The 141677-nt window shown below is 55.0% G+C and overlaps 1 protein-coding gene across 3 annotated transcripts; it reads right to left on the reverse strand.

Moving 5' to 3' along the window:
- Positions 1–14299: 14299 nt before the first annotated feature.
- PCDH1 (protocadherin 1) lies at positions 14300–71071 on the reverse strand. 3 transcript variants are annotated; one of them, XM_050312315.1, is made up of 6 exons: positions 70790–71071; positions 64206–65020; positions 60469–62661; positions 42881–43100; positions 19194–19236; positions 17171–17319 (listed from the first exon to the last, which is right to left on the reverse strand). In XM_050312315.1, the coding sequence occupies exons 1-5, from the start codon at positions 70851–70853 to the stop codon at positions 19211–19213; spliced, it is 3318 nt and encodes a 1105-aa protein (XP_050168272.1). In that variant the 5' UTR covers positions 70854–71071; the 3' UTR covers positions 17171–17319; positions 19194–19210. The 3 variants fall into 3 exon arrangements, with proteins under 3 accessions (XP_050168271.1, XP_050168273.1, XP_050168272.1); XM_050312314.1 differs by lacking the exon at positions 19194–19236 and having other exon boundaries at positions 14300–17319; positions 70790–71070; XM_050312316.1 differs by lacking the exons at positions 19194–19236; positions 70790–71071 and adding an exon at positions 66920–67173 and having other exon boundaries at positions 14300–17319; positions 64206–65025.
- Between the last annotated feature and the right edge of the window lie 70606 nt (positions 71072–141677).

Here is a 141677-nt window from a genome sequence, read left to right on the forward strand (position 1 = left end):
GCAGGGAGGCACTTTGTGATTAATAAACCAGCAACAGAACCTTATCACACCCCTGCCTCCCTGGGCTGCTGGTGGAGATGGGGGGAGGAAAGGGGGGTATTTTTGGGGTGGTATGAGGAGAGTCTGACATATCGTCAACAACAGGGCAGCTTCCAGCAAGTCACCTAACAAAAAGCAGGCAAAGAGTAGACAGCAAAGCTACTGGGAAATGTGATGGGATGGGACGTGACATCCTGGAGACAAGGGGGACAGAGACTGACTTCAACCTGATGGAGACGGGGAGGAAAGGCAGATGAACTAATGCTGCCAAAGAGGTTAAGGGGAATGAGATGGGTTTTACAAATATACCAGGGGAGTCTCAAATACTGGGGAGAAAGTAGGAGCCATTAATAAATTAGGAAGAAGATTAAATTAATGATGACTCTCAAATTGCCGAACTGCTGCAGAGCCTTCTAAAATCTGCCTTTAACCAAGAAAAAAAAAAAAAAAAAAAGAAGAGGAAAGCTAAAGAGGGTCTACAGACAACAAGAAAACAAAGAAAAGCTTGTCAAATTGTCAAATACAATTCTGGAGCAAAGGCAGGGTGAACCTGTGTGGCTGAGCAGGGCTGGTGGCATGGAACAGGGACCAGGGTGGGACTGGGCTTATGAAATAAAGCAGAGCCCGACAATAGAGTTGTTTAAGTTACAGAGAAGCAGGAAATTACCAGAGGAGTTGGAAAAAGGAAGTACACCTGCCTTCATGAAAAGACAGTGATCCCAGCAGTGATAACTTTATGGCTCCATCTTCAACCCAACAATAGAGGCGACAACGAGGGAGACTTCTGGAAAATAACGGAATTGTGGCAGTGTCCCACGGGACTATGTGGGCAGAGGGGGTCAGGCACGGCACAACAGCCTGTGTAGGCTATGCAGAAGGTTTTACCCTGTGACTTACCCCTGGAACTCCTGCCCTCTCCCCATACAGGGTTTTGTGCCAGTAGTCAGAGCAAAACACAGCCCGGGGAACTGGGGAGAAAGGTCTTCCTTCCTTCTTCCCTTGTGGAGCTGCCAGCTGTGGGAGGCTGTGCTATGGTCCTGCTGCTTCTGATGGAGCCACACTGGGCTTCTGGGGCTGGAAATACCTTGGGGAATCCAGATGATCAGAGTGACCAGAGGGGAAGGTCCTAACTAGATACAGAGACAGGAACAGCAATTGTAGGTACATCTGCTGGATGGTTCTCGGTTGGAAATGCTGAATTTTATTTCCTCTGGACAAAACACTTCATTGAACAGGAATAGGAGAATCATAGAATCACAGCATATCCTGAGCTGGAAGGGAACCACAAGGATTATAAAGTCCAACTCCTGCACAGGACACCCCAACAATCCCCCCCTGTCCCTCACAGTGTTGTCCAAACCCTCCTGGAGCTCTGGCAGCCTTGGGGCTGTGCCCACTGCCCTGGGGAGCCTGTTCAGTGCCAACCACCCTCTGGGGGAAGAACTTTTGCCTGATACCCAGCCTAACCCTGCCCTGACACAGCTCCAGTGTTCCCTCAGTCCTGTCACTGCTCACAGAGCAGAGATTGGTGCTGCCCCTCGTGAGGAGCTGCAGAACCCAGTGAGGTCTGACCTCAGTCTCCCCTTCTCCAACGGAACAAAGCAAGTGACCTCAGCCAAGAGCTCCCAAAATCCTGACCCAGAGGGACAGGACAGATCCCACTCTCCAACCTGCTTTGTCTCTACAGGATCAGGCGAGCCTTGCTGGATCAGTCATGATCCCTCATCTCCATGAGGATTCATGTCATTTTTCATGATTTTTCTACTCGAGTACAAGAAACACTGCTGGATTTAGCCCAGAGCAGGGATTTGGCCCAAATTTTGCAGGGAGAAAGCCCTGCAGCAGTGAATCGTGGGCAGAGCCCTGGGTTTGTCCAGAAGCAGGTCTCCAGTGCCCAGAGCTTTGGCTGGGGATGCTGGGACACAGGGTGGGCTGTGTCAAGGAGGGTATGCTGCAGCACAAGGGGCACCAGCACGGAGAGAATAATGTCCCACACCTCCTTTTCCTGCCCTGATGCTTTGCCAGCACTTTTCTGCAACACTCATCATGGAGCAGGCAATAACAGGGTTTTGATGAGGGCACTGAGGACCACCCGTCACACCGGAGCGTCTTGGCTTTGGAGCAGCCTTGGCAAAGAGGCTCCTACAGGCAGAGGGGACAAAGGGTGCCTGGTGTGCCAGGTGTCCCCAGACATCCTTAGGGACTCTCGGGCAGCACCTCAGGGACAGCCCACAGAGGTGGGTGCCCAGTATAGCAGTGTCACCCTCACCAGGACTGCCTGGAGTCATGCTGGCACCAGCTTTCCCTGCATGGATCTGTGTGCCTGGGCACAGCTGGAGGCACTGCTGTCCCGAGGAGATACACACACAGTGGAGAGACACCAGGGAGATGATGAAGGGGCTGAAGGATGGGATTTAGGAGGCAGATTAAATGAACTAAATCTGTCTAGCTTTGCTGATCAATCACGCAGGCAGAACCCGGATCACTGTCTGTGAGCGCCTGGAGGGTGCAAACACTGAGGGAGATGGGAATAACCTATGGGACTCGGGATGCCAGAGGGGGGAGGAGAATGTCAGAGCTGCTGACTCAGCTCTTCCTGCTGTTCCTGACAGGTCTTCAGGGGCAAGGGATGGGACTGAGGCCCAACCAAACCATGCCTGGACAATAAAGGAAGCTTCTGGCCCGTGACAGTCAAGGAGCTCTGCAGAAACTGTGTGTGGGATGAGGGGAGGGTGATGGAGAGAGGAGAACATGGTGGGATAATGGGGTTGTACAAGGAGAGCAGTGTGGAGTGGAAAGTGGGATGGGATGGATAAGGAACTGACAAGACTGTTTACTGTTGTGTCTGTGTTGTTACTGATCTGACTTTGGCCCCATGGGATGCTGCCATCAGGCCTGCATGGAGCTGGTCTGAGTCACAGAGTCACAGAATCACAGCATATCCTGAGTTGGAAAGGACCAACAGGGGTCATCCAGTCCAACACCTGACCCTGCACAGACACCCCAACAATCCCACCCTGTCCCTCAGAGCATTGTCCAAACCCTCCTGGAGCTCTGGCAGCCTTGGGGCTGTGCCCACTGCCCTGGGGAGCCTGTTCAGTGCCAACCACCCTCTGGGGGAAGAACCTCATTTTAACAGCCAGCCTAACCCTACTCTGACACAACTTCAGGCCATTCCCACCTGTTCTGGAGATGTCTGGGCAGCAGCTGTGATGGGAGAGCCCAGCACAGAGGAAGGTATACACAGGGCAGGGCATACACAGTCCCAGCCACAGGGAGGGAGGTCTTCCAACACCCAAGGATGGAGGTCACCCAAGTCCTTGTCCTCACCAAGAGATCAGCCCAGTGTGTGCTGGGAGGGCTGGTTTTGGGTGCCGTCCTGGCACAGAAAAGCTGTTACTCCTGCCAGTGCCTGTCACCAGGCACCTCTCCCAGTGCCGTAGACCAGTCCTGGTGCTCTCCATGCCCCCTTCCCTGGCTGAAGAGTGGGCAGGAGCTCTGGCTTACAGGATGGAACACTTTAACGTGCCCCCCCCACACCAACCTCCCCCCATCAGCCCGGCCTGCTGGTTTATTGGGGCCTCTGGCAGAACTCTGCCTCATTCAAGCTCTTTATCTGTTTTCATTTTCTATGCACACCTCTGGGGCACTGCACAGATATAAAATAATCAGAATGACAGTCCCCAGATAAAGGCCACTTCTGTTAGGAATACACCAAGTTCTTATGTAAAAGCATACAAATGGCAGTTTATTTTCTATCTCAGCACCTTTTTGGGCCTTGCCAGCATTGAATACCTTGAGAATCCAAGGGAAAATATCCTGGTCAGCTCTTTCCCACCTGTGAAACATGGTGCAGTGCATAAAGTTCAGAGCCAGGAGTGAATAACAGCGACTTTCATTAACTGTCAAGTGAAAGCAGAGGCAGGTTGGAGCCTAATTCCAGTTGGGACCCGTTCAATAGCAAATTAACCTGCCAGTGATCTCCCAGTAGGCTATTGAGCACAGCAGAAGGAATAATTTGAAACCAGGTTTGTAGAGGTAGGTAATATCTTTTTTATTAGATCAGCAGATAATTTGTAGCCAGATATTTATTCAATGAGCCTCTGTGAGCGTGAGGGGCCATCTGCCTCTGCCCCTGCCCTCCCACATCCACGAAAACATCTTATCCTGTTTGCACGTAGGCAAAACCCGAGTGGGGGGTCCGTGATGGACCTCACATCTTGGAAGGCAGGATTGGTGATGCCAGGGAGGGCACAGGAGCACTTCTGGGTGCCGACACTGAGGCTGGGTTATGCAAACCCTGCCGTAGGAGGGGCAGGAACGGGACACCTCGGCCGAGGAAATGTCTGTACAGGGATTTTCGTTTTCCCCTGGTTGCTGGTAGGGAGAGGCAGGGCAGGCCGGCAGTGAGGCTGCTGGAGGAGCATTACCTCACCAGCGCCGAGCCGCGTTGGCTGCAGAGCCCGAGGAGGAGGAGGAGGAGGAGGATGCTATCTCCTGGCAACCCCATGCCTGTCACATCCATCAGCAGCAGCAGCGGATGTGGCGCAGGACCCATCCCCTCTTGCTGCACCCCTCTGCCAAGGGGGTCCTGGGGCCACGCTGGGTGTTAATGAGGTCTCCCATTCCATGTGGCTTCACCCAGCGCTCCACCAGCCCTTGGAATGGGCTTTTCTGATGCTGGGAAAGGCAGCCCTGGGGCTGGGCAGTGACAGGGCTTTCCAGCCAGCAACAGGAGCAAACACAGCACCGGGAAATCAGAGTAGAGAGAATGGCTCCCTCCCAAAACTGAGCTCTTTGGGGGCCCAGTGGCAGAAGTCCCTGTGGTTGTCTCATTTGGTGGGTCAGGACACCCACCCTCACCATCCCCATGCAGCACAGAGGGGCTGCTGTGGCACTGAGGGTCTTTCCTGCAGGGCCAGCTCCAATTTTCTCCATGCTGGGGGCAGGGATGAGGATGCAGAGAGCTGACAGCACAACCAGCACTGTGTCCTGTGGGCACCCCCTTCCTCCAGGGTCAGGGGTGGCAGCAGCCCAGCAGATCCCATCTCCATGAGGAGCTGCCATCAGTCTGGGCCAATGGACCATTCTGGGAGCCTCGGGCACAGCAGCCACTGCCAGCCCATTTCACCTACCTGAGTCCTCTAGAACTGCAGATTTTCACCTTTGGCCCCCCAAGGGAGGGAGATAAGGTAAAATATTTGTGCCCTGCTGAGGGATCCGGGCACGTCTTCATCCATTCCTTGTCTTTAGCCAAAGCTGCCTTGCAGAGAATCCCTCCATGCTGTGCCTTCTCCCCATGCCTCAGAGGCTGAAGTCCACCAGCAGCTCTGTTCTGTTTGCTCTCTGTGGTCTCTGGCTATGTGATTCCATCCCACCCCCTGCTCTGATCTCCCTTATGTATGGTGGGTGACTGCAGGTCAATGCAGGCAGAGACATCCCTGCAGGAGCAGCACAGACCTCGGAATAAGAGGAATTAAAGGCTGTGAATTGGCCTGGGACTGGCAGCCAGGGCCTCTTCTGGCAACTGGCAAGTTGCCTTCAGTCTCACAGACAGTCCTACAGCACCAGCCTATTCAGGGAATTCCACTACCAGCCTGGAAGGGGAACTGGGATGAGGCACAGGAGAGAGCTTTTCCTGCTGGTGCATGTGTGCTGGGATGGACTGGAGGAGGAGCAGAGGGCTGGGGAAGCAGGGGCAAAGCATGAACATCCAAGTGGGTCTGCTCCCTGTCAGTGGCTCTTGAGCTGCTTTGAGCCATGGGCTTAATTTGCAGCTGATTCAGCAGCATCCACACCAGTGGGGGGGCTGGAGGTACTCGGCATCTCCAGGACACTCCTGGCAGCTCCCAGGGCAGGGATGGAGATAGAGCAGCAGCTGCAGGGGCTGAGCAGCCACCAGCCACAGTGGCCCCACAATTCCTGCCCACACCACGCTCGTGGGCTCCCACAGCAGTGGGGGAGAGGAGCCTGGAGGGAGGAAAGCTGTGTGGAGGGGAGATGGAAGGGGGAGGGCGGGAGAGGGAGCGGCTGATGAAGAATACAGGAATGTGAGGCAGACAGAGAAACTAATCGAGGGTGATTGAGGGAGAGAAGGAGGATGAGTGAAAGATTGAGACAGAGTGATAAAGGATATGTCAGACAGACAGGAAAACTAATAAAGAATAATAACAGCCCCTGGCCGTGTGCAGAACAGGCACCTGCCTGTGGCTGCCTCTGTGAGCACGGGCAGCCCGTGCCCCCCCTGCCCCCTGCCCGGGGGCACACACAGGGAGATGCTCAGTGCCTGGCCACGTGCACAGCCACCCCTCAGACATGTGGCCCCACACAGAGCAGCTCTGGCAGCACAACCCTGTCGGTGTCCCCACGGAGGGCTCTCGGCTGTGCGAGGAGGAGGATGGGGAGTCGGTGTGCAAAACTCACTGGTGCTGGTCACTGCCCCCCCAGTGAGTGCCACAGACAGAGTGCCCTGAGCCCCTCACAGCACCCAGCTCAGCCCAGGGGAAGGATGAGGGTGCTGGGAGGAAGGTTTGCCCTCGAGGTGTTCATCCTGCTGGGTTGCTCGGACAGGGAATCGAGCCACACAGGACCTGTCCTACTCCCTTCAACACTTTCCTTCAGGGGACCTGCACATGTCACCTGGGCTCTACCCAGCTTTGGAGCAGGTACATGCACTGGCTGGTCCTGGCATCACTTCTCTGTTTCTGTTCCAGTTTGGGATGCTGAGGGATGTGGACCTGCCCTTGCTGCTCCTCCCTTTTCAGAACCAACCTCCCTGTGCTTCCCTCGGACACCCTTCCTGCCTCATGGAGGGTGTGGACCAGGGGAGAGGAGAGCTCTGGCTGCCCCTCCCTGTGCTCAGTGCTGTGCTACAGAGCTGTCCCAAAAGGGGCTGTGTGCCATGCTGGCTGGCAGGGCAGGCTCAGCCTCCCACTCCTGTGCTGTGTCGGCTGAGAAGGATTGCTCCTGGAGCAATGTCTGTCCTGCATCACACATCTCCTGCCACCTACCTCTGGCTCTGGAAAATTCCCAGAGAGTGTCCATCTCCAGACAAGGCAGGAGCTGGTTAAGTGAGTCCAGCTCTGGAGTTCTGGGTTTCTGGTTTTGGCCTGGGGAAGTGGGATGGCTGGGATAAGTCTGGTGCCACAGGACAGGGATGAGAAAGGACAGAACTCAGGCTGGCCAGGATCTGGTGACTGATTCTTGGACGCCATGGCTGGGGACATGCTGCCAAGGTGCCCAGGACCTCCAGACACCAGGCAGGCTCTGGGGGTCCTCAGGGACCTGGGCTGCCCTGGAGGAAGAGGGATTGGAGGGACTGAAGAAAGGAGGGAGAAAGCTGGATGGGACAGCCCACGGTTTCAGCGTGAGAACTGTGGGATTTGGTGTTTCCTGGTAGCTCCCAGGCAGGGCGAGGATCTCACCCAGCAAGTGCTCACCTTTGCCAGGAATGGGGAAAACCAGTGCCCAGAATGCTCAGCTGGGACTGCTTTTATTTCCCATTTGTGACCCCTCTGGGGTCTCACCGGGTCCCAAAGGCTGTTTGATGGTCTGGGAAAGGTCCGAGCTCTGCCTCCCGTGTGCTGCCAGCCCTGGCTGTGGCTGAGCTGCCAGAGCAGACTCCAGCATTCCAGCATCCACCGGGCTGGAGGCGGAGCCCTGGAACAGCGGGTGGGATTTTATCATCTCTTCATCTCCTGCAAATTTGAGTCATGAGCACAATTCAGAAGGTTTGAGGCCATGGGGAGCTACACAGGGCAGGGCAAAACAGCCTTTCCTTGGTGTTTTGCTCCTTGGAAATGGCCAGTCCTTCCCCACCTACCTCACACCCCCAGCAAAGCATTTTGGGGGGCAGATGATGTCAGCAGCATTTGGGGTGAGCTTGTCCACACGGTGAGAATCCATTTAAATCTTTCACTTCTGGTTCCCTTTCTAGATCTGGGAAACAGCCCGTGCAGCCTTTTCCTCAGCTCTGGAATTATTTCATAGGGCAAGAAGAAAAGCTGAGGACAAGCCTGGGAGATCAGAAGCAAGACATCTGTGATTTTCCCCTGCTGACTGCGAAGAGGCTCAAAGCACATGTCTGATGGGTGCAGCTTCTGTTCATGATCCTGCCAAGCAGCTGCCCACAGACACCTTCTCCTGCATGGTGGAGGCCCAGGAGCAGCTTCTGCAGCAGCATCCCTGTGTCCTTCCCAAGCTGCAGCAGCCAGGAGAGGGTGACTGGCACCACACCATCAGGTCACCCCCTGTCCATATTGGCCTTGTGTGACAGCCACTGCCAGCTTTGTCTGATTACACAGGAACATGGAATCATGGATTGGTTTGGCTTGGAAGGGACATTAAAGCTCATCCAGCTCCAAAACCAACTTCTACTATCCCAGGTTGCTCCAAGCCCCATCTTGGACACTTCCAGGGATCCAGGAGCAGCCACAGCTTCTCTGGGCAACCTGTGCCAGGGCCTCATCACCCTCTCAGCCAAGAATTTCTTCCCAGTATCCTATCTAACCCTGCCCTCTGGAAGTGGGAAGCCATTCCCCCTTGTCCTGTCATTACAGGCCCTTGTCCATAATCTCTCTCCAACTCTCCTGGAGCCCCTGGAATGTGCTTTAAGGTCTCCCTGGAGCCATCTCCTATCCAGGCTTACATCCCCCCTCCAGCTGACAGCCAGCTTTGTGCCATCTCCAAGGGCTCATGTCAGCTGTTGAGTTATAAGCCCTGCTGCCCAGGTTCTGTCTCCTCATGTGGCAATGACGTGAAAACCATCTCTGGGCCATGTCTACATGGAAACACCACAGTGGTTTATGGTGGGATCCTCGGTGTTATTGCAAAGCTAATTAATCAGTGGACCTGATGGTCCTCCAGACCCTTCCCACACTCCCCAGAAAGACAAACAGGTCTCTAGAGCATCCCTGAAGCACTGGAGCTGTGACAAAGCTGCTGCAAAGAGAAAACTGAGGAGGGGTTTGGTTTCCATCCTCATATTTCAAACCTTTTTAAAGCCTTTTGAATAAACCTTCTCTCTCCAGAGTCAAAGTTTGTAACTTTGCAATTTGTGGCTATTTCCCAAGTGAAAGTGGGACTCAGCCATGTCCTGCAGCAGCAGCTGGTTGTCCATAATGAGATCAGAGTGCGGAGATGGGCTGGAGGAGCTGAGCTATCAGATGCACCACATTGGTTAATTTGGAGGAGCACAGGACAGCGAGGTTTATAGAGCTGCCTTCCCTGAGGAGTGTGGGTGCTGAGATATCTGGTGATTGGCACCCACCCTGGGTTGATGGACAGGTGGGGAGGGAGAGCTGGGCTCGGGGAGGGAGGGCAGGCTCAGTCCCCTGTTTGCTGGAGCAGAGCAGAGCATGGCTCCCATTCCTGCTAATCCCATTAGGTCTGTTTGCACTAAGCCTCTCTTGTCGAGAGTGTCTGGCTTTGTGTAGGCCAGGCTCAGCTCAGGCCATGGGCAGGGGGGGGACAGGAGCAGGGTCCAACCAGCTGTGCCTCCTCCTGTGATTAAAACATGATGCCAGGCCATTCTGGAGGGTCGTACCAGACCCAGGGGGGCTTGTGGCACTGCAGAGGGGATGGGCACAGGGCAAGGAGGGGATGGGAGGAGCAGTGTGGGGTGAAAGCTGCTTGGGGGAAACTGGGAGACTCTGTCTGTCTGGGGTGATGGCAGTTCCCTGCTGGCAGAGGGAGGGAGAGCTCCTGCTCTCAGATTAGCTGCTGTGAGCAGCACCCCAGCCTTCTCTCTATCAATCTGCCTATGGGAATAAACCCAGCTGTGTATTCAGCTGGGGCTTCAGCTCGAGAGCCCCCAAGAGAGGGGGCTGGGCTTGCTCTAAATCTCCTAATCCCCTTCATCATACTGCCAGACAAGCAGAGACACCAAGCAAACTGCCTGGGGCCGGGCCCCCCTGCCTCCCCTGAGCTGCTTGCAAATCTCAATCATCCTGCGGGTGATTAGAGGGGCTTCTCCTGTAGCACAATATCCAATCTCCCCCAGAGGCCACCACAACATATGCAGGGCCAGGCTCCGTGGCCACCGTGGGCTTGTCTCCAGCTCATCCTATTAACGGCAGTGCACGGGAGGGACGTGCGGGGCCACCTCCCACAGCCCGGGGCCAGCCGAGGAAGGAGGGAGCAGCTTCCTCGTGCACTGGTCCTGCCCCTCCTGCACGGTGGGCTCTGTTCCTCACTTTGATTTGGTTATTGAAGCCCCTTGCTGCCCTCTCCATGGCCAGCCCTGCTCTTGGGACTCCACAGCTGCTTGCAAGGCATGGAGTCATAAAACACATCTGCCTGAAGAGTTCCAAAAGACGTTCTTTTGGAACTTCTACTCTGAGCACCAGGCTAGCACAGCAGTGGCTGAGTGCCCTACTTCCATGCCAGGAGGGCATCTGTGGCCACCATCCCTGTGCCATCCCACTGCTCAGCCACCACTTCAGCCAGCTCTGGGCAGAGCTCTGCTGGCTCACTCTGTCCTCCCACCAGACCTCCTTGGCCCAGGAGCCATCTCAGGATCCTTTTATTTCTTTAAATGTTCAGTGAGAACAAATCAGGCAGTTCTGAGATTCCCACCTGGTTGCCTCGTTCCAGCTTGTAGAAATGCCTGTTGCTCTGGAAGTGAAGAACTTGGAGAAGGAAACACATGAGCACAGATGGGGAAGGTGGGCAGGCCCTGGCACAGGTTGCCCAAAGAATCTGTGGCTGCCCCTGGATGCCTGGAAGTGTCCAAGGCCAGGTTGGATGGGGCTTGGAGCAACCTGGTCTGGTGGAAGGTGTCCCTGCCCATGGCAGGGGGTGGAACTGGATGAGCTTCAAGATGCCTTCCAACCCAAACCATTCTGGGGTTCTATTGTTTTTGCCAACACTATTTTAAACTTCATGGTGCTTATTATGGAGCAAAGTCATGCTGGGAAAACCCTCAGGAAAGTCAGCCTCTGTGAGGAAGATGGTGCTGCTGCACCTGGTCACTTCTGGTCTGAGCCAGGGAGAAATCCCAAACCTCATCCCTTTTGCCATGCGTGAACTGAAAATGAATCTGCCAGACCCGTGCAGGCAGCTGGACAGCTGAGGCTGCAAGGTCAGGCCCTCAGGAGACACAAGAATTAAATTTTCCATCAAAATGGATGTCGCTGGCCTGGCACATTCCCAGTTCCTGGTGTAAGCTGGGGACCCGATTAAACCAGGTGTACTTGTTAAACCCAGGTCAGAACAAAGCTTATGCATGAGTGGTTCCTTGCCCAGCCCACCATCACACACCGTCCCCACTGGGCAGCCATTCAGCCCCTGACCCCTCTTTGCAGATGTCCCCACCCCAGGGGAGGCCACCAAAGGATGGGCAGGAGGAGCAGCTTCCATCTCCTCCACCTTCAGCTAGGAATGATTTCCAAATCTCCAAGGATCATTAGGCTCAGCGGGAACACCGAGGCCTCATCACTCCACTGCATTTCAGCTGCTCACAGAGCCCAGGCAGGTGGGACAATCCTGGGGTGGAGGACACCCCTTCCACATCCACCCACCTGCAGGGCTCAGTGGGCACCAGAATTCATCCCGAGGCAATGCTGCCTGGGAAGCCCCTGTGTCCAAGCCCCAAGCCGCAGCATCCTCCTCCTTCTCTGCATCCTTGAGGCCCTTTCCCACCCTGGAATTGATGTGTGCTGCCATGGAAACCAGAGGGTTTCCAGCCCAGCACAGAGCTGGCTGCATGGGAGGCTCAGGGCTGTGCTGGAGGAGCAGGAAGGCTTGATGTGCTGGGGTGGGGTGAGGGGAGAGCAGTGGAACAGGGGAGGAGAGGGAAGGAGGGAATGGGTGGGATGGGCAGAGAAAGGTACAGCAGAGAGGGGAAGGAGGTACAGATTGGGGACATGGAGAGGGGGCACATCCTGGGATAAATGGGGAGGAGGAGGGAGTGTGAGGAGCAACTGTAGGGCATGGCACAAGGCCAGGAATGTTCAGGAAGGATGGGGAGATCCTGGGACTGTGTCTTTGCTTAGGAAGACACTGTTTGGTGATCTCTCCTGAAGGCAGGTGGGTGCTGACAGCTCTGACCTGCCCCTCTGTGGGACCCTGGCACCATCCTCAACATGTGGATCCTCTTTTCCTGGGATGGGGCACCAGCAGGCAGCAAAGGCCACTCGGTTCCCCAGGATCCCTGGAGACACATCCCTGTCCAGCTGGAGTGTGCCTGCCCTGAGGGGCAGCTGAGAACCCCCCACCCCTCACCCATGAGTGGTGATCCCTCCGGAGAGGGGACATCAGTCCCACTCTTCATGGCCCAGAGGAGAGTCTGGAAGAAGGCAATGATAGAAAGGGAGTCTCTACACAGAGGAGGGGAGGATGTGCTACATCTTCATGTGGGAACTCTTCCTTCCTTCCCACGGACACTTGCTGGGATCTTCCAAGCTGGGGGTGAGTCTTGCCTTTGCATGGTGGCACAACCAGAGCGAGTCCGGTGCCCACAGCTCAGCAGAGAGAGGTGCAGTGCTGTGTGTTAGCCCAGCACCCACATGTAACCCCACTAACAAGGGCAGCGACTCTGAGCTAAGAACCCACCCTGTACAGCTCCCGATCCTGCCTAGTCCTGTGTGAAGGCAAGCAGGGAAACACGACAGCCGTGGCTGAGAGAACTCCCTGCAGCTGTGGTGGGAAGCAGCCATAAGTGTGCCCTAGTTTGAAGTGGTCCAGCTGTTTCCAAAGAGTTTAAAGTACCTAAAAACCACCAGCCATGCTTGGTAAAGAAGATGGTGAAGCGGTGGGAAATGGATCAGGGCTCCAAGGAGCAGTGATGGAGGTTAGAGGGAATCTGGAGAACTTGATGTAACTTCCCATGGTTCCCACCTTAGCTGGTGACAGGTACAGGCAGCCTTGGGACTGAAGATGTATTTTCATTGAAACATTTTGGGTTTAAATCATAGAATAGCTTGGAGTGGAAGGGACCTGAAAGCTCATCTTGTTCCACCCCCTGCCATGGGCAGGGACACCTTCCACTAGACCAGGTCATCCAAGTCACATCCAACCTGGCCTTAAAGGAGACTGGTTTGTGGCAAACTGCTCTGGGGGGTCATCTTACTCATATCTGTGCAGAAATATCCTTAAACTGGAAAACAGGAGTGGGGAGACAAGAGCAGCCACACCAGAGCTCTGTGCACCTGGGGGAAGGCAGATAAATTCGAGGCTCTCCAGAGCCTCCATGTAAGGATGTAACACGGGAAGAACCAGGCAGGCACAGGCAGCCGGGTTTTCACACTTTTATTGTAAAGCTTTAGGAAGGGCTAATTACAATGGAGTTGGTCATCTGACAGCTCAGCAAACAAACAGAACAGGAGAGAGAACAGAAAGGGAATCACGACGGTGTCATGCTCACTGCTCCGAACAGAAAGAGTTACAAGGGAATCAATTGTGCTCACAGCGCCCGGGGAAAACCAAGCCCAAGGCCCAAAGCCTTCCCCGCACAGGGAAATGCATCACACATTGAGAGCAATACAACCTTAGCAAGAGGCGTCGCCTTAGACATAGGTCACCATCTGAAAAATAGTTGGGTACTTTTACTCTGCCATAGGATTTCTCCTTTAGAAAAGCTACACCTGCATGTACATAAAACTGTACAAAAAACAAGGCATCACAAGCAAGGAAATGAAATCTCGTATAAATAGAACCAACACTGAAGAGCTACAAAGGGGTCGCTTAGATCCTTCCCACGCAGCCCGCCTGCTCCCTGGCTCCCACCTTTGGTTTTACCCCTGGCTTGTCCTAGTGCAGTGTGAGATACAGTGAACCCTCCTCAGAGGTGTCCAACCCCCTCCTCTTCCCTGTGCTTGTCTAGACCGGAGCCCGTGGAGAGCTTCCCCCTCCCCACGTGCACAGAGGCTTTATCCTTCTGGCTTATAATTGTGCAAATGAGCTTCTTTCCGACAGCACCTCTTCTCCACCCTCCCCCAGGACTGATCCCCAGTGACACTAGCAGCTTCACCTCGGGACAAATCCCCAGCATCCCCTCTCCCAGGGCCTTCTCCTCCCCAGGGACCCATCCCCGCTGCACCCCACAGAACCTCCTACCCCTCTGGCACCCCACTGAGGACCCAGTCCCACTGCCCCCTCTGTTCTTCCCCACACACCCACCCTTCCCTCTGTGCTCCCCCCAGACACCCATCCCCTCTACAACCCCCAGCCCCCTGTGCCCTCTCCTCACTGTGCTGCCCTCCAAACCCCCAACCCCACGAGACTCATTCCCCCCAACCCTCCCTCCCCATGGCACCCATGCCCACACCCACCCCTCGGGGACCTCCTCTGCACTCCCCCCCTCGCACCGTGCTCGCACTGAGAACATCGTCATGTGCTCGGAGACAAGGACAGCACCTCCAGTCACGGGGCTTCCAGCCTCGGGGGCCCTCTGGAGACCCCGAGCACAAGGCAGGGAGCCCACCCGCAGCTGAGGGGCCAGGATAAGGTTGGTCTTGGACAAGCACCCCTCAGATGGGGCCACACCGCTTTCCCAGAGGGTCCCCAAGAGGGGCACTGGACACTGCCACTGCCTGAGCCCAGGGGAGGCGTGAGCAGCCGGGTTGGCAGTGGGGTCAGAGATCCTGGCCAGCACGGCCAAATTGCACATTCTGCCCAGTTTGGCCCTGAAACTACAGAGCTACAATAAAAAGAAGTTCAGGAGCGGGACCTGCTCAAGGAGCCAGACCAGGGGAACGTGGGCCCCGCCGGGCGGCCACCGCGGGCAAGGGGAGAGCAGGGGGATGCCCGGACGGGCGGGCTGGTCCACCGGGAGCATCGCGCCCGACAGGAGGGACGCTCGGCCGGTGGGCGGGAGCAGCAGGAGGCCGGGAGGAGGATCCTGCCTCCTCCGGGGGGCACCCCGGGTGCCGGGGCCCCGGGCGGTGTGTGGCACGATGCCACCCGGGGAAGGCAGGGCTGGGGGACGAGGGAACGGGGGCGAACAGGCGCCTTCTGCCGCCCTTCCTTTGTCACCCGGGCTCGGCTTTCACCGTGTCCCCTCAGGCCACCGGGAGCCGCACCCGCGAGCTGGCCGCGCCCTGCCACCGCGGAGGGAGAGGAGCTGCTCAGAGAAGGATGCTGGAGGGAGGGAGGAGGCTGGGCAGGGGGGCCCCGGCGCGCTGCACCCCGACAGGCACTACAGCTATGGCAGGGCAGTCCCTGAACCGCAGCCCCCGGGGTGTCCCTGTGCCAGCGGACCCCGCGGTGATGGACTGCGTGGTCCGAGGATGAGCCACCACGGGGAGGGGGGACCATCCTGCAGTTACTGCTGGCCCCGCTCCCTAAGGAAGATGCCAGAGATGAAGACGCGCGAGTACGGGAAGAACTACGGTGCAGCATAGCCCCTCCCCGCGCCTCGGCGGGGGAGGGCCGGGAACGGCTACCCAGGAATGAGGTGCGAGTAGCCCGGACCCCTCCTGCCAGGGGTGCACGTGGAGCCCCCCAAAAACAGGACCGTGCCCCAGATCCCAAGGGAGCAGAGAGAGTGCCCAGGCGCCCCCTCTGGGATGTCCCTTGAGGGACAGGGGGTCCTCTCCCCGCTGCCCACGCAGCGTTGCCCTGGCTGGATACCCTGCAAGGGAGCTGAGGATTCCAGGGCAGCGGGGACCTGCCGGGGAGACCGGTGGACCTTTGACAATGGAAGAGAAAGCTGGACCCCGTGAGAGTGGCCCTGTGGCCTAAGGGCAGCGGGAGTCCAGTGGGCAGGGGCTCGGTGGCCCCCGGTGTGACCCTGAGACAAAGCTCCTCCTCACAAAGGCAATGGTGGCTTTACAGGCGGATGGGACGGAGGTCCAGGGCATGGCATTCCCTGCCCCGAGGAGGCACGAGGCGATGGGTTGAGACACCACAGCCGGCGATGACCTCCCTGCCAGCAGAGTGGGACTGAGGGCTTCTCCGGACCCAGCCGGTCCCTGCACTGGGATATCCCCTCCCCGGACCCAGCCGGTCCCTTCACTGGGGGAGGTCCCTTCCTCATCCCTCCTCCACCTGCCAGGCACCAGGCCACCACCAGGGAACCCCCCACTCCTCAAAAGCAGACCCCACCTATGGCACCGGGCAGTCCCTAGGGACCCTGCAGCTTGTGGGCACAGTGACGACGTTCAGAAAGAGATCCAGGCTGAAAAATAGCAAAGCCCCTACAGTCCGGCAGGGATGCTGCCCCTCTCCTCCAGCTCCCCAGCTGTTGTTTCAGGGACTGGTCACATTTCTATTTACAATATAGAACATGAGTGCGGGTCGGACGCTGCGCTCCGAGGGGCTCTTCCACGCAGCAAACCATTCCAAGCTGGAACGTGCTCCCTGTGGTTTGTTTCTCTTTTCCCTTTTTTTTTTCTTTTTTTTTCTTTTGTTGTTTTTCCTCTTTTTTTGTGTGTGTGTTTTGTTTGTTTGTTTAAATGTCTTTTTTGTTTCAAGGACAATAAAAAGTTTTGATCAGGCAGGACTTGAATGTCATTCCTAAGATTCGTATTTACAGGAGTCTACAGCAAAGAGACAGGCAGCTCGCTCCCCGTGTGCGGGGACACCCCTCGTCCTATGCCCCAGGAACTCCACCAGCTCTGCGTGGACCTTTGGTACGTAAGCCCTTCTCCCCAGCCGTGCCCTCCGCACCAGGAGCCTGCCCAGCCCTCCCCGGCGACGCAGCAGTTCGGAGACATGCACCCGCAAGTGCTCGGGAATCGGGTTTCGGATGCTTTTCAGCCTTCCCACCCACCCCCAGCCCCAGGAAACAGCGGGTTAAAAAGGCGCTCCTCTCATCCCTGCCTCGCCCCGCCCTGCTCTCCGCAGAGCCCACTGCCTGGAGGAGCGGCCGGAGCCATAAAGCATTGAAGGTTTAAAGGTTCCTCTGGACACCGGCCTCAGAAGCGCGGCTGCTCCCTGCCCCTCATGCCCAGCCTCACAGGTAGATCTCCCTCTTGGTGGTCTGGGCCGAGGGGGTGGTGGCTGGCTGGAAGTCCGAGGTCTGGGTGAGAGGAATTTCCTCCATGGGAGAGTCCTTGCAGGGCTCATGGCTACTATTGGAGAAGGCACTGTACGTGGGCAGCAGGCGGAGGTTGGCCATTTTGGTGCTGCGCTCTTCTGAGAGTCTGGGGCTGCCATTCCCGACTTGCTCTTGACTCCCTCTGTCTTGGTAAGGCACAAAAGTGGAGAGTTTGAGGGCGTTCTTGGGCCTGCGGCTGGGGGAGGACTGGCCAGGCATCCAGCAGGTGTCAGAGTGGCCGAACTCTGTGCACTCCCGGGTGCAGGTCCCAGTCATGGCTACATCGGGCAGAGGCCGGAGATCTGCAGGGAAGGAAGGGACAGCATCGTTACACACCCGGGTGCCACCAGCTTGGGATGCCAGGATGGAACTCAGGGATGAGCAGCAGAGACTGGGTGTCTCCGTCCTACCCTCACCCTCCAGCGGTGGGAGGGAACAGCTGGACCCGCTGCCACCCACAGAGCTGGACCCATGGACACCTGGGCAGCAAAGCAGAGCTGGGAGGGGAACCCAAGGCTCCCATCCAAGGTTCCAGCTCCCCCTGGACAAAGGATCACCCTGCACAGGTCCATGCAGAGAAATGAGGGGCAGAGCACAGGGCAGAGCTCACTAAGCCCACCCCTTTGGAGACAAGGATGGCACAGGAGGTGTTCCACAGCCTGGATTTGCACAGCAGGGGACACGCTGCCACCAGACCTGTGATCCCACAGCTGTGGGCACCACCTGGACCCTGCAAGGCTCCAGAAACTCCCTTGGTCCAGCACCTTTGGGCACCACCAATGGCTTCACTGTGCAGAGACGGAACTGCCCTAAACACAGCCCAGCTCTTCACCACTCTGAGGCACAACCATGTTTCCTGAGCAGGATCCTTGGGCAGCCCTGTCCTGCTCACATCAATCATGCCAGACCACCTGCCAGCCTCCCCAGGCACCCATCAGCAGGAGCCGCAAGCTCAGCCAGAAGTCCTCAGGCATCTTCTGGTCTCCTGCGGAGTCTGAAATCCCTGAGCGCAGCAAAGCACACGTGGGCAAACCCATGTCCACCCCCCAGAGAGGCTGGACATGCTGTGACAACCTGTTCCCAAGCCTCTCTGTGCACCAAGCACCTGCCCCTGGAGGAGCCTGGTATGTGAGGGCACCAATAGCTCCCTGCTCCTGGCACACACGGGACACTGACCACCAGTTACACCAGTTCATGATCTGGTGTCCTCACATACCAGCCACCCCCTACCCTAGGCACTACAAGGTCTTCTCGAGCCTTGGCCATGTGTCCTTGACACAAGGAGTACCTGTCACAAGTTTTCAGAAGCCAAAACTTGGCATTTCCATCCAGAAGTGTGTCCCTCCAAGAGCCATCCCAGGCCAAAGCCATTCCTTGGCTTCTCCCCCAGTTTGGGACACAACACAGTGCCCTGCTGCTGCCTGGGACACATCACTGCCTGCTACCACAAGCACCTGTGGGCAGATCAAGCCTGGTGCTGATGCTGGAGTGAAAGGGGGGGCTGTTCATGACCTTGAGACTTGCAGATGTCCCTTGAGGTTCCCAGAAGTCCTCTCCTTCTCTGCACTCAGGAGTTCACTACCTCACTGATAAAGACTGATAGAGGGAGCTGCTGAGGAGCTCTGGGACCTGAGGCATACAGGGCATCCCCCTTCCCACCAGACACACACTGGTACACACAGTTCTCTTCTCCAAAAAAAAGACAGACCCACTGGCACTGCCTCAGCCCTGGGAAGAAGGAAACCAGAGCACCATGCTGGGCATTCTGCCCTCGTCAACACTCCCTCCCACCTCCAATTTGGGACTCTCAGACACAGATGTCCCCATGTCACCCTGGCACAGCTTTCACACACAGGCAGCCCCGGAATTCAGGGAAGGACTCTGCAGGAGAAGGCTCCACACAATGCTGGGAATGCTTGACAAGGGTTAAAAGTGACACAGGAATGGAAGAAGGGGCAAAGTTATCAGCAAATCAGTGTGTGAGCATATCTTGCCCTAAAACAGCCCCCAGTGACTGCATCCCAAATTCTCAGCTCCTCTGGGGGCTGAGGTACCCCAGATTTTTCCCCTGGTTCCTGCAGAGGCTCTGGCCCCCGTGCTGGGAGCCGCCTCCTGTAGCCCATCCCCTGGCGCCCACGGAAGCTGTGATATCCTGGCAGAAGCCATACGGACATACCTCAGCGCAGACCCCCTTCACAGCCTGCTCCGCTCAGGGGACTCTAATGAGGAGCAGAAAAAGGACGAGAGGGTCACATCAGTGCACAGCCCCCACCTCCACACCCCCCACAGGATCCTCCTGGACCCTGACCCTCTGCCAGCCCGAGTCCCGGAGCATCCCCCTAGTCCCCGCTGCCTTCAGGAGTCCCTTGGCCTCTCCTGGCCCTGCTCCAGCCTCCTTGAGGCTGCTTGGTCATTGCTGCTCCTCACTCACTAGTTTCTCCAGCCTTATCCTAAGCCTTCCTGGAGTCCACTGCCCTCACATGTGATCCTGAGGCAGAGCTTGAAGCCACCTGGCTTGTGGCACCCCAAGTACAGGTGTGCAGAGGGGCTGTGCATTCCACCACGACACACACACGGACACAGCCCAGCGGGACGTGTCAACATGCTCACACACCACCAGCAGGACAGTGACCTTGAGCGCAGGGGACAGCCATGCTCACACTGCGGGGACAAAAGCAGGAGCTCAAAGCATCACAGGGGATTAGGCACCAGCACGGGGCAGCACGAGAGCAGAGCTTGGCAGTGCATGTCTTTGGGGTCATCCTCAGGGCTGGCCACAGACCAAGTGTCCTATTTCCCGTGGAGCTGCCTCGTTTCTCTCTCCCAGCTGCAACTGGAAAGCAAGAGATGAAACCAGAGGCACGACAGCTTGGTTTTTGTCTCTACTCCGTGCAAGTCAAAGCAGAGAACAGAGCCTGAGTCTGAGATGATCCATCAGGTCTTCCTCTCAGGACAACACAACATCTCGGTCAGTTTGAGGTCACCTTACGTTGTCTTCCACTTCTGCCCAAGAGGAAATATCACCATCTCTCTCACCAACTTTCCTACTAGACATCATTTCTCTCCCAGAAATGCCTTGGGCTCCAAGGGCAGGGAAGGGATGGGTGCCATCCCTTCTTCCTCTGGCAGTAGGTGCTTTGCTGAGCCCGCAGAAGGGACTGGCAGGACCAAAATAAAACCCACCTCTGCAGTGAACAAAGCCCTGCCAGCAGCAGCTTAGGAATGGCAGGATCAAGCAGGAACGCTGTGTTCAGGGGCTTTTATTCTGGTTTTGCCATTGTCTGTTTCTGGCACTAAAGCTTTTTTCCAGTGTTGTCCCCTTGTTTTCAGTGGGATGTTGGCACTGGAGCTGCTGGAGGGAGTATTATGCACCATGAGCTCTGCTTTGAGAGCCCGGGAACGGGGCAGGGTGTAATTCCTGAATAGCTGTGATTTAGGGCAAACACGACCCTATGGCCTAATTCTCAGCACATGCTGGTGGTTCAGACTGATATGCCACCACACACAAGCAGGAATCTTTCTTTGGTGGAAATTTTGCCCACAGAGTGCTGACCTTGGATGCCCTGTGGGGTGGTGAGGTGCCCACATCACTGTACACAGGGTACTCGAGATTTCAGATCCCTTCTCCATCCCAGAAATGCAGTTTTGTGCCTCTGAACCCCTGAAATCTGTCAAAGTTCCCAGGTGATGAAGAGGATGGCCATGCCCTCTCCAGCATCACGGCATCCTGGCTTCTCAAAGTAAAGCTGTGCCCGTGCAGCTGCCATGTTTTCCTGAGCTTTGCTGGCTCCCAGGGCTGGCCCATCCTGTGTTATCCTCATTCCAAGTCAGAAGGTTGCACTCCCCAGCCAGGAGGCCCGTGTGATTGGCTGGGCATCCTCACAACCTTCTGGCTCCCCCCTTCCTACAGCGTTTGCATTGCTCTGGCACCCATCCGCTTGTCAGGTGCCTCCCAGTGCTCTCCTCAGCACATTCGTAGGGATGAATCCAGGGTAGGAAAAGTGGGATAGCTTTGATTTCTGCAGATGGAAAGGGAGCACGGTTGGGGTTTTACACCAGGATGCACTCTGGGCCCTCTCTCTCTGGCTGGAGGAGGGGAGGCCCTCTGGAGCTGTGGCACTGCTCTCATGGCTGTTCCCCATCTCCTGCCATCCAGGGCACCTCTGCTCTTTGTGAAGGAGACTGTGCCAGGCTGGTTCCTCCGGGAAGAGGCACATATTGATGCTGCTGCTAATTATTCCTCTCTCTCTATCCTCACCCAGGGCAGGAACACATCCTATTGCAGCTGTTTGCAAGGGCTTCTCTAGTGACATTATTGCTCTTTGGGGGGGATTTCAGCACTGCACTGGAGCACTGTGAGGGATGAGACAAATGCAGGCACTTCCCTCTCCTGCAGGAGCCCTGCAGAGGTTCCCTTGCCCACTCCAAGCCAGGTGGCTTCAAGCAGAGGCTGAGAGCCAGCCCCAAGCCCATTTTTTATGCCACCATCTGCAACCATCCACAGCCTGCTTTGGTTCTCCCTTGTCTTCAGGCATCGGCACTGTCGGGGGGAGCAGGATTGATGCAGCACAGGAGGCCAGACCTTGCAGGTGAGGGAATGTGGTGGAGCAGCTCTGGGAGGGGAGGCAGTGGGGCTGTGACAGAGCAGAGCAAGGCAGAGGATGCAGAGAAGCCTGGAAAGAGGAGGAAGAGGGAAGCACAGCATGCTAGGAGAGACTAGAGAGGTTTGGTGGCATGGAGAAATGGGGGATATGAGTGTGGGGAGAGCAGCTCAGAGAAAAAGCAGGATGTTTTCCCAAAGTGTTAGATCAGAAAGTCTCACCTTCCATACCTGGGGAGAATATCAGCCACTAATTTTAACCAGCTACACCAAAAGCAGAGCCCAAAAACCCTGTACCTCTGCTGCCCTGGCAGGTAGAAGGATGGAGGATGGTCCACAGTGCAAACTGAGGTGCAAGGTGTTCCTTTCAAATGTCCAAGGTGTTCCTTTCAAGTGTCCAAGGTGTCCCTTTCAAAGGTCTGTCTTTCAGCCAAGGAAAGATGTTGTGTTTCCAGTAGAGGCAGCTTTGCCACCTCATTTGCCTGCTGTGGGCACCTGGAAATGCCCCTTCTCCCACTCCAAGCCCTTGGGGTTCTGCAGATCACGCTGGGCTCACGAGGTCACCCCTATGGTGGTGACCGGCCCTGACATCACACCCCAGCAGCACTGTCCCCTCCCTGTGCAGCGGGAACAGTCTCCCTGGTGCCGCTCTTTCCTACAGCTCCCTTCCCACAGCACAGCTCCTGGGAGTGGGCACCATTCCCTACTCCCCTTTCTGGTGCAGTTCTCCCATGCCATCGCTCCCTCCGGGCTCCCCGGAGTTCTGCTCCCCACAGGCCCCACTGCTGACAGATCCCATTCTCCCATGCCAACATTCCCCACAGGTGCCACTCCCCTGCAGCGCCACTCCCTACAGGTATCCCCCCACAGGTGCTGTCCCCCCCTGAAGGTGCCCCTCTCCCGTGGCGCTGCTCCCCACAGGTGCCATTCCCCCTGCAGCGCCATTCCCGGGGAGCGCCGTTCTCCCATGGCGCTGCTGCCTACAGGTGCTGGTCCCCCACGGTGCCACATGCTCCAGGTGCCACGTTCTGAGCTGCTGCTCCCTCCAGGTATTGCCTCCCCCCACTGCTGCGTTCCCTGCAGGCACTGCTGCTCCACTGGTGCCATTTCCTCCAGGTGCCATATTTTACAGCGCTGTTTCCTCCAGATACCACTCCCCTGCAGAGCTGCTTCCTCCAGGCACCACTGCCTCTGGTCTGCTCCCTCTTCACTACACCCTGACGTTGGATAGTGTGTCCCAACATCCCATTTCCTTATAACAGCAGCCCCATTGCTACCCTACCCTACCCTACCCTACCCTACCCTACCCTATGCTACCCTACCCCACCCTACCCTACCCCACCCTACCCTATCCTATCCTAATCTTATCCTACCCTACCCTATCTTATCCTATCCTGTTGTGCATCCCAACACTGCTGGAATAAATGCCCTGCATTATCCCACCCCTTTATTTACCCCTCTCCATGCCAGACCCAGTAGCCTGGAGGAGCCCCCCGCCACATTGGCAGCAGGAGATGCTCAACTGTCCATCCCCACCTGGCTCAGCTTCCTCTGGTGAACAGGAGCCCAGTGGCTCCTTCCCAACACATCTTCCCCTTTCAAGTGCTTTTGGGAGAGGGGAGCTGTGCTGTAGGGGCTGTGGGGCCATGACCTCCTTTGCAAAGCTCAGACACCTCCTTCACGGTCCCCAGATGATCTGGGCACAGTCAGTGAGTTATCCCAGCAGGGAATCAAAGAGTATCCTGAGTTGAAAGGGACCCCAAGGGTCCTCAAATACAACCCTTAACCCTGCACAGGACACCCCAACAATCCCCCCCCTTTGGCTGATAGAGTTGTCGAAACTCTCCTTGAGCTCTGTCAGCCTTGGTGCTGTGCCCACTGCCCTGGGGAGCCTGTTCAGTGCCCAACCACCCTCTGGGGGAAGAACCTTTTCCTGAGATCTGATCTAGCTCTCCCCTGACACAGCTCCAGCTGTTTCCTCAGGTCCTGTCCCTGGTCACACAGAGCAGAGATCGGAGCTGCAGACCCCGGTGAGGTCTGACCTCAGTCTCCTCCAGCTGAACAAGCCAAGTGGGCTCAGCCACTCCTCATTTGGCCCCTCCAGATCCTCTTGTCCCTCTTTAACAGCTCTAACTCTACCTGACGTTGTGTCCCTCCAAACTGCCCCAGTATTGCAGGTGAGGCTGCCCCAGGGCATAGCAGAGTGGGACAATCCCCTCCCTGGCCCGGCTGGTGATGCTGGGCCTGATGCCCCCAGGACACGGATGGACAGCCTTTGGACACAGGGTGCCTCCCACAGCTCCTCAGCCCATTTCAGCCTCTAGATTCCCACCTCCCATGTGGATGTGCCCAGAGCTCTCCACCTCCAGAGCAGGACGAGCACACCACCAATTCCACTTTCCAGGCCTTGGGGGAGGCTGCTGGAACGCTGCCCATTCCCACAGCAATGCTCCAGAGATCGATGAGCACAGAAACATCGGGAGCTGAAAGCACAGGCGGAGAGCTCCCTGCAGTCCACGTCAGCCCGTGTTTCTCCTCGTCTGAGCTAACATCATCCCCTCCACCCAGGCAGACGGTTTGCAGGACCATTCCTAGCACTACAACACCCAGACAGACGGCTTCGGGGACCAATTCTAGCACTACAACACCCAGACAGATGGCTTTCCAAACTTACCACCGTCACTACAGCACGCAGACAGATGGCTCCTGGTACCAGAGACCGACCTGCCACTGCCCATAAAGGTGGTGACTGCAGCTCCACGCCACACCTACAGCTCTCAGGGCAATAATGAGCAACACCGGCTCTTCCAATAAATACTGTAGCATCCTCAGGCTGGTGCCAGCACGCAGATGGATCTCTCCTCGGCACTGAAGTCGTGAGATATAACACACAGAGCCATCTCCCCCAGACCCTACAGCACCGAGCATCTCTCCCGTCTTGCTAAACAATAGTAGCTACAGAGCGGCACAGACAGCTCGCTCCGAAGTTAATGGCCTGTCAGCCCCCAGATGTGTGCACAGATCGAGCCGTGGCCTCTGGAGTGCATTACAACACACACACGAGCTGCAGCTCCGCGGCAAACGACCTCCCAGCTCCTGCCGAGGGTATCCCAGCAGAACCAGTTCGTAATGAATGTGGACAGATGCACCCACCAGCCTCAGCAGCACCGGCACAGGTAGTGCTGGAGCACTTTGTCAGCAGCGAGGGCCTAAGCCTGGGCTCCCAGGGGACATGTTCTTCCCACGTTTGCCGGAGCTGGAGTGTCAGGAACCACCTTCCTGCTGCAGTTACACCACAGGCGGCTGTGTGACAGCGGCCACATCACCACAGCAACGGGAGGCAGAGCTCTCAGATGGATGTTTCTAGACACTGACCGTGTCCCTGCAGGGATCAGGAAGGGCTCACAGGGCTCAGCAACACACTGTGGTACCTACAGGACTCCCAAAATCCCCACCTGCCCTCCAGCTTCACTGCAATCCCTGTGATACCCAGCAAAACAAATTTAATCCTCCTATAACAGATTTTGTGCTTGTGGTGCCACTTACATGATCTTCTACCCTGGCACAGTGGGGCTTCAACCTTCACTGGACTATAAAAAGCAGAATTAATACATTAAACTACTGAATAATTATGTTAAGAAGTACCTTAATAGGATTACAGGGTTAAAGGTTAGGAAATGCCAAAATTAGGATTGTCCATACAGTCTTAATTCATTTCATGGAAGCCTGCTTCATGAGGCAGACCAGAGTTACACTCTGGTGGGAAATACTTCCCTAGGGGTCCCTTTGCACCTCCCACACTTTGTGCCTGCCACAGAGAGGACAGAACCACCTGGAGATATAACAGGCTTTTCAGGAAGAAGATACTTTCTCAGTGAGACTCTATCTCAGAGGCTACAGAAATTGGGGAAGGTACAAAAAAAGGGTCAAGAGGTCACAGAAAATTGCTCCTCTAAAGGAGGGGCTGGAGGCTAGGGGGGTTGTTTTCCTAATGAGGAAAAACTGGCAATTTCCTTTCCTACCTTCTTTTGGAAGTGAAATATCTGGACAGAAATCACTGGCACTTTTCAAAATATTTGGTATGTGGCACATGTCCACTAGGAAAAATTGGGTCTTTGCAGTTAAACCTTCCAGCAACTGAAACTGAGTTTGGGTGATGAGCACTGCTGGGCAATCTTCTTCACTCACAAATAAAACAAAGAAATCCAGCTCCGAAATGAACTCCTTATATCCAAACACTCTGGTCAACCAAGAACTTGACATGACAGCCACAGACATTGCACAAATAACCACCAGAAAGGTCGAGGAGACCTGCAAACCAAACTGTGCAGTAACCAAACCATCTCCCCTCCTCACTGCTGCTGCAGTATCCAGCCCAGGCAAGTAACAACTCCTGTGGTACTTTTAGGAGCACACAAAGGTCCTGACAAGGAGTCAGTGGAGCTGCTCTTCTTCCCCCCCTGCCCACAGAAAAGGGACAGGTGGGAGCACACAGAGGGCTTTTGAGTCTGTCTTGCAAGGGCTAATGATGGTTATGTAAATACTATCACCACCACCTGCTCTCCCCGGGGGCTGCCAGCTCATGCATGCCTTGTATGCGCATTCCTGCTGCCCAAATCCCTCCACAATTGCTCCTTCCACATCCCCACCTTGCCTTTGCTGATGGATGCCTCCAGCACACAGGATTCCTCCCAGTGGGGGTCCCAGCCAGGCTCTGTGGGGATGACCTGTCCCAGTCTCCAGCCAGAGGCTCCCTGGGGACACAGGAATGTCTGTCCCAAGGCTCCCTGGCATGCTCAGGGTGCCAGTGTGCTGCCAGCTGATGGGAAGGGGGTGGCCCGAAGGCACCAGGCCACCAGGGAGAGTGTCACCTGTGCCATTAGAGCTCTGGCCACCCACTGACACAGTGACACGGTGCCACAGCCGAAGGGTCCTCGCCCAGCCCTCCAGTGTAATTGACTCTCCAGCTGCATCTGGGTGAGTGACAGGTTGTGCCACCTTGTGGCACCAGGTCCTGAAGAGCTCCTGATCTATGTCATTACGGGTTGGTGACATACAATGCTCCTCTTACCCCATCTGCCCAAGTCCCCCCCTCTCAGAGCATCCCTGAGACACGTGGTGGTTCTGGAGGGGACTGGACATGTGACCCATGGCAGGACTGTGCCCTGCACTCCTGTCTCTGCTCCCAGGGCTGGGGACACTCACCCCACACCCCTGGGGTGCGTTAGAGCAGCAAATGCTTCTTACAGAAAGAACCTGGGCACCTAATCCTTGAGCTTTGCCTTGTGCCTGAGCCTGTGAAAGGCCAGAGTCTAATCCTCCCTGACCTCTCCCCCCTGCTCAGGACACAGGGCTCGGGGGAGCACACGGGGGACCCCCTCCAGCCCACATCCCACACACACTTCCAGGGGAACTGCAGCCCCCCATCCCTCGGGATGGCCACAGCACCACCCGTGTGCTGCAGGCCACCGCTCCATCCAGCCTCCCTCCAAGGGTTAATCCTCCTCTCCAGAGCTTCTCAAAGCTAATTAGAAAGAGCCTGGGCAAGTGTGGTGGCAGACACCACTGCACTTATCTCCCCACTTCCGGGGCTCTGCCCTTATCATTTAATTAAAGCTGCAGTTGTGCTTCCCTTCCTGGCAGCAGCTAATCACGGAGGGCACTGGAGCTTGAGGCAGCCTCTGCCAGCTCGCCGGGGAAGAAGCAGAAGGGCAGAGAACAGGCCCCAGGAAGGACAATAAAAGGGAGAAGAAGACAAAGAAAGAGTCGCTCTGTGCTGGCAGCCCAGGGACTGGGAGGCCAGAGGGACCCCAGGCTGCCAGCCCTGTGTGTGGGGTGCTGTGTGTGGGGGGACATGGGGTCCTCTGTGCTCCGGGTGGATTTCCAGTGTCAGCCTGGGACTGAGCCCAGGAAGCTGCCTTGCCTGGGAGGCACTACAGGCTGGCTCCATCTCCCAGCAGGAACAGGACCCTGGACCCCCCACCTGCCCCAAAGCAGGTCTCCCACAGAGAGATTCACAGAATCATTGAGGTTGGAAAAGACCTCCAAGATCACTGAGTTCAGCCATTGACCAATCCCCACCCTGTCCCCAGCACAGAGCACTGAGTGCCACGTCCCATTCCTTGAACACCTCCAGGGATTCCACCACCTCCCTGGGCATCCCCTGCCAGTGCCTGACCACCCTTTCCAGCAACAAATTCCTCCTGATGTCCAACCTGAGCCTCCCCTGGCACAGCTGGAGGCCGTTCCCTCTCCTCCTGTCCCTGTTCCCTGGGAGCAGAGCCCGACCCCCCCCGGTTCCCCCCTCCTGTCAGGGTGTTGTAGAGCCAGAAGGTCCCCCCTGAGCCTCCTTTTCTCCAGGTTGAGCCCCCCCAGCTCCCTCAGCCCCTCCTGCTGCTCCAGCCCCTTCCCTGCACACGCTCCAGCCCCTCCCTGTGTCTCTTCCATGAGGGCCCAGCACTGGACACAGCCCTGGAGGGGCCTCACCAGTGCCCAATAAAGAGGACAGTCACTGCCCTGCTCCTGCTGATCACACTATTTTTGATACAAACCAGGTGCCCCTGGCCTTCCTGCCCAGCTGGGCACATGCTGCTCAAACAAGCACATCACTGCTTCCAGCAAGGCACCCTCAGGAGCACACTGACACCAGAGCCCGTGCAAGCCACAAGCCCCAGTGGCAGAGCAAGCCATGCTTGACCCTCCCAGAGGAAAAGGACAACCCATGCCATGCTGCATCAGAAAAGAATTTTCTTTGCTGTTACCATCTTTGCTTGCACATCCAGAAGGGATGCCAACAAGCAACAGGATGGATGGTCATCAAGAACCAGGAGGGATGCCCATCAAGCAACAGCAGCAAAGTCCTGCATCAGGTCTCCAAAGGTTCATGGATCATAGAATCACAGAATGGTTTGGCTTGGAAGGAACCTGAAAGCCCATCTCATTCCAACCCTCCTGCCATGGGCAGGAACACCTTCCACTAGCTCAGGTTGCTCCAAGCCCTGTCCAACCTGGCCTTGGACACTTCCAGGGATCCAGGGGCAGTCACAGCTTCTCTGGGCAACCTGTGCCAAGGCCTCCACACCCTCACAGGGAACAATTTCTTCCTAACATCTAAATTAAACCTACTCTCTGTCAGTGGGAATCCATCCCCCTGATGATTCCCCTGATGCATAAAACCTGGAAATGCTGTTGTTTGAAGGCCACACAAGGGTATGTGGGCACAGCTCCCCAGGGAATGGTGCTGGAGTACAATCAATGAAAGGCTCAGTCATTTTGGGGCAAGCAACCCCCAACTAATGCAGAGAGCTGCCATTCCAAATTCCACACCTCTCTTCCAAAGCATGGTTAAAGTCTTGAAAAGAAATTCTCATAATCAGTTTGTTAGCAGGGCTCAGGCAGCACGTCTTGTTCTCAAAAACCAGCTGGAACAGCTCTGCTAAAACTTAAGAAAAACAGAAAAAGAAATCAACCTGAGGGAAACCCAGCATGGAAAATTGAAGCTTTAGTGTTGAAAATCAGCTGAAGTGATAAGCAATCGAAAATAAGTCTGTACAATACAAAATGTCAGGCAGCCCGAGGCTGCACAGCCTAGGGAATGATCCTCCTTGCAGGTTCCAAGAGCTGCTCCAAAGGCACAGCCTGGCTGGGAGATGTGTGTGTGTGCTTGGCACGCTCCGAGCGGGAGGAATGGAGCCATTGGTTCAGCCCTGTGCCAGCACTGCACAGCCCTTCCCTGCTCCTGCAACTGGGAGCACACTCCTGAGGAGGGGCTGAGGGAGCTGGGGGGGCTCAGCCTGGAGAAAAGAGGCTCGGGGGGGCCCTCTCTTCTCCCTGACAGGAGGGAAGAGCCCTAGGGGAGTCAGGCTCTGCTCCCAGAGAATAAGGGACAGGGTGAGAGGAAATGGCCTCAAGTTGTGCCAGGGAAGGTTCAGGTTGAACATCAGGGAAATTTTTTTCACAGAAAGGGTTGTCAGGCCCTGGCACAGCTGCCCAGGGCAGTGGTGGAGTCACTCTGGAGGGATTTAAAAACCATGTGGATGTGGCACTTGGGGACATGGGTTAGTGGTGGTCTTGGCACTGCTGGACTTGATGAGGTTTACCAACCTTGATGATTCTGTGATTCTATGGAAAGGGTGATCATCTCCCACTACCTGCTAGTTCCTCAATCCTCCTCGTGTCCTAATCACATAAGCAAGTATGAAGACACAATATTTTAACTATTTTTAGTTCATTTTAAGCAAGGCCAGTTCTCTCACCTCACCTACAGCCAGGCAGCCACACGCACAGCCAAGGGGTGAACTGCAAGGAGCACCAGTTCATGTGACTTGGGAATACTGGTGTGGCTTTATGAGCCCTCTCTGTGTTTGCTCCTTGGTGGCTGCCTTTCATTGTTCCCCCATATTAAAGCTCTTGTGTCAAGGAGAAAAGAGCTGGCGTACGCATGTCTGCCTTTGAACAAAACCATTGTTAAGCTCCATCAACAATTTAATAATCTTTCCCTGGCAGGACAATGGATGGGGGGAAATTGTTCATGCAGGGGGGCCAGTAGCCACACAGTGAAGCTCTGCTCCAGGCCTTTGAAGTCACATAGGTGTTTAACAGACAAAAGAAATGACAAGTTTATGAAAAGGGCTCCCCTCAGCAAGGGGATCTGGAAACAAAGGAAACCCCGGCCACTCGGAGAGAAGCAGAGCAGGCAGAAGGAAGAGCCCTTGGAAGAGAGTCAAGCCAAACCCCAAGGAAACTGAGAGAGGAAATGACAGTATGGATTTGCATGCGGATGCTTTGTTTTCTTCCCATAGATCTTTCCCGGGCTGCTCGAGAGTGAAGTGAGCACACTCACATGTCATTTCAGCTCTTTTACAGTCTGTTCTGACTGTAGAAATGTGCTGGTTTGCCTGAGCCATGGTGCAGACACCGAGGAGGAAGAGGCCAGATCCCTGCCCTAATTTGTGGTGGCTGTTTGAAGCATCAGGGGATGGGCAATAAATCCAGGGCTGATGCTCTTGGGCTGCCCTGAGAGGGAAATGCCTGTCCCCTGATGGAGGGTGGACACACAGCCCTGGACACCACAGCCAGCCCCCAGGGAACCAAACACACATGAAATCCAACACAGAGCAGTTTTATGAGCATTAGACCAGGAATACAGTCAGGAAACTTGGGAGGAATGATCCGACACCAAACAAGGATGTCTGACTGCTGACTGCTCAAGGATCAGGAGCAGCCCACACAGGAGAGCCTGAACCCCTGAACTGCCCAGCCCCTTTCTCTGCAGTGAGGAGACGTGCCACAAACCCAGCTGAAAATGCTCATTATTGACGCCTCAAACGCCCACAGACTCAGTAACAGGCTGAAAATCTGCAGTGGAAGCAAAACGGGGAGAGATTCTGGGGCTGGCACGTAGCAGAGGCAGCATATGCACTGGTCAAATCCTCCTGTGGTGCAGCCAAAAGATGTGCCAAGGAATCAACCCAGGTGGTTAACATTTCTGAATCGGACCACTTGCCATGTTTCTGGCACAATTCCCACCTAGGCACTGAAAAGATCTGCTGCCCTGATGGCCAGGGTTGGGGAGAATCATCTCCTCCTGAAAATCAGGAGGTATCAATACCAATGCAGCTGGTGAAAGGAGAAAACGGGGATATGGGGAGGTTTAGGAATGGAGGCACACAAGTTATTTGGGGAAAAAAAAAGATCCTGATGAATATTGCTCTGCCTTATGTTTGTTATTAGGGTGGCAGAAAGATGCTCTTGTGGGTAAGTGGGAAAACGACAGATAATCACTTCCGATAGGGAATATCAACCTCCAGCTACCCCTGGGTGCTGCAGTTTACAGGCTGCTGGAGGTTAGATGCAATAAAGTTTGCACCACTCGAGGGAGACCTGCCAGAGGCTTTCCTAAAGGCACCAGATGAATAAAACACGCTTTAAAGAGCGAGCGAGGATTAATCCCAGTGTCTGAGATCCAGGTGGGACAAGCAGGATCCATCAGCACCCCACATTGGGGGCAGATTGGCAGATGGGATTTGCCAGCTCTGCCAACCCCAAAGCACAGCACAAGGGGACAGCGGGATGATCATGAGGAGATTTTGATTTCACGGTCCAAGAGAGATGTATGAAAATTTCCAGAATCAGTCCAAGGGCGCAATTTTTTCAGTGATTATTTTCTGAAAGGGAGAGGTTGGTAACAGCAGCCCCACTCCTGCTGCACAGTCCGTAGCAATACGTGTGCAGCATCAGGCAAAGCAGCCTGTACCTGTCGGAAAGAGTAGTCCAGACCTGGACAGGGAGAGAGCTCAAAGGGATGTGTGATTTGAGAGGTCCAGGATCAGCAATTGACCCTTTGAAGGAAGCTGTTCATCATCATTAAAGAGGTTTATGTCCCAAGGGAGCAAGAGACAAAACAACACCAGTCCTGTGCCTTACAATGTGGGTGAGCACAGAGAGAAAACAGGGCTTGGGGGATGAAAAATGGGATGTGTGTGGGTGGCAGGGTTTACCTGCAGCAGGAAACTGCTTGAACATGGGAAGGGTTCAGGATCTGGCTGCTGAGGAAGCTGATAGGGGGAACAATAGCCTGGAAGCCGCTTTGTTTGCAGGAAAGGCAAGATATTTGCCTTCTTTTACTGATGTAGCTGCATCTCTGTGGGGGCCCCTTCCTGTGTGGTTAATAAGCAGCAAGATGCTAGACATGGAATACACAATTCCTTTTGCTTTTATTCATTTTCTTTCTCGATATAATAAGTCTTGCCTTTGTCAAGATCCCTGTTGTCTGGGTAATTTCATCTAGAGATCCTCAAGGAACAGAGATCTCCATATCACTCAAAGTTTAATATCTTGGTTTTAGTTGGCATATTTTCAAGCAATAATTTATACAGCTGAAGAAAAAAAGAAAAGATTACTTATGTCTAATTGGCATTACACTAATTACCAGCAAAATACATCAGGCAAATATCACATCTACTCACTCTCTGTCATTTTACATTCCCTACTCCATCTTCTCTTTCCTCAGCAGCTATAAAACAACTCGACATGCCGTTCTGACACATCCCTGAACAAATATCAGATCCTAACCCTCTCCTCCTTTCTCTCACTTCCTCCCTGTTTCTCCACTTCAAAATAAGATTTGTTCTAAACCAGCCACAGACATAGAACTGATGTAGAACTGCTGCTCCTTCCTATGTACCTGAGTCCCTGTCCTCCATCATCCTGCCCTTCTGTGCTGGATCCCTTCCCCAGCCTCTCCCAGTGTTCCCGGTACAGAGGGTTCATGGCCATCCATGTAAGAACATTTTACCTTTTATATCTGAATAAGTACAGAGCACAGACTACAACAGAGGCACACATCTCACACATGGGCCATCTGAGCTGATTTTTTCCTGACTCATAGCCTTTCTACAAGTTTACGCAAAATTAGTTTAAAAGTGAAATTATTTTAACGTTATTTTAACGTGATAATGCCAGTTTTACACTTGAGTAAAGGTCACAAGTGTAAATCTGAGTATCTCCAAGACCCACCACGGGCACTGTCCTCATTGTCCAGCTCATTTTGATGTTAATCTGCTTTCCCCTGGTTTCGAGCAGCTCCCTCCCAGAAAAGAGCCCTGGCACAATTTGGAGGTGAGCACAGTGGAGGGACCTTTCCCTATTCTGGGCCTCCAAGCCCAAGAACAAGATGTGGCTGTTTGGTTTCCATGACACAGCAGTGGAAGGAGCCCCCACTAAGTCTCCATCAGCCCCTGGGCTGTCCCATGCTTCTATCAGTGAGATGCAACCCTCCTTTTCCACAAGGCTGAAGTGCACCACAGAGATTATCTGGGAAGCCTTGTACCCAGTGCAAAGGCACAGCCCCTTCTCCAACCCACTGGATGCCAGTAACAACATATATGGACCACTTGTCCCTGTATGTTCCTGAGACCTGTCCTGGGAAAACCCTGAGCTGTAAAGCACATAAATTTCCCCCATTTCTGGGGGAAAGATTCTTGTCCTGCTCAGATCAGATAGAGATGCTGGAAAATAAGCCCAGGGAAGAAGGACCTGCCCACCACGTGGCCTGTCCACACCACTGTTGTGCCGGTCCTGTCTCTGTGGCTGCATCGGCTCACACGAAATGAGCCCTGGTTCCTGCTGGGGAGACTCAGCTCTCTCTGAAAGGGGAGGCAAATGCAGGGGCTGATACGGTTTGGTAACCTCTGAGTTAAAGCAGCCTATCCCTGGGATCGCTCTCCACATGCCGTGACTAATGTGAGATTTATGGAGTGTCCTCTCCGCGAGCAAAGCGAAGCACCGGCGTTACAGCCACTTAATGGAGGTGACTTCAAATCAGGATGGATGAGAGCTTGTGGGAAGGAGACAGGAAGAGAGATTCTTTAATAGTGAGAGCACAAAGGATAAAATCCTGGGGAAGAGCGAACAACTGAGACTGACATTTGACCTGTCTCAATAGCAAAGCTCCCATTGATTTCACTGGGGACAGGGATGAATCCCTTATCCTCTATCTCATGCCGATGAGAGGGATTTTCCATGTGAGGGATCTGACCGATCCTTCAAACTCAGACACATGCTATTTTTTTGAGAAAGAAAATGCAGTGTGAAGTCCTCAAGAAGCTCAAATGGGAGACTTTGTAAGCTTCTCTGGAATTAAGTTTAAATCCCCCTCTAATGCAGGTCCCCTTACATGGGCAGAGGCACTGCCAGGCAGGTTTATAGAGACATTCAGGAGCATTTGGAGGCAGATAAAGGGGAAATAACTGCGGTAGATCACACAGGAGCTGGAAATGGCACATCAAATTACTTCAAAAGGAGCTTTCTAAGGAAGCAGGTCTTTGAAAACAACAAATAGTCTGGGGCTGCTGAGGGATCCTGGTTGTCTGTTGCTTTTACACTTGGTCGCTTTTTCTGGTTTAGATGTGTTCGAAACCTGAACGTCGACCTCAGCTCCTGCAAAATCCCTGCTCCTGCTAGTTCAGCACTTTGTGGAGCCATGGAGCAGTCAGGTTAGGAAAACTCCTCTGCTTGAAGAGTGATATGGCCAAAAAAAAAAGTGATCCAGCAAAAACTTCAGCCTGATCAGCTCCCTGGTCCAGGTGGCCAAGCAGCTTTGTTGTCACAACAGGGCACAGTGTTGAGCAAACCAGCACAGAGAGGACGGGACCTGCCTCTTTTTGGCAATTCTGCTACCAAAACATATGAGGGGGGCGCTGTGGCTCATCAACAGAAAGGCTCATAATTCCCATTCCTGGCTCTTCCCTGTGGACATCACATGGAGCGCCTGTGCAAAGGTAGGACGCTTGGTCTCAAGGCCTGGTAAAGTGCATATTCTAAAATGTGGTAGAAAACACAAAAGAAGAGTCTGACAGAGCTTCATTCAGCTGCCCACTCTGAGGAAATGTCCTCTCTGGAGAAGGGAACGACCCACCCTCTTGTTCCCATTGCGGATTCTAATTTGGAAAATTTCTTCCTGTAACACAGTTTAATGAACTTGAGTTGAAGCCATGAATAGTTTGAGGATGACATAAAGTATTTTTGGAAAATAGGCTTTATACCAAAGAAGGGATGTTTAGATTTGGTCCAGAGATAAGAATAGCTGTGCATGACCATTTGCGTGGGCATTTGCATCGGAATTTGCAGCCATTTTCAGGCAAAACTAAAATACCGAGGCATGTGTGGACTGAGTTCCCCGTTTTAACGCTACTGGGGTACAGGAGGGCATGTCCTGCCATGTGAGAGCTACAGCCCTTCCCCAGGTCTGCTGTGAAATGGTGGTGGAAAGTATTCCTGCCCTGGACTGAAGGAGGCACCTGATGCTGTTTGGTCTCCCTGATCTGGGAGACTGGGAAGTCCTCCCTTCCCTGGGACAGCAGAAGTCATCATCCCTGCATGAGCTCATTTATAGTTCTTAGATAAAAAATTATGCTCTCCAATCTGTTTGCAGCTGATTCCTTTAAGAAAAATCTCAAAGTTTGCCATGGAGCTGACCAAACCTAGGGAAGAGGAAAGAGTGTTTCCAAAGAGTGAGGCGAGTTTTGGGTCAGCAGCTTTCAGCGTGTTCTCCAGGCCTGTGGTCTCTGCAGTACTGCCCTGTAAATCAGCAAATTTAGAGCAGGGTCACCCCCCTGAGATGTGCCCTCATGGTAGCACAGGGAGAGGATCACGTTGGGTAGGGCTTCCAGATGGAAGAAAGAAATAAACATTAAGAAAAATGATCAGATTTTCTCCATCCAGTAAGTTCAGAGCAGGAAGAATGTGAAGGGCATAAAACAAGGGAGATGACATTCACCAATTTCCATCATCTTGCCACAGACAACAAGAGGGAATGGAAGAGCTCACAGGATCACAAGGAATAGCAGAAAGCTCCAAAAATCCAATCTTGAATGCAGGAGGCACACACACAGCCATAGGGACCCATATATTCTACAAGAGAAGGCACCTTCCTACTGAAATATGGAGCTTTTTGTCTCTTGGGCATTGACTCAGAATGACTGTACTGCCCAGATCTTTCATAATCACATAATGGAACCACAGTTCAGGGACAGAAAGGGTGGAAAAAGAAATCACAATCCAACAGGGAAATTTGGTTTCTTCAAATAACTCCTCTAAAGATGTCCAAGATCTGCAAAGGATCTTTGGAGAACTTGAGGACAATCTTATATGTGCACTACCACATAATCCTGTGAGGCAAGAGAGACACTGCCACATAAATTATTAAAGCTATTTTGGACAGCGTCTGAAGGAAGTAGCATCCTTCTTAGAAGGTCTTGAGAGGATTAAAGGCATTCTCTGTTGCTGGTAGCAATGTACTTGTTACTCAGTCGGGGGAGGAAAAAAACAGCTGTACCCTGTTTACCCTGGGATTCTGGGTACAATTAAGGAAGGTGACCTGGTTGACGTGGCGTGACACAACTGCTCTGACCTGAGCAGCTCTTTCATAAGAGTTTACCCAGACGTGGTTGCTGCAAACCATGGAAAATAAAGATACAGGATGAGAACAAGTTTGAAATTACAGCTCAGGCAGAAATGGCGTGTTGAAACCAAGATGGTGTAATCCATGGCCATTTGCAATCTGTTGGATGTTGTCTCTGGTGATAAAAATCTTTTCCCACAACTCCCTTCAGCAGTGATTAGGCAATCACGAGCTGTCTTTGGGGATGAACCAACATTAAGGGTGGAAAGTAGAGAAGCTCCTGATTTCTTACGGAAAAATGCAGATGCCTGTAGAGCTGAAGATCACTGAGGAACCCAGTCATGATTTGTAGATGGTCACAGAGACTGTGCACACCCTAAACCAGAGCAGCACTGGAAACTGCTAATAGGGACAAAACAGCGACAGTAAGGAATTCCAGCCCTGAAGTCAAGTGTTAAAAAGGAAAGGGCTGAAGATCAGTTAAAATCCCCCAAAACCACAATGTCTCAACTAGAGAAGAGTCCAGGCACCAGCCAGACCTGATATTCTCAGCGGGCCAGATGTGTGACCTGCTGGTCCTCAGTCAGCAAGGGCAGACTGGTGCCCAGTGCCAGCCACAGACCAGCTTTATTCCAGGGATGGCAGCTTTTATCCCATCCCATGCCATACCCTCCATTTTCTCCCACAAGGTGTGAGATCTTTCAGTAACAGAAGAGGTCTGTGCACCAGACAACCTGTCCGTGCACCCTGGCATTGACCAGGAGCAGCCGGGAGCTCAGATCCCACATCCCAGACAGAGCCCACTCAAAGGCATTTCTCACTCCTCTGCTACAAAGCAAAACTGCTGCAGGGTACATTTGAAAAAAAAGCTCTGCAGACTGAACATGTGCCTGGAACTCTTTCTGCAAGACAAAAGACACATTTAAACATAATGTAGAAAAAAAAAAAAAGAATAGGTTTTAAGATCTAGAGAAGTCACTGTGCTAGAGAAGGAGACAGAATGTAATTTTTTTTGTCCCATCTGTTGGCTGGGAGAGAACTGAACAACATTCACAGTGAGAGCCTTAAAAAGAAGCTGGACTGGCACTAAGCAGAGACAGGAGGTGGTGACTGCCCAGTGCTGCAAATCCATCCTCACCATGACCAGGGAGAAGGGACTGTTGGTTTGGGAGTGCTCCTCTGAGCCACCCACCTTCTCAAGGGACTGAGAGCTGGGGATGTCCAGCCTGGAGAAGAGAAGGCTCCTGGGAGACCTGAGAGCCACTTCCAGTGCCTAAAGGAGCTCCAAGAGAGCTGGAGACAGACTTTGGACAAAGGATGGAGGGACAGGACAATGGGGAATGGCTTCAAACTGCCATAGGATAGGGTTAGATGGGATACTGGGAAGAAATTCTTCCCTGAGAGGGTGAGGAGGCCCTGGCACAGGTTGCCCAGAGAAGCTGTGGTTGCCCCATCCCTGGAAGTGTCCAAGGCCAGGTTGGATGTCTGGTCTAGTGGAAGGTGTCCTTGCCCATGGCAGGGTGGTGGAATGAGATGGTTTTTGAGGTCCCTTCCAACCCAAACCATTCTGTGATTCTCTGGCCCTGCAGGGCACACACACAGCCCGGTGCCAGCCAGAGCCGCTGTGTTTGCAAGCCATGGACACACATGAGCATCATGAGACCAGGAAGACAAACACAAGCAGACACATTATCCTGCTACAGGTGTCACTGAGTGCTGCTGGAGGGCTGTGGACCATCATCTGGACACATCCACACCGCTAAAAGGTTGTTGGCAAATTGATGGTCATACAGAGGAAAAAAAAAAAGATACAAAGGAACGGAAGACTTGAACTATAATCAGAAGTGTAGCAAAGAGAAGGAGGAAAAATGCTCCCCAGACTGCCTTTGTAAGGGTTGCCAAAAAGCAGCACATTACACCCAAGATGTGCCAGATGTTGCTGCTGCCCAGGAATGGTGGTGTCAAGAGCAGATGGCAATGGCTGGGAGGAGCATGAGGAAGGGTGGGAGGAGAGGAAGAGAGACCCAGCTGCCAAAATATCTTGCCTTGGCTCTGCTCACAGTGAGGGAGTTGACTCAGGTTTCGAGTGTATCAAAGACAACTTTAATTGGTGACTTGCTTGAATGTTGATCTACAAGTACATACCAGTATCATAGGACTCTATGGAAAGAAGGGGGAGGTAGAGCAGCTGAAGCAGAATTTAAGTGTAGACTGGTGAAACTGGAGGCAGAGAGGACCTACCACTGGAAAGACTCACCTGGGGTCTCACACACTTGCCACCATTTGCTCTCAAAGTGGGATATTCCCAAGGGAGCGCTCAGAAATCACAGGGTGGAATTTCATGGCCATGTCACACAGGGGTAAGACAAGCTGCTCCTCTGGCTTCACAGTGCATCAATCTAAATCTCTCTTGAAAGAAAGAAAAATCTGGACTGATGGGGTTTTATTAAGCCCAGCAGTCAAAGCCAGGAAACAGTATCTCAATTCATCTGCTCAGTCTGTGCTGAGAGGTACAGAGGAGGTGGGGGACCATGAGGAGAAGGCTGGTCTTGTCAGAAAAGCCTGTGGCTATGAACCAGACAAGAGGGCCATGAAGCCCCAAAGCCAAGCTGCTCACGCCTCGTAGCAGCTGCCTGGAGGCGGCCGGACAGCCTTGGCTTCACCATCCAAGAGCAGCTGCAGACCTGCCTTGTGGCTCCAGAGCACTGGGAAGGCTCTCACCTTCCAAAAAGAGCAGACAGAGGAGTTGCCAGCTCATCTGGGGGTCACCCAAACCTTGCAGACACATCCAAAATGCAGAATATAATTTCCTATTTCATCCCCCACCTACGGTGGAGTTTATTCCCTGGAAGGGGAGCTGTGAGGATAAACTCATTAACATCTGTGAAGTACAGATACTACCACACTAAGTGCACTGCCAAAGCTCAGGAGATGACTGTTAATTACATATTCAGAGCGGGGTTGTTACAGAATGGATTTAAAAATGGCATGGGGTCCCCACTTAAAAAATGGGGATAAAACAGATTAAATGTTTGCCCCTATTCTGAGGGCTGAAGAACATAAATCAAACAGATCTTGGGTATGTCTGGACCACACAGGAGCAGAGGGAAACAGCCTCCGTGTAACGTTTCCTAAATTGCACATATTGGTCCTGTAATCCTACTAAATTCTCTCCGTCGCCAATGGAGAGCGACTGGCACTGTCATAATCCAAGCTCTGTGTGCATTATGGCAGGGCAGATCCTCTGCAGAGCACAATCACTTCCAGGCTCCTTCCAACTAAAGCAAATCTGTGATCCAGGGGGAACAGATGTCTCTAGCGAAAGCAACGGGTGGCCAAGTGGGAGACTGAGCTCCGTTCCCAGCCCAGCGTACCCCACAAAAGTGGGTAACAGCACAGCAAAATGTTGGGGAGGAAACAGTGGGCAGCTAGGTAAAATACCAGGGATGGCAAACCTGGGCTGACTGAGGAGCTAGCACACGAGTGCCAAGATCCTGGAAACATCTTCATCAGAAACATCATAATTCCTCCTGAAAAGAACCTGGCTCAGCCCCTGCAATACAGCATTTTACTGCAGTCTGCACAGCAAAAAGTGTCCAAAAAAGGAGGACACTGATATGTGTGTTAATCAAGTGAAGAACCATCTACAAAGAAAAGGCATGGATCTGTCTTCCAGTTGAAAAGCTATAAATAGCCTTGCATACTTGCTTATCAGATTGGTTCGGCTGCAGGGATAATCTCCTGGAGAAAGCAATGGAAGCCCTGTTATGTTGGATATTTATAACTAGATGAAAGCCTAGAAAATGCACAGTTGTGTCAGTCTTGTGCTCGTGCCACGAGATAGGGTGTGTGGGATCCAATTCGTCTCCTCAGTTTAATATAAGGTCAAGAATGGCTTAGTCTTCTCAGCCTCACAAAAACACAAGATCTCATCTCTGTGAGGGGCTGGTGCTGCTTGAGCAGCTGACAAAGCTGAGACAAGGGCAGGGTGAGAGAGTCCCCAAAAGGTCATGGTCATCCTACGTCGCTGGAGACTCTCTGCAGGAAGCAAGGCGTGACCCTTCTCTGGACAAATGAGATGGAAAGGTTTTGTTGGAGCCACAGATGGGTCAGACCTGCCACACCTTGGGCAGACAAAGCGTGGGAAACACAGCTCTGATGAGCTGGTCTAACACCATCAGTGCCCACTAATCTCCAGATCACCTGTCCCGGTGCCAGGGTCTGCTTAAAGGATCATGACCCTGACCCTGCTCCTCAGGTCCCTCGAGCTGCCGTTGCCAGATTATCTGCAGAGCACCAAGACCAGCTGGGGCTAATGCTGGTGGATTCCCCAGAGCCTTGGCCCGCCATGGCCTCTGCACTCAACCTGCTTTACACAGGTCGGGACGGCTGCTGGAGGCACTGGAGCCTGACCTTCCACCCACTGCCATGTGAAGGGAGCTGAGACAGGACAGGCTGGGGGACAGTGAGCAGAACAGGGTTATGGTTATCCCCTGAGAGCTCTGCACTGCTCTGTACCACACGTGGATTTGTTGGCGGATGGGTGTGGAGTGACTCCTGTCCTCCTTGGATGGGAACATGCACAGGGAGCCTTGTGCAAAGAGAGGGAGCTGCCTGGTTTATAGGGCAGGTTCAGCTTCGTGATGCTGAGAGCAGGGAGCCGTGACCTGCACTCTGTCCCAGACAGAGCCACTGCTCTGGGCAGTGTCCCTCAGCCTTCCTCAGCTCTGCTCATCACCTGGGGCAGACAGGGAACATCCCAAGGACTACAGACAGTCCCCTCTGCCCTCCATCTCCTGATGCAGATCTCCCAGGTGCTCCTCCCTCTCTCCTCTTTCTACTTTTAGCCCTGCTTCTCCCTCACCATCTCCAAGTTGCCTGGTACCTTCCAGGACTCAAACTTTCCTCTTCCAGGTCCACCACCACTGCTGCCTCACTATATCATCCAGCACAGCCACATGGAATCTCCTTGCCTATATGGCCTTCAAGCCTCTCTTGACTTGGGAAGTCCAGTACTGCCATTGTGTGCCAGGGCTCCAGGAACCTCTCCAGGAACTGCTCTTCCCAGTTGCCTGATCGGTACTTTTGGGAAGAAAGTGATCTGCACAACACTCCTAGACAGGAGGGTGCCTCATATTGCAGGAACAGCAAATGGATTTGGGAGCCCTGCCAGACCTCGCCCCACCATGGGGCTTCAATGGTTGTAACACAGAGAACTCCAGCAATACTCCAGGAACTAGCATGGGAAGAAGGATGAGAACTTCCCCTGGACCTTCTCACATGGTTCCTTAATAGAGGGATCCAGCAGGTTTGCAGCTCCCTAAAAAACAGCTGAACACATTCTCAGCCATTTTCACACCACATACAGACCCGTCCCAAAGTCAAGGATGCTCCCAGAAGATAGGAGGAAACTTCAGGAGAACCCTCTGCCACCACTTCCCTTTCCCTCCCACAGGTTTCACTGAACTTTCTGGTTCCACAGCAACCTCCCCTGAACACAAGAGCACAGAATGCAGCAGGTACAGGAGAGAAGATGTTATATGAACAGCCAGAGCCAAGTCTGAGGAAGCAACTGAAACTGACCAGAGAAGACAGCTGGGGGAGTGGGCTGCTGAGGGCAGTCAGGCAGGCAGCACAGAGGCAGCACAGGGAGCAGAACCGGGGTTTAAGCTGCGCCAGGGCAGGGGAAAGCCTGTGGTGAGACCACAGACAGCTCCTAGGGGGTTCTCAGGGGAAGGTGGGCCAGAGCAGGAGGTGACTTGCAGGGCCCAGTGAAGGCGGGACATGTCGCTCTTGGGTTTGCCACCCCCACTGATCCTCCTCTGATCTTCCACTCCATGGATCTCCTTATCCCGGCCTGTGCCCCTAAACCTGCTCTCCCTCTGCTCCTCAGGAAACTCCCATGGCTCTGACCCCCACCACAGCGTGGAGAGCTGCATCATGCCCCAACCACGTTGTCCTGCCATGGGGACAGGCGCCCACGGGACCCCCTGAGCGTGCCACACAAGCTCACCGATGGTTGGGTGCCCCTGTGCTGCCACCCCGGACCACCCTGCTGGACCCCCTCTCTACATCATGCCAAACCCATCTGCCTCCTGCCAAACCCCTCTGTCTCCTCAACTCTTCCCGCTCCCACATCCCCTTGCCTCCCCGAGACCTCCCTCCCTCCCCACCTCTTCCCCTCCCCACCACGTCCTCGCTGTACCTGCTTTGAGCCTCACCCCTCCTCCATCCTCCCCTCCCCACCACAGCTGAGCGTGGCCAGCCGAGCTCCTCGGCCCCTCTCACTCTCACGGGGGAGGTGCAGGGTGGGGGATGAGGAGTCCCGGGGAGGGGCAGGCACGGGTGGGCGGGCACGTACCGTTCTCAGGGTGCTCCATCTCCCCGATGCTGCCGTCGGGCGTGGTGCGCTCATAGTGGTCCTCAGGCAGGGCCAGCGGCCCGATGCGGGGCCCCGACGATGATTTGCTGCTGGGGGTCTCTGATTCCTCCAGCCCGCTGTCGTAGTAGCTGTGCTGGGAGGGATCCTGCAGGTCCTGAGCCTGGCTGGCTGCAGAAAACGTCACTCGGCGATGAGGTAACTGGAGAGAAGAGAAAAGCTGTTGCATCACCCACCCAGCAGAGGAAGGCAGAGAGGGGAGTCATCAAACCTCACCCACAAACAGAGCTAGAGAGCTACTGCCCAGCACTGCCAGCACCAGCAGGGTCCATCATCACCCCCCCCATAGCCATCCTGACAGACACAGTGTTGGGGTCTTCCCCAGCCAAGAGCACCCTGTCAGGCACCACTACATGTGGGGAGCACACTTTGCACGGTCCCTGTGCTCCCCCAACCCATCAGCTCCTGTCCCAGCCTCTTCTTTCGCCCAGAGACAACCCTGGGCAGATGTCCTCCCCCATGGCAAGAAGACTCTGGAAACATCCCTCTGAATCCTGAAGAACTGCCCCACCCCCAGCTCCCCCCCCTCACCTGGGGTCCCCACTCTGCAAGTCCCCTTGGTGTCTTCAGAGACCCAACCCAGAGACCCACGTGGCCAAACCTACCCCAGAGCCCCTCTAGTGCCCAGCACAGAGCCACGGTGACATCATCCCTCGCATCCCAGCCTCTGGCCTGACCCCATCTCTCATCTCAGAGCTTCTCCACCAAGGGTCAGCATCGCAGCTTTTGTCTGCTCGTTAAGCATTTCAAAGACCCTACTTCACACTTTCTCTCCCCAGCTTTGCCTCATACTTGGGAGGAGCTCCCCGCAAACAGCCATTAAGCTACATCATTATCCTCTTCCAAATCCTTCCACAAAATCCTTCTTTGTCGTGATTACCCAGGAGTGGAAAGGGTGGCACGAGTTCATAGGGCAAGAGCGGGATGGTTCGTGCGGAGAATGAAACACAAAACACAAACACTAGGGGAGAGAAAAAGACCACAGCGCCCATAAATGTAGGAAGGAGCTATTTTGATGGGAATGTGAAGGTGATGAGGAGAAAGAGGAGCCACCACATCGTTTAAGCTGAATACCTTTTTTTTTTTTTTTTTTGCTGGTGTCTTTACTACAAATGAGTGGCAATCAGGCGTCCCACACAGCGAGCACCGACCAGGAAAGGGAAGGAATTGAGACAAACAGAGGGAAGGAACACACAGGGAGCATTTAGATGAGCTAGCTGCTTTAAGGTTAGTTGGACCTGATTAAATTCACCCCAGATGCTTAGAGACCTGATTTAAGTAACTTCAGAGTTGTTAGGGATGGGCTGGGTTTTTTTGGGTTTTTTTTTTGTTTTTTTTTTTTTTTTTCCTGATACTTTTTTCTTGAAGAATTTGTAGAGAATCAGGGAGCTTCCAGAAGACTGCAAGCGAGCTAAAATAGCGCCTGTCTTTAATGATGAGAAAAAAGAAGAGCTGGAGAATTATAAAACAGTTAGCTTAATTTCAGTTCCTGGAAAAATACTGAAGCAGATAAAAGAACTCTTTGTAAGTACCTACAAGATAACAAGGAAATGAGTAACAGCCACTGTAGGTTTGTCACAAACAAACATGTCAAGCCATTGAACTTCTTCCTTTGAAAAGACAGCAGACCTTGTGGATGGAGGAGGAGCAGTAAATGTTCTATCTTGACTTTAGGAAGTTTTTTTGACACTATTTTTGATGATATTCTCATAAGTAATGCAAAGAAACTGTGTAAGTGCAGCATGTACATCTCTGCCTGGGTAATATAGTGCAACTCACTGCAGGGTGGATGCAAAGCATTTAGAAAGTTGTATTCACAAAGTAATTACTGCAGACAGGCCTTTCAGCTGGGAGGATGGATCAAATTAAATTCTCTGGGTTCCGTCCCGGGTCCATCTCTAGCCTGTATTTTCATTAACTGCTCGGGTGACAGATGTGGAATATATCTGTCACATCTGCACACTCGCCAGAAATAATCACCCCCGAGCAGCAGGGCTGGCTGAGGGACCAGGGGCTGCAGCACACCAGGACCTGATGATCCATCAACAGTGTCAATCTTACCCCAAAAAAGGCATCTATATTGGGATGTGTAAACAGTCTTTAAGCCACGCAGGGATCTCTCTGCTCTGCTGAGTTTGAGCTGGGCTTTGGAGGCAGAGTTGTGCCCAATTTGGGTGCCACTTCCAATATGAACAGAAACAAACAGTTGATAGAAACCATGAGAAAATGTTAAAAAAGAAATGAGGAATTTAGTTCAGGAAGGAGAAGGGTAAAGATGGCAGAGGCAGCACTCTTGAAGCTTGTGAAAGCCTTCTGCAAAGAAAAAGCTGCTGCTTTGGACCACGGGCAGAAAAGGAGAGTCTTCACCTCTGGGAAGACTGAGGGTAATCACTGTGGAAAAAAAACCCCAATGGTACTTTTGGCCAAGTGCAATCATAGAATCCTGGAATGGGTTGGGTTGGAAAGGGCCTTAAAGATCATCTCATTCCACCCCTCTGCCATGGGCAGGAACACCTTCTACTAGATCATGTTGCTCCAAGCCCTGTCCAGCCTGGCCTTGGACACTTCCAAGGATGGGTCTCCTCTGAGCAACCTCTGCCAGAACCTTCTTGCCAAAGCAGAAGGTGCAATCTTTGCCATGACAGGACAGGCAAGGCCCTCTCAGGAGGACTTCATGCCCATCTGTGGAGGAGATGAGGGTAAGGCAGTCCTGCCCATGGCAGAGCTGTGTGCTGATGACCCTCTGCAGTACCCTCCCAGCCCACTCCAAGGGCTGCCCGGCTTTTTTGTGTAAAGCCCACAAAAGCCACCACTGCACAGACATCCCTGCCCACTGTGCCAGGAACTGCTCTCCCACAGCCTCCTCCTGCATCCTGACTGCCTGTCTGAAGCTGATTTCCTCCCTCACTGAGGCTCATCCCGAGCTCCAAGCTCCCGCTTTCACTCTGTGCTTGTAAAACCTCTGCCAAACAACCCAGGCTCCTCGGGGTGCCTGCAATAACACAAACAAACAGTCTCTGAAACCCAGCCTGTGACAGCTACTATCCCTCCCCTGAGGGGTCTCCGTCCAAATAGCATCACTTTTACCTGAAAAACACCTCCTTTAAATGTCACATCCTGCCTGGCAGCCCTTGAAAGGGCTCTTCTCCTCACTGGGAGGGAAAGACAACCCACACTCAACCCCACTCCCCCAGCCCAGCATGGCACTGACGTGGGTAGTGCCCCCCTCATTCTTTGCCCAGTCCTACCAGCTTGTGCCTTGTGAAGCTCTCCAACCCAGAGAGCCTTGTTCTGGAGTCACGGAAAGACACTGAATCAATTTGTCTGGCACTGACTTACAGAAATTGGGTTTTGTTTGACCTTTCTCTGGTAGGTTAAAGAGCCTTTCAGCACGCAGCATCCTCTACACAAGGAGTTGCTTGTACAGTGCAATCCAGGCATGCCTCAGTCTTCTTTTCAAGTCAAACAAACCAGGATCAACTCACAACCTGCAAGCCAGCAAATCAGTTTTGTGGCCCTCTTGTGTAATTGCCCCAGTTTTTCCCCATTCCTCATGGAAGGTGATCCTTGCAGGACCACCGCTGCCATCTCACCAGGGCTTCCTGCAGAGCCTTCCTTCTCCTACCTCTCATATTTTTTTCACCTGAGGTCTGTACTAGCCCTTAAGTGTGAGTGCCACAAGTGCTCACACTGAACTACTCATGCAGTGTGACCCTTAAACCCATTTTAAAGTCAGTGCTTCCCAGGATATAAACCAGCATTTCCCATTTCACAACGCACAGCTTTGCACTTGGCTGTGTTAAAATGCACTTTGTTTAAACGGGCCCAGTTTACCAAGCAATCTGGATTGCTCTGCATGACTGCTCTATCCTCATCATGATTTCCCACTCCACCAATCTCCATGTCAGTTGCAGGTTTTATCAGTGGTGATTTTATATTTACTTCCAGATCGTTGATTGCGGCATTGAATGGCAGCGGCGCTGCTGCCAAGGAGCTCCTCCAGGAGAACCTTGTTCCAGCAGTGCTCCAGACAAACTTTTCTTCGCCCAGCTGAGGGTAAACCAGATCTTCATCCATCTCACAATGCTTTGCTTGTAATCACAGAATCACTGAGAAAAGACCTTCCAGCCCATCAAGTCCACACCGTGCCCAATTCCCACCTTATCACTCAGCCCAGAGCACTGAGTGCCCCATCCAGTCGTTCCTTGGACACCTCCAGGGATGGGGACTCCCCCACCTCCCTGGGCAGCCCCTTCCAATGCTTGACAACCTTTTCCATCTTTTGTGATGTCCAACCTGAAAGTAGCGCTCATTCAAAAACCAGCTCTGCCTCCTCAGACCCGCAGGAACGCCTCGAGCAGATCCTGTTCCTACAGAGGCCAGGACCAGATGCCTAAGGAAAGGTTTAAAAGCTGGACCTGTCATGTAATGATACTGCCCAGTATCCCTTGCCATCAAGCTGCTGTGACTGACGTCAATGCTATTTCCATCATCGAGTTTCCTGCTTTAGCTGTTAATCCAGTTGTTCCCCAGGGCTGGTGAGGACAGTGTGCACTGCACACAACATCCTCATCACTGTCCCAGCTGGCTCATGCCCTCCCACTCCTCCTGGCCCTGCCTGGGCTCCCCAGCTCCATTAACACCCCTGGATCAGAGAGATCCTACTCCAGACTTTTGAATAGTCTTTCGTACAAATTATTTCATTCAATTATATGAAATATCACTCTTTCAAGGAGATTTTAATGACTTTGCTGGTTACCAGTGCATGGGCAGGTACTACATCCTACGTTGTTACGTCTCAGTCCAAATTACTACAACTATTCATTGAATACTTTTGCAGTTTTCTGCATAATTAACAATTTTGCAGTCTCCAGTTGGAATTGACAGTTACCAGATTTCACCTCTTCCCAGCACATTTTTTAAACTACTTTTTGCATTTACCTTGTCAAAATTGATTTTCCCCCAATGTCTTTGACTTTGTTTGCTAATTTTCTATACTCTGTAACTACTCATTTCTACTAATTGCTATCCACTCCTTCCCTTTTCCCCCAGTATTTATTGGTTTTCTATTTCTGCTGCCTCCACTTTGCCACTGTGCCAAAATGGGATTTGGGGCAAAGCTGTCTATTTTCTCAGCTGAGAAATTGTGGCCCTGGAAAAAACCTCCTTTCAAGGGCTCCCCAGTGCTCGGTCTTATATTCCTGATGGGGAGACCTGTGCCAGCCTCTAAATCTGAGGAATAAACCAAGCTCCCATCCCACTCTTTCCTCAGGGAGCACTGGCACCAGCAGCTGCCTTCAGCACCAGCAGATGCTCTGATGAAGATGTTCATTCCCTGGTAAATCCTGGGGGTTTCTGTGCTGCCACAGTTCAGAGTTTTTTTCCTGAGAAAGAATGGTTTGCTGCTCTACATTTAATGACCCCCATCCTCTGTGAAGTGTTCTCTTGCTTTTTTGAGCCTGTGACTGCTCCCAGCCCCTGTGGCATCCTGCAGCAATGAACTCTCTGCTCTGTGGAAAAGCCCTTTGGTTCTATATCTGCTGCCTGGTAATTTTGCCTTGAACTTCTCCTACCTGTAGGGTTGTGAGAAAAAAAAATTGCTCCTTGCTCTGCTCCTTTCCAATTCCACAAATCCATGTTGCATCCTGTTCCGTGTGTTCTCTCCAGCGTGTGGGGACATGCAGGTTGTCCTCCTGCAGACACCAGGCAGGTCAGGCCAGCCCCACTGCCCTTCTCTCTGGCTCTTCCAGCTCTGCCACAGCATTCCCACAGCGGGGAGGCCGGGGTCACACCCCCAGTTTTGGGGCTTGTCTGAAGTAGCAACAACTTGTTTTGATGAGGAATTTTCTTGGGCTGTCCCCGACACCCTTGCCCAGCCTGCCTGGTCCTGACCGCACACCCCAAACCCCCCAGCATCAGTCCCTGCCTGTGCTGGTGCCTTCTACCATGAGGGCATGGTAGGAAAAAAAATATATTAGGAAAAATTTCTTCATGGAAGGGCTGGTTAAGCATTGGAAGAGGCTGCCCAGGCAGGTGGTGGAGTCCCCATCCCTGGAGGTGTCCAAGGAACGACTGAACATGGCACTCAGTGCTTGGGCTGGGTGACAAGGTGGAGATCAGCCAGAGCTTGATGATCTTGGAGGTTTTTTCCAACCTTAACGATTCTGTGATTCTATGAGGGTTCCACCCACGCCTGCTGGATGGGGAGTAAGGGGATCCAGTCTCTCCTCAGACCCACTCTGCTCCTTCCTGCCTCTTCCCTTCATTAAAACATTCCCAGCTCTCAGGACCTGTACCAAGCTGATTCTTCTTGCTAAACCCAGGGAAAAAAAACTCAACCCAAAGGAGAGCAGTGCTAGGAGGGAACACTGGCTCACCGCAAACTCACGGCATCACCCCCTGCGCAGAGGGCATGGATGGAGCAGCAGGAGATGCGATCTCGAAATTCCATTGTTCACAGAGGAAACCGTAAAATCCGCCCCGGGCACCCTTTTCCTGCTGTCGGGAATGAAGGTGAGCCACCCTGCTCCCCCTCTAAGCGCCGATTAACGCCGGAGTGGTGAAAATACCCAAAGTGTTAACTCCCTCGCTGCTGATCCCAAAGCAGGATCCGCGGTAATGGGCTCATCTGGCAGCCTCCAATGGCTCCTGCGCCTCCCCGCATGCCAGAAGCCTCAACGGCCTTTCAGCCAGCTGCCAAAGGAGCTTGCTTCCCCAACAGCCGCCACAATGCAGCAACTCACAGGGCTGAGAGTGAAAGGCAATGTCAGACCCAACGCCTGGAATATAAAAATAAGTGACAAGGGAGCCATTGTGGCGCAGGAGTTAGTCAACTCCAGATTAATTCACGATCCCCTCTCTGTTACAGACCAACCTGGAGCGAGGCAACATCCCTGGTTACTGAGAAAAAAAGGAAAAGATAAGCCCAGGGACTGTGCTCTGAACTACGCAGATTCAGCTTTTCGTGTGGGGAGGCTTTGTGGTGTGTGGGAATTATTTCATTTGCCAGTGTCGTGCCTGGAGAGGAGCACGGCTCCAGCCCAGTGCAACACAGACATCGGAGCAGGAGGCTGAGGGGCATATTATGTCCATGGAAACCAGGGCAAGCCTCGAGGAAAGCTGGACCTGAATTGACAAAACCATCCTGAGAAACGCTCAAACTGTAGGAAACAGGACACCGGCTCGGCTCGTGGCTGTAAACAGCCGACCATTTCACAGCTCCTCTGACAAAAGCCAGTGCTTCTGCTGGTGTTCTGGGGTGAGGATGGATCAGAGCACAGACATCTCTTCCCACCCTTTCCCCAGCAGCACACTGGTGACAGTGCGCTGATTTTTGGAGAAGAAGCCTCCCAAGGGCATCCTCTGCTCCTTGTGCACCCACCCTGCCATACCTGGAGGGCATGTGAAGAGCTCACGGTGTTACCTGGCACAGCAGCAGCTGAGGGAGAGTGTTTGCATATCAGCAGCAAAGGCAAACACTGCAAAGGCAAACACTGCCCTGGCCTGGTGTCACCTCCTGGCATCTACGGTAACCCTCTGCTCCTCAAGGAGTTCCTCTGCTCCTCTGCCTCTCCCTCACGTGTCTCCCTGGTCCCCTTGGTGGCCTGGGCATTCTGTCTGCCCCAGAGGTCCCTCCCTGCCCTGCCACAGCATCTCCAGATGTTCAGAGGCACAAGAACAGGCTATCTCTTTGTTAAGCAAATCAAGACAGCCAGAGCTGCATTCCCAGCAGTGCTGGATTGCTCTCTGTTAGCAAGACATGCAGGAATTTAGGAAAGATCTTGTGCAGAGCAAGGCAACAGGTCCCAGGGGCTCTCCCTGCTTGGTCAAGGGAGGGATGGAGCACCCAGGCAGGAGCTGCAGCCAGTACAGACAGGGCAGGGAGATGGATGGATCCATCTCTAAGCAGACGTGTGGGCTGTGCACACCTGTAAGACCCCTCCTGCATTCAAAACAACCTCTCAAAAATTTTCCATTGAAGGTGCTGTCTCCAAGAGAACACTGAAAACTCTGGACAGGACTACCAGCAGAATTAAAGGCCTGGCTTTCTGATCTACCATTCTGACAATTAAGTGGGGTCACCATCACAGCTACTGGGGTCACACAGCCATGGGGCTGACAGTTCTGGTCTATCTGATGCTTGTGAGTCTCATTTGATGGCTGTGCTCTGCCCACAAATCCTTGTGTCCATCCCCATCCCAGTGTCTGACATGAGGATTATTCCCAACAACCCTTTAGCTCTTTCCTCAATCCACATCGGACATGAGGGTTGTTCCCAACAACCCTTTAGCTCTTTCCACCATCCTGTGTCTGACATGAGGGTTGTTCCCAACAACCCTTTAGCTCTTTCTCCATCCCATGTCTGACATGAGGGTTGTTCCCAACAATCCTTTAGCTCTTTCCACCATCCTGTGTCTGACATGAGGGTTGCTTCCAACAACTCTTTAGCTCTTTCACTGCTGACAAACAATACTACAGAAGGAATACTACAAAGAGACACAGGAATCCATATGATTCCACCTCCCCAAACCAGGTATTCCCCTAAAAGCAACTGCTCACCCTTCTAAGTGGCTGCTCGAATGGCTGCCACTGCTGACAATTAGCGAGTGCTGACCTTGCAGACAGAAGTGACAGTCTCCAAGTCCTGCCGAAATAATGATACCAGAGCAGCCATCCTAAAATGGACATCACATCCCCAGGCACTATTTAATGAATAAATCTGGGTAAAATGTGGGCTGACTCCACATAGGTGCCCTGAAGCCTCCTGAAATTTGCATGATGCTCAAAGAAGCCGCCAAAGCCCGGTGCCAACCTGCCTGGTCAGATCGAATTTATCTAACTCATAGCAAGATCTAACGCAATTAGAAACCCATTTAGACAGCCTCGGGACAGAGCTTGCCTAACCCCTCAGCCTATCAGAGCTCTGAGCCCATGGAGGATGTGCAATTTGGCTTTTCTTTGGGTGAAATGAAGATTGGGAAGGAAAATATGGAAATAAATCATCTGAAGGGTGACTCATAAAATCTAAAGGGGTCATAATCTTTATGGAATAATGTCTCAGTTGGACTGGCCGTGGTGTCCTGAAATGTCTATCACTATCAAGCTGATAATAGAGCTATTTTGTAGATGGTTGGTGTAGAGTGGAAATTGCCCAGGACACAGAAGGAGGTCTCATAATCACGTTAAAACCATCTGAAGATCCCAGGGAGAAAAAGGTTCCGGGACTGGGAGTAACACTTGAACAAAGCCCTCGAGGAATCCAACAGCTGTAGAGTGGGAAAATAATGCTGGGAAAATAATGAGCTAATCTGGCTCCCAGTTGCACCCAGTGGAGCTGACAGAGAGTATTGAAAGCTCTGGGGGGAGCAGGGGGTCCTGAGCCATAAACTCAGGACTCTATTAAAAAAACAGAGATAACCAGGAACGCTTCAATGGGAAAACCCCACAGAAAACCTGTCAATTTGCTGAATTCAGATCATTATTCAAGTGAGTTTCTTGTTTCAGGGTTGGGACAGGGGGGAGATCTTTGCTGACATGTAAAAATGAAAAAATGATGCTCTTGCAAAGGTACCTTTCACTTCAGAATTCAAGCCAAGTATTAATTACGATTCAAATTCAAAAAGGTCAGTGGGAATCATGCCTTTGGAAATTACTAGGAAAAATATATTTATATATAATATATATATTGATTGACTTGGGAAATAGGGGGGGGGAAATGCCAATTCGTTCTGATTTGTTTTCAAATTGAAATTTTTCCTCTGAGGGCAAACTTGTTCTCTAACCACCTCTATTTTCACTGGTAAAGGGCAGAAGCTTTTCCTGTTTGCTCAAGGAATTGTGCCTATTCCATAAGTCTGTGCACCAACATGCTCTGTTGGGAAGGGCCCTCACTTTAGTGGTCTGCAACCAAACTGCAGCTCCTGATGAATGGTGATACTGGGTAAGTCAAGCCTTCATTTGGAGACATCAAACAGGTAGGACAAGTAATAGTGTGAGGCTTGGGAGAGCCACTTCTCTTGCCTGCACTGCTCTGGCATTACCAGGTCTGGCACAGAACCCCTGATATGGATGAGCTGTCCTCAGAGAGCTGTCAATTCCTTGGGTCAAACCTTGCAGATCGCAGCTCAAGACAAATTTCCTGAACATTAGAGCATATTTCTGAGCTCTCTTCTCTTGGCAAGAGACACCCCTATGAACCTGTGATCCACTTGAAATCCTTGGGAAAAAACCCAGCCCAAGCTCCTCCAGGCACTTGCAGAGCCTTGAATCACAACACCCCAAAAGGTCTTGCCCAGCCTGAATAATAACGAAGGGCTCTTCAAACATCTAAAACACTGATTTTGCTTTCTACGGGGTTTGAGTGCTTTTGATGAAGAAGCAGAAAGATTAATAGATTAGTGTAAGAGGAACATCAGACATCACTTCAGCAAGACATTTCGAGCAGGATCTCAGTCCAGAGCTCAGACAAGCGGTTCCCCTCCCAAGCAGGGCTGGATATCTGTCAGAGTCTCCTCGGCAGCAGCTTTGCAGCTGCTCCAGAGCATCAGGGAGTTTGGAGGATGTGAAAACCAGGCCTTGTGGGAGCAAAATAGCTCCAGGCTTTCAGATTGCTCGGGCCTTTAAAGATGTCTCAGAGGAGCTGAATCAGGGCACTCTGCTCCGCCAGCTTCACCACGGAGCAGGATCAGTGCCAAGGGAGGGAGATGGTGATTCGCTGCCCGCCCCAAGTGATGGTTCTGAACAGCTTTGATGGAACCCGCCGTGCCATGTGCAGATAGGAGATCACAGGTGGGGATTTTGCAAGCAAGGAGGTACTCAGAAGCATGCTTACATCCCGGGGCAGGGACATCTTCAGGGATCTCTGGGTAGCACCCACAAGGCATGGCTGTGAGTGCCAAAATGGATGTAAATGAGGAGATAGTGTACGAGCTTTGTCCTGCTCTCCTAGCAGGTCACATCCCACTCTCCTACCACAAACCCACCCACGCTTTCCTGCAAGCATCTGAAGGACTGAGGGAGTAAACAGTTTACACCACACAAGGCATTGATGCAAAACAAATAGGGAATGTTTTTAAGGGATCCGGGGGGGTTGTTTTCTTTTTGGTCCTCTGTCTGACCTCCTCTTCCTCTCGTGCTCTCAGCCACAGGGTTGAGTTGGGAACATCACTGGGAAAAGGAACTTTTATTTCTGGTGAGAAATGGAAAGCAGATCCTCAAGGGTACAAACTGAGACCTCCAGAAAGTCAGAGAGAACAGAATCACAGAATGGTTGTGGTGGAAGGGATCTTACAGCTCATCTTGTTCCAACCCCCTGCCATGGGCAGGGACACCTTCCACTAGCCCAGGTTGCTCCAAGCCCCATCCAACCTGGCCTTGAACACTTTCAGGGATGGGGCAGCCACAGCTTCTCTGGGCAACCTGTGCCAGGGTTGAACCACCTGAACGACCCTGACAGCCAAGAATTTCTTCCCAATATCTAACCCAAATCCCTCTTCTTTTAGTTTAAAATAGTTGCCCCTTGTCCTATCACTATCTTCCCATGTTACAAGTCACTTTCCATCTTTTTTGTAAGCCTTCTCGAAGTACTGGAAAGGTCAAGTCAAGAAGATAAGGTCAATGAATGGCCTGTTATGGGGACGCTGATGTCACAGATGAACCAGGCTCCCTGAGGGAAGGCCAAGACCGAGCCTCACCCACTTGCACTGATGGACACTGCAGCTGCTGTCAGAGGTGACAAGAGGGGCTGACAGAGGTGGCCTTTGCTGCCTCCTCACTCATGGTCAACCCCCCTCTGCCCTTGTCGAGCAGACTGTGGGGCTTCCTGGGGCACCGAAGGATCAGGGCACTGCAGGAAAAGTCCCTTTTGGAGTAATCTCCATTGACCATCTTGGTTTTTCCCAAGAGCAGAGCTGGGATTGTGCAACTGCAGCTTGGACGGACCGCCTTGTGGGGCAGCAGGTGTGAGCACAGCTCTGCCATGGGCAGGTGCTCTCACATGACAGGTATGTGTGGGGATGAAGGGGGAAGGCGAGAAAGGTGCTTTGGGCCTGGCATGGGGCTCAGATTTGGCAGGGCACCACAGGGGCTGAATGTCCACCACCCCACGAGCCATGAAGGGGGATCCTGCTCTTCGTACAGCCCCACAAAAGGGGATTCATTCCAGGGGTCCCTGGCAGACACTGGCTCCAGGGACACAAGGGCACAGCATCCACCTCTTCTCTGCTGCCCCAAACCCTGCCAGGGCTGCCCTCCCCACCCCGAGCTGACACAGTTCCCAGGGCCAGAGCCACTCCGTGCCCTTTGCTCCAGGCATCCTTTAGCCCTCGCCCTCCTCCGCAACACCCCTCCCTGTCCTGCCCTACATCACACAGCCTCTCATTACCCCAACCTCCTCTCCATCCCATCTCAGAACATTCCAGCTCTGTCCTCACCTGGGAACACCCCACCCTCCACCCCCTCCAGCTGCATCCCACCCTTCTCCCTTCACCCCATCCACAGCCTCCTGTATGGGGTATCCTCCCAGGATACGTTCTGGCCGGAGGGACCACCAAGTGCCTGGGAACACACAGGGGCCTCCAAATTCTCAGGGACACACAGCGACCTCCAATTGCCTGGAGACACACAGGGACCACCAAGTGCCCGGGGACACCCCTGTCACAGCCCGGGTTTTGCCCCAGGATTTGGGTGTTGGATTACGGAGGCTGCAGGGCTGGGCCCCGCTCCAGGGAACAGCACTGCAGCTGAGAGCCCGGCCGAGCGGGCAGAGCAGTGCTGGGAATATCAATCAGTGTGGCTTGGAGTGGGCGGCTGCCCACACAGCCAGGGCTTTCATTGCACAGGGGATCCACAGCTCAGCCGTCAGAGCCAGCCAGGATCAGCCCTACACTGCAGAGGGCTCACCATCCCTCTGTGTCATCCCTCTGTCCCAGGGCCAGCACACAGCCTGTCAGGAGACATTGGTGGGGAGGGGAAAGCCGCAGATTTCAGGAGAGAGGGGTGGAGAGCAGCAGATACAAAAAAGAAAAAGAGGGGAGATAGGGGAGGAAAAAAAGGAGAAGTAACTCAGATCCAAGCTAGGAAAGCCCATGTTCACCACAGACCAACACTGGCTCCAAGGGCATCTGGCACAGAGAGGCAGGGGGTCTGAAAATGGAGAGGAAGAGGAGGGCAGGGAGGAATGAGCAGCATCATGCTCAGTAGGGTGCAAGAGACAACTGGGCAGTGCTGCAAGTCACCCAGCCCGATGTGGGGAGCCCCAGGAGGTGGTACAGGCTGGGTGAGCCTTCAAGGGAGCAAAGAATGAGGTCCCAACCACTGGTGGGGCCAGGGACTGTCAGGCAGGAGAGACCCGTTGCTTTCCTGGATGTGTTAGGGACAGCAAGTGCCACAGCCTCCTTTGCAGATGTGCTGCTTACAGAGGAGTCATCATCCATCCAGGGCTGCACGCTACACACAGCCTCGCACTGTCACCTCCTGCCACATCCAGGCTGTGTGCACCCCACTGCCACCTCTTCCCGTGGCTGTGTCCCCCTCCTGCCATGTCCCACTGCAGTACAGGCTGCACACACCCCACTGCCACCTCCCTGGGGGACAAGAGTTTTACTCCTCCCTGTGCCACCTCCTCCCAGGGGCTGCACCCCCTGCATCACTTACCCCTGACACACAGCCTGTACGTGTGTCTCTGCCACCCCATCACAGACATCCTTCACCCTCTGTGCCACCCCTCCATGAGTGCTGTCAACTCCCTCTGAAGCACAGCCTGCACACACCCACGCTGTCTCTGACTGTACAGACCAGCCCACAGCACGGGAATCCTCATCTCCTGTGGCTGAAGCTCTTCATTCTGAGGTCCCGAATACCCCACACAGCTCTCCCAGGTACAGGCACCACTGCCTGACATCAAGTAAAGTCCCCCAGCACAGACATGCCATGAGCCACTGCACATTCCTGCCTTGCCCATGGGGCTCTCAGCATCCTCACCAATGCCCCAGAAGCCAGCACAGTGTACGACCCACTCCTCACCCCCTCTCATGCTCCCCCAAGCACCCAGTGATGCTCGCAGGCTGTTGTTTTGACAAGCCCAGCCACTCTTGCCAGCACAGTCAGGGATCTGCAGCCCCTGGGACCTCACCAACACACTCCCTCATTCGGTCTCTGCACAGCAGAGCCAAATCTGACCCAAGTCCAGTTGGACCCGGGAGCAGGAGCTGATTCCCAGTGCCCAGGAATTGCTCCACAGCGCAGCATCTCTCCGAAACTGGGGAAAAACAGGGCAGGTCCCCCATGAACCCTCAGCTCCATCTGCAGCTCGTTGCTGGATCCATTTATCAGCTCATTCCACGTGAACGACCTTGAGAAAACCCACTGACCCAGGACAGTAGGAGACTTTCCCAGACATCTGCCAACACCTAAACCTGCAATTCATGGAGACTCCGAGCTAAATTCTAAAACAAGACAATTTCATTTCTGTCCATTATAGCTACAATATTCCTCTTATTCCCCACCCCCCACCCCCGCAGAGAGTAATTAATGCTGCACCGCTCTGAGGCCCGCGGGCAGGTACAGGCACCTCTGCTGAGCTCGCTGAAGTTAACACCGCTCCAGCCTCTGGGATGGTGATGGTGGGGGGCTGTAAGGACCCGAGGCAGGTTTGTGCAGCCAGCAAAGGATGTAGCATATCCCCCCCCCGGTGTGAAAGGATGGAGCCTGGGAGACAGGCAGAAGAAAGAGCCGCTCCCCACACCGCTCCCCACACGTCTGTGTTCTCACCCCGGGTTCATCAAAGAGCTGCGGAGGACAAGGAAGGAAGGGAAACTTCTCTCAGAAAGTTCCCAAAGGGAAGCAGATGGCAGGGCTGAGCCAAGCCCCCAGACTGCCCTGCCCAGCCCTGCGGGGACTAATTATTTAGGTGGTTGCTGGTGTCTCCTTTCCTCCTCTGCAGCCATCCCATCTCCCCGCGGGTCCCAGCCCTGCCTGCCCAGGAGGCCCAGACACTTCCTGGATGGTTCAAGATAAAACCTTATGCTGTTAGCAAAACAAACGAGGAGGCTGTGAGAGCCAAGGCTGGCACAGGGCTGAAACCACCGAAGCCAGAACCACTGGTTTCCCCAGATGATCTAATCTCTCCCAGCACCAGAGCTCCTCTTCCCCGGCAGCCTGGTGCAGCCAGTTGGAGGCCCTGGGGAAGAGCTGAAGCTGGTGTGAGGGGCACAGGGATGTCTGCCCCAGTTGGAAAGAAAAACCATGAGAAACAGGAATGGATGGCTAGGGAGGGGATCCCTGAGATGTGATGCTTGGGTGGTGGAAGGGGGATGTAGGATGGACTCATCCTGTGCCTGGGGAAGGGATGCCATGCTGCTCCTGCCTACCAGGATCCATCCTCTCTCCAGCCAGCTGGAGACAAGGCCCTGATCAAGACCCACGGCAGCAGCATCACCTCCATCCACCCCGCCAGGAGGGGCAGAGACATCTTTATGGGGAGAGTGTCTACTCGGCTCCATCACCCTCCTGCTGCCAGCAAGATTTTCTGGGAGCATCTCTCCTTCCCAATGCATCCCAGGGTGGGGGAGCACCTTGATCCGGGTGCTTCCCCCCGGCACTGCTGACACACCAAGGCTCCATCTGCAACCGCAAAGTGCGTCCTCATTGCAGCACTGCGGCTCCCAGCCCTCCCCGGCAGGATTTGGGTCATGGTAGCCAGGCACCGCATGGCAGAGATTTGCTCCTCCATGCTCTGGCTTTGGGACATGGGTGGGGCTCAAGAGGATGTGGGGATCAACCAGGAGAAGCTTTGAGGGAGGATGTTGGGGTGAAAGAAGGCTGGACTGGCTGGTCCGTGGCTCGGACTGCCTCCACATCCACACATGTGCATGTGTGTGTGTGTACATGCAAGTGTTGTGAACCATGTCCTGGAGGAAGCTGCATCCTTAGAGGGCCAGGCAGTGACTGGAGATGGGACATGTACTTGGGAATGAGGGGTCAACACCATGAGGCCTCTGGACTGACCACACTGGCGTGTGGTGGAAGGTTTGTGAAGATGACCAGTCCACATGAGCATCGGTTCTGGGCTCTGTGGGGTCTGGCTGCTCTGGAGGCTGAGAACATGGAAAATATGCCTGGGAAATTGCTGGGAACAAGAGCATCCTCAGGGGCAGTGGGGAAAATAAGGCACAACTGGTCAAAAATAGAAAACTTTATTGAAGTCAATCCAACAGGGCAGCTGAGCTCAGCCCCATGGCAGGAGCCCAGCCTGCCACTCTCCGAGGTACAAAGAAGGGAGCAGGGGTCTCCATAGGGTGTACAGCACGGTGGGAGTGAGTGCTCCTCACCCACGGGGTCCCAGGAAGAAGGCAAAGCCACAGGCACTCATCCCCCCTCTCCCTCCCTAGCTAGTTAAGGATAGGTCTGACAGGTGCCAAAGCAGAAATGTGGTGCAAGTTAACTGGCCAGACAGCCCAAGAAAGAGGGTCCTGCAAGCTTCGTGCTCACCCCACGACTTCCCAGGACAGCTCCAAGCTCCAGTGCACACCAGCGAGCAGCCCCTCCCCATCCGCAGCCAAGTCCTGCCTCCGCCCTGCCCCGCACGCACCACACCCCCCGCTGCACCGAGAGCAGTGACCCAGCAGAGACCCCGGTGCCCTGCTCCCCCAGCCTCGAGCACAAGACCCAGCCCTGGCACACGGATGGTCCCGTGCCCGTGCCACCAGGATCCACTCTCCCTCCTGGCAGCCGCTGCCACATGGCTCTGGCAGAGCCACAGCTCCGGGCCCGGAGTTCGTGCTAAGGAAGCCCGGTTTTCATCATGCCAGCTATGGCAGAGGGCCCGAGCCTGGGGGAAGCCAGAGTCTGAGCCTGGGAAAAAGGCAGCGCTTTGCTTCTCCACCCAGCCCCACCTGCCCAGGCAGCCACAGTGGGCGCTGAACTCCTTTGAGGTGCCTGGGTGCAGGGATGGTGGAAGGTTCAGCCTTACCAGCAGAGCCAGGCTGGCAACAGCAAGGCCAGCGCCTTCCTCACTGCTCCCTGAACCAGGGCAGGGCTGGAAACTGGCTGCCCAGAGCTGTGGCAGGAGCAAGACCAGTCCCTCCTCCCCATGAGCCAGCCCAAGCAGAGAGGTGGATGGGAGGGTGGGCATCCCCCTCCTCAGTGCTCTAAGAGCCAGTCCCCAAAGGGGACACGGGTGGGTGGAATTCCCTCCCCAGAGCCCCACATGCAGAGGCACACACATGCAGTGCCCTTCACATCACCGTCACCCAGGCAGCGCCAACCAGGACCCAGCCCCGGGCGCTCTGACGAGGGGCTCCAACAGTTTTTGACCTCCCCCTCACCATCCCCGTCCCCTCCCTGCCCCACGACCAGGCTCCGTGGCTCAGCTCCAGGGTAGTCCTCTGCCAGCCCCGTGGGCCACACATGCAGGGCTGGGGGCCAGTCCATGCTCATTCCCACACCTCTGTCCAGATGGCTCCCCGGTGCAGCGGGGGGGCCACTGCCGGCCTCAGGATGAGCTCTCCTACCTGCTTGTTGGTGTATTTCTGGGGATTGGTGCGGTAGCTGTAGTCCGAGTACTGCTCGGAGCCCGTCGAGTTGTTGTCCCCGGTGCCAACAAAGGTGTTGGTGGCTGGCAGGTCCTGCACCACTTGGTGCTTCTTGGAGGCAGAGGGTGACTGAGGCTGCAGCTGGATGGACGGCAGTGGCGAGTTGGAGCGGTAGTGGCGACCCAGGTCTGGGCTGCCCGGCGGGTAGTTGAGGGGCAGGTGGATTCGGGGGCTGTCGCTGACAGAGTCATTCATGAGGTTGAACTTGAGCGATTTCTGCAGCCCCGTCTCCTCCTCATCCTCTGTGGGCTTGGGCGGTTTCGGAGACTTGCTTTTCTTCACCTTGCTCTTGCTCTTCCCACTCTTGCTGGCCTGCTTGGGTGCATACAGGTCCTTCGTCTCCTTCTTGCCTGCCTGGTAGCCGCTCTTGGCCTCCCGCTGCCGGCAGTAGCGCACCAGGACAACCAGCACGATGACCAGCGTGACAGCCACAATGCCAGCGATGACTCCGAAGAGGATGTTGCTGCGCTGTTTGCTGCGCTCGTACTCGGGGTCCCCGGCGATGTCGATGTCGAGCGGGGTGTCCAGGCTGTGCCCCACCAGCGTGTCCAGCAGCGTGCGGTTGGCCAGCGTCTCGTTGACGTAGAAGTGCACCAGCGCCGTGCCGTGCCGCGAGGGCTTGCCCTTGTCGTTGACACGCACGACCAAGCGGTGCAGGCCGTGGTGCTTGCGCAGGATCTCCTTCTCCAGGGTGATGTCTCCGCTCTGCGGGGAGATCTGGAAGAGCTCAAAGGGGTTGCCTCCTGTGATGCTGTAGATCAGCTCTGCGTTGACACCAGAGTCAATGTCCTCCGCCTTGACCTTGCTCACCTGCTGGCCAGGGCTGGTGTGGGGCAGGATGTGTTTGTAGGTGGCATTGGAGGGTGAAGTGATGAAGGGAGCATTATCATTCTCATCCAAGACATTGATGGTCACCCCCACATAGGCAGACCTGGGAGGATCCCCGCCGTCCACTGCCTTGAGTCGGAAGGTGTAAGTGCTCTGCTGCTCCCGGTCAAAGGAGATGCTGGAGAGGATGGTGCCAGTGCCATTTTGGATGACAAAATCCCCATTGTCTTGCTCCACCGACAACTGGATACGGGCATTTTCTCCTTTATCAGCATCGATTACTGTCACCATGCCCACAGGGCTGAGGGGCGGCATGTTCTCCATCACCGAGAAGTTGTAGCCACTCAGCATGAACTTGGGGTCATTGTCATTCCTGTCCATGACGTTGATGGCCACAGACGCTGTGCCCTTCAGGCTGGGGCTACCCTTATCTGCCGCCACCACCAAGAACTCGTAGCGTTCCCGCTGCTCTCGGTCCAGCACTGCCTTCACCCGGATCTCCCCAGAGTCAGGGTCAATGGTGAAGGAGCCCTTGGAGGCAGGGTCTGTCACCAGGGAATAAACCAGCTTGGCATTGGAGCCACTGTCAGCATCAGTGGCACTCACCTCCATCACCAGGTCATCGGGCTCATTGTTCTCGGGGAAGGCCACCTCGGTGAAGCTCTGGCTGAAGACAGGAGCATTGTCATTCACGTCCACCACCTGCACCTTCAAGGAGTTAGTGCTGGAGAGGGGTGGGTTCCCCGAGTCCACTGCCACAATCTCGATAGTGTACTCCTTCACTGACTCATAGTCCAGCGGCGTGGTGGTCTGTAGGAAGTACTTCTTCTTGCTGTCACTCCCTGACTCACTGGCCTGCCGCAGCTGGAACGGCACATCACCAGCCACCACGCAGGTCACCACAGCGTTTTCGCCCTCATCTCGGTCAGACACCTGCACCAGAGCCACTGCTGTCTCTACTGGCACGTCCTCTGAGATGTTGGCCATGCCATCCTGGTGGGTGACCAGCCCTATGCCTCGGATCTCTATGGAGGGCGCGTTGTCGTTCATGTCCTTGATGGTGACCACCACCTGGGTGCGGGCACTCTTGGGGTTGGCGCCCTTGTCCTTGGCCATGACGGAGAACTTGAGGGTGCTGATGTCCTCGCGGTCGATGGGCCCCTGCACGGTGATGAGCCCCGTGGTGCGGTCCAGGCGCAGCAGCCGCCGCACCATGTCCGAGGCCTGGTGGAAGGAGTAGTCGATTTCGGCGTTGGCGCCCTGGTCCGAGTCATTGGCTTTCACCTGTGAGACAGAGGGATAAGTGGTGAGCAGGAGGGCCTGGTGGAGTGAGCCCCTCCACAAACCACTGCGGCCTTCCCTGGGGACAGCTGGGGGGGAAAAACCAGGATTTCCTCTTCTGGGGCCAAGGACTATGGGGCAAAGAGTCTGGGACTGGCAGAGCAGCTGGGAGCCGCCCTCCGGCACCGAGGCTTTGCCTTGCTCTTCCGGTGAAACCGGCTGGGCCAGTTGGTTGTGCTCCTCTCCCGGCCAGCTCCAGCACGCAGGGAATCCTCCGAACCTTGCTGCTGAGACCCAGCCAGCAGCCCAGCAGCGGGGAGGGACCTCCCCAGCTGTGCCCCCAAGGAGGGGCTTGAGCAGCTGCCTGGCTGAGGTGAGGACGAGGGGGAAGGCAACAATGTGTGGAGCTGCAGCAGATCCATCCCAGCATCCAGTGATGCAGCGAACGGGAACTGGGGCTGTTTGAGCTCTGCACAGCACTGTCCATCCCTGCCTGCCCGTCAGGGGCTCTGCATTCCCATAAACCTGCCTCTATGTCTATTATTTGCTTTCTAAAGAAGATGAGGTTTGTCTAACATTTGCCTCCCTAATCGGCTCTCTGAGCAGCCTCTTCTCTGCACCATTTGCTGCTCCACCGTTATCTTGCTCAGCAGATTTGGATGAAGAACGAAAGTTGTTAAATGTAAATTCCACCTTTTACCTCCACTCACAAAACAGGCGGAAGTCATTTTCCCCCTGAAAGATAAAAGCTGAGCAATGGCAGCAGCGGCGTCTCAGCCCATTCTCCTCCCGGCCATGCAGCTCCCTTATCTGCTTCCAACTTCCATTCTCTTAACAGTGAAAAATGAATTCTTAAAAAATTCACATCAGAATTAGCAGGCAGATGAGAGCTGGCTGCGCTCCGCTTATTAAGATGGCAGCTGCAGATAAACAGATGTCGACTACTATCATCTCAATGCCCCCTCCAAGCCAAATCCACGAAGATCCACCCCCGGGCTCCCTGGGCCAGTTTGCACCGCTGCCTAAGACAGAGAAGAGCCCCTGCTCCCTGCAGACAGTAAGGCACCTGCGAAGCCATGGGCAGCCCCCCCAGACGGGCAGAAGGGATGCTGCCTGCCCCCCACCTCCTGAGTTTCCCCGGAGCAGCCAAGGGAATGCAACTTATGAAAGGGTCTATGTCTTGTCTGCAGGCAGCATTGAGACCGGTCTGGCCTGAAGCCAGACTCCCCACGGACCTCGGGTCCCAGCCCTCCCAGTAACCCGGCTCCCTGCTCCCACACACCCGCCAGCCCTGCTGCTGCCCCTCAGCCATGTCCTGCAGCCCTCGCTCCGACTGTGCCCTCCTGCACATCCTCTCCAACCTCCTTTGAGCAGACGTGACATCCCAGGGACCTGCCTCCCCGCTGGCCCCGGGTGACACTGTGGGCTCCTCTATCCATCCCTTCCTCCTCGCCATGGCAGTGAGCAGCCATGATGATGTTCCCTGGGTTGTCCCTGCTGCAGCCAGGTAGGAGGGAAGCTAGGGAGAAGAAAGCCCCCACACTCACCTGGAGGACAGAGTGCCCCACGGGGCTGTTCTCGGAGAGCTCTGCCTCGTACAGGGCCTTCTCAAACTTGGGTGCGTTGTCGTTCATGTCCAGGATGGTGATGCGGAGCAGGGCACTGCTGGCCCGTGGGGGGTTGCCCCCATCCTGCACCTTGATTGTCAGGTCGTAGGAGTCCCACTGCTCCCGGTCCAGGTTCCCCATGACAATAAGCTGCGGCTGCTTCTCATCCTGATCCTCGGCCACCTGCAGCCCAAAGAGCTCCTGCGCCTCCGGACCAGCCATCAGCTCATAGGAGGCAACACCGTTGGGGCCTGAGTCCCGGTCCATGGCCAGGGGGATGGGGAAGAGCGTCCCAATATTGGTGTTTTCAGGGATGGAGAGAGTGAGGACAGGTGAGGCAAAGTTGGGGGTGTTGTCATTGATATCGAGCACCTCTATCTGCCCCTCCAGCAGGCGGGGGCTGCTGTTCTGCATCAGGTCAGTGATGGACACTTCAAACTCCAGGAAGCAGGGCTCTCCAGGCAGGAGGTGCTGGCACTCACGCAAGCTCTCCCGGTCGATGGAGGTCTCTGTGGTGTAGATGTCCCCAGTCTTGCCATCCACACGTAGGTATGGGGCCCCCACTTCCAGCTTGTAGAGGTGCCCCACATCTGGGAAGCCGTAGTCGGAGGCCAGGCTCCCTATGAGGGTGTTGGGGGGTTGTTCCTCCTGCACTTTGTAGACCACACGTGTCCCAGAGACCAGGGCAGGGAGCAGGAAGAGCAGCCACAGGCTCAGGTAGGAGGCCAGTGGGTTCATCCTGCACTGCAGGGGAGCTGGAGGAGACACAGATACTGGAGGTTAGGGATTGCTCCGCCCCAGCCCACTTCCCTGGCACATCCTTCTGGGTGCTCCTGCTGTGCCATGTGGGACTGCACATGGTCCTGACACAGCCCCCTGAGGGAAGGGGTTTCAGTGGCTGGCCCAGCCATGGGCTCCTGGCAGCCTCCACCATCCAGTGCCCTGAAGGACCCCTCCCACCTTGCAAAGTTCCTGCACCGCCCTGCTGGGGTGAGCGATCCAGTCACTGAAACCTCAGCCCTGGCTTCCTGCAAAGGGACAGGAAGCCACTCCTGCCACTGTCCACCCTCTTCGTCACCACACAAACTGTAATTAGACCCAACGAGACACACTAACAGGGTGGACTGCAGGCAGTCTGCTGCCAGCAACCTGATGGGAGCTGGCCAGGCTCAGAGACAGTTTCTCACCACCCAAACACAGGAGCATTGTGTGCCACCAGCGCAGGGGCACTGCCTGCCATGCATGGCAGGGACGCACAGGCAATGCACGCAGCTGCCAGCACCGCAGAAACGGGAGCACCAAATGGGGAGCTCTGCAGGAATACAGGGCTGACACCCAGCCGGCACTGCAGGGACACAGGGCACTGCTGGGATGCAGAACTGCCAGCCCTCCATCACTGCAGGGACATGGGACACTGTTGGGATGCAGGGTTGCCACCCATCCAGGGATGCAGGGACAGGGGACACTGTTGGGATGCAGTTGCCACACATTTGGCACTGCAGGAACATGGGGCCCTATCAGGATACAGTTACCTCCCAGCCATCACTGCAGGTATTCAGGGCACTGCCTGCACTGCAGGAACAGCACCCATCCATCACTGCAGGGACACAGGACTGCAGAAATGGAGGGTTGCCACCCACCTGGCACTGCAGGGACATGGGGCACTGCAGGGCTGCTACCCATCCAGCACTGCAGGGGCACTGGGCACTACCATGGCAGGGACAGAGCAGCACTGCCCTCGCTGCACTGCCGGCACTGCCAGCCTCGCACTGAGAGGTACGAAGGCACCACCCACTGATCACTGCAGGGATGCAGGAGCCCCATGCATCATCCATCCTGCACTGCACACAGGGCACTGCCACCCCCTGTGCCCCTGGCAGTCAGAGGGACACAGAGCCCCTGCTCACTCTGCTGCAGTGCAGGCAGCTGAACGGGCAGCCCCCCCGAGCAGCAGCACTGCACAGCCCCGGCACACTGCAACGGCAGGCACAGCATCTCCCCTCGCTGCACAGTCACTAGGCAACCCCACACCCTGCGCCAGCAGATACTGTTCCCTTCGCTCACTGCAGACACACTGTTCCTTCCCATTCCCTCCCACTCCAGTCTGGGACACCGCATGCAAGCACTGGGTGCCCACCCCGTGCCAGTGCCCACCCCGTGCTGCCCCCCTGCATTGCAGAGACACCGGCTGCACCGCAGGCACCCTGACACTGCAACCTCCTCCCGTACCCTCACACTGCCCAGGCAGTGCCAGGTGCCACCAGCCCCAAAGACTTGTGCCAAACCACATGCCCTGTCACCAAGCCCCTGCCTGGTGCTGTGCTTGGCCACCGGCTTTCCCATCTGCTGCTTTCCATTCTGGGAACACATCTTACTACTCCAGGGTCCAGGTGCACCTACACAGCTTTGGCTGAGCTGTGAGCATGAAGGGATGCAGCCCAGCTCACCAGCACCCGAAAACACAGTGGCTGAGTGCCCTAAAATCAACAGCTACAAACATCTGCCAAGGCCCAACAGCATCAACTCTCTTTCCCTGCTCCCATCACTCCCCCTCTCCACACTCTGCACTTAGCCTGTGGGGTGGGCGAATGCTCCATCACCATGTCCCCTCCACGGTGCCACGCAGAAAGTGCCCAATTGCTGGTTACCCTGGGATTGTACAGATCACCAACAAGTGGAGCATCCTGCACTGTCCACATTGGTACTTCCCACAAGCCAGCAGCTCCTGGTCCCTCCACTCCTCAGCTTCCCCATGGACAAGTGACATGGAAGAGAGGAGTTCTCCCTCCTGAGGTGAAAATACATCTCTGTCTGGAGATGAAATGATGTCCCTGCAGTTGAGCTTGATTCTGCTCCCTTGCACTGCCACATCCTTTGAGCACAGAAGAGCCATTCCCACTTGGCTGAGGCCATGCAGAACTCTCCACACCAGCACTGGTGTGGTTCCTGGGATTTATGTCTCTAGGAGGAAAGAAAGAGGAGAGCAAGAGTTCTTTCTTGCCTGGACCTAGCTGAGGATGGAGGAGGCAAGAAGATGAGCAGAAACACCACACATGTCTGCACCAACACAGGCAATGTGTGTATGTGCACACGTGTGTGTACACGTGTGTGTGTACTGGGAGGATTCAGGGGGTGTGAACCCACCCAGAGCACGGCTGTCCCTGTAGGGAAAACCGAACATGCCATGCATGTGCACTAGTAGGGTGTGCACACACATGTCATGGAGCACATCTGTGCCTACCCCGGGACTGTGCCCCAGCTGTGGGTCTGTCCCTGCACCCAGTGCCCGTGTGTGCGTGCCGTGCCACGCGTGTGCCAGTGCGGGGACCGCGTGTGTGCATGTCCCCATCCCTGCCGGGTGTGTGTCTGTGTGATGTCACCCCATGTGGGAGCACTTGTGTGTGTGCACATCCTGGCTGGGTGACACTTGTGTCTGCCCACACCCAAGGGGGGCACTTACACCAGACCCTGCCATGTCCACCTGCCTCTGTGGGGGTGAACCTTCATCCCCCGTGTGCCCCTTGGAGATGGCTGTGCAGTGAGGACAGGGGAAATGGGCAGCTCCAGCTGTTGGGAAGGGGCTCCCAGAGGATGCCCCTGCCGGGAGAGGCACCTGCACCCACCACCAGCCTATTTGCACAAGGTTGTTTGCACTGGGCTGGGCCGTGGCTGCCAATGACGTAGCACCATCCTGACTAAGCCTTGGTGTGAGGTGAAAGATCGCAGGTAAAGGGGAAAGTCTCAACGCAGTGTGATGTCTCACATGGCTCTGAGTGAGCCAGGAGGGAGGGCCCAGGAGCTGGAAATGCCAGGAGCCCTGTGCCAGCCTGGAGGAGGAAGGGTGTCACCCAAAAGTGCCCAACACCCATGCTTTCTGCTTCAAAAATGGGGTGGGATTCTGAACCCAAGCCTCGTTCCTGCAGGTGAAGGAACCCTCCAAAGTAGGGAGACTGGAGGAGGAGGGGGGTTGGGAACCTGAGCAGGACTGCCGGTGGGCACGAGGGGCCCCGGGCTTGGCAGGGCTCGGAATCCTGCTCAGGACCCAGGGGTGCGAATGACAGAGTGCAGACGTGAGAGCCCAGAGCTGGGTGTCAGGAGGAGGAGGAGGAAGAGAAGGAAGAGGAGGAGGAGGAGGGAGAGGAGGAGGAAACCTCCTCCACTGGGTAAAAGCACGTCTGTGCAGGAGACAGAGGCTTCCCAGGGCCAGTCCAAGGCATCAGGCTGTTTTCCCATGGGATCTAAGGACCATCCCACACTTTCTTCTTTGGTGCCAGGCACCTTTTCACCAACCTGCTGGCAGAGCACAGAGCACTTAAAAATAAAAACCCCTCCCAAAACAACTATTCCTCCGCACACATAATTCTCCCTACGGGGAGAGTGTGAGAGACTGAACCACATGAGAGAGGCGTTAGTCACGCTGCTTAATGCATGACTGGGAAGCTCTCGGAGGACAGTGGCATGCAAAATCCAACAGAATTCAGCCATCTCCACAAAAAAAACACGAGCCCTAATAAGAGAGAGGTTATAAAGCACTGAGAATTTAAGCAACTGCTTGAACAAGCCTGTGCTCCCTGTGATTCCCACAGCCTCTTGGCCCCGCTCCACGGAAGGCAGGGAATGGGCACCAAAGTCCACCCTCTTATTGCTCCCAGCGGCTGATTATGTGGCTCGGAGCCATGGCTTACAAGTCTGTCCAAACCCTACACTGAACACACAAGTACTAATCCCCATAGCCTCCCTGCCACCTCCCAGCTCTGCTCTGACACTCGGAGCTGGGGCAACATCCCAGCAAGCAGCAAAGGCTCATCAGCTCATCGTGGCTGCATCGGCTGCCCTCTGAGATTGGGGATCGTGTTATCTGAGAAAAAGGCCACTGATGGTCAGCCCTGCACTGAAGGCACGGATGGGCTGAATCCTGGGTATTTTGTGGCACATCCCAGTATTTCCTCCAGCTCTGGCTGCCACTGCGGCTGCTCAGCATTTCTGCAGGCTGGGCCCGAGCCGGAGCACCCCGCGAGGAACCCCACTCACTTGTCAAGACCTTTACCCCAAAATCATCGCTAGGAGCTGTGCAGCGATGAAAAGTAGGCAAAGCACAGGGCCCTCCGTCCTTCTGCCGCCTTCTCCACATCCTTTCCAACTCTGGCAGCCAGCGAGGCAGAGACCTGTCAGAGCCTCCCTAGGGTGGTAGCCTCCATCCTCCTACCCAGGGGTTCTCCGCAGCCCCTCCGGTCTCCTGTCCCCTCCTGCCACCGTCCCACCCACCACCACGGCTGGAGGGGGGCCCTGGAGGAAGACAAAAATGTCGCGGGGCCTGAAACACCCCGGCAGGGCCACAGGGAGCTGGGAGCAGCAGGAGCGGCTCTGCTCCAGGGATGCAGCCCGGAGGGATGTGGGAACCTGGAGGAGGGGGAAGAAGATACCCTGGTCCTCGCAGCGCGCCAGGGGAGCCGCTGCCGCCGGTTCCGCCGGCTGGGAGGGTGGAGGAGGGCCGGGCTCCGCTCCCGGCCGCCGCGGCCGAGGCTCCGGGGTCCCCGCGGAGCTGCGCGGGCTGAGGCTCCCGCAGGCGCCGGCTCCGGCTGCGGGCACGGAGGGGAGCGGAGCCCCCGCGGATGAGCGGGGGGCGCCTCCGCCAGCCCCGCTCACGCACACACACGGGCACATCGCACACGCACGGACACACACGCACAGACACACGGAGTCACGGCGCACACACACGGACACACACACACACACGCGGACACGCGCGGAAAAAATACGGGAGCCGCTCTCCCGGAACCGGCTCAGCGCTCAGCGTCGCGTACAGAGAGACAGGGATTCTCCGAGGCGCAGGCACGCACAGCCCGCTGACACACTCACCCGCACGCACAGCCCGCGCCGGGCGCACACACACCACCGCACGCCCCGCTCCACGCACACACACGCACCCCACTCCCGCACGCGCATCCTGCTGGCTCACGCACCCCCACGCAGACACCCCGCCAAGGGCACAGGCACCCGCCAGCCCCCTGCACCCCGCTCTTCTCGCACACGCACACGCACAGCCCCGCTCCCAGCCGGTTCCCAGCTCACCCGCAACTTCTCTCACTCCCACGCACCCGTGAAGCCCGCGGGCGCACACACCCAGGGCTGGACGGGGGACACACACCCAGAGCCGCCCCCACGGCGAAAAATAAACACACAGAAACACGCGCGCACCCCGGCAGAGCCGCCTTCCCGCAACCACCGCGCGCCGCCCGCCCTGCCCCGCGCGGGGCTGGCCCCGCGCCGCGCCGCACAACAAGTGGCAGTGCCGGGCGGGACCGGGGACAAGCGGGAGCCGCCCCGCTGTCCGCGGAGCCCCGCGCAGCCCGGCGCGGAGGGATGCAGGATGCTCGGGAGTGGGATGCTCGCCAGCGCCGCTCCCGCCGCCGCCTGGCCCCGCGCTCCCGCACAGCGGCGGGCGCCCGCGCGGGGTATCCTGCAACGCCCCCGCGGTTCTCCCCCGCCGCGGGCGGGGGTCCCGGCCGCGCCGGAGCTCTTACTTGGATGGTGCCGACGCTGCGCTCCGTGCCGAGCCCCTGCACGCTGGTCCCGCGGCGTCTCCATCGCCTCTTGCCCGCGGGGAACGGGCTCCTCCCACCCCCCCGGCTCCTCTCGAGCGTTATCCACGGATGAAAACCAAATGTAAAAAAAATTTTAAAAAAAAAGAAAAAAAAAGAAAAAAAAGGGGAGGGGGGTCAAAAAATATATAAATGTTCCGTGGGAACCGCCCCCCTCCCCCGGCCGGGGCTGCGGCTCCTCCGGCGGAGCGGCGGCTCAGGCTGGAGGCAGCCCCGGTGGGCAGCTCGGTCCGTGCCCGCCTCCGTCCCTCGATGTGTGTGAGGATGTGCAGGGGAAGCGCAGCGCAGGCACGGCCCCTTCCCCCCCCGCCCGCCGCTGCCTCCGCCTCTCGCCGCCACCATGGGGAGGTGGAGCTCCGGCTCCTTATCAGATCCCGAGCGCAGCTGGGCTGCCGGGACGAGCGGGCAGCGGCTGCCGGGCAGAGCCGCCCGGCTCCGGGCTACCGGCACAGCGCCCAGCCCCGTGGCCGTGGAGAAGAGCAGCCCCCCAGACCCCCTCACTTCGGGGACCCCTCCGCTCCTCGCTTGCGCACATGTGGCTCGGGTCTCCCCTTCCACTCCGCTCTCGGTTCTCTTAATTAATTAATTCACCCATTTATTCTTCCACCTGGCGCTTCACAGCCCGTAGCCCGGCCGCGGGGACAGGGATCCGGCGGGCAGTGCTATGGGGAGGGTCCCGCCGGAGGAGCGAGGTCAGCGGGACCCCGCAGCCCAGGACGGCTGGAGGCAGGCTGCAAACCTCACCTCCCGGAGTAGTGGGGCCCGGAGCAGCGGCTGTCCCCTCCCGTCACACCTCGGTGAATCATGGTTTTATTGCATGGTGCAGGGACACCTGCGTCTCCCAAAAGCACCCGCGAGCTCCCAGTGCCCTTGTGGTGCCTTCACAAGCTGTTCTGCCTCAGCTGGGTCCTCACCTCGGTACCTCAGATGGGCAAGCAAAGTCCCCGGGGGCTTGGGGACAGCGTGTTCCCGGGGTGCCCCTTCCCTAGATGCCTCCACTGCCCCTGTGTTCCTGCAAGGAGCGGCCATGCTCCCTTTGCCAGCAAGAGCTGCAGCCTGGCCTTGCCAGAGGCCTCAGCGCTCTCACAGGTAGGTGCTGCGGAGGCTCTCAGCACCCTGCGAGGGTCAGGCACGCCATGGAGCCTCTCACCGAGCAGCACCCACTTTCCCGGGCGGTTGCAGTGCAGATTTCTCGCCAGGATGCTGGAAAGTCCTTTCCGCTCCGCCGCAGCGCGGAGATGGGAGCGTTGCTTCCCGCTGAGCTACGCCAACCTGTTGCGCAGCTCCCTTCGCTGCACACATGCTCAGCTCGGCTGCATCACTGCACCATCTAGAGGCTGTGCCCGCCTGCTCGGAGGAGCCTGGCTCCATCTCAGCCCAAATCAGCCCGCTTTTCCCCAAAACTGCCCTGCCTCCCCCCACTCCCCCCCCGCCCCCCTCCGAATCGCCCCGGTTTTTCTCCCGGCAACAAAGGAGCTCAGCCCTTGTCAAGGCTTCTTCTAGGGCTGGAGAGTCATCCCCTCAGGATGGAAAACACAGCTCTCCTCCCAGACTTTCTGCTCCTGCAGAGATGTTGGCTTCTCTGTCCATGTGTTGGGTTTTTTTCAGAGTGTCAAGTCTCATGAAGCCGATTTAGCAGAAGATGTGAAGTGAGAACCCAGGGAAGGTCAAAGCCCACCTTTGGGGTAGGGAAAGGAGCTGTGGGGTTTGTCAGGATTTGCCCTGCTGATACAGAGTGAACTGGCGATCTGGGCAGAGAGAGGGAATGAAATTCTCTGCACACGATGTGAGATTTGATGTATCAGTCACTGGTAACACTCCTTGGAGGGACAGAGAGCTGGAGCAATGGGAGGAACTGAGGGAGTGACCCTGTGGATCCAAGGCTGCCTGTGGAGCGGGGATGGCAAACTTCAGAGATTGCTGGGGACCAAAGGTTTCTATTTCACAAGAGTCACGGGGCAGTCAGTAGGCAACTGTGCAGGGAGTGCCCTGGGCACGCACACAGATCACTGCATGCCACCTGTTTGTGGGACACCAGTGCCTGACACCTTCAGCCTCTGCACAGGCACGTTTATGTTTCTGAGGGGCAGATCTAGGCTCTACAAAAGTGAAGGGAAAAGTGTCCTGGCATCAGGAACCACCTGTGTGCAGCCCAGATATGTTCTCTGGCAGAGCCCTCTGCAGTGCCAGTGACCTGGGGAGCTGGTGGGGAGCTGTGTCCAGGCCACTGGTGACCTGGCAGCCCAGGGCTGCCTTGTCTGTCTCTACCTTCCTTCTCCACCCTGCTGCCTTTGAAAGAAGCCAGGCCCCTCCCAGAGTGCCAGGGTGCTCCTTGCCCTCTGACAGCACAAAATGCCTGATACAGGCACTGCCATTCCCTGCACTTCCTTCTCCAGGGTGTTATCATAGAATCAAAAATGGTTTGGGTTGGAAGGGACCTTAAAGACCTCTCTTTCCAACCCCCGCCATGGGCAGAGACAACTTCCACTAGCCCAGGTTGCTCCAAGTCCCATCCAGCTTGGCCTTGAACACTTCCAGGGATGGAGCATCCACAGCTTCTCTGAGCAACCTGTGCCAGGGCCTCACCACCCTCACAGAGAAGAATTTTTTCCTACTATGTAAGAGTCACAGTGCGTCACCAATCCTCGTCTTGTCTTCACCATTTCCCAGAAAGCAGAGTCAGTCTGAGCAACAAGAAACCATCAAACTGCAGATTTGGCTGCAGAGTTATTTCATGAGGCCCTCCAGACCCTTCCCACCTGTCTGTCCCAGTGCTGGCAGTGCCACCACCCCTGGAGCTGCTGCTGGAGGCTCTGCCTTGCCCTGTGCCACAGGTACCCCATGCTGGGATGCTCTGGCATCACCCAGCGACAGCAGCTTCGTGGTACCAGTAGGGCCTTGTCAGAAGAACAAAGCCTGCAAGGGAAGAGCATCCAGCTAAATCTCTGGGAAAGCGAGAAGAAAGGGAAACACGGAGAGCAAATGAACCTTACAAGAGAATAAATACCCCCTCCCCAACACACACACGCAGCAACCTGGCTGCCGTCTGCTCAAGGAGTTCAAAGGCTCCTCTGTTCTCTCTCTCATCAGCTCTGGGCTCTGCAGGAGAAGCAGCAGCTCGGATTTGGGCAGCAAATGCTAATAACACAGATGTTCTGACAATTCGCTTGTTTCTACAATTAAAAACAAAAAGATCCTCAAAACCCAAATGCAAGGAAATGAGCACATTAAAGGACTTCTCCTCCGCACTCCTCCCGCGTCAGGAAGGGCTACGGGTTTGTGGGGGAAGGAGCCGGGTGGGTTCAGCCCCATCCGGAGTCGAAGTGGGATGCTGAGGGAGCAGCATATCCCTTGGACCACAGGGATGCTCTGGCCATGGGAGATGGGCAGCCAACCCCACACTGGGATCGATGGAAGGGCTGGAGGGCTCGGATGTTCACTGCCTGTCATGCCTGTGGGACACTCACTGCCGAGTTATTGGGAGATTGTTTTTATTACTGTTTTAACTCTTTTTTTAACCTTGTTTTTCTCTTGGCTGCTCTTTCACTCACTCATTAATTTTGGTATTTTTCTCACGGTATATAACCCCTGTCATGGCTGCCATGGCAACAGGAGGGAATGTACTCGGTGCTAAAATATCCTCTCAAAAATAACAAAAATAAGACAACAGAGGCAGCTTCTGTGGGCTGTTGCAAATGCAGATCTGGCCCAGCTTCGTGGTGACAGAGGATGAAAGATCCTGCAAGCTGGGGAAGCCCCTGAGCTTTGGTCCTCCCACAGCCCTCAGCCCACCTCATGTCCCAGGGCCACACGAGCTCCACCACTGCCAGGCTGGAAGCTTCTTTTGGGATGGATACTGGGGCTGAGCATCTCAGACTTTCTCATCCAGCCTTGAAAGCTCATCCTCTTGGACCTCCTTGTTGAGCCTCTGTCCCTCAGGGCTGCACGGGCTCCACCATTGCCACGCTGGAAGCTCCTGCTGGGATGGATGCTGGGGCTGAGCATGTCAGACCTCCTTGTCTGCTCTAGAAAGTTCATCCTCTTCCCCAGGGATCACTGTCCTCTGTCCCTCAGGGCTGCATGGGCTCCACCATTGCCACGCTGGAAGCTCTTCCTGGGATGGATCCTTGGGGTTGAGCATCTCAAACATCTTCATCCAGCCTTGAAGGCCATCCCCTTCAATCCCCCTCAGGGACCACCATCCCCAGAATAATGAGGAAATGTGGGTATAGGCTTGGAGAAGATGGTGAGGGTATTGCTCAGAGGGATTTGCTGGTCTCTGGTAGGTTTTAGGTTCATAGATGGATCCCTGGGTCAAGGACCAGGTGGTGATGGGATGTCCCCAGGCTCAGGAGCTGCAGCCAGCGTGGTGGCACAGACAGCAGGGCTTGTCACACAAACCTGTTGTCTCTCCCTGACAGGGTTGCCGGGCTGCTTGAGAAAGGCAGTTGTGTTGATACAGCAAGCTCGGATCTCTCCAAGGCATTTGACTTACTTCCACCTGACATTTTGATTAAAACTTGCATTATAAGGAATTAACAGGGCACATATTAGATGGATTAAAAATGCTTCCCTGGCAGATCTTAGAGGAGCTGCTAATGGCGAGATATCAGTAAGTAGCACTATTTCCACCTCCCTCCCCCGGGGCCCTGCTCTTCATCCACTGCTATTAAACATTTTTATCAATGATGGAGGTGAAGATATGAAGTCTTTGCTGGGAAAGTTTGAAAATGACACCCGGAGTGATGAGATAGAAAGGGGAGAGGATGGTTTCACCCTGAAACAGCTGATGAAATGGTCAGGGTGTATTTGAATGCAGATAAACATGGGAATGTATCTGGAAATGAAGTTTGGATTTTAAGCCTGCAGGCTGGATCTTGGAAAGCAATTACTCCAGGCATGTCTATACAGACTGGAAATAGGAACACTGACTGTTAAGCAGCAACCAGGGGAGCTCATTTAAAGCCCTCCCAGGAATATTTGCCTCATCCAGTGATGCAGATTTGTCCATGGAAGAGTAATTAGGGATCAGTGTGAACAAGTACCCCGAAAGACACCTGGTGTGTCCCTCTGTGGGGGTCTGAAAGGAGAGAGTGAATAACTCACTGCTGGAGAAGCACTGTTTTTGGCACCCACACCCAGGGGACGTCAGGGAAATACCAGGAGAGCCTGACAGAGCATCACAGATCCGATCACAGGCTGCAAAGCCAGGCCTCATGATGTAATGCTTGCTAAAAAGTATGTTATCAGGTGATCTGAATACCTGTCCTCCCACGTGGAAAAGATAGTGGGAGACCCTTAAATCCCACAGCAAGGTATACCAAGAGGGCTGCAGCTGAAGAGAGGCACATTCAGCCTTGAATTGAAATCCAGTATCCAAGTGGTGAAAACATTTGAAGGCTGGAAGAGCTTTTCTTAGGGAGATGATGGGCTCACAGCATTGCTGCAGCTTTTGTCAAGAGATTAGATCTCTCTTTAAAAAAGAAACCATTTAATCCAGCATCTGGGAGCAGCTCTGAGGCTGAGGCACTGATGGGCTGGGGTGAGTGACCTCCCCTGGCCAGTCCTCCACCTCATCCCTTCCCTTCACAGGCCGTTGGGAACAGATTGTCTGCAATGCCCTGCAATTATTCAAGCAATGAATAATCAATCCTTTGCCTCAGGGTTCAGACAGACCTGTGCGGAGAGCAGGAAGGTTTCTCCCACCTCCACTTATCCTCTGCAACACCAGACATCTCTTCAAGAAGAAGCAGCAGCAGAGCCCCCCAAATGAAACCCTGATGGCAGATTGAGCTTTGGTGCTCAGTGCCCAAGTTGATTTTGGGATTTAGACTTGAGAGGAACTTCCCAGGGACTATTAGAAGCCTGTGGGATGCTCAGCTTCCCCAGGCTGTGAGTCACCCCCAAGGGGAAGCTCCTGCTGTTCCCAGTCCCATGCCAGGGACTTGGGCTGTGGTGGCCTCCCTCCCATCCCCTGCCTTTGGCACTCTCTTTATCCCTTAAATACTCAAGTTCTTGTTCATGGGGCTCAGCATGGGGGATCCTGGGCAGGAAGCAGTGAGTGGTTCTGTGCACGGGGTGTGAGGTTATAGAATCATAGAATGGTTTGGGCTGGAAGTGACCGTAAAGCCCATCTCATTCCAAACCCCTGCCATGGGCAGAGATGCCACCTATTAGATCAGGTCTTTCAGGTCCTCTGGCCCCCTTGGCTGCCCCCCAGCCTGGGCACCCTATGACCTGCCAGGGTGCAGGTCTAGGAACAGCACCCTGGCCAGGACACTAGTTGTTCATGTCCTGCCAGTGCTGGAGCTGCTGGAAGGTCTGGCAGAGCTGGAGAGGAGCAGGAAGAGGGAAGCTCTCAGGAAGCCCAGTTTTGCAAGCAATGAGCTGAATCTATCACATCACTGCTGCTTTCTGAGCTGGCCTCGCCTCCTCTGGGGATCTGCTATTCATACCTCCTCCGAAAGGAGAATTACAGCCATTTCCTGCTTTTGTTAGGGTCCAACGGTCTCCTGCTTGCAAACCCACCTCCAGCTGCTGCTGGGGGATGGTCCTGCCCTGGAGACAAGCAAGCAGGCACTGGTGGAGGGAGATTTCCACATTCTCACAGCAGGAGCTGCCAGCTGGGCAGCCACGACCTCTCCCCACAAGATCCTGCAGCCTAAGGGAGGCAGGAGGAAACTCAGGCAGAGGAGACCAGATCAGACCTGCCCTGCCCAGCATGACTGACACAGGGGACGGGTCACACAGCAGCAAAAACCTCGTCTCAGGCTGGAACTTGCCCATGGAGGCTGGGCTGGGCAGGGCAGGACAGCAGCTGCTCTGGGCACGGAGAGAGAGAGAGAGGCTCGGTTTCCCTCATCCCTGCTCCTAGAAGGACAGACACAGATCAGGGAGCCATGGCCAGCTGAATTCTGTGGGGCTCGGGGTGACATCACAGCAGGGACCATGGCAGGGAGGGTGCTGGGTGTCAGCAGTTGTGCAGGGACTGTGGTGGGGACAGACAGACCGTGCACAGGGACACCAGAGGATGGAGAGATCAGGCTCAGCATGGATTTGGCAGGAGATGGCAGGGACAGACTGAGAGCCCAAGGCAAGGTTAGTAAATGGAGACAGCAGAGGAGAAGGGAGTTGGAGGTTGGAGGGACCATAAGCATCAGCAGGGTAGGAACAAGATCCCTGTGGACACGGAGGGCAGGGACAGGCAGCCGTGGCACTGGGATCTCATGGATGGAGAGGACAGGGAGTGCACTGAGGCCACGCCTCAGTCTCTGGTTGAGGTGCTGTCTGTGGAGCTGGCACATGGAAAGAGCACGAGCACAGGCCTGGGGCCGGCAAGGGGCAGGGGGGAGGTGATGGCAGCGATGGACCCTTGTGACCTTTGCAGGGGTGGGATGGAGGTCAGAGGGTTGTGTTTGCTGGGAGGGGATGAGGCTGCCCCTTCACCTCTGCTCTGTGTTTGCTCTGCAATACCCTTGAAGCAACACTCCTTCAGGGCAAAATCCAGAGGTGCTGCAGTGAGACTCCAAGGGGAATGCAGTGCTAAACAAGTGGCAGACAAGCTGGGATATGTGGAAAAGGCCAACCAAGACTCTCTCACGAGGGATGCAGTCCCCAGCATTCCTGGCCATGGTGGCCCTGATCAGATACAGCCATCCCTAAGGTGAGAATGAGCCTCAACTAGGATGTCTGACAGCCTGGAGTGTGGGATCCTTGTATTGGGGTCTTCACTTGGGATGGGGGACACGAGGATGACAGATGTGTCAGGGTGTCTGTTCTGGTGTGGGGATCAGTTGGACCTGGTATGCAGCAGGATGGGATGCATGGGCTGAGTATCATTCCCTGCTTGTGCCCAGGCATACCGCTGGCACAGAGCACACAGCACAGCCTGCTTCCCCTTGAACCTGATCATCTCCATCCCAGGTTGGGATCCAGTGTGGATCTTCACCCCTCCTTAAAAATTCCTTCCGTCTCCAAAGTCCCTCTGTCCCCAAAGCCCAGGAGCCACCCTGACCCACGAAGGAGGCAGGGAGAGGTGGCAGGGCTGTGTGGGCAGGGTGCTAAGGCAGCTTTGGGGCAGGTTCCTGAGGAGCTGTGAGCAACATGTGTCCAGGGAGAGCAGACTTTACCCATCCTGGTAAACAAGCAGCATCGATTGCTCCAAAGCAATAACTGACTCAGCCATTCATTTCTCCCCACAACAGGCACAACCTGCAGGGCCCTGAACTTTTGTATATTTATTTTAGGACAAAAGCATTAAAGGGAAAATATCAAACAACAAATAATCTACATGCACACTGGCTTCCCAGGCAATCTCTGCTCCCCAGGGCAGGCTGACAGGTACTGCCTGTGCTGGTGAGTCCCAGATCACATGCCTGCCTGTCCCCAAACCCACAGGAAAATTTTCTCTGGCCCCTCCACATCTACCCTTCATCCAGCATCCCAAAACAGAGCAGTGTGGGTGGATTCCTCCAGGAGAGGAGGTTTTCTTCAGACTTGTTTGCAGCACTGGCCCTTGAATTTATTTTTCCCCTCCAGATGGACCCTGTGGGTCCTGGGGACTTGAGGATTTGAGCAGCCCCTTACAGTGCAGTGTGTCCTTTGAACAATTCCAGCCTCTCCATGTAATCCTCTAATACGTTCCTTTGTTGGTTGCCTTTCAAGCCACACAATTCCCAGCGTGCATCCATCAGAAATGAATTAGAAAAGCTCTGTATTGGTGGGCTTTGCATGAGGGGAAGGTTCCAGCCTGGAGGGCGGCTCCTTTGGCCAAACTGCCCATCCTGGGGTAGGCCCAGGCCCACTGCCCTTGCCCAGAGCTCACCAGCAGCCCAGTCTCACCAGGAGCTGCAGCTGCGGCAGCGATTGCTCACACTCGCAAACAGCCTTATTTCATCTCCAGAGGAAACTCTTCAAAGCCACCCAAGCACTTTGATTTCAGAAAGGTTTTCATTCCTGTGAAGATAAGAAAAGCTCCCTTGGCACAGTGCAAGGGCCCCCAAGAGGGACTGCAGCCCACATCCCTGTGAGCCTGTCAGTGAGGGGGTGAGAGAGCAGGGCAGGCAAACCAGTCCACGACCACCTCCATCAGCACCACTGGTGGCCTGGCACAGGACAGAAGCTGGCCCTGCACTGCTGGGGCCAGGCCCTGACCTCTGACAGGGCCAGCAATGAGCTGGGGTGACCCAGAGACAGGTTGTCTGAGCCCCTGGGAAATGGGGGGGACACCTCCAGGCACTCGGGACAGGGCTGGAAATGGGTGACGAGGAGGTGACTCCTTGCCAGGGTCTGGCAGGAGGTGAGCAGCATGTCCCATTGGCCTCTCAGGGATGATGACACGATGGCCTGGGTGCTGTGCCCAGCTCTGGGCTCCACTGCCCAGGGGCTTGTTTTGGAAACAGGTGGAGTGTGTCTGGATGTGAGAAGTGAAATAAGAATGTGCAAGAGGGACAGGTTGATGGGGTGGACTGAGAGTGGGGAGCGATGGGTGTGAAGAGCCATTCAGGGACTGGAGAGAGTGGGGACCAGGCTCTTGGGACAGTCTGGGAATGAAGGGGACAGTCTCATCATGGAAAGAATGTTCTTCCTGTCACCCCTCCTCTGGGCAGAGCCTTTCCTTGACCCTCCAGCCTCACACTGGCTCAGAGTCACCAAGACTTTAATCATAAGAGACTTCAAGCTGCAGGATCTAAGGGCCAAGAAGCAGACACACTCTTGGTGTCCAAGTCTTCTCCATAGCAAGATGTAAAACTAGTGTCCCTAGACAGTTTGGAGGGGAGGTTTGGCTAATAAGGTCCCATTGTTAATCCACTGATCCCATTTCAAGATAACCAGATCCCTCAGCCACTTCAAGTTGAAGTCCCTGGCAAAGCCACCGTGACCTGGGCCCTCAGGCAGCAAGGAAAGCCTTTTGGAAATCAAGGCTGAGTATGGAGATGGCTTTGTGAGGTACGGGGGTGTCACAGGGAGCTGCAACCTTAGGTAAGAGCCAGAGGAGAGCAAACTTGGTGCTGCATGGCAAGAACCCATGGTCTCCCTCACCCAGCAAATCCAACTGTGCCCCACATGGAGCCAAGCGTGGGAAAAGCCACGAGGGTTAGGGAGGGCTGTGTGTGCCAGGCACAAGTGTTCAAGTGAAGTGGTAGAGGAGCAGACGAAGGAAAAACACTGGAGAGTGCTGGCTTGGCTCACAGCAAGGTGTTCTGAGTAAACCTGATCGCATTATGTTTTGCTCACAAAATTAAACCTCTTGGCCTGATTACAGCAGCGTGGCTTGGGCCTGGAGTGGGCTGGAGAGCTGCATCAAAGGGCACTGTGGAGTGAAGAGGGAGCTGCTGGCCCCTCCTGAGTGGTGAGGAAGGTGAAGGGGCAGAGTGCTTGGTGTTACCGGGGTGCTTGATGACAGGAGGTGGTGGCACGGGAAGGGAGAGCGGAGGGCACAGCCTGCACACAGACTGCTGAAATGCAAGGGAGAAAGGGACCTGTGCTCTCCTTTGTACTCCCCTGCCCTGTGCAGGGGCTGCGCCGTGGGTTCAAAGCCCATCAAGCTGAAACAGGGCTGATCCCAAGTGACAGCTCAGCTGACTGCCCTTGTATAGCACCCACCCAGTGCCACCCTGCAGAGAACTGGGAGGGAGCAGCTGCAGAAGGCAAAGGAGATGTGGGGAGTGCACAGCAGTTTTGACACCATCACTCCACCATGTCAGCCCTGCAGGACACCAGCACCAGACCTCCCAGTGATGTTCGTGGTGCTCATCACCTCCTGGTCCTTCTTGGGGATGCCAGAGAATGCAAGTGCCCTTATCGAGCACCATGAGGCTCCTGAGCTGCCTCAGGTGGGCTGAAGGGGCAGTTCCCAGGCTGGGCAATCCATTCCTCTTCCCTGCCCTGCCCTTCTTTTGTGCTGTGACTCCACACCTGCAGCATTAGTGCCCTGTGAGACACCACACAGGCCCAGCTCGAAGGGGGTGCAGTTCAATCGGGGCCTCTGTTGAGTTTGAGGATCACAGCGGTGGGGTGAGAGAGGGCAGGGTCAGCAGGAGTGAACTGGAGAGATGCTGGGAGTGATGGAAGGAGCACAGAGAGCCTGGGAGACCTGACCTACTTTTCCAACAGTTAAGAGCCAGGGCAGGGGTCCCTCCTGATTTCTAGTCCTCAGGCCCCTTGGCATATGCTGCGGGGAGCTGCAGTGGGGATTCCCAGACCAGGATCCCTCCAGAGCAGCCCCAGTCTCTGTGGTGCCCCTGCCAATGCTCCAGAGAAAGGTGCACGAACGCCCCGGGGCACAAGGCAGGCAGAGGAGGCCCTTGAGGGAGGTGCTTGCTCTTCCTTCTGCCAAGGAAAGCGTAGGGCAGAAACACTCCTCTGTTCCAGCTGTGCCTGTACCCCCACCTCACAGCAACAGGGGCTTAGCAGGGCTGGTTTGGGGGCACAGGGAGGGCTGGAGCGCACAAAGAGGCACACTCCAAGCATCAGGATCTCTGCTGATGGGTCCCAAGGGCCTGAGGGCTTTATCACAAAAAATATTGTAGAAAAGCCTTTCTCAGCTGGTTTCTTTGTGTGCATTTTTCGCTCTGAGTCAGGTATTTAAAACCCTGTGGACCTTTCCCTGCCCCTCAACCTATTTGGGAAAGTGGGAGGGGAGGAAGTGATAGGGCAGATCCCATAATACAGTTTTGTTTTTGCAATCCTATTGTTAACAGTGAAGAAATATAACCCAAAGCAGAAGCACTGGAAGGCAGCACATCCAGTCCCTGCAGGACTCAGAGACACCCTGGCTAGCTGCTGGTGACTGATGGGTGTTAGGCCACTTGAGTGTTTGGTTTAGTTTCCTTATGTTTGAGCCTGTTTTTCTAAGGCAATGAGGTGGATTTAGCTCCTGGCTAATTTCAACAATGGAAGTGAAATCTTCAGGATTTAGAATCATAGAATCAGAAAAGTTTAGGTTGGAAAGACCTCCAAAGTGATGGAGTCCAATTGTTAACCCAGCACTGCCTTGTTCACCACCAAATCTTGTTGCCAAGTGCACATTTTTTAGAACCATAGAATCCTGGAATGGTTTGGATTGGAAGGGACCCTAAAGAACATATTGTTCCAACCTTTCCAGTGGACACCTTCCACTAGGCCAGGTTGCTCCAAGCCCCATCCAACCTGGCCTTGAACACTTCCAGGGACCCACTTCCATTTACCTTCCTTGAGGTGTCCCCAGATTGGTGGCTGGATATGGGGAGATGCAAAAGGTGCCCTGAATGAGGGAAAGACACAACAGGATCACACAGCTACCCCTGGCATGGCTGCCATGATCTTCCCAGCACCTCTGAGCCCTGGCACTGGTGAGAGGGGCCAAGTCTCAGCCAGGGTCTGGATCTGCAGATGTGCAAAACCCCCAGGGATGGAGCTGCTCAGTGCTCCCATGGCATCTTCCTCATCTATGCATGAACAGCAGGTTCCCTTCCATGCTTGCATGTGCTGCTTCCTCCCACCGAGAGACTCTTGTTGTGCAGAACATCCATGCTGGCTGCAGCATCTTTGAGAAGGGGAGAGGGTAGCGGCTCTTGGGAGCACAGGGATGAAGCCACATGCTCTGGGCACTGGGTCAGACCTGGCACTGCCAGGGTGGATGCCAACAGCTTCGTAGAGCCTAAATCCCTCTATCTGACATGGGTCCTGCTGGGCCTGAGCCCCTCACAGCTCTCCTTGCTGCCATCCCAGCCCCAAAAAATTGTGCCTCCTGTTCAAGGGGCACAGCCGGCGTGTCCATGGGGGGAAAGCGCGACCCAGGAAAAACCCAGCCTGGGAAAGAGGCGCTGCTGGGACAGCATGTGTTCATTTGAAATGGTGGATATGGCAGCTCAGGAGCCCCTGCTCTACAAGATTTCTAATTAAGTTTCTGCATAATTGTTCCAGCCATTTCCTCACGCTGAAGCAAAGCTTATTGGTTTGTAATCCCTAGCATACCCCGGGGCCTTCTTTAAAATGTAGGCCCAGCGTTTACTGCCCCCGGTGCAATAGTTGGAGGATGTGAATTTGTGTGTTATTGCTGAGAGCTTAGTCACTTGGTTTTTAGCTCTTTGAGGGCTCCAGATGTGTCATCCGGGCTCGGGGATTTGGTACCTTTTGTGCATTCTGGTATCACGGCTTTGATTCCTCCACCTCTGCCTTTTGCTTCCCCTCCTGAGAAGGAGGATGAGTTAGGGAACGTGGCTCCTGCTCCTGCACGAGGATGCCCCCATGTTTGGCCGTGTGGTCCCACAGGTTTACCACGTTTCCTCCATGCCCTGTGCACCCAGACACACTTTGCCTTGGCTGTCTGTGCTCTCAGCCATCTCTGCCTCCCTGTTTCCATCCCATGTTTTACCCGCTTCATTTTCTCTTCCTTTCCCTTGGCTCTCTGGAGGTTAATTTCTATTTTCTCAACAGTATTTGACTCAAATGATCTCATGCATCTGCCATAAGAGCAATATGAACCTTCCCTATTTCTCTTCCCAGTATCCCCAAAGCACTGTTGAGCAGGCTCGAGCCCCAGTCCCATCACATTCCAGTCCCTGCCATTCCTGCAGATCTGCAGGGCCACGACTGAGCCATCTCCATCTCCTTGGAGTTGTGGTGCAGTGAGAACTGCCCTTCCTTCGACTGCAGGCACGATCCTGCCTCCACGTCTCTGGGATTGCTTTGTGGGAGTCATAGCACTGCTGAGAGGCAGGATCGGAGGCAAAGTCAGTGCAGAGACCGAGATTAAACCCAGTTCTAGCTTATGCCAGCCTTATGGGGCAGTTGGATGGGGCTTGGAACAACCTGGGCTAGCGGAAGGTGTCCCTGCCCATGGCAACATGAGCTTTAAGGTCCCTTCCAATCCAAACAAGTCTGGGATTCCATGATTCTATGACAACCTTTCCCATTTTCTTAAGCCTTTGTGGAGGAATGGGATGTGGATGCTGAGCTCTGGTTTGGTCTGCCAGCAGGCAGGAACCTGTGCAGGCTGGAACACACAAGCTTCCCACACCCTTCCAAGACTCGTGGGATTTAGGGAAGCATCCCTGGGAGTGACTCTTAGGGGTCACACCTGGGGAGACACAGTATGGGGTGGAGTAACAGAACACTGGGAATGTGGCTCCATCAAAATCCCAAGTCTTGGCAATATGGTGGCAAAGAAGCCACCCGTGTAGAACCACTGGAAGCAGGAGCATTTTCCAAATGGCTTCTTCCACAAGCCCCAGATCCTGGCACTGCTGTCCACACTGGGATGAGGAAAGGTTTCCTTCTGTTAGACCTGGGGAGGTTCATGAGAAAACAAGAGGGAGCAGTTTGGGTCCAAGCAGCAGCAGATCCAATGGGGAAACAGCACAAGGTGCCAACAGCAACAGCTTCCCCTTGCTCCAGAGATGCTTCACATGGCTTGTTGTGGTGATCCAGTTATCTAGGCTGGAGCTCCCAGTACTCCCCTCCATGGACAAAGCCCCTTGAGTGTCTCCAAAGCTGCTGATTCCCCCAGAGGAGCCCTGAGCACCTTGGCCAGGACACATCCATCCTTCTACTGGGCATGTAGCATCTCCAGGCAGGGATCTCTTCCAAGAGACAAGGCCAGCACAGGGTCCCAGCGGAGCTCCCAGGTCAGGACACACCCGGCTGTGCTGTGATGGTGCCCAGGAAGGGAAGAACAGCAGCAGTCCTGCGCAGTTATGCAGTAATATCCAAATCTGCTTACTGTCTGCTGCTGTGATTGAAGGAGTTTCTGTAATAATGTATTAGCTAAAGCTTTCAGATTATCCCAAAAACATCAGCTTTAACAAAGGGGTAATGCCTCTTTAATCCCCGCATGATCCTGGTTCCCAGTCTCTGCAGGACATTAATTCACAGCTAATACACAGACTCCAGGCAGGCTGCTAATGTGGGCTGGGTCCCAGGCGGGGCCCAGCTGGCCACACGCTGCTCCTGCCTCGTCAGGCCACCCCTTTGTTTCCCCCTGTCCCTGGGAATGCCGAGATCTCCAGCCTGGCCCCAGTTCCTTGGCAGGGCCCCTGGATTTGGCTGCTGTGGGAGGACTGGGAGCGATACAGGATGCTCCTCTCTTCCCTGTGCTGGGAGACTGGGTGCTGGGGGACTGGGATGTGTTCCTCACCCCCACATCCCTGGAGAAGGACGAGGAGGTGTAAACAGGCACTGGCACAGGTTGTCCAGAGTGGATGTGGCTGCCCCATCCCTGGAAGTGTCCAGTGGCAGGTTGGATGGGTCTCGAAGAAACCTGGGCTAGTGGAACGTGTGGAATGAGATGAGCTTTAAGATCCCTTCCAACCCAAACCATTCTGTGAGTCTATGGTTCTATGGTAATCAGCTGTGGGTTTGTTGCATTTTGGCAAATAGCTTCCTTGAGGCTTCCTGGCTGGAAATGCCATGGCCAGGGACGATGGGAGCCCCTGGGAAAGTGCAGAAAGCGCATCCCTTGCAAGTCATCAGGGGGGCTTCACCCTGACCCCATCTCTTGAGCCAGAGCAGCTGTCCTGGGAATAACAGCATGAGGCTGTGCCAGGGGAGGGTTACGTCAGATCCCAGGAAAAGGTTCTTCCTCCAGAGGGTGGTTGGCACTGAACAGGCTCCCCAGGGCAGTGGGCACAGCCCCAAGGCTGACAGAGATCAAGGAGGGTTTGGACAATGCTCTCAGGCACAGGGTGGGATTGTTGGGGTGTCTGTGCAGGGCCAGAAGCTGGACTCCATGATCCTTGGAGTCACTTCCAACACAGGATATGTGATTCTGTGGGTTTTGGAAAAGGACAGTGCAGGCTGCTGGCAGACAACACCTCCTGAGAGCCCAGAGAGGGCAGAGCTGCAGGTCCAAAACCTAGAGTGTGTGTGGAGACTAACCAGGAAATGAGACAGGACAGGAGCTGGATGGACAAATGTATTAGCAGATGGGGACAGTCCATGCCTGTCCCCTTCAGCAAGACCTCAGGAGCAGTCACCCCCCTGACAGGCTGTGAAACACCATGGAAATTGCTGTTGTCATCCTGGGATGCTGCAGCTGAGCCTCCACTCCCACCTGTCAGCAGCTCAGCCATGTACAGAGTGAAGAAGGTTCAAGGAGAGATCCCTCCTGAAACAGCTTCTCAGCTGCTCCCCATTCTTGTCTCCTCCAACTCCATGAGCAGAGGGAGCTGCAGCTGAGAATGATGATATGAAGATCCAAAATCTGATTTATCAGAGCAGATACACTGGCCTGCAAAACTCCAGTGGTGACACCTGGCTGGTTCCAGCCAACCCTTCAGAAAAAAAGCCAACCCTTCAGAAAGCTTTTTTCTTCATGGCTCAAAAAGAATTCCCTCCTGCTAGGGATGGAATCCCTAGCAGGCCATCCTGCTGGAATCCCCAGCAGGCCATCCCTACTAGGGATGGCCACATGGTGCCAGCTTTCTTTTGGAAACATTTGATGGTGGAGGGCAAGAGAGGAACCATGAGATTTTGTAGGTATCCACACTCCAGTGGGAATCCCCCTTCCAGTGCCCATTCCTATCCCTGGGAAATCACATCCATGAAAAGCACAAGCCAAAAGAACATCCCCACCATGGCAGATAAAGCAGCAGAGGTGGTGACTGTCCCACACATGTGGGATCCCTGGCCATGAAAACTTGGCAGTGGTGCTTTCATCCCACTGGTCATTCCCTCACTGAGCCAAGCCCTGGGATCTGTATCCACAGGCAGCTCCAAAAGCCATCTAGAGTCTTGTCCTGGAGCTACCCGAGATCGTCACAAATTGTCTTCCAGAGGTGTCCGTCTTCCCCACAGCCTGTAAAGGGACAGCTCAGAGCAGACTCAACGGGGAGGCAGTTTGAGCTGGAAGGAACTCATCCTACCCCATCTGCTGAGGCCAGCAGCCATCTGGGTGAGGACCCGAGCACAGTGCAGCCACAACCTTTCGGCAGGCTTTTCTCAGCTTCCTCTTTTGATGTGTAAATCGGCAGCTACCTCAAAGAGATTCTCCATGGCTGAATTCAGCAGCAGGTGCCTTTTTCTGAGTTTTCCCTTCCCACCAATTACCTTCCTGGTCTCCACAGCGACTGCACTGTCCTGCTTCAGGAAGGTTTCTCTGACTGCCTATGCATCACCTGTGGGGCGTGGCTGTGGACCCAGAGCTGCACACACCCCGTGCAACAGGGGCAGGGGGCTTGAGGGACCCGGAGAGAGGATCAGGGAGGTTCAACAAGGTGAAGTGCTGGGTCCTGGGAATGCCAATAACAGCCCTATGCAGTGCTCCAGGCTTGGGGAAGAGTGGCTGGAAAAGGCCTGGTGGGAAAGGACCTGGGGGTGCTGGTCAACAGTGGCTGAACATGAGCCCAGGTGAGCCCAGGTGTGCCCAGGTGGGAAAGAAGGCCAAGGGCACCTGGCTTGTGTGAGAGATAGAGTGGCCTTCAGGACAAGGGCTGTGCCCATCCCCCTGTGCTGCCCCTGCTGAGGCCCCTCCAGGGCTGTGTACAGGGCTGGGCCCTCCTGGAAGAGACACAGGGAGGGGCTGGAGCGTGTGCAGGGAAGGGAACGGAGCTGGGAAGGGGCTGGAGCAGCAGGAGGGGCTGAGGGAGCTGGGGGGGCTCAGCCTGGAGAAAAGGAGGCTCAGGGGGGCCGTCTGGCTCTGCAACTCCCTGACAGGAGCGGGGAGCTGGGTGAGGGAGGTGTCAGGCTCTGATTCCAGGGAACAAGGGGACAGCACAAGAGGAAACGGCCTCAAGTTGTACCAGGGGAGGTTTAGATTGGATATCAGGGAAAATTTCTTCACTGAAAGGGTGGTCAGGCATTGGAACAGGCTGCCTAGGGAGGTGGTGGAATCCTCATCCCAGGAGTGTTCAAAAAACATGCAGATGTGGTTCTCAGGGAGACGGGTTAGTGGTGCCTTGGCACCACTCAGACGGTTTTTCCAACCTAAATGATTCTGTGATTCCAGGATCTTCCCTGACTGCTCAGGGTACCTGTGTGCCCTGGGATGCAGCCTGGCTTGCTGGGAACATGCAGGCACCTGCCCTGGCCATGCCTCCATCTCTGCCACTCCACTGTGTGCGAACAGACACTGGTGGGGCTGAGGCAGCACCACTGGCTGAGCTCCTGAGGAAACAAACACATGGATTCATTCCCACACAGAAATATCATTTGGACATGCAGAAGCCAAAAGCACTGCAATTTGGCACAAATTTTGCCCTCACTTCTTCCCAGGCAACGTGAAGGCTCTTAGGTGGAGCCACACTCAAGCAGTGCGACTGTGAGGCACCACCTTGGAACCTGGATTCCTGCTACAACTGGCAGGGAAGACACAAGCCAGGAGCTGTCACTGGTTATACTGGGAGCCTGGTGGAGCCAGGACCTGAAACCAGCCCTCCCACGGTGTCTGGACTGCAGTGAGTCAGTCACCTCCTGTCTGCTCTCTGCCGTGTAGGCACTGGAGAGATCCTGTCGAAGGTGGTTGTCCATGCCTGGCATTCCCAGGGTTGTGTCACTGCCCATGAACTTACACACAGACACACATGTGTGTGCACGGAGATGGGTGCAAGGTATGTGCAAGCCACTGTCCAGGTTGGAGCACCCTGCTTTAGTGGAAGGTGTCCCTGCCCATGGCAGGGGTGGAACTGGATGGGCTTTAAGGTGCCTTCCAATCCAAACCAGTCTGTGATTCCACGATGTTACCATGGGGTGAGGCACAGTGTCCAGGGCAGCAAACCAGCTGGAACATCCTCCTGTTCAGCTCTGGGAGGTGTCACCAAGGTTCATTTTGGCATCTGCTCCCCCAGCCTGTATTTTCTCCCTGCACTCAGTTCCCACACAGCTCCCGCAGCTGGGAATGCAGGTTGATGCTCCCCCTGCCTCTGCTCCAGGTGTCTGATGCCAACACAAGGAGCTGCAGCAGCAAAATCTGGGCCTGTGCCAGCTGCTGGAAGCCTGGCTCCAACACGCTGCACCTTGGAATTCTCATAGGGAATCATTCCCTGCAGGCAGGTGGGGACAGAGGGCATGGAGGGGGAGCAGCACACATGGATCCAGAGGTGTAACATCTGTGCAAAAAGGAGCTGAGGAGCTGCCCCCCCCCGGCAGAGGGGCTGGACTCACCCACCTGCATGCCAGCAGCTTGTCCCAGCACCAGTGGGGACTCCACGTGCTGGCACAGCATTCCTGCTCCGGTTCCTGGGGCTGCTCCTGGCCCCGTGCCCCGGAGCTGCCTCCAGCAGGGCTCTCCCCCATGCCAGGGAATGTGTGATCCTTGCAGGGAGGATTTTGTGTGCCAGGGAGGCTCCAGCGGCCTCAGGAGGTTTAGGAAAGGCACAGGGCTCCCTGCAGAGACCTACCCTGACAGGTTGGGTAGCATTTTCCTGCAGGGCATCATTTCACAAATACAAGGTGTTTTCTCCCCAGAGATTCTTGTGCCAGCACAGAGGAGCAGGACAGGCAGGCAGGGAGCTTGGATGCAGGCCTGGGAATCCCAGGAGCTGAGTCAAGGGACAGGTATGAGAAAAACTGGGTCTAACCTGGGCATGGGCACATGGAGGGTAGAAAGAGGAGGCAGCTCCCAGGAGTATGGGGTGGGAGGACACCCAAATGCTTCCACAGAAAGCCTGAACGTGGCTTTGACAGGTTTGTCTGTGTTTGCCAGGTTGGATGGAGGCCTGAGCCACCTGGCCTAGTGGGTGGCATCCCTGCCCATGGCAGGAGTGAAATGATCTTCAAGGTCCCTTCCAACCCAAACCATTCTATGATTGTGTGATTTGTGACCTGGGAAGTTCACCTGTGCTTCTACCTATACCTTATGACCAGCTGACTTGGGACTCTTGCATTTGTGACCCCAGCTTCACTGTGACTGGAGCCCACTGGAAATTTGTGCACAGAGGTGGGGAGACCACTGCCCCAAACCCCAGGGATTTGGGGCTAGGATGCACACTTGAGCTCCGTGCCACCGCTCCTGCCGTGTCAGCAGCCTGCCACCCTGATTACAAATACTTTAACGACAAATAAATGCCACAAACCGCCCACAGCAAGAGGGAGGGGAAAGCTAAAAATACCTTCCCCTTATGGCTGCCAGCAAAGCCCAGCGGGCCACCTGCTAGTGGGGAGCCAGAGGCACCCGGAGCAGAGCCGGGCACCCCCCGCACGCTCGGGAATAGAAATAAGTCTTGCAGTGTGAGCCAGTGCTGCCACTGTGGGCACCACACACAGCCCTCGCAGCAGACAGGGGTGCCCAGGCAGCCCAGCCCAGCTGGCAGCTCCCTGTGCTGCCTCCAGACACAGTGGGAGGCACAGATCCTGGGGATACAGGCTAGGAGAATCCCGGAGGGTGGTGGGGTGTTACATCCTTCCCTGCTTCCTCCCAGGAATCGCCAGGTTAGGGGGAAACACGTCAGCAAGGCTGTCAGGGCTGCTGGCAGAGGAGTGGGGAGCTGGGGGACACTGCTGGGGGGTGGGGGGCATTGGTGGTGGTGCTGAGGGGGGCTACAGAAGAGGCTGTGGGGTTGAGAGAGGGACATTCTGTTGATGCAGCCGTTTCTGCTCTGGAGGTAGGGATGCTCCCCTGCACAATATTATCCCCAGTTCTAGGTGGCGGTGGCACCTTCCCAGGGTTGGAATCAGTGTCTATGGAGATCCATCAAGAAGTAAGGCATGGGCAGCATTCCCATCCCCAGATATTCTGCAAGCTCAGCCCCTCCTCACCCTCCAGCACTCATCAAAGTGGCCATAAGAGCAAGATTTGCTCCCCCTTTGAAAGATCCTGGACTGTCAGGGATGGAAATATGGACTGAAATTCCTCTGATCCTGGGCAGGCAGTGCCAAAGGAGCTGTGGGATGCACAGGGGCTGAGCACACCAGAACTGCTCCCTTCAGCTCCCCTGGCTCAGGTAAACACTTGGGACCCCAGGGAATGGATAGGATGAGGAGCAATGGGCCCCACGCTGCCTCTCATCCAACAAAATGAACCGAGAGGTCCTGGAGGACACATCCCAGTGCAAAGAGCATGAAAGTGGAAAACATCTCGCAGCTCCCTGCCTGCCTAGCTTCAGAGAGATCTGCCCACTCAGCCCGAATCAGAAGTGATGAAAAAGGAGCAAAACCAGAAGAGCTTTGTCTCTGTTCCAATCCATCAGAGATTTGAAACTTGACAACAATGCAGGAGAGATTTTCACCCTATTTTTACAGATTATCAGTGCATGAAAATGCTGCTGCACTCGGCTCCAGACCCACGGAGCAAACCTGCTCTCAGGGCCCAGGGTGAGAAACTGCCAGCAGTCCCTGTGTGTCCTGTTGGCACCAGAGCCCACACAAATACCCCCAGCAGCACTGACCACCTTAGGAGCAGGACCCACCCCACCCCCAGTGCTGCATCAGCTCTGAGGGCTCCAACAACAGGAGGATGTGGAGCTGCTGGAGCGAGTCCAGAGGAGGCCGTGGAGATGCTGCCAGGGCTGGAGCCCCTCTGCTCTGGAGCCAGGCTGGGAGAGCTGGGGGGGCTCACCTGGAGAAGAGAAGGCTCCAGGGAGATCTGAGAGCCCCTTGCAGGGCCTAAAGGGGCTCCAGGAGACCTGGAGAGGGACTGGGGATAAGTGACAGTATAAGGGGGAATGGCTTCCTACTGCCAGAGGGCAGGGTTAGATGGGAAACTGGGAAGGAATTCTTCCCTGTGAGGGTGGGCAGGCCCTGGCACAGGTTGCCCAGAGAAGCTGTGGCCGCCCCTGGATCCCTGGAAGTGTCCAAGGCCAGGTTGGACAGGGCTTGGAGCAACCTGGGCTGGTGGAAGGGGTCCCTGCCCATGGCAGGGGGGTAGAACAAGATGAGCTTCAAGTTCCCTTCCAACCCAAAGCAGTCTGTGATTCTGTGACCCAGAGCCCCCCTGAAAGTTGCAGACAGGCTCTTGCTCAGGATGGCTTTGCCTAGGCTGCACTACATCCCAAATGTGATTACTCTTTCCCTGTATATCCTCCATGGATTCAGGCTCTCCTGTTCTGCTGCCTGTGTTTGTGAGATCCAGGGGTTCACACAAGCTCAGCCCATTCTCCAGCAGGACAGGCAGTTCGCCTGGGGGAAGCCAAGTCTGGAGGATCCCGCATTTCCTACCAAGGAGGAATTTATCCAGAGAGAGGTAGGACCCTCAGCCCGTGGCAGTTCTCAAGGCTCAGGAAGCCGCAGAGGAGCTGCATTGCAAAGGACTGAGTCATACAGTCTTCCTGCTGTCTCATGTCGAATATAATGGACATGAGGAAAATAAACAGCAAGGATTAGGTTTCCTGTTCTTTCACCCAGTGGATGATGCTGAAATGTGTGCTGGTGGCACAGTGGAGCCCAGCCTGACCCCTTCGGGGGCAAGGCTCAACCCTGCAAAGCCTGAAAGAGCCTCCTCTCGCTGTCTGGAGGTTTTCTCACCTTCCGGGGTTTCCTCAGCAGGCAGGGAGCAGAGATGCTTTCTGCCGGTATCTGCCACGGGATCTGGGCGCCCGCACGCAATGGGTGCCACACGGCAGGTTCTGAGCTGTTATTACGGCATGTTTATTCAACTAGGCCGTGGCTGAATAGCCGGAGTTAGGAAAGGCTCTGATTCACCGCCGGGGTGGGCTAATTTGAGGGCAGCTTCCTGTCCGTGCTCCCGGCTCCACCCTCCTCCTGCGCTGCCGGACTGGTTGTGCCACTGGAGCAGCCGCTGAACCTCCAGGGCAGGACAGGGCCATGGAATGCACACCTCGGGTCTCCTCCACGTGCCAGAAGGTGATTTACAGCTCTGCACAGCCATCAGGGTCACCCCACAGTGACCAGGCAAGGTGGTTGTGGTGTGGGGGTCTCCTCACCTGTGAATCCACCCCTGGACCCCAAAGTGTCTCCCACAGGAGACTCCCCCAGTGGATATGGAGACCGGCAAAAGTGCTGCTCACTGCCGTGCCACGTTTTCATCAGTGGTCCAGAAGTAAATCTACAATCTTGCTGCTAATATTTGCAGCTGCCACATGAGCCTGGCAGAGCAGTAAATAGTGACGAGGAGCCGGCAGCCTCCAGCCCAGCAGAGCCCAAGCCAACCATCCTATTTCATACCCCAGCTGAGAGTTATAACTAGGAACAAGCAGTGCAGGCTGTTCCTGCCAAACTGAGGCTGCTGTTTTGAGAAGAAATATGCAGGAGCTGTAGCAAGTGAGCATTAGCAGCCCTGCAAGCCCTGAGGAAAGAGCAGCTGTGGTCCAGGGCGGAGGAGGGCAGAGCTGCTGCTGGAGGCTCAGGTGTGTGACAAGAAATGCTGAGCCCCAGCCCCTGCCCGAGGTGGCACGTGAGGTTCTTGGCTTTCCCAAAAGTAATCCCAATGAACTCCCTGCCTGGCTGGGAGATTGTCCAGCCACAGGGAAGGACAAGGAGAAGGGGCACACACAGTCCCGCAGCCTGCTGATGAGCTGGGCATGATCAATGGGAGATGATTTCAAAGTGTTCAAAAAACATGTGGATGTGGGGCTCAGGGATGTGGTTTAGTGGTGGAACTGGTAGTGCTGGGTCATGTTTGGGCTCGTTGGTGGTCTTAGGGCTCTCTCCCAACCCTAAGGATTCTAGGTATCTATGCAGTGCCCTCAGATAGACCCTCTCAGCTCCCTAGCACCGTGGGCAGGAGGCTCCAGCCCTCCTTGAAGCACTGGACAGGCCCTGGCTGTCCACAATTTAAAGTGGGTTTAAATTCCCTTGAAAGACAGATAAATGTGTCCTGAAGCAGTGGGAGCAGTGACAGGGGGGTTGTTACTGGATATAGCCCTGGGGAAAAGAATAATTTCTACCAGCAGGGAATGCCCATCTCCCCTGAGAATAAACAGTCCCACTCCCTCCCTGGCCCTGGCCATGGAGAGGCTGTGGAGTAGAGAGCTCAGCGAAATATCCAGCTAGGAAGGGATACAGCAAAGGGAAAAGGAGGAAAGGAGCATTTTTTTTTCTCCAAACTGACTCACGTCTGCATTGCCATGAGTCAGTGTGGCAGCAGCACCTGCCTATGGCAGGGTGGGAACAAGATGATCTTTAAGGCTCTTTCCAATCCAAAGCATTCTGTAATTCCATGACCATACAGGTAGGGATGGGGTGTCTCTGCCCCTCCTGGAGCTCTGGCTGTCTTGGCCAGGCTGCAGTCTGATGTAAACACCGCTGGGAAGTGACCCTGTGTCCTGGTGTGTGTCCTACCAGGTCAGGGTGCCCTGTCCCACATCCCCTTACTCCTGCCCCAGTGCCACCCAGCTCTTCTGGCACAGCCACACGGACTGCCAGGGGTCAGATCCACATCCAGGAACTAAATCAGGCTAAAAATAGCCCTTTCTTTTATTATATATTTTTACTGGCTCGGTTCTGTGAGGTAGTTCCCCCCAGTTCGGTGTGCTGGAGTACTCTGGGAGCACAGCCAGGAGCAGGGAAGCCCAACGCTGTCCCACCACTGCCCCTGCCGCCCAGTATAACCATTTCCAGTGGAGCAAGCCAGGGCAGCGGTGGGGAGAGACCCCTCCAACACAGGGGACCCTCAAAATAGCAGGAATCCCCCGGCAGCGGGGTCCCCTCCGGGAGCACCCTCCGGTGGGGCTGAGCTGCGTTCAGGCCCGGGAGAATCTCCCCACAGTCTCACTAGGGCGTGCAGGGGGTGACAAACAGCCCCTGCTCCGCCACACCCGCCGTCGGAAGAGCAGACGAGCGCACGGATCCGAGCGGGGCTGGAGCAATTTGCACTCGAGCTCCGCACAGCCCCGACTGCAGCGGGGCTCCCACCTCACTCACCATCCCTGCCTGGCACCCTGCCCCACTTTGCCACCCTGCTTTCCGCCCTCTCCCGCTCCAGCCGGCTCCCAGGGCTGCATCCTAGCAAGAGCATCCTCCTCCTCCTCCTCCTCCTCCTCCTCCTCCTCCTCCTCCCTCCTCCTCCTCCTCCTCCTCCTCCTCCTCCCTGCGTCCTAGCCCCCGCCCAGCCGTGGCAGCTCCCACCCTGCTACCAGGAAAGCGCAGAGTTCTGGGATCCCTGCCAGAGCCCCGTCTCCTGCGCTTCAGCTTCCAGCTAAATGCCAGGAACGTGATCTCCGGAGTCTGCCAGGTTATGGGAGAGATGTTTTCTGCTGCCCACAGCCCTGGCAGTGGGGTGGGTGGGGTGGTCCAGGCTGGACCCCATCACCTTGAGGTGAATCATCAGTGGTCCTACCGTGAGCACAGGGATCTCCCCTCTCTCCCTGCCTGGGAATGTTCTGGTGAACCTAAACCCACCGTAGCCTCCTGAGTTTCAGAACTACTTGCAAGGGAACCCTCTTCTTGGCAGGGATGAAGAGGGAGGCAGCTCATGCTTCAGAGGTATTGGGGGGAATGGAGCAGGCCCCTAAAAAGCCTGAAGAGAGCTGAGATCATTCCCAAGTCAGGAAGAGTCTCCTGTTCCTTGTCTACCACTCCATGGTGGTCATCCCCCTCTCTGGAAAATCACCAGCTGGACAAGTAACACCCAGGATGTGGGTGATTTGGCTGGCTGCACCCTGGGCTACTCAGACCCCATCCCCACATTCCCACTGCCCCTCATTGCCTACCAGGCTGTGGGCACAGGGAAGCCTTCAGGAAGCGGATGCTGCGTGGAGCTGGGGATGGAGCACAGCAGCACTGGTGAGTCCCACTGCCTGAGGGTCCCATGGGCACCTGGAGCATCTCTGGCTGCCACCCTGTTCCTCAGCTATCCTGAAAGAGGCAGTAGTGTGAAACAGGATCAGTCACCACCAGCCACGCTCTGGCAGGGAGCTCCTTCAGGCTTTGTTGTGGAAACCCCCACCCAAAGGCCATCTCCTCTCCTTGCCAACATGCTGCACCAAGGATTTTTTTTTTTTTTTACCAATTTGGCCCTTTTTCTCACCATTCCATGTGTTTCTCCCACATTTTTTCACTGATCATTGCCCATCAAGGGATTGCAAGTCACAGCACAGATTCCCTGTGACCTGCACAAACCATCCCACAGGCAAAGCCCTGGAAGCCCTGTGTGTTCCTGCTCTCTGGGCAGTGCCATGCCAGGCTCCAGAGACATTTGGGTGATGTCTCCTCCCAACCCTGCTGTTTCCTGACACCAAGACACCCATCAGCAGGCTCTGCAAGGGTGTGGGACAACTGTCACCCATCAATTCTGCATCAGGGGACAAAGCAACAGGAGGGATGGGCATGGATAGTGCCTGGAAACAGGAGGGATGGGCATGAATGGTCCCTGCAAAGACGAGGGATGGGCACAGATGGTCCCTAGGAACAAGAGGGATGGGCACAGATGGCCCCTGGGAAGAGGAGAGATGGGCATGGATTGTCCCTGGGTGTTAATGACAGTGCGTGCACTCACCAACATGACAGTCTTGCATCATAAAACATGCAAAAAGCAGCATGAAGCATGAAAAAGAACCATTGCAAAATGTCCTGTTTTCAAAAATGACAATGCAAAAGACTAGAAATGTGAAATTAAGGCTCTGCTTTCAAACTTTTTTCTCCCTGGCAATAGGAAAGTGAGGGTTAGTATGAGCTGCTCTGCTCTGACCTTGCACATGCCAGGCTGAGTAGCAGCAGGGTGACATTGAAAGCTGGGCACACCTTGCTGACACTGCCCAAAAAGGCTGTGTCACATCTCCAGAGGCCACAGGAGACAAGATCCTGCCCTGTGGCCACCCCTTGGATGCAACCTGAGTGTGCATGCTGCTGCTTTCACAACCTGCTGTCTCCGGCTTGGTGGTCTCAGGGTTCTGGGAATCAGAATTATTGCCAGAGCTGCATCTTCCTCTGCTTGATGAAGGACACAAAGTCCACATGAGCCCTGGTTAGATCCCCATGGAACCTTTGTCATTCCTGGTCAGCAAAGTCAGGTACGAGCAGCATTGGCAGCACTCGTTCAGTCCCCAGAGGACCTGGCTTTGCTCATGGGAGATGGGGTGTCACCTCCAGCATGCCCAGCCACCCCTCTCTGCATGGCCACCCCACACAGGTCCAGCCATGGGACACATGGGGCTGAGTATTTTTATCCTCCCCATGTGTGTGTGACTCACTCATTTGTCTCTCCTCAATATTAAACCATTCCAGCACAGTGCGAGCTCAGAGGGAGGATGCACTGGAAAAGGATTTAAAATAAAGCTCTGCTCACAGGCTGGAGGAGAGGAAAGGATGAAAACCAGTTCTGCTCACCCTAGGCACTAACAGCCCCTCAACCCACCCCGTCCTCCCTCCTCTGCTGATCTCCAGCTCAACCCCAGACCTGCAAATCTCCTCCCTTCCGGCATGGCCAGTGCCCAGCACAGCCTGGTCCTCTCCCAGAGAATTGGTTGGGAATGGGCAGGAGCCAGGCACTGATATGTGACCAGGAAAGACCTGTTGCCTCAGTTTTCTGGGGGTCTGAGTGTGGCCGTGCCCAAAGCAGTATTTACACATTTGCTTCATAAGGAAGAAAATTTCCCTGGATGCAACTTATCCCTCTGCAAAATGTCCATGGCTGGGAGACTCCCAGCAATCACACACATCCCTCCCACTGTGTGTGTGCAATTGTGTTTCTGCAAGTGTGGATTTACACACACAGCTTCCCTAGGGGAACACATGGGCTGGGAGTGCACTGCCCGCCTGTGTCCATCCATGGAACGGCTGACAGGATATGGGGAAACGGCTTCAAACTGATAGAGAGGGAATTATTCAATGTTAGGAAGGAATTCTTCCCTATGAGGGTGGGGAGGCCCTGGCACAGGTTGCCCAGAGAAGCTGTGGCTGCCCCTGGATCCCTGGAAGTGTCCAAGGCCAGGTTGAATGGGGCTTGGAGCCACCTGGAATTGTGGAAGGTGTCCCTGCCCATGGCAGGGGGTGGATGAGATGATCTTTAAGGTCCTTTCTAACACAAACCATTCCATGAGTCTCAGCTCACCAGGCAAGGTCAGCCCTGGCTCTGTCTGTCCAAACCTCCAGAGAGGCAGATCCTCCTTCCTCTCTATTAAGCTGCTTCAGGGGAAGCATTGTTCCTTACATCCAGCACAAGCTGCCAAGATGCAGCCTCTGTCTGCCTGGGATACCACCTGCCATACCATGGAGATGGTCACCTCCAACATCTCAGCCACTTCCCTTCAGGTATTTGCAGCTAAACCAGCCCAAACCCCACAGCCTCACCTCTTGCCACATAGATTGTGGGCCAGTAAGAACTTGGAGCCCTTTGCAGGGAGTGAGGGAGGATAAAGGGCAGTAGAACCCAAGCAAAGGATGAGGTAGAACCCAAGCAGATGGTGAGGATGGCCCGGTGTGACTTTGGGGTCTCAGCTGCAGGCAAGTGTTAGTACATACTCCAAGGTCTGCAAGACCCAGCAGAGGTCTGGGGGCTGCTCCTCTCCCTGTAGCCCCCCAGGCTCTGGTGCTGCTGGCCCAGGAGCATCAGCCGTGAGGAGCTGCAGGATGGGGGTCCCACTGCACCCCCCTGGCTCACCCTCGGCTGTGCCACTGGTGGGGCTTTGCCAGGAATGGAGCCAAGTCTTCCATAGCTGGATCAGTGATCTGGGCTGCAGCACAGCATGACAAGCAGAGACACTGGCAGAGAGTCCGGGCTGGGATGTGGGAGCCTGAAAAGTATCCCTGGCAATGCCACCCATGGCGCAGGGCTCCACAGGGCATCGTACCCACCTGGAGACCTGCACTGAACTTCCAGCTGCTGTTCCTTGGCTATTCCAGCTTCCAACCTTGGGTGTGGTTGCAATTTTAGCTTCAGTCCTGCACTGATGGATGAGGTGAGAGCTGTTCCTGCTGGTCCTGCTTCCAACCCCACTGAGCTCTGTGTGCTGGGCTCCAGCACTGCCTGTGCTGGAAGGGTGTTTCACAGAGGGAGCTGGGGGTTCTGGGGACATTTGAGGAGCAAGGGACTGACAGGACAACTGCAACTTCACCATGGGGTGCTGCCTGGGGCCCGCCAGGAGCTCTGTGCTGGCACAGCTGTACCCCCGGTGTGCTGGTGGGTGGCACGTATGGTCCCAGTGCCAGAAGCTGCTGGCATCTGTCAGGAATGAGGTCCCTGATGGGTGTGGGGACTTGGTGACAGCTCATAATGTCAGTTTTTCACATTTCCCTGCTCTCCAAGTGCTTCCCACATGTTGCCCCTGCTCTCTGCCTGCAGCGTGGGTCTGTGGCCAAGGGTGTGCAGGAGTGGGGTGAAGACTGAGCTGTGAGGATGGGAAAAGTGGGGACAGACCAGGCTTGGGCTCAACTGGCACTGTACAAGGTGTGTTTGCATCCCACCAAGGGGGTTGGATCCCACCAAGGATGCTGGATCCCACCAAGGGATTGGATCCCACCAAGGGGGCTGGATCCCACCAAAGGAATTGGGCAAGGTGTGTGTTCTGTAGCTCTGTGCATGGCCCTGACACCCTGGGCATGGACCCTTGAAGGACTAGCAGCCCTTGGAGATGGGAGCATGACTTTGGGGCCTCTCTGGATCCCTCCAATCCAGTCAACGGACCGAATCCTTTTGGCTCAGTGCTTGTTTCCTGTGTGGCACCAGTAAAAGCAGCCCTGCATCCTGCAGCACCCCCACAACACTCCTAATCGCCCTAATCCCTTGAAACAGAGCATTAATCCTGGGGAGCTCAGTAAAGCAGAGCGGGGTTACTGCGCCGTGCCATGGCTAAACAGTGCTCTAATCCCAGAGCAAACTACTCTAATCCCAGTGCAAGGCTCCCCGCCCCCCACCTGCCAGTGGATCTGTAACCGATCCCACCCCTGGGCAGGGATGCCAAGGGACCAGGGCCATGCTCCCTGTCACCACAGGGAGGGATCAGGAGGGTGGGGTGTCCCCATACAAGGCTGGGGACATCACAGGTGACACTGCTGAGGCAGTCGGGCTCCGGAGCCCTCCCCTCTCCAGACAGGACAGCTCTTGGCAAGGGCCACGCTGGGCTCCTGCCCACCCCATCGATTGGCTTCAGAGGTATTTAAAGCTCCCATTTAATTTCCAAATGGAGAGGAGTGGTTTCCACTTGTCTGGCTGGCTGTGAGCATTTCCAGGCATCTTGGGGAGGTGGGCAGGGAGGGGGCACAGAGGGCCTACTGGGGATGATGGGGTGACAAGTGCCCAAAGCAAGATCCCTGCTGCTGCAGGGGGGCTGGCCGTGCCTTGCTGGGTCGGAGATGCGACGGTGCCGGGAGCTGCAGAGCCCGAACCAGCCAAGCCACGCATGCCTGGCAGCCTGCCCGGGGGGCCATTTCAGTGCACAGGCCGGCAGGGAGGGCTCTACCAGCGGTAATTGCCTCCCTCTCCCCACCAGACTGGAGAAGATGATTTCCCCAGGGCTTCGTGCCCTCCCCTGCCACTGCTCAGCTCATTCCTGCAGCAGCAGGGAGCACCCCGGCCGTGCTGGATCCTCCTCGTGCTGGGGCAGCAGTACCACCCGCGGCTCCTCATCCTCCCAAAGCACCCCGCAGAGACATTGGTCGCACGAGGCTTCCCAGAGTAAGGCATTCCCACAATTCATGTGCCCCACGGTGCAAATTCCCAGCTCGGCATCCTCCCCAGTGCGTGCTGTCCACTGGCATTCCAGGGATACGGATCCCACCTCCCATCCCGACCAGCTTGCAGGGGAAGTTGCTTTTTTCGTGCAGCGGCACGAACAGCTCCCCTGGGAGCAGTGTTATACCCATGCTGTGCTCTGGCCAGTGTGATTCAGTGCCTGCTTGGATAAATCTGCTCCCTAATAGCCTCTGAAACCCGCACATGCAGTTAAAACACTGGCTGAAATATTTATCGAGTCAATTTTCAACTAACATAAACTCTGTGCTTACTAAGGGGAAAAAAAAAATCACTCTCGTTTTCCGTGAATCCCAGAAATGCAAATAATGCAGCCAGTGGCAGGCAGGCTGGGTGCCCACAAAGCCCGCCCCAACCCACCCAATCCCTCGGGATGCAGGGACTAAGGTGGGGATGCTCTGCATTCCCACACTGTCCCTGTCACTCTGGTCACGGTGGCCACGCTTTCTACCTGGCTCCATCTGCTCCTCGCACAAGGGAGCTTTGTTGGCTTCCCCAGAGCTGGTTTAGCAGCTGCTTTGGCCCTTTCCTGTGCAAACATCCCTCCCCGTGGCTGCAGCTCCTGCCAGCGCCGCGGGTCCCTGAGCAGCCTCAGCCATGCGGGAATGCAACGAGCAGCCTTTGTCTTCAAGGGAATGGGGGGGAGCGAGGGGGAAGATTTGCAATGAAAATGGAGTGGTTGCTATTTGAATATCCCCAGCAAAAGAGCCATTAGCGCTAATAAGAGCTTTCAGCGCGGTGCAGAGGGCACTTCCCATCCGCAGCCTCAGAGCACTTTGCACTGAGCCATTTCCCCAGTACACCGAGAGGCTCCTCATCCCACAGCGCTGGATGCCAAGGCTGCTCCTTCCACTGCCCTTCCAGCGCTGAAACGGGAGGGCACAGGGGCTGGGACCCAGCTCCTGCCCCCCAGCCATGGCTCTGGGGCAGCCAGAGCTCCAGCACGGGGGGCACTTCACTTTTCTTGTCCCACAAGGATTTTTTTGTCACCCCCAAAAAGGTCTCTCGGGGACTCCAGGGTTGGGAATAATGTCATTTTTTTCAAATTTCCCTCCTCTCCAGGGGCTTCCCATGTGTTGTCCCTGCTCCCTGCCTGCTACATGGTTCTGTGGCCAAGGATGTGCAGGAATGGGGTGAAGGCTGAGCTGTGAGCGTGGGGAAGGTAGGAACAGGCCAGGCATGGTTCATCCTGCAAGGTCTTCCCTCCTTCCTGTGGAAGAGAGGGTGCAGAGGGATACCTGCCAGCCCAGAGATGCCATCAGAGCCTGGCAGGGGCCAGATTACCTCATCCCAGGGGTTCCAAGGAGTAGGAGAGGGACAGGTAGGGAGCTGACGTAGTGTGAGCCTCCCCCTCTGCAGTGGGGCAGGGGCTTGTGGGCAAGTTTTCCAGGCAAACCCCCACATCTCTGAAGTTAAGATGTTGCTGGAACAGCACAGCACACGGAGAGGGTCTGGGAGACAAGCTCCGACAGGCTCCAGCGATAAGCAGGAATTAGAAATGCATCAGAAGCTGCTTCAAAGCCTTCCCAAGCACATCTGATGCTGCAAATGCTCTCTGCTGAAAGGTAGAGCAGGCAGTCACATGGGCTCCCCCAGCCCTGTGTCCCCAGGGTGACACGGGCTCACTGGTCCCAGGACTGTGCCTCCCCTGGGGTCCCTGTGTGCCCTGGCACAAGTGCCACACCCTGGGAATGACCCGTGCTCACCGGCATCCATAAGGGTGCCAGGGGAATGGGCCCCCTCAGCACCCAGCTCCCTGCAGGTCCCAGCCCTTTCCTTGGATGCAGGTCTTTGTGGATGTTCCTGGGAAGTCACACCGGGGTGCTGGGGGCAGGTCAGATCTGGTCGGATCACACTCAGGATCTGTGACCTGAGGCTGCAGTGGGGAGCAGGTCTGTTCTTCCAGAGGTGCTCCAGCAGGGAGGGGAGCTGGGAGATGGGGAGCTGACAGGTGATGCCATCCAGCCCCTCACCACACAGCTGGGCTGGCTCATGGGATTGTGTTTCCAGCCATCTTTCCAACATGCAGGGACATCCAGCCCTGTTCTTTCAGCCAGGGTTTGAGTGGACACTGGGCAATGCTCTGTGCTGTGCACCCTGGAAGAGGGTGTGTTCAGCTGGCATGTGACCCCTCTCCAGAGCAGACATCCCATCTCTGTTTAGGGATCTTCCCCCTCCCTCCTCAGAGCAGGACCTTTACCCTGGATCTATTTTATAAACCGGCAGCCCCTGGTGGTCTAGTGGTAAAGGCGCCGCGCTATCACCGCCGAGACCCGGGTTCGATTCCCGGTCAGGGCCACTCCCGGGCAGGTGGGGCTCGTTAGCCCTTAAAGGCAACCCACCTACGTCCTAAGGACCTCGCTGCCACCGTCCAAGCTCCCTTGGCCCCGGCAGATGAACCTTAGGATTAAAGGGTGGGCTCAGTTCCGCGCACACTGTGTCTCACCTAAAAAATCCATTGCGCAGGCTGGAAGGTGGAAAGACCTTCCCCGGATCTTCGCTCGCGAAGACTGGCCATTATTATTATTTTATAAACCTTGCCAGGGATGCCAGTGTGCCAACCTTGAGTCCCACAGGGCCATGCAGAGGCCCAGGTGCAGCAATGGGATCCCAGCCAAGGACATTTCCACTGGGAAATCCTGTAAGGGGGAGATTCCAGCCCTCAGACCCCATTCTGCACAGGGCTGATCCCTCCTGGATGTCAGGAGGCTGAGGATGCTCAGCCCTGAGGGTGAAGGCAGGGTGCCCTATTGGGGTGCAGGGGTTAACACTAGAGCCCTGCTCATCCATTCCAGCCCCAGGGCCCGTTTCCATGCTGTTTATTTTTATCCTGCTCTTTGATGGATCAGTGCACGGCGTTGATGTTGCCAGAAGATCTTCCCCCAGTTCCATCACATGGCAATTTAAGGTTAGTCCTGCCTGCCAGAATGAGTCAAAAGCTTTTAAAAAGCCTATAAAACAGGCATCTATCTTGCCCTGGTTTTATTCCACTTCTTTGTTTATTGCTGAGGTCACCAGCTCGTGTCTCAGGGAGGAATCCAGGTCACCGGTGGCGGTGACGTGGGGCGAGGGAGGCACTCCCTGCCTGGCTCTCGCACAGCTCAGACACCTCTGCTCCTGCGTGGAGTGTGTGTGACACTCACTCGCCTCTCGATGCACACACATCCCCCAGAACACACTCTGAGGACAGGCAGGACAGGAGAGACCCCAATTTTCAGGTAGCAGTGATGCTGAAAGTCTGGAAGCATCAGGGAGGCTTAAAAATACCTCCTGGCGAAGAGTTTTCTCCTTGTGGAGTTCACCAGCATCAGCGAGACCCAAGCGCTGGCTGGGAAGGATTCAGGGGAACAGGAGGCTCATCCCCATCGGGGCAGACATTAAAGCTGGGGGCACCAGGATGCTGGAGGTGCCCTGCTGGTGGGTTTTGGGAACCTCTGGGTGTTTTTGCCACCAAGCCAGCCCTATCTCTGCTGTCAGGTCAGATGTTGGGGGTCTCCTGCCAGGCAGCAGCTGGATGCCCCTCCAGATGGCTGTGGTGAGATCTCCAGAGGGCAGGAGGCACAGGGATACCCACGGTGCTTCACAGCCCTTCCAGCAGTAGCTTAGGATCAGCACAGCCAAAGCGTATCCCTTAATCCTCCTCCCAGCCCCGCAGTTGCTATGGAGAGCGCCACAGAGCACTTCTTCTCACCTTCTGCCCTGGGCGAGACCCTCCTCCCAGCCCTCCCTCTCGCACTTTTCCCATTCCTGGTGTAAATCCTTATGGCTTCCCCAGTGCAGCATCTTTGTGAAAGCACTCAGATTTTTCCAGCCTGGCTTTCCTGATCTGCCACCTTTCCTCCGGGCTGGGACAGTTCACATCTGTCTGTGCTTGCCACCAAACATCCCACAGCCATCTCCCCCGCAGCCAGCACCCTGTGCCAGCGCTCCCTGTGCAGACGCCACCCCACTGATCCCAAATCCCACCTTCTGCCAGGCTGGCATGTGTTTTCCCCTGGGAAGGGGACAGTGGTCCCTTGGAGAGGCGTCACCCTGGCACAGATGTGGCTACATGTCCCCAGTGCCCACATTCACATTTTGGGGCAGAAGTGGCAGCTCTGAGCCGTGGTGGTGCAGAAATCCCAGGCTATATATAAATCCCTGGTCACACGGCCGACTGTGCACACCCATCTGGGCAGCCGAGAGGGTATGCGGGATCCCAGGCTGCTGCATCCCAGCTCCTTCTGCTCACTCCCAGCCCCCACCAAGCCAGGCTGGGGTTTCTAGAGGGTTATTTTTAAGGCAGTTGTTTATAGGCTGTGGCTGGCAGCAAGGATCTGCAGGGCCAGAGCAATTTAAGGGACAGTGCAGTTGGAGAGGGGAAGGAGCAGGAGGATGGGCGGGATCCCTTTATCCAGCATCTCTGATGATTCCAGGGGATCCCAACTCGCGTGGCAGTTCAAGGCAGGGCAATAGGGAAGGGGAGGGCACCAGGGATACGTCAGGAAGAGAGGATACGTGCCCACATGTCACCTCTCTGCTCACCTCCAGTGACCCCCAGGCTGCAGAGCAGCTTTGCCAGTGCTTGGCTTGGTGGTCCCTGGGGAGGATGCAGCAAAGTGGTGCCAGCAGCACACTCAGTCCTGGCTAGGGGGAGGAGGAGGAGGAAAAGAAGGAGGATAAGATATCCTCTGAGATCTGGGCTTGGCACATAAAGCCTGGCAGCCTCACAGATTAGGGTGCTGTGGGTGATTAGGGTTGTTATAACTTCCTCCTGGCCCCACTGCTCCGGGGTTGATCAGTGCCCTCATAGGAGCATAGATCCCTGAAGTCCAGCCCAGGCCTATGATTTTGTTCTCTCTTTGGCCCCTCCAAGGGAACAGGAAAAGGCACAGATACCCCATTGCCACAGACCATGGAGATGCCCAAAGTACATGTGAACGAGCTGGTTCTTAGAATCATAGAATCACAGGATCATAGGATCATAGTATCATAGAATCTTAGGATTGACCGAGTTGGAAAAGACCTCTGAGATCATCAAGTCCAACCCTTGATCCAGCACTGCTGTGGTTACCAGACCATGGCATTGATGCCACATCCTCTCTCATCTTAAAAAACCTTCTTCCTCCAGGGTGCCTCCTGTACCTTCCTGCACCCTGGAGATGCCCAAACTACCTATGAATAATCTGTGTCCCAGCACTGGACTCTCCTTGGGTTTGTAGATGGCTTGGGGGGTTAAGTTTTGGGTTTAGTTCTTGGGAGTTGTTTTTGGGTTTGTTTCGGGGTTTTTGTTTTGGTTCTTCCAACACAGATCTTAGCCTGCATTATCTGGCCAGGATTTACCATCCCTGGCCAGGGATGGGGAGGCTGGTGCCGGACTGAGCAGGGCACCCCTTCAGCTGCCAGGGAAGCTGCTGCTCTCTGCCTGCTGCCCACCTCAAGAGGGGCTTGTCATGGTTGGGATAGTACTGCAGATAACTCTGGTAGCCAACAAATGGCTTTGGATAAAAACTGTGATGGATGAGACATTATAACCTGCCCAGCTGCCTCCCCAGGAATGCACCTGCCTGGGAGCCGCAGCCTGTGCGGGGACAAGTCCCAGTGTAGATGTGGTGGCCAGTGCCAGCTGTTGCTGTGCCCCACAGCCTGAGTACTGCTTGCTGAAGCCTCCAAAACATCCAAAGGTTGTGTGTGAAAGGACTGAGCACCCCCCCTCCACTCTTCCTTGAGCACACAAGCGTCCCCAAGTGAAAGCAAGTGAGAAATCCTCAGCTGTGAGTTGGTTGCTAAAGCAAACCTGCCCGGGACTGCCTTCAAAAAGCGTTGCTCCAGAGCAAGCAGACCCTGCTGGAGCTGAGGCTGGCAAGCTGGGTGATATCCCAGAGCTCAGAGGGGAACCTGGGAGGACAAGAGCTGCTTTCTACACCAGCCCAGCATCTGAAATCAGGCCTGGATCTCAGGTGCTTTCCTTGTGTGATGGAGTGAGTGTTGGACATGTCTGCCCATGTCCTGGTCAAGCTGCTGCCCTGGGCATACTCTTGACATGGATCAGAGAAGGGAAGTTCTGTGCAGGCTTCAGCAGCCCAGGACCGTGCAGGAGGGGTCCCAATTGTCCTGCTCCGGTGGTTTTCCCATTCCTGGTTTCCAACACCTGGCTGCAGATGGGGCTGGAGGTTGGATCAGCCCAGGGCTGCCATCCCTGCCATGTGAGGATTTTATACCCAGCCACCCTGTCCTCCCTGCTCTCTCTGCAGCCAACCAATAGGGCCTGGCTGTTCTCACCACAGATGGGCAGCTCCAGGCTCTAGAAATGCACTGGGATGCTGGAGAGTCCATCTTGGGCCAACCCCACTGATTTTGGGCAACGATGGATGAGCAGTGGCGTCTGTTTGCACAGTGACCTTCAAGCCCACACACAGCTGCCTCTTTGTTGGAACACTGGGATGAGCAGGGGCCATTCCAGGATCCTTTGGTTTGACCCCAGCAAAGGGCTGAGGGTTTCCTTGTCGCTTGTAATCAAGCTGCAGGACCCCAAAGAATGGGAAAGGGAGACAGGAGTGGCTGTGGTCCAAGTATTTATGGAGAACACCTGAAGCAGGGTCTGGGAAGAACCAGAGGCAGGGCAGGGGGCTTCATCCATGTCACCTCATGTACTCACAAGAGTTTGACTCACCCTGCATTAAAATTAGGGATGGGGCTCCTAAACCTGGCTCCACACTGCAGTGAGCCAGTGGTGACACCACTGCATCTCTGCTGCTGGAAAGTCCCTGTTTATCCCTCTGGTTCCCACCACCCACAGTGTCAACCCCCATCCCCACTGCCCTGGGAGCCCCCTGCAGCCCAGGCAGCCCCAGCCTGGCCAGGGGTGCCTCCGGAGGCAAGGCAGAGCTGGACTGGCAGGAAGCACTGGGAGCCAGTAATGACAACGTGTCCACCCATTTGTCTGTAATTAAAAGTTCTGTGTAGAGATTTCCTGTGACATGTCCCTGGAGTCCAGCTGCAGACACCGTGCCGTTGAAACCAGGAGATGCTAATGAGTTCTTATGCATATTAAATACCTTGTTTACACTTAGACAACAGCCGGTGTAGCTGGGGGAAGGAGAGGAGGTGGCTGTAATCTTCACTCCAGCTTTCTGCCCCTCAGGAAGCTGCTGAGCCTGGGTTTGGCCAGGCTCTGGTGCAGGGCTCTCAGCAGCGATGCCATCACCCTGTCTCAAGCCCTGTGTGTTGACTGCATCATTCCCTCTCTGCTGTAGGCCAGCAGGATGCTCTCAAGTCTGCCCAGGGGTCCCCTGACTGTTGCTGAACCAGGCAGGATCTCACCATGCCAAGAGGGCACTGGCACTGGGATCTAGCTGGACTGGGGGGTTTGCTAGCACAACCTTCTCTTCCCCACCAGTGTGGGGGTCTGAGGTGAGGGGCTGCAGGGTCTGTCCTGGTCTTGCACTGCTGTGGAGACACAGCCCTGCCCCTTCCCAGCTGGGTGCCCCTCACTGCACTGTTGACACAACAGGCAAACCAGGGCTCCTTCATGGCTCCAGAAGAGTCCTTTATACCCCTGCACAAGAGCTGGCAGGGCAGACACAAGGGCAGCAGCTCCAGCCCTGGTGAACCCCAGGCTTGCCAGGTTGGGGGAAAGGGCAGGGCACAGGCAGCTCTTCCATCTGCACTCAAAGAGCTGGACAAACTCCAGGAAACAGCTCCAAGGACATCAAAGAGCATCAGGACTGCAGTCCTGTCCCCAGTCTGACCCCAAGGTCACTGCCCAGGCTGTGAGTCTCCCTTTCCAAGCAGCTGCCACATCCCTTGAGCTTCTGCATTCTCCATCCCTGCAAGCTCCCCGAGTGCCAGGACACAATGGGTGGGAGGAGCCCTTCCTGCTCCCCACTGTGCCAGGGTGTCCTCAGTGGAGCTGCTGAGTCCCTCCTGCCCTCAAAGCACAGCTTCAGCTCTGCTGCTCATTCCTGCTGCCTTGGGAAGAGCTCCCCTGTCCTGCCACCGGGATGACACGCACGCGGGCCTCACACGTGCCTCCCGACATCCTGGCCCAGCATTATTCCAGATCCTCCTGCTCAACATGTCCCGTGAGGCTAGGCTGGGTTGAATGATTGATGTGATCACTGACAGGTTGCCTGAGCTGGGCACTGTGGAAGCATTTCTTCCTCCAGCTTCCTCCAGGGACAGGCGAGCAGCAGTGCCAGGAGCAGCCAGAGCAGCCGGGAAGGGCTTCGCTCTGCAAAGACAGAGCTGGTGTCCAGGGAAAACTGAGATGGGATCATTGGGGACACACACCCCACATCCCACAGGCAGCAGCTGGACCACAGCATCACCCATGCTGTGTTTTTCCCTTGTTCCCTGTAGTGCCTGGAGCAACTTCTTGGAGTGTGGTCCCCAGCCACACATGCCTGAGCAAGCCAGGCAAGGGTAAAGCCCGTGAGCAGAGCTACAAATGCCTCCAGTGCAGGAAAAGCGAGCAGTGGGAATGCAGAGCTGCCCTGGCTTGTGTCAGGCTGCAGAGGAGTCGGGGCAGGAGGAACCCTGGACCCCCATGAGTGCTAGGTGACAGCAGCAGGTCCCTTTGGCAGCTGTTTAATCCTGGTCTGCGCCCAGCAGCCCCCAGCCCTAGACAGGCAGCCTCTCCAAAGCCCTCCTCCCCTTATCCCTGTGGCTGCACCCTGGGATAAGAGATGCACCATGGGGAGAGTTTGGAGGGTCTCGGTCAGAAAGGTCTGGGGAGCACTCCCCATGTACCCCCACATGGTGATCTGCACCCAGACTGCACCAGCCAGAGCCTGCTCACCCCAGTCTGCACCCTTAGGGCACTGGCATTTCCCACCCCCATCAAAAATCCCCTTTATCCACTTCCAGGGCACTGTCACGTCTTCCCTGGTCAGTCTCACACTTTATGTCAGAGAGGAGCATGTTTGCATCCTTGCCTGGTGCCCTCAAGGTCTTCTCCATCTTCTCAGTGCTCCTTGGGCAGAGGTGGAAGGCTAGGGCAGAGGGATGGATGGGGCTGCCTGGCAGGAGAGGCACCAGGGGCTGCTGAGGGCACAAAGTGGGTGTAGGACTGAGAAGGCTTGACCCCAATGCTCATGATGGCTGTGGGCAGCTTTTTTGAGGGAGAAAAAAATGTATTCTGGGGTTCAAAAGAGCCTTGAGGCAGCAGGGTGAGCCCCTGGGATGTGTCCCCTTCTCCGTGGGCACAGTGTGGGGCACATGACCTGCTCTGTTTGGCAAGTAGCTGTCCCTGCCTGGGTGAGGGGTGTACCCACCGTGGGGACCCCCTGCCTGCACAGGTCCCCAAAAGCAGCCAAGGTGCCGCCAAGGTGCCACCAAGTACCATGTGCTGGTCTCTGCCCACACTCCCCAGGTGATCCATTTCCCTGCCACACGCCCCCACAGTGGGCTGGGGGCTGGCAGGAGTGAAGGGAAACAGCTCAGTACCAACCTCAGTGTGTGATTACTTGTCCTTGACCCCTGTCAGCAGTTTCCCCATCCCACCTGCACCCTCGAGCCTTGCCCACCCCTCCCACATCTCCCCCCAGCCCACCCAGTCCTGGCTTTATCCGGAGTTGCCAATCGCAAGCGTTTTAAATGTTAATGACGACGTTTCAGATTTGTAGTGGAAACTAATTAAAATTGTTATTGTTAGTGGGTTTGAATTGCCCAGGTGTGAATCATTATCCTCATTAAAATAATCAGGGAGACGGGGATGTGACAGGAGAGCAGATGGATGAGAAGCAGCCTGAGCCAGCGACCCAGGCGACCGGGGAGCCCTGAGGCTCACGGGGAGAAGGGGTACCCCTGCCCAGGGAGGCACAGACCCCCAGGTGCAGCCCAGCCTGGCATCTCCTACCTGGTCCTGCCCCACGGAATGCGCCCCACTCGTGGCCCCACATGCAAAAGACCACAGGGTTCTGCAAAAGTGGGCTCCTGGGAATTTTCAGAGCCAGAGCAATGCCAGGGGAGAGGCTGCAGGGCTGGATGGGGTCATCATCCATCAGCCCTCAGCAACCCTCCTGCTCTCACCTGAGCCATCTCACCGTGCTTCCTGCCTGTGCTGCCCTGTGCCCACCCAGCGTGGCAGGTGCCAGGGGAAGGTGACACTGCCCTGGCTGCACAGATTCACTGGAACAGTGGGGTCTGCTCCCTGCCTGGTGCACTGGGAATGGGATGGGAAATCCCAGCACAGCCAGTCCCAGTCTCGGGAGAGGAGCTGGAGGCTGTGGGGCCCTGCCTGTGCTGCTCCTGCAGCTGCCAGAATTGGGGGACACTGTGTGGCTCCCGATCCAGCCCTGCCGGAGCCAGCCGGGCTGTGAAGCGCCTGGGGCTGGTCCTGCCCCGGGTGGACCCGCGTCACCGCAGCTGCTCCGGGCCCCGGAGCTTGTCTGCCGGGAACAAGGGCCCCTTTCTGCCCCGTGAATGGGCTCAGTGTGTGCAGCCCCCGGCGAGACCCCGCAGCCCCAGACCAGCCGCTGCTGGGCGGTAGGGCCGGGGTCAGGGGTACCCCGCGGGCACGGAGCTATTCGGGGGATATTCAAGGAAAGGGCACGGACCTCCCAGCGCTCAAGGTCGCCTTTGTGCCATGAATCCCAGAGCAGAGGCTCCCCTGGGGGCGGCGGCAACACCAAAGGGAGGAATGATGGCACATGGCCAGCGCTGGGGCTCTTAATTCCCAGTCCCCCCCCTGCAGCTGGTTGTGTTCTACCCTTGTCCCCAGCTGTGCCAAGTGGCTCTGGTTATGCTCTGGATGGTCCCGTGCCACTGGCCACCAGGACTCCAGCCAGGAAAGGTGGCACAGGGAGCTGTGAGGCAGCTGTTTGCCAGGCACTGGCCATGGGTGGCTGAGGGAATGTGCTGGCCAGGTGGCACTCAAGACTAGCTTATCTGCTGATGTTCTCATCTATTGACAAATCTATTATTGATGATATACTTTCCTGAACTTGGCAGAGCTCTGTCCGTGCTCTAATCATATCCATCAAATAAATCTCAGCCAGGCTTTGCCATCGCTGCTGAATTAATTATCCCCAGATTGTTTTTTCATAAATATTTGATGAGCACTAACAATGCAAGGTGTGAAGCCCCCTGGTAATTCTGTGGCTTCAAATTCCCTTGAAAAGGTAGCTCTCACCTCCAGCACTGCGGGACCAGGGTGGCTTCAGGGGAGACAAAAAGGCTGGGGCAGGACCTCGACTGAGGACCTGCTGCTCCCCCCTGGGCTTGGGAGATTTCACACAGTGAGGTGTAAATGGGGCACAGCACTGAGACCCATCTAATTCATGCATCAAAGGCAGCCTGAAGCAATAAGACAACAAACTGGTCCCAAATGGGACTTCCTGCAAGGTGTGGTGCTCCTGGGGCTCTGCACAGCAGGGGTGCTGAGCCCCTCTGTGACAGCACAGTCAGGCTGGTGAATTATGGAGCATCCTTGAGATGGAAGGGTCTCACAAGGATCACCAAGTCCCACTCCTGGTCCTGCACAGACACCCCAACAATCCCACCATGTGCCTGAGAGCACTGTCCAAACACTCCTTGAGCTCTGGCAGGTTTGGGTCCGTGACCACTTCCTGCAGTGGAGCACGTGCTTGGGATGTTGGCATGTTTGGGTGTTATTCAGCAGAAAGTCTTGTCATGATGTTTGTTTGGTGTCGCTGAGCTGGGATTTCGGATGGAGCAGATTTCCTGGAATGGGGAAGCCAGTATAGGGTGGTCTGTGGGGCACGTGTGTCTCTGCCCACTGCCCAAACCTCTCTTCTCACTGATACTTTCAGCTGCCCCTGCCCTTCCTGGAGGCGCCCCAAGCTCTCTTGAGGGCACAGAAGCACAACTTCCATGTGGGGCTCAGCCCTGGGGATGGGCTGCAGGCCTCTACCTGCCCGGCACCCAGGCTGAGTGCTGCAGCATCCGGGGAAGGGCATCTGGAAACAAGATGGTAGCTTGTGCCAAATGGTGCCCTGCTGAAGGGTGTCCAGGGCTGCATGGCTTGGGCCACCCCACGGAAACCCACCCATGGTGCTGCAGGCACCAGGAGGGAGGAGGGATCCCAAAGCAGTCAAACTGCTAGCAGCCAGAAGTCTGGCAGGACTGACACAAATCCACAGCGATAACTGGAGGCGGTACAAGTCCGGCTCAGACTGAATCTAGGAGAAAAGCTGGAAGCTTCCCAGCAAAGCCTGCAGTCAGGAGGGAAATCTTTGCTGGAGCAGAACCCACCACAGCCGGTCTGCAGATCTCCCTGAGCTTGGGTGGAACCAGCAGCCAGGCTCCTGCTGGCTCTGCAGAGCAGGACAGCAGATACCCAGAGAGTCCCCAGGGACTCTGGAGAGCTCACAGATCTGAGCAGGCACGAGGCATTCAGCACTGAAGTGAAAAATGGTCTCATTGTGTTGAACTTGGAGCCTCAGAGCTCAGGCTGGACCAGTCTTTGGGAAGGACTGTGCTGCCCCAACATCACAACACCCTTCCTTCCTTCTCCTACTCACCTCACACCCAAAGTCAGGCAGCAGGCAGGTGCCATAGACCTTCCCCACCTCCAGAGGCTCTTCATACCTGGATGAAGTCCTGGCATCCACTCTGAGACAGACACGAGCTGAGGATACAGCTCAGATAACACCACCTTGGCTGACAGGAGGAAGACCTCCAGGCAGACCCTCACATGGATTCCTGGGACAAAATGGCAACGGACTAAAGTATGGATGCTGAGCTAGGCTGGGGCTGGTAAATTAAAAGGAGAGAAAGGAGGCCAAAAGCACCCAAGAGAGGCTGAGACTGAGGCTGGAACCTTCTTTGCAGAGACACGTTAAGAGTGTGCTGAGGGTGGGAGCATGAAGCCTTCCTACAGGGAATGGGATGGCATAGGGAAGGGTGACTCTCAGCTGGTTCTAGGAGTTATCAAACAATTAAAGAAGTGATAAATTTAGCCTGTGGAACAGGAAATTGGCAATAATGCAGAAATGAAAGGAAGCAGTTGAGCTAACTGCTGGGCACTCTACAAAATTGGCTATAAAAAAGAAGGACTGCCATAAATATAAGGGCAGCCAGGAAAGGACATTACTGGTAATGAAACCCCTGCTCCCCACGCGGGAAATGGGGAGACACAGAGCTGGAGATGGGAAAATATCAACCGTGGCTGTGCTCAATCACGAGGCACAGCTGAACAGCGAGAATGGGCAGCCAGAAGAAAAGTGTGTGCTGGGCTCACTCACCCCTGCTCTGAATTGATGGTGTTACACTGAGAGGCTTCAAAAACTAAATAAAACAGCCCACCACGCTAAGGATGCTGACCACAGCGTTGTCCTGAGCTCCCACAGAGTCCCGAGGAGAGGTAAAAGTGTCCCTCTGGTACTGGGACAGGCATCGGGATGATGTGTGAGCTAATTGCCTCAGATTGCATCGCATCAAACCAGCGCATAACAAATGCCAGGGTGGGGTCAGGCAAGTGGAAATTTGCAATTTCAGCCCACAGAAATTGCCTTTGAAGCCCTTTCCCCAGCAAACAGCAGTTCCTCGGGCAGCTCTGGGCAGGGAACGCCGCGCTCTGGCGGCGCCGGAGCCGTTCCCCTCCTGTGCAAGGCAGCAGCAACAACAGTTTCCCAACAAAACCGAGCTAATGAATTGTTAACATTGACTGGAGCTATTTTCAGCCGATCCAGGACAAAACATTCAGCAAAATTCCAGCTCCAGGGAGGAAAAAAACCCAACAACACAGCTGCTTTGTGTTCAAGAGGCAGGAAACTGCCTCTCAGGGGATGCGGGAGAATCAAGGGCCCCTTGGACTGGTGGCCATGACCCGTCCATTCCCTCTGCTCTTGTGTAGAGAGGGTTGGAGGGGTTTCACTGCTCTGCTGCCAAGTACTGAGCTGGGTTTGACTTGTGCAGGCCACCACTAGGCAGGTCCTCAGCAGGGGCTCAGAGCAGCTGATGGATGGGAGCTCGAGAACAACCAAGGTCTGTGTCCTGGAGGAACCTCCCATGGCATTGGTCACCATGTGTGGACAAGCTGTTGGAATTCTGAGCACAAAGCTGGTCTGGGAGAGTGCTTTGAGGTGTCCATCAGGGAGAGGGGGGTCTCTCTCACCACAGAGCTGTTGAGATGTCCTACAGCCCCCTCAGCCCCAAAACAGGGAGAATGGGGAGCTAAAAGGGACATGACAATGGCTGATGAGGATTTTTGGGGGGGGGGGGTATCTGTGAAACCACGGGGAGCTTAGGGGTCCCCATAGACATGAGTTCTGGGGAGCTGCCCTAACAGACTTGCTCAAGGCCCTGCATGGTGGCTATGACCTAGGGCAGTGTCTGAGCTTTCAGCCCACTCCTGGCTCATCCCTGGCTCATTCCTGGACTGTGCCATGGATGCCAGCCTGCTCCCATAGCATTGCAGTCCTCTACCCCGGAGCCATCCTTCAGCCCTTCCCTGACTGCAGCAGGTCTGACCACCTCTGTGGTCAAGAGAGCAACTGAACATCCATTCCAGGCTTCATTTCAACAGAAATGAGGTTGGCTTCAGGCACAGAGGCCTCGGGGAGAGGCAGTACAGAGGAAATACTGTTTTATAACACTCTCCTGCCTATCTGTTGTGGTCCTGAACCTCCATCTCCACAAATGTCACTTCCCCTGCACCAGCTCAGCTCCCCCTGCTCAGCTCCCTGCCCCTCTGAGCAACCCTAGCCCCTCTGTGCTGCAGGTTCCCCCAGGCTGATGGATCCTGCCCCATCCCTCCCCCATGTCCATCCCCTCTCTGTGGTCTGGGTGCTTGGTGGGGACCATGGGCTGCTGCCACATGGGTTGTTGCAGGGGGTTGAGGTGACCCTGGCAGTGCCCAGCATTCCTGAACTGTGCCTGGAGATGGGGGCAAACCCCACAGCATCTGGGGAAATGGCTCCTGGCTCGGCTGATTTGAGCATCTCCACAGTCCAAAAACCCCAGCACAGCCAGAGAAGAGCTTCAACCACAGGAGAGGACGTGGTGCTACACAAGACCCAAAGCACCGGCTGGTGCCTCTGCAGAAAAATTGACTAATTTTTAGTCTAAAAAGACTAAAGAGTCTTTTAGTCTTTAGTCTTTAGTCTAAAAAGACTAAAAATACCCTCACCTTTCAACGCAGACTCTGGCAGCAAAGCAACAGGCTCATCATGAGGCAGCAGATGGAGCTTAGCAGGGAATTTCCATCAGGCACTGACCGTGGCACAGTCCGTGGGGGAGCAGTGGGCACGTGGCAGTGCCCTGGAGCGGGGTTGGGGGGGAAGGCTGAGGCTGATGGAGCCACAGCACAAAGTCTGCAGTGCTGAGGAGGGAAGGGATGAGTCACCTCGTCTGTGGAGAGCCCACACTCACCCCATCTCCCACCACTAATTAATGCCAACACTAGATACAAACACATCCACGTTAGTCACTAATGGGATGTGGACGGGCTGAAATGCGGAGCCTTCACCATCACTTGCTTTAAAAATGAAACAAACTCCCACGTGTAAACCTCCAACTCCACTTGAATCTGCTAATTTATTCCCCTTCCTGCTGCTCAGCCTGCAGACATGCCCCAGCATGTGTGATGAGCCCACAGCCAGCTCCAGAGCTGCCCGTGCCCACCTTAACTCTGCTGTGCACCAGGAAAAGAGCAGCCCTGATGCCAGAAAGGGGCAGGGGAAAAGGGGAGAGCATGGGAAGAGCTGAAAGCCTGTGGGGGATGGATGGGGATGCAGGGCAGGATGCAGCTCTGACACACAGAGGATGGAGGAGATGGGGAAGTCCTGTGGAAGAACAGCCCCTGGCTAAGCCACGAAGGGCTCCAGTGGGTACGTGGGGCCACACTGCACCACTATGGCCCCAATCTGTCCCGGATCAGGAGTCCGTGGCACCCACAGGATTTTTATAGATCACAGCTCCCTGCTCTCACAGCAGGCAGTGGCTGGCCATGTTCTGTTAACTCACAGTGCTCAGTGCAGCTGGCAGCCATGACCCCAGGCTCTGCGGGCGATGAAAATCAATATCTGCTCACAAGGCACTGTGAAATCCATGGGGTGGCATGTGCACTGCTGACTTTGTGGAAAGGCCATCCTGCTCTGCCAGGTTTATCCTGGGATGGGGAAGCACAAGCCATTTGCTCTCACTGCTTTAAAGAGGCTGGGCATCAACAGAAGCTGGTCATTTTGGGAAGTATCTGCTATTGTTTAATATAAATAATGAGGCTGAATCCCCACTGAACTCAAACAGGTTCTGGGTAGCTCCTAGACTGGCATCCTGGGATGAGTGGAATGGCTAGTCACTGGCCACTGCATGCCACCCTGATGCCCTGGTGCTCCCAGGTCTGCATGTTCTGCCTGGAGACTGCTGCTCCTGCTCCCTCTTCCTGCCACCTTGTGCAGAAGCAAAGAAGCAGAAGCTGCACTGCAACAGGGACCCAACTAGCCACAGTGGGCCAGGCTCATGCCATGGGGCAAGCAAACCCACAAATCCCCCCCACCGTGACTCCCAGCGATGGGGAGCCCGTCTGGCTGCTCCCATTCCACCACCACAGGCTTCAGAGAGATGCTGGGAGCAGATGCTGGGGCACAGGCAAGGACAGGGTGCCCCAGCACCCTGTTGATCCCTGGGGTCCAGCAGAGCCCCTGCTGGACAGAGGGACAGCAGGGAGTGTGGCTGGCTGGCTGGCAGCCCCCACACACCCCTCTCTCAGCTGGGCCCGGCTGCCTGGGCACCTATGGATAATCCATCTGTTGAACATACTACAGGCCATTAGCTTTAACTAGAGGGAGTTGCAGGGAGAATCATTAAAGGAAAAGTTCACAATGCAATTAATAAAGCACCTCATTAGGTCTCTTCCCTCTGCAAGCCTTCAGCTCCCGCTACTGGCTCGTACAGTCTGGTGCTCTCGCTCCCAGTAAGGAGACAACTCCCAGGAGATGCTTTTGCTTTCCTTTTCCTCTCAGGATGCAGCAGGTGCCCAGAGATGACACTGCCAGGGTGCTGCTCTGGGAATGTGACTGGTGCCTGCATGGGTTTTATCCCACCACTGTCCTGCTCAAGGGTCCCACACCCCCAGGATCCTGCAGGACAGCTCTTCAAGTCCAGGACACAGAGAGGGGCAAGCAGGATGCTAATCCATCACTGGAAGGGGGGATGCAGAGGGAATCTGCCCAATGCAGACACCAGGACCTGGCCTGCTTTGCCCATGTGGTCCCATTTGCTCCCATGGGAGCCAACAGTCTCTTCAAGGCTGCTGACACTTCAATCTTGCATCCTGGGGCTTGATTCCAACCAAAACCAGACTCTTTATCCTCTCTGGCTCTCTCTGCACTCCTCCACATGCTCATGAGAGCCCTGCTTCCAGGCAGTGCCAGTGCAACAAGGCAGGGGGGTTCACCACCCTCCAGGGGTCATAGTGAGTCCAGAAGGAGGCTGAGGGCTGCACTTGGGGATTTGCCACTCAGAGCCTCCATGGTGGTCTCCTGTGCTGGATCCTGACTCTCCAGAGGGTGTGGAAGGCTGAGCCCATGCTCTAGGATGTCTCCTGGTGTGCTTGGCTGGAGATGGTGGCCACGAGCAGGGCTGTGATGCCACCCTTGGCTACCACCAGGCACAGGGACTATTTTCAGAGGCTGATTTTGCATCTCCTTTCTCATACACACAAGCTCCCTTTTGCTTTCCTCTGCCAGCACCCAAGGGAAGCTGCTCCCAGAGCCTGGGACCCACTCCCAGAAGTGTCTGTGCAGCAGCCCAGGGGGACACCTCTTGGAAGCACCAGGAAAAGGCCAGTGCCAGGAGCTGTTGTCATTCCTGACTGCTCTTTTTGCTTCCAGCTACTGTCTCACATCACTGCCTCTTTTTAGGTTTCTGTCATCTTGTCCTGACCCTTGAAAAATTTCCAAGGTCTCAGCACCTACTGGGATGGAGGGTTGTCCCAGGGCCAGTGCTGCTCTGGAGCCTTCAGGAGGCTCTGCTGTGCCCCAGCAGCCAAATGCCAAGGGGCAGAGGTGTGTGGAGCAGCATCCTGATCCCAGCAGAGATCCTACAGCAGGGAAAGACCAGCCTGGGGGGGTTGGGGGCTTCAGAAGCAAGCCCTGGCCACGCAACCAGGTGAGAGGAGACCAGAGGGCCTGGGAAACAGTGGCAGCTCTGGACAGTGGAGCATCTCTGTGGGATTCAGGGTTGGATTTAGTGCTGCCCTTCCTTGCAGGTAGTATTTCAAGGCAATAAGGGAACTGGATCCCATCAGAGCAGGGAAATATCCTGGGCAAGAGGGAGCTAGGCATGGAGGTGTCCCTTCTTTGGACAGGGTTGGAGATGTGAGAGCTGTGACCCTACTGGTGATGGATCCCTGTGGGAAAGGGAAGCAGTAAATGCCAATGACTTGCATTTCTCTCCATCTGCAGGCCCAGCAAGGGGCTTGTCCGGAGGGAAGAGACGCAGGACCGCATGGGAAGCCATCAAGACCAATGTCATATCAGAGAAAGGATCACTGAGGAAGGCAGTGAACACTTCTAACCCCACACAGAAGCCCTAAAGAGGACAGAGGAGACCAGGTCCCATTCCCACCCTTTGACCTATGTTTGTTTGGGACAAGCTGTCACTCTCCTGCACCACGGGATGCTGGAGTGCGTGGGCAGGGCTTGGAGGGGGGGCAGCAGATTTCACATCTAAATCAGACTCCTTCTGTCCTAATCTCAGCCAGTACAAGTGGCTTAACCCATCGGACCAGCTCCAAATCCTCCTCTCCTCCTCCCGATCACACTTAAGCCCTGAGTTTTCCCCCTTGATAATCTCTGATTCACTGGGATCATGGGATTGCTCTGCCAACTGCACAAATCCAGATGCTTTGCTGCTGTGTGGGTATCCAGATGGGAATGGATGCAGATGGTGAATCTTAAAGCCTCCTTCCTGCTCTCCAGCACCGCCCCAGTGCTGCTGCTCCCCTCCCATGGACCACGGAGCCCAGTAAAGCAAAGCCATGGCACTACACAGGAAGAGACTCTCACATCCCATGAAATTCCCAGGTCCTGATGGCACAGCACAGGGTGCAGACATCCCTCTGGGAACCAGGATGGGATACAGGATGTCCTGGCCAGAGCTGATGCACAGTGATGGATGTAGAGGGCATGGGTGACCTGGGACACAGATGCTGTGTGGGCTCCAGAACATCCCAACTGTGGGGAGCTCTGACGGAGGGATGGAAATCAGGGCCAGGGATGGAAAACAAGGGCAGGGGATGCTCTGCTGTGCCAGCCGTGTCCTTCAGGGTCTGTGCAACACCCTGTCTGCACAGCAACAGCTTCTGAGATGGCTTCACCGGTGCAGCTGTGGGCACCAGAGGGACAGGCAAGGAGTTGGAAGCATCTTCAGGCTGCTGGAAGCTGCACCCTATGGCATATGCCCTCTTGCAGACCCCAAAAACCACATCAAACCCACTTCATCCCCTCCTCTGCTCCTGCCCCAGCAATCACTGGACAGGACATGTCTGCACAAATGCAGGGGACACGCTGGAAAGACCCTGCCGAGCTCATGATGTGTCTGAGTTACGTCTTCCCTCTCTGGACACATTGTCCAAGGGGAAAATCGTGACATCAGAGGTCAGGGAGCCACCAGTGCCCAGCAGTGGCTAGCACATATCCCACACCACCCCTTCTTGTAGGGAAAAGCATTGTCATTGCCACTGTCCCAAATTTTCCTCTCTGAAATCTTCCCTAAGATGGGAAATCCCTGCCTGCCAGGAATTAGCTCAGCATTTCTATACTGCAGCCATTTTGGAGACAATTTCTTTCTATTTTTTTTTTTTTTGGTTGGATTCCCTACAACGTTTTCCACCCCCAGGAGTGGGCTCTGTGTGCTTCTATATCTCTGGAAACATGGGCAGAGTGCCCCTCAGCAGCGCATCCGAGGAGGGATGGAGGAATAAACAGCTGTTGTTGGAGCATAGTGGCCTTGGCTCTGTTTTCACATTAGGGTTTCCTTCATCTCTCCTTATGCCTAATGACATTTGTCTAATTAGTAACGTGCCCAATTGTTTCACTCAGTAGGAGAAGGGGCTGTTTTGGCTGGAAATCGCAGCGCTGAGGGGTCTGCAGAGCCCCAAAATGCATGAGATCAAGATGAGAAAGAAGGATTATATTCAGGTACTCTGTTCTGTCAGAGAGCCTTTGATTTGGTGGATTGTGTTGCATGAAAGGCCAGGCTTGTTACAGCCTTTGTGTGACTAAGAGTAAGATATTAAAGTTTGATGCACTGCTCTGGGAGACGCTACGTGATGGATACAGAAGACTTCCTCGGCATCGTAGGAGCTGTGTAGGGCCTTTAGGATCTTCGGGGGCTGTTTGTTATATATTTCCTTGCCTAACGGCTTGCACGTGAGCAGAGTGCTACGGTCGAGTCCAGATTGCTTATGTGACCTTGGCATATGATTTTCATAGGCGGGAACATTCGGTTCTGCGCCGTGAGCGGCTCCTCATGAATTGCAGGCAGTGACCCTGGGTGTCAGCGAGCAACCTCACTTATTTCATTCCTCACACTTTAAAAAGAGTTATGGCTCGCATTACTGGGATGTTTTCTCCGCACAGAATCCTGCAATGGTGGGTGGGAAGGCTCCTCAGAGATCCCTGCTCCTCTCTAGGGTTATATCCAGTACTAGCTCAGGCCATGGATATGCTCCAAGGACAAAGATACCTTCATCTCCCCCAGTAACTCCTGTGTCAGGGAACACAGGCAGCGGGATTTGGGCTTGGACTGGGCTTACAGCAGCTTATCCCACCCAGGAGCCCCCTGCCCATTCCACCCATCTCCCCTTCCCTTTCCCACCGATCATAGAATCACAGAATCAACCGGGTTGGAAAAGACCTCCAAGATCATCCAGTCCAACCCTTGATCCAACCCCGCCATGGTTCCCAGCCCATGGCACTGATGCCACAGCCAGTATGTCCTTAAACACCTCCAGGGACGGGGACTCCACCCCCTCCCTGGGCAGCCCATTCCAATGGCTGAGCACTCTCTCTGGAAAAAATTTCTTCCCAATATCCAACCTAAACCTCCCCTGGCACAGCTTGAGACCGAGCCCTCTTGTCCTACTGCTGGTTCCTGGGAGAAGAGAACGACACCCATCTGATTCCCCGCTCCTGTCAGGAGTTGAAGAGAGTGCTGAGGTCTCCCCTGAGCCTCCTCTTCTCCAGGCTCAACAACCCCAGCTCCCTCAGCCTCTCCTCACAGCACTTGTGCTTCAGTCCCTTCTCCATGGGATGGATGGAGCAGGACTGCGGCCAGGGACAGGACCCTGCTGTCACACCCCCAAGCCTTTGGTCCTGCCATGCACAGCTGTGAGCAGGGCACTGGTCCCCAGGGAAAACTCAGTGAGCCGGTGATGCCAAAGCCACCTGAGACTTCCTGAATGATGGATCCCAGACAACTGCAACACAGCCAGAGGCCTCTTCAGGCAAACCTTTGGGGCTCAGAGCCTGGTGGGCAGTGTGTCCATCCCAGTAGGCTGGGTCACATCCCTGGAGCATCCCAGGGGTGTTGCTGTAGGTATATGTTAGCATTTGGCTATCAGTGTACAGGGCCAAGTCTCTCCCTCAGCCCCTCACCAGGGCAGGGCTGAGGGAATAGGTGTCCCTGGTAGGGCTTTTGCTGGTGTGCCCACATCCACAGTGGCCTTTCCAACACCAAGCACTATGGCAGGTCCGTCCCAAGGATACTCGAAGGACTCCAGGCTCCAGACCTAAAGCCATCCTGGCTGCAGGGAGGAAGCGATCAGTCCTGAGGACAGCTCTCCTATGACACATTTCCTAGGACTAAGTCTTCCATTCTTGCTTTAACCTTTTCTGGTGACTTGTGGTGGCTGTGTTAAACAATGATATGCCTGCAACATGACAGTGATTTGTTTAAAGAGCCCACACTCGTCCTTGTTAGTGCTCTGACAGTCCTGTCAAAAGCTTCTGCACATTTTTCAGTTCTCTCCCTCATTTGCTCCTGTCACCATGGGAAAATATCCAGATAACAACAGCCCTGGTGGCATTTGATCAGCTCAGAGGCCTTGGCTTGGCTGCCTCATCCCTGCCCAGCATGTTGAGCTGTGTCTGGTGAGCCTGGGGATGCATCCTGAACCTGGCTCAGGCCTCCCTGCCACCCTGGCTGGCCTCCAGCAGCTGCATCACCAATGAGCCTGTGGGTTTCAAAAGGTTTCCCACCTCTCAAGACCACAGCATGATGCTGATCCCATGCCCTGATGCTGCTCCACAGCCTGGATTTTGCATGGCTTGATCCAGGGCACGGGCTGGGGAAGGAGCAGGTGCAGGTTCCTGCCCAGCTGTAGCCACCCAGTGAGCAGGTAGTTTGGGAATTTAACAGCTGTCCGAAAGAGAGGGTTTTCCAGCTAAAAGAGAAAGATTTCAGGTCCCTGCTGCTCTGTCCTCAGTGGGTGACTGTGCAGAAAGTGGATGGAGCTGCCAGGCCTCAGACTGAGCATAACCAGTGCAGGCAGAGCATTAGGGAAGCAGGAACTGGTCCTGTCTGGGGATGTGCCTGGAGCAAGGTGCCTTTCAGAGAAGTTAAGAGCTAATGCTTCCATGTCCAGGTAACTCCCACATGGATGAACTTCAGGGCTGAGCACAACATCAGGGAGAGTAAGTAGATTTATGCTGAGGTTTGGGTAAATTGCAGTGGGTTTGAAGGTGGTGTGACAGGGCTGGGAGCACCAAGGAGAAGACTCAGTGTGCAAACACAGCAGTCTACTCCAAGCTGAGAGTTTCTGGCCTGGACCACGTGGTTAAAGTTGGGAAATTCAGAGAATCACACAATATTCTGAGTTGGAAGGGACCCACAAGGATCATCAAGTCCAGCCCTTAAGTGATCAAACCCACAACCTTGGCATTATTAGCATCAGGCTCTGACCAGCTGAGGTAATCCCAATTCAAGGGGTTCCTCTGTTGTAACACCTGCAGTTACCTTGGAGAAGAAAGCAGCCTGGGGAAGTGGAAATTGAAGTTGAAAAGTGGTATCCACAACTATCTGCAACCCTGCACTGGGCTGAGCAGCCCTTCCCAATCCATGAAATCTCTTCCCACGGGTATGAGCAACACAAGGCATCTCCTCACACACAGACACCCCCTGCACCCTTCCCGGGGGACCCTGGCCTGTCCCCTCTCCCTGGGCTCCAATAAGGCTGCATAGGTGCCATGTTCAACTCTGCTGGCTCACCTGGGGCCCAGCCATCCCACCCTGTTCATTCCACGACTCCCACCCACCCTGGCCCATCGGAGACCACCCTGGATCCACGGAGCTGCAGGGAGAGGCTGAGCCCAGAGAAACCCATTTCCCAGAGATAATGTTATATTTCCAGAGTGCATGTAGACAAATATGGCCAAATGTTCCCCTCCCTGAAGCCATCAAAGCACCAATGACTCTGTAATATTTAATGGCTTGTTTTGCTCCCTAAATGATACAATGAAAAGGATTATTAATGTTAATAGCGTTCTTATCATATTTTAATAGCATCATGTATAACCGAAATGTCATCTCAGCACATATTTCTCTTGCTCTCACCCAGGGCGAGAAGTAATCATACTCCAGAGATGTGGAGAGGGAAGAGCCATTGGGCAACAGGGTGGAAAGGGGGGCTGGGGCCTGGGGAGAAGCTGGACTCAGTTGGCTGGAGAAAGGGGATGCAAAGACATGCGAAGAACTGCTTCCTTGTAGGCAGGGGAAGGAGGGAAAACAAAGGTCCATGAGGGATGATGAGCAGGGGAAGGATGTACAAGATGGGCACAGAAAGGATGCACAGAATGGGAAGGGGAAGGATGGCTGGGATGGGCAGGGAGAGGATGCCCAGAATGGGAAGGGGAAGGATGACTGGGATGGGCAGGGGAAGGGTGGACGGGATGAGCAGGGGAATTGTGCATGGGATGCACAGGGAAAGTGTGCATGGGATGGGCCGGGGAAGGATGCACAGGATGGGCAGGGTAAGGATGGCCAAGGCCGCCCCAGACAGGCCCCAGGGCATGCACAGGAATCCTGGGCATTGACAGGACCACTTATATTGAGGGTGTGAGAATAGCACTCATCCCCTGCAGTCACCAGATCAAGTTAATCCCTCAGGCCTGGAAAGGGCTGGGTCCCCCAGAAACGGATGGTCAGGCCATCACTCCCTCAGGATCCCCCAGGACCTGACAAAAGTGTTATTGCTACCACTTCTTTCCCTGACACACGGGGCTCCATCAAGAGCAGCTGTCAGTGCCACACTCCAATTTTCAGTGGATCATTTCACAGTCCAGTAAGCATTTGTCTTTTTTTTCCCCCATCCAATCCATTTTATAGATTAGTTTAACTAGGCTGAATTCCCACATTTTTCACATGGGGTTTGGTTTCCCTGGCATTCAGCCCCTCACCTCCTTGCCAGACAGGGATAGGCCAGAGGTTGAGTGCACAGGGGTCCCTGCAGGTAGAGCCAAGCTCAAGGGCAATGTCATCTCGTTTTCCCATTCCTCAACACAAGCCATTGCATTTCCACAAAGGAATTGCAAGAGGAAGAGCCAGAATGATTGAAGGAGTCTCTAAAGTTCTGTGTGTTTCTAAAGCTTCCAAAAAGGCCCTGCACCTACTGGAAATGTGAAAGTTTTCACTATGGTATATATGGAAATGGATATTCCTCCCTGTCCTGTGCCAAGGGCTGTGCACAGCTCAACCTCTGCATTCACTCAGGTGCAGCTCTGACACCTCCACACCCACATTGACTCCTGATCCTGTCCCACAGACACACAGACACTGCTTGTGTACAACCCCAAACACATCTGTCCTCAGCTCCCAGGAACCTCGTCCATGTATGTGGGAGCACATGCCTGCACAGGCTCCCTCCCCATCCAGCCTGCTTTGTGCTGGGAGATGAAAGGGGGCAGCTCGGCTCTGACCTGCTCATATTTCACTAAAATGTTATTTTAACACTTAAAAGGGTAGAAAATACCATCGGCGGCTCTTCTTTTATCAGATCGATGCACGGGGAGCAGGGCACGCGCCTCTCCACAGTAATGAGCCCAGGAGATGCCTGCAAGCTTCCCAGCACTGCCCTGGCACTCGGGATGCAGGGATGAGGGCAGGCAGGCATGGGGTGGGGGGACAGACCTGTCTTTTCCCCTCTGTGGGTGCTCAGACTCCAGTGGTGACTGGGGAAACCTGAGCAGGAAAGGGGGGGCAAACCCACCAGGAGGACCTGATGGAGGTCCCCAGCCTCCAGCCCCCATCAAACACACCTGGAATGTGGAACAACAAGCACACCCTGGATTTTCCCTCCTGCTCCCAGGGTCACAGCTGACTGCTGGAGCCAGGGGCTCCTGCAGAGAGATTCTGCCTCACTCTCCTTCCCATATGGAAAGAGTCCTAACAGCCAGCCTAGCCGGGGTCCACGCCATGGGACTGCAGCTGCGTTTTTCTCACAGACTTCTGGTGCATCCTCACGGCTGTTTGGCTTCTCTCAGTGATGCATCACCTCAGGCTTGGTTCCCCTCTTACCCCAGAGCTGCTGTAGAGAGACCCTTTCAGGGTGGGATCCTTGCTCCTACTCTCCTGCTGTTCTGCTCTTTGTGGCATCACCTCCCCATGTCCTGCACAAACATGGAACTGTTGGAACAACTCCAGACGAGGTCACAAAGTTGCTAAGGGGACTAGAGCACCTCCCCTACTGAGGGAGACAAACTGAGAATGTTGGGGATGTTCAGCCTGGAGAAGAGAAGACTGGAGATCTCACAGCAGCCTTGCAGTATCTGAAGGGGCTACAAGGATGTTGAAGAGGGACTTTGCATCAGGAACTGAAGTGACAGGACAAGAGGGAAGGGTTTCAACCAGACAGAGGGGAAATTTAGATTAGATGTTAGGAAGGAATTCTTCCCTGTGAAGGTGGGGAGCCCTGGCACAGGTTGCCCAGAGAAGCTATTGCTGCCTCATCCCTGGAAGTGTCCAAGGCCAGGCTGGAGCAACTCGAGATAGTGGAAGGTGTTCCTGCTCATGGCAGGGTGGGGGAAACGAGATGGGCTTTAAGGTTCCCTCCAACCCAAAGCACTGCATGGTTCTGTGTGGAGGAAGGGCAGATGTAGGATTTGAATTCCCACAGGACACAGCAGGTGTCCAAGATCCAGAAAGGTGTCACATGGATGCTGTCCTACAAACAACAGCAGTTCAAGGCATCACTCACCCCCAGACAGCCCCATGGAAGGAGACACTGCTATGGGGATGCTCATCCTACCCAGCAAAGCCACAGTCACCTCAGGAACTTTGTCCACATCTGCCTCTCCGTGGGGAAGTCTTTGCTTGTGGACTCGCCTGTACCTCTGTGTGGGATCTGACCATTCCCAAAGCCAAGGACAAAGGACAGCTACAAAGATCAGGCAGTGTCAGAGGAGCTACAGGGACCAGTGCTGGGCTTGCTTGTTTAACACCTCCATTAATAATCTTGGCAGAGAGAGTAAACAGAAGCAGCAGCTGAGAGGGACTTTCAGGTGCTTTCCAGTGTGAAAGCAGTATTTTGCTGGGGTTGAATTTTTCACAGCCCTAAGGGCACTTGCAAAAGCAGGTTTGAGTCCTAAAGGTCTCACAGGTTTAGGACAATGATTTTCCCTGTTACTTTTTCTTCTCTGCTTTGGAGACACCACCAGAAGGCTCCCTGAAGGACCCTGGAGGCCTCGGACACGGGGAGCAGCTCCCAGTGCGGAGAGACTCTGCTGTTGTGCAGACACCCAGGTGGCACATCTGCACTGACCCCACCCAGACCTGCTCCAGGGATGGAGTTACCCTTGTGCCTGCAGTGCCCTGGACGTCCAAGCCCACGGCTGACATTGGCTATGGAACCGTAAGAGGTGTCGTGTCCTGTCTGCCTTCGCACAGGACATGGGGAAGAGTTAAATAATGGAGAAAAAACCTTTTTACATGGGATTTCCCACAAGGTTTCAAAGAACCACAGGTTGGAAAAGGCCTCCCAGACCATCAAGTCCACCCAAACCCCACCTTGTCCCCCAGCCCAGAGCACTGAGTGCCACGGCCAGGCATTCCTGGGACACCTCCAGGGCTGGGCACTCCAAACCTCCCTGGGCAGCCCCTGCCAGTGCCTGACCACCCTTTCCAGGCAGAAATTCCTCCTGATGTCCCACCTGAGCCTCCCCTGGCACAGCTGGAGGCCGTTCCCTCTCCTCCTGTCCCTGTTCCCTGGGAGCAGAGCCCGACCTCCCCCGGCTCCCTCCTCCTGTCAGGGATTGCAGAGCCAGAAGGTCCCCCCTGAGCCTCCTTTTCTCCAGGCTGAGCACCCCCAGCTCCCTCAGCCCCTCCTGCTGCTCGAGACCCTTCCCCATCTCTGTTCCCTTCCCTGGACATGCTCCAGTCCCTCAATGTCTTATTGTGAGAATGTCTTATTGTCTTTCTTATTATTCTTATTGTAACTGGACACAGCAATGGAGGTGCCTCAGCAGTGCCAGCACAGAGGGATTTGGGACTTGAGGGAATCTCATATTGGGTCTTGAAGCACCCCATGATGAAGTAGAGCATCCAGGATGGAGCAGGGAGTCCCCAGGGACTCCTTGTTCACATAACTTGCACTATGACCAGAGCCATGCAAAACATTTTCTCCCAGTTTACTGAAAAAACAACAATAAGAGGAAAATCAGGAGTTTTGCAGAAATGTAGAGGAAATTTTATAAAATGGAAACAAAAGCGATATTTCCAAGCAGTGTTTGCTGAAATGAGTAAGACACATGACTCTCCTAAGTAACACATTCCTGAAATTTGAAGATGAAACTAAATTGCAGAAGAGATCAAAATACCAGGGAGGATGGAGGACACAAGGAGAGAGTCCTGCTGAGCCAGCAGGCAGACGGAGGCACAGTGGGATCCACTTGGAAAAACACAGCCAGGCCATTTAGGAGAAAATGATCCGAATCCTGGTCTGAGGCACTGGGATGGGGAGCCCCGTGGTGCAGGGAGGCTGAGCAAGACTTGGCACTGCTACTGAGGGGGTCTCGCCACACCGCTGTTTTCCTTTATCACCATCCATCCCAGGTTTTCAGAGGATCAGAGTCTGCCTGAAAAACCCTTCTGCTGTTGGCAGAGTGTTTTAAGCCAGGCTGGCTCCCCATGAGCCCTGGGGATGCCGCCCCGGGGGAGGGTGGCAGTGCTTGAAGCAAGATAAGCTGGATAAATGCCTAACCAGAGGCTTTATTAAGCACAGACAGCCCAAAATGTAGCCTCTATCCCTGTTTCCTGGGCTCCCAGCCCTGTGCCAGAGCTCTGAGTGGACCTCAGGTGCCCAGTCAGTGCACTGCACATCCTGGCAGCAGGCACACTCATCCTTGAGGTGACAATTTCAGCCTCAGACCCTGTGTCCCACTGCTGCACCATCCGCCCACAGGTCTTGGTGTCCCTGGAGAGTCTCTGGGTGGCTTTTCTGCCCACTCAGGCACGGATTCCCTGCAGGAATCCACCAACCCAAGCCAGCAGCAGGGGTTGAGTATGGCAGAGACCTGGAGGGCGACAGGAGCTGTGCTCAGACAGCAGCTCTGCCGTGATGTGTGCAATGGCTGCACTGCTCAGGCACTGGGCATATGGCAAACCATTCACTAAATAAAAAAATTAAATTACTCAGGACTATAAAGCAGTCAATTTAGGGCGATATACTGACTGTAATAGGGACATAGCATTTCATTTAATGCTATGATGGCGATCCTGCGAAGGAACGGGGGCTTCTGGGGGTGGAATGGGGAACCCCAAACATGTGCGTGTGTTCAGAAGCAGGATGAGGCTGCCACAACTGGGGGTGTCCCATCAACTCCCATCCCTTCCCTGGCAGTGCCTCCTCTCACCCTGCTGTTCTCAGTTCGCAGGCTCACTGTGGGCACTCCAGTCTCTGCGACATGAAGCATTAATGTCACATTAGCCTAATGAGTGCTTTTCTCATTTCCAGGTTCCATATCCTCATTTTCCAGGGTAGGATAAGATGTTTGTGCCACAGATGGCAATACCTATCAGCATGAAATGCTGTTGCTCTTCCCTTGCCTTGTCAGAATGTGGAAAATGGAAGAATGCTTTGTAATCTGGTTATATGGACCCTTCACATCTTTCACCTCCCACTTTTTTTTTTTGTAGATGCAGTTTCTACTCATGGAAATGGGTCAAAGCCTGGCCTGGATGTGAGGGATGGGATGTCCAGGGTTTGTCACACCCCCTTGTTTGCACAGAGAAACTGTGACTGCCCCATCCCTGGAAGTGTCCAAGGCCAGGTTGGATGGAGCTTGGAGCAACCTGGGCTAGTGGAAGGTGTCCCTGCCCATGTCAGGGGCTGGGACTGGATGAGCTGTAAGATCCCATTCAACCCAAACCATTCTGTGATTCTATGATGATGATTCTTGTTTCTCCTGTAGCATCATTCCTCAGGGACCCCATCACAGCATCCCTGTGGGATCCACCTTTCTGGCAACGTGGAGGCAGCAAACACCAGGCTGAGCATTTAGCTACGAACTCCCTGGAGTGATGGAGCAAAAAGCTCTTTAGAAAGCAATGTGGAGGAGGGGGCTGCGATCATCCCTGAGGCACCAAAACAAGCTAGGCAGGAGAGAGAGGGACCAGAGAGGAGCTTAGGCCACCCTTTGATGCTGCAAAGCATTCGGCAGCCTTAACTGTTTGTCTTCAGCCCTTTTTCCTTCGATCCAGAGCAAGGCAGCAGTTCAGCCACATCCCCACAGATCGGAGGAGCCATGCACTGTCTCGGTGGGTTATCTGAGGCAGCTGCAATAAAAGCAGGCAGGGAACAGCCTGCCTGGGGCACAGCCCCGGAGCTGCCTCACTGCCTTTGTGCCGTCCCGTGCTGGTTGGACCTGCTGATCCTGCCTTGCTTCCCAAGCTGCCTGCTCATCTCCCAGCCCTTTCTCTTCCCTCTGGGCTGTTTTTCTGCCTGTGTGGACGTGATCCTCACCAGAGCCACGGGGCACGCCATGGCTCCTCTCCCTGCTGCCTCTATTGCAGATTGCAGGCAGGAGACACAGGCAGGAAAGGGCAGCCACTCCAGCAGCTTGTTGTTAAGCCAGAGCACAAATCCGTGTGTCCTGCAGCATCTGTGCATACAGGTGTAACCCAGGGTATCTGCAGAAGATCCAGCCCCTGCAGAGTCCCATGGTTCTGGCTCTGTCTGCCCCATGTGTGCTGGTTTTTGAGTCCCTCTGCCGAGCAGGTGGCTCAGGGAGAGGACAGGAGAGACGTGCGGGTTCTGCAATGCTCCGGGGAGTAAATTACCTGCGGGTGAGTGTTTTGGAAACCGGCTGGCCTGGTCACACCGAATTTCTCTGCAGGAAGGAGAATTTTAAATCATAATAACTGCAGGTGCTGCTTGACACCCACCCCTTGACTGAGTTCCCAGAGAGATGGCAGGTTTGGACAAAGTCAGTGAAACAGTCACCTTTGACATCCTCCCTCTCTCTCTGCACAGAGCAGAAGGGTACAAGCTCTCCAGGAGCACTGTGAGGGATCATCCTGTTGGCTCTGGGGGTTCTGTGTGACAAGCTCAAGCAACACCATGTGCAGGTCTTCATCCCCCCACAGAATCCCAGAATCCCAGAATGGTTTGGGCTGGAAGGGACCTTAAAGCTCATCTCCTTCCACTCCCATGCCATGGGCAGGGAAACTTCCACTATCCCAGGTTGCTCCAAGCCCCGTCCAACCTGGCCTTGAACACTTCGAGAGATGAGAATTTCCACAATTTCTCTTCACCAGGCCTTCAGCAGGCTGATTGCATTTTACCTCCACTATTTCTTCATTTTGATTTTTACATATCTGAAATTTTCCAGTTTTCTGATTTGCTTTCCCCACCCTGCAGCCTCTCTTTACCCAGACACAACCAAAGTGTTGCAAAGCTGACATGGGAACATTCGCACTGTCTCTTCCCATGTCTCTTCCTTGCTTGTTCTGGTCTGTGACAATCTTCATGGAGGACAATACAGCAATTGCTGTATTTCCCTCTCAAGCTGCCAACATCATCCCTTGGAACAGTCTGTGGGGTAGGCTTTACACAGAAGTATTTTCCTGTCAACTAACTGACAGCAATAGCTGCTAACCGAGACATCTTGCTGTCTCCTTCTGTAGGCAAGGGCTGGATAAGGAGTTAATATTCCCTCTGTAGTGTATCCTTGTGGGTTTTCCATACTGAAAAACACTCCGGATGGAGCACCTGTCCCTGTGTTTGATTTCCCTGGATGCCACTTAACAGGGCCATTAAATCCAGCTAAGCCTGGAGCCCGTGAACACCGAGCTCAGCCGCGCAGGGGTGAAGGCACAGGTCAGTGGGTTGTTATTGCTGCAGCCCATGAAGGATCGTGAGCAGCACAGGAACTCACAGCATTTATCAGCCGCATTCTGCTCTGGGGTGAGAAACCCTGGCTTCTCCAATGCCAGCTCCATTCCTCTCAGCCACGGCTACTGCCGCTGACCCACAGCCAATCACTGAGATCAGCTTCCCGTGGCCTGTGCACGACTCTTTTATCCAAGCCAAGCTCCCATTAACACCTGTACCTGGCAAGGAACTGGTTTAGCACTTCAGAGCCAAGATATCCCTTATTTCTACCTCTTGTCATGTTCTCACGACATGTTGGGTGCTGTGCCGTGGTTCCTCACTAGCACCGCCACGTGCAGGCTGTCCTGGGAGACACTCTCTCCCCAAACCTGCTCCCTCATTCAGCCAAACACACCTAGAGCTCACTTGTGGCATTGCTGGAGTGTAATAAGGACCAGGAGGGTCCTGTCCACCTTCACCTTGACTCCCAGTGTTCCCTGAGAAAGGGATGAAGGGGGCTGAGGGGCTGTGTCAGTCTTCATCCTCTGGCTCCACGCTTCAGGCTTGAGCTCTGGGGGCCCCTGAGTCACTGGTGGGACACAGGGACGTGCCTAATCTCAGGAATGCACCCAGACAGCTTCGTGCCTCTGTAAGGACATATGTGTTCACTCAGGAATGTCTGCAGGAGCGTCCCCTTTGCAAACTCTTCCAGGTGGCACTTTGGGGTGGTTCTGATGCGGTGGAGTCCCAATCTGAGAGTGCTCAGATCATGACTCATCACACCACTCACTATAAACTATGGATTTCAAACTCCCCCATCCTCTGGGTGAAGCTTTGGGTTGATTTGGGAGCAACTCCTTTGCATGGCAGATGAATAGCTGGGGCTCCCCTAGGGCCAGGCAGATCTGTATCCTCCTGGAGACATGCAGTCACCCCGTACTCTTCCATGCTGATGCCACCTGCAGCTGTTTTATCTGCCAAATATCCCTTGGAATTTCAGGTTTAATCTGCTGTAAACACCTCCACACGATTTGTCCCTTCAAAATAATGCTGTGTTTTGATGGTTTAGTGACAAGGACATTTAATCCTGCAAGATGATCCTTCCGTTCATTTGACTGGTGTCCCTTTCATGTCAAAATCTTCAAGCCACCGAGGAAGACCTCAAATGCTGCTGTTAAATTGTCAGCCCTCTGAAACAGGCCCAACGTGTTGCGCTGGTGTTTTTCCCCAGGGACCAATCGCATCCCATCTCCCTCCCCTGTGCATGCACAAGGGGTTGGGATTGTTATTTCTGATGAACTTCAAGGCGCCTCTTGCCAGAGAAGTAACATTTCTGTTGGTTTATTTATTGATTGATCTGCTCCCTTCCAAAGCAAAGGGAGGAAAGAGGAGAGAAGAAAAGCCAGAAGAGGGGGAGTTGAAGAAATAGGAGGGGGTGGGAGGCCAGGGAGATGAGCACCAGCTCGATCCCAGCTGCCAACGTTTAATCAAAGGTTTCTACAAAGGGAGAGCAAATCTTTTTAAATTTTATCCTTAGCCCTTTCCTCTGAAGATGCAGCCCCCGTTTGCCAGCGGCCCAGCCAAGCCTCAGCATCTGTCCCTGGAGGCCAAGTCTCCCTGTGTCTAGTGAGAGCAGCTTTTTAGCTACAAGGGCTGTGACAGAGAAACAAGCTTCCTGGGAGTGGGAGGGGATGTCTAATCGCTCCTGGGTGAGGGGTGGGGGCTGCCCCAGGTGAACTGCAGCCGCTGGGAACTGCAGCGCAGCCCGGTGTTGCACTCCCTGATTTCCGAAGGCTGGTCAATCCTGGGGAAACAGAGCAGCACTGCCTGGGCTTAATTGCAGATGGATTTCAATCCACTCTCTGCAAAGGATCTGATTTCTCCTGGCAACCTTCAAAACAAGCCATCTTCTGTTCCAGTAATGCCTCGTGCTTCCCAAAGCACAGGTCCTTCAGAGATCCCAGAACCTGATGGGGTGATTGGCTCCCTCAGCACCCCCTCCCAGCTCCTGGATTTCCTCCAACTCACTCATTTCCTACCAGAGGCCTTGATGGCAAACAGGGTCATCCCTTCAATGCAGATCCAGAGCTCACAATGTTCTTCCTGCCCCCTCTGCCCACCCTGTGTGGTGCCGCTGTTGACTTCAGGATGCTTGAAGGTCTGCCAGCCATGTTAGTCTGTGCCAGGGGAACCTCCAACAAATCAGACAATCACAGAATCACTGAAATTGGAAAAGACCTCCAAGGGCATCAAATCCAACCTGTGCCCACCTTGTCCCCCAGCCTAGAGCACTGAGTGCCATGTCCAGTCATTCCTTGGACACCTCCAGGGCTGGGGACTCCACCACCTCCCTGGGCAGCCCCTTCCAAGGCCTAACCACCCTTTCCATGGAGAAATTCCTCCTGATGTTCAGCCTGAACCTCCCCTGGCACAGTTTGAGGCCATGTCCTCTTGCCCTGCGGTAATATCCTGCAAGCCACTGGGATGTTGCAACTCCTGCCACACTCTGTCACCTCCTGCCTTGTGGGGCACAGTGACCACACAACTCTGCCATGTCAAGCGCTGGAGCAGCATCCAAAACATGTTCCCCCACATCCCCGTCCCAGGTTCCCACAAGATTTGTGACCTTCCCATGGAGCAAAGCCTTCCCCATGGGTGAGAAGGACAATCAGCCCTATTTTTGGCCACGGGTGACACAGGAAGGCTGGCAGGAGTCAGCCTGGGCTGCAGCCACTGCTTCCAGGCTGCTGACCTTTATCTCCATCGAGCATCTACTGCTGCACTCCACAGACCAAGAACCTTTGAGGGAAAGAGCTCCAACATTTACTCATTCAGGGCAGACCCCAGATAGCAATGGACTGATAACAACCACCACAAGGGCTGCTGGAAGCAGCAGATAGGATCTCAAAGAGTGCCATTAGCCACTGTGTAATGTGCTGCCTTCATAAATATGCAATTCCATTGTGCAGCCCTGGCTGGGACAACGGGACATATTTTAATGTTGATCTCAACCCAGCCCTTGTCTGGGAAAAACCCAGCCTGGGGGATAACCACAGAGAGATGTACATCGATCCCAGAGAAGGAATAACCCTGAGATCCATGTGCCCATCACTGCGAAACGTGGGCTATGGATCCTAGTGGGAATGGCAGCTGGAGGGGGACACATGGTGGTGGCTGCTGTCCCAGGATCCTACAGGAAGAGAATGGGACAAGCTGCCACAAAACCAGCCCTTTGCAGCAAGATTTCATCAGATTTTACTTTAGGAAGAAACTGTTCCCTGTGAGGGGGAAATACCCCAGGGCAAAAATTAGAATATAGCAGGTGCAGAGTTCCTGAATTAAGGCCTTCACAAGGAGCAGCCCCACAGGCAGCAGAAGGAGATGGTCCATCCACATCTCTGACAAACCACCTCCTGCCCTGCCACAGCAAGATCGTCCCTGCCCCACGTGCCAGCATGCCGTGAGCCCTGCTGGAGGCACCACCTTGCCACGCTGCCACTTGCCAGTGATTCGCACCACCGAGCCTGTTGGCTGCGAGCTGGGAATGAAGTATTTGTGAAATTAATTAAGACAACAGAGGCCTGAAGAAAGGGAAAGTTAATTAGTCACAGCAATCAGTTAGATTTGATCCAAAAGAACAAACAAAGAGTTAGAAGCGTGTCACTGGCGGGCTGCTTCTCTGGAAAAGGGATTACGCGGAGATTTCCACCAAAGGGAATGGCTTTGTGCTGCTGCTCCTTATGTAATTGGGGATTTAGAAGTGGCACAAAGAGTCATTACCACAAAATTTCTTTGTCAGAGAAAAAGTTGACATTTATGAAGCACAGGAGGGAGCAGCAAAACAAGATGGATCAATAGGCGTGTGTGTGGGAAGGGGCTTCCCTGTGAGAGGGAGGCAGGAGGAGGAGGAGGAGGAGGATGAAGAGTGATGGCCTGGAAGGCCCCCATGGGTTTATGGGCAGATGGGGCAAGATACAGCAGCACTGGGAGAAAACCACAGTGTGAAAGCCAGCGGCTGAGGTGTGAAAGTGGGTGGGAGATGGCAAAGCCGTGTTCGGGGAGGGGGAACACGGCAGGGGCAGCTCCCAGGGCGATCGTGCCCCGGAGAGCTGACAGCCGTGAATCCCAAGTTTTCTGCCTGAGCTCCCTGCGTTATCTCTGTTTTCTCCTACGCAGTTAACAACTTTAATTATTTACTCTGACTCCAGCAGTTCCATTTCCCTCTGAATGGGCACAGAGTTGCTGCTTGTTGCTAAGGGCCCCCCTAGACCTGCCATGCTTGCACTGAGTTTTCAACAGAGTCCTTGAGGCTCCAAGTAGAGCACCCACTGCTGCGGTGCCACCTCTGCCCCAAAGAAGAACATGAGAAGACCTCAGGCTCCTGGGACTCCCATTAGGATGGCCTCTCAGCTGGAATGGGTGCCCACAGCGGTGTCACAGATTTAGGGTGTCCCCAGCTTGTGCAAGGCACAGAGATGTGCACACTGAGCATTCCCAACCCTGTGTTGGCACCCAGCTGTTCTCCTGCATCCCTGCCATTCCCAGGGCACCTGTGACACTCCTTGCTCTGGTTGCTGCACTGCATCCACCACAACCATGGGCACTCATGCACAGTTGCTGGCTCTGAAAACCACTGTGTCCCCCAAAACCACCCAAACCTCCCAGAAAACCTTCCTGAAAATCTTTCTGCTGCACTGGGGACTGCAGACACAGATTGTGTCCCCTGAGGAGGAGGTGACAGCAGAGTAGCCCCAAATTTAGCCACATCACAGCCTTTTAGGAAGGACTGACTGCCTTGGTCACTGTACTAGCATCCATCAGGAAGGGAATGGGACAAGTTGTCACAAAACCAGCCCTTTGCAGCAAGATTTCACCAGACTTTCAGTTCTCATTGGATGCATTCTCACCCACACGTGCCTTGGCACTGCCCTGGGATGAAGACAAGGCACTCAAGGCTGGGGATACCCACGTGGGCTGTGCAACCTGGAGGTGCTGCCAGCTGGGGACATGCTGGCTGTCACCTCCAGTGGTCCATTCCCAGGGCTTGAGCCATTCCCATTACAGTTGTGGGACCATCACCCACCACCCAGCATTGGATCTCCCAGGCTGGCCAAGAGAAGATCCATCACACTGGCTCCCCGGGTCTCCTGCCTCACTGGTTTTATACAACATGCTCTTCTCCTGAGGGGTGTGCTGGGCACACACTGGAGCTGGCACCAGGAGAGGAGGGATGCAGATCCATCACTCCCTGCTGGTTCTGTGGCCCTGTGACCTATTTATCATTAAAATACCAATTCAGACATCCTTTTCAATGAAGGGGAGGAGCGAGGAGGGTGAAGTCACCCCATGCTCTGCAATGATCCCTCTGAACACATTGCAGGGTCAGACCACAGCCATACCTGTATTGAAACCCCACCAGCCCCACAGCACATCCCACACACACCCAGTCCTGTCTACGCAGGAGAACATCTCCATCATGTCCATGGAGACACCCAGGCTTAAATCCTCTCTTCTGCAGGAAAAATAACACACCAAGTATCCCTTCCCAAGCTCCCTGCACTTCACTTCAGGCTCTGGCAGCCTTTCCAGACGTCGTTAGGGAACCTGCTCATTAGTTTCTGAGTCAAAAAGGCTTTTGAGGCAGCTCTGAAAGAGCAGGGGGTGTGCTGTATGCTCTCTCCAGGTCCCCTTGCAAATACACTCAGCTGCTGGGCTTTGATAGGGGCTCCCGTCTAGATGGCACCAAAATCAAAGGCTCGAGGCTTGGGAACGTGGTGGTTACTCACAGTCACTGGTCTCACTGTGCCTTGGCTGTCACTGCATCCCCACGCTCAGTGCCAGCTCCAGAGGGATGGTCCTGGCTGCTCAAAACTGCTGTGAAATCATAGAGGATATAGAATCACGGAATATCCTGAGCTGGAAGGGACTCACAGGGATCAAAGGTCAACTCCTGGCCCTGCACAAGACACTCCAGCAATCCCACCACGTGCATGAGAGCATTGTCCAAATGATCCTTGAGCTCTGGTAGTCTTGGGGCCATGACCACTGCCCTGGGGAGTTTTGTCCCTCACATGGAGAGATGGTAACCAGGCCAGGGACATTATTTTGTCCATTGGGATTTATAAAAAAGAGGGAGAATGACTCTCTACACAGGCAGATAGTGGTAGGGCAAGGGAGAATGGTTTTAATGTAAAAGAGGAGAGACTTAGGATTTTAGGAAGAAATTGTTCCCTGTGAGGGTGGGGAGGCCCTGGCACAGGCTGCTCAGAGAAGCTGTGGCTGCAAGTGTTCAAGGCCAGGTTGGACAGGGCTTGGAGCAATCAGGTCTACAGGGAGGTGCTCCTGCACATGGCATGGGACTGGAATGAGATGATTTTTAAGGTCCCTTCTTGATCTCTGGCAGCCTTGAGGCCTGGGTAGTCTGTTCCAGTGCCTGACCACCCTCTGGGGGAAGAGCCTTTTCCTGATATCCAACCTCAGCCTCCCCTGACACAGCTCCATGCCATTGGTGGAGACTTGATCAAAGCTCTGCTGGTCTGGAGAGACCCAGCCTGAGCTGAGGGTAGCTCTGGGATCTGGCTGCATCCTGCACCAGGGCTGAGGGGATACTGGCAGGGTCCACCTGTGCCTTGGCTGGCGGTGCCCACTCCAGAGGTGTACATGGTGAAACCCAGAGGGGCATCCCTGAGCTGCCTGACAGCCCGGCCACTCCTGGGTTTTTGCTTTTCTTCAACGTCTTTTGGGGCACAATCACTAGGTTTTAATTAATTGTGTTAAAATGATTTAAAAAAAAAAAAAAAAGAAAGCAATAAACCAGCAACAAGTACTGCAGCTCTTCCCCTGAGGCAACCCAGCCTGGAGCTGGAGCTGGAGCTGGTTTGGGGGTAACAAGGCGAGGAGGGTGTGAAGCAGAGGGGTTGTGTGCTGGTGTTCGTGTCTCCTCAGTGCCTCTCCAGGGAGCCCAGTGTGGGCACTGCTGCCGGCTGCCAGTGTGAAAAGCTGGCTGGAGGCCGGGAGAGACGAGAGATCCTGTGAGTGGATGGTGGGAACACCATGGCCTGTCAAACCTGCTCCTCACTCATTTGCTTAGTGACCACGTCCAGCAGCGGCACCAAACACGGGCCTGGTCACCCCCTTTGGAAAAGCCTTGTTTTGTGTGCTCATCTGGCTCATGAAAAATGCAGTTGCCTGTTGCCTTGTACATGGAATTGGTTTTAGCTCGGAATTCTCAGGTTTGGTGCAAGGAGAGGGACAGATCCATCCGTAGCCATCCCCATGTGAAGGCACAGGGTGGGGAGGTCCCCACATCCAAGCCCCCTGCTGCACATTCTATCCTCATGCTCTCCACACTGCCCCAACCCTGTCAGGGCTGCTGGGGGGTCATACAGGGGATGGACATTATGCCTCATCCCATTCCCAGCCTCCTCCCAGGCCATGCTGCTGGAGGAGCCCTCATAAATAACAGAAAAGGCACGGGAAGCACTTTCTGGAGCTGTGCCAGCCCTGTCGCACAAGGACACATGTTCACACGTGGTGCCACCCCACCCTGCCTGTCAGCCCACCCACCCTGGCTGCTGCATCCCAGAGGTGTGGGAAAGGGGTGTCAGCATTCCCCCATGGCTCCTGCAAGACACTGGATCCCCCAGGAGGGTGTTCTGGCAGTGCCCATGGCACAGGACAGGATGCTGGATCCCCTGGGAGGGGGGAGCAGGACAGGAGCACAGGGGGCATCCTGATCCAGGTGCCAACTAGGGACTCATGGCAGCTGAATCCACTGGGATGGGGAGCCTCAAAAAGCTGCAAAGTCCCCAGGGAGGGCCAGAGCCAGCCTGCCCACTGGTTTGGCCCAGGTCTGGGGCAGGAGGGGATGAGCTATGTCAGTGATTTTATGGAGTCCTTGGAGTCCTGGGGAACTGGGAGCCCCAGTGTGGTCCCAAAGATGGGGTGAGTGCCCTGTCACCCTGTGGTGGTGCAGGGTGTCCCTGCCTTCTCCTAGGCACATGGTCCAGGAAATAGGGCTGCTGTCAGACACCCCAGATTGGTTCCAAAGCCAAGTAACCCCCCCAGATCACCACCTCCCAGGGCAGGGAACTCTGTGCATGGACAGGACAGGATGAACTCCATGGTGATGGGACCACGTGGCACCTTCTACTCTCTAGTCCATGCCCAAACGTGGATGGAGCTCAGCAGCTCCCTTTAGGATGCTGAAACATGTACCCATTGCTAACACCTCTGGGCATCAATAAAACATGAGGAGAAGCAGCCACTGCCTGCTGCAGCATAAACTGGATGAGCTGGGGCTGTTCATCTGGAGAAGAGAAGGCTCCAGGTAGACCTGAGAGCCCTTCCCAGTGCCTAAAGGGGCTCCAAGAGAGCTGGAAAGGGACTTGGGACAAGGGATGGAGTGACAGGACAAGGGGAATAGCTTCCCAGTGCCAGAGGGGAAATACAGATGAGATGTTAGGAAGAAATTCTTCCATGTGAGGGTGGGCAGGCCCTGGCACAGGTTGCCCAGAGAAGCTGTGGCTGCCCTTGGATCCCTGGAAGCGTCCAAGGCCAGGGGCTTGGAGCAACCTGGGCTAGTGGAAGGTGTCCCTGCAGGCCAGGCTGCTCCAGGTAATGGAGCTGGGCATGTTGGGAGCCAAACAACCCACTCTTGAAATGCCTCTGGCACTGCAGGTGAAGGACAGCATGAGAACACTTCTAATCTCATGCCCTGCGAGCACCTCACGCTCGCCGCTATCTCAAGGGGCTGTGGATTCATAAATCGATACCCTCAATAAAAAAGAAGCTCCCTGCAGCCCAGGGGAGCCGGGATCAGCCCACTCCTGGCAGATAAAGAGGAATTGATCTCGGAGCTAAAAAGCAGTGGTTGCTGAGGTGCGGGCAACCGCAGCGTGGCTCCAGCGGAGCCCCCCTGACGCCAAACGCACCTGCGACATCGAGCAGGCCAGTTGCACTAAGCTGAAAACAATTATGAGCTGAATCAGCTGGAAGAGCACGTTTAAACTGAGAAATTTGAATCATAATTCTGGGCTGTGAAGAATACTTTACCAGCT

The sequence above is a fragment of the Myiozetetes cayanensis genome, unplaced genomic scaffold (genome assembly GCF_022539395.1).
Source record: "Myiozetetes cayanensis isolate MyiCay16 unplaced genomic scaffold, myiCay2020 scf17, whole genome shotgun sequence".
Classification (NCBI taxonomy): Eukaryota; Metazoa; Chordata; class Aves; order Passeriformes; family Tyrannidae; genus Myiozetetes; species Myiozetetes cayanensis.

Bases quoted from the DNA above. Each gene is read 5' to 3' on its own strand.
- PCDH1 (XM_050312316.1), bottom strand. From the start codon at position 67,158: ATGGCTCTTCTGTGCTCAAAGGATGTGGCAGTGCAAGGGAGCAGAATC. The intron at 65,026-66,919 runs CCCAGGGTAACC...ATCTGTGTCTCC, and splicing joins TTGTTGGTGATCTGTACAAT to TCCAGCTCCCCTGCAGTGCA. The intron at 43,101-60,468 runs GTAGGAGAGCTC...TCTTCTCTCCAG, and splicing joins AGAAATACACCAACAAGCAG to TTACCTCATCGCCGAGTGAC.